General features: G+C 37.5%; 5 protein-coding genes and 1 non-coding gene across 12 annotated transcripts; 3 read left to right on the forward strand and 3 right to left on the reverse strand.

Annotated features, from left to right (window-relative positions):
* Positions 1-8,435: 8,435 nt before the first annotated feature.
* On the forward strand, positions 8,436-12,764 carry LOC103722877 (cytochrome P450 85A1-like). Its single transcript, XM_008813583.6, has 9 exons — positions 8,436-8,939; positions 9,926-10,247; positions 10,836-10,985; positions 11,058-11,306; positions 11,412-11,498; positions 11,601-11,679; positions 11,813-11,919; positions 12,031-12,155; positions 12,398-12,764. The coding sequence occupies exons 1-9, from the start codon at positions 8,749-8,751 to the stop codon at positions 12,483-12,485; spliced, it is 1,398 nt and encodes a 465-aa protein (XP_008811805.2). The 5' UTR covers positions 8,436-8,748; the 3' UTR covers positions 12,486-12,764.
* A 13,983-nt stretch (positions 12,765-26,747) lies between these two features.
* LOC103722878 (UDP-arabinopyranose mutase 1) lies at positions 26,748-30,675 on the forward strand. The gene is made up of 4 exons (XM_008813584.6): positions 26,748-27,199; positions 29,212-29,462; positions 29,556-29,724; positions 30,128-30,675. The coding sequence occupies exons 1-4, from the start codon at positions 26,873-26,875 to the stop codon at positions 30,464-30,466; spliced, it is 1,086 nt and encodes a 361-aa protein (XP_008811806.4). The 5' UTR covers positions 26,748-26,872; the 3' UTR covers positions 30,467-30,675.
* Positions 30,676-38,960: 8,285 nt separating this feature from the next.
* Positions 38,961-59,561, reverse strand: LOC103722881 (DNA binding protein). 3 transcript variants are annotated; one of them, XR_015987285.2, is made up of 13 exons: positions 59,332-59,561; positions 57,918-58,025; positions 57,635-57,769; positions 55,548-56,300; positions 53,628-53,790; positions 52,825-53,334; positions 50,185-51,983; positions 50,005-50,090; positions 49,691-49,909; positions 44,902-45,030; positions 41,216-41,626; positions 40,404-40,519; positions 38,961-39,655 (listed from the first exon to the last, which is right to left on the reverse strand). XR_015987285.2 is itself a non-coding variant. In XM_017846613.5 (13 exons), the coding sequence occupies exons 1-13, from the start codon at positions 59,431-59,433 to the stop codon at positions 39,543-39,545; spliced, it is 4,590 nt and encodes a 1,529-aa protein (XP_017702102.4). In that variant the 5' UTR covers positions 59,434-59,561; the 3' UTR covers positions 38,961-39,542. The 3 variants fall into 3 exon arrangements, 2 of the variants coding, with proteins under 2 accessions (XP_017702102.4, XP_038982046.3); XM_017846613.5 differs by having other exon boundaries at positions 41,216-41,572; XM_039126118.3 differs by lacking the exons at positions 57,918-58,025; positions 59,332-59,561 and having other exon boundaries at positions 41,216-41,572; positions 55,548-56,286.
* A 50-nt stretch (positions 59,562-59,611) lies between these two features.
* TRNAD-GUC (transfer RNA aspartic acid (anticodon GUC)) lies at positions 59,612-59,683 on the reverse strand. Its single transcript has one exon. It is a non-coding gene; the product is annotated as a tRNA-Asp (tRNA).
* A 2,799-nt stretch (positions 59,684-62,482) lies between these two features.
* Positions 62,483-73,497, reverse strand: LOC103722879 (N2,N2-dimethylguanosine tRNA methyltransferase). Its single transcript, XM_008813585.6, has 12 exons — positions 73,048-73,497; positions 69,238-69,519; positions 68,969-69,056; positions 68,754-68,875; positions 65,491-65,630; positions 65,342-65,414; positions 65,160-65,248; positions 64,890-64,995; positions 64,554-64,766; positions 63,687-63,881; positions 63,408-63,485; positions 62,483-62,996 (listed from the first exon to the last, which is right to left on the reverse strand). Exons 1-12 carry the CDS (start codon positions 73,150-73,152, stop codon positions 62,703-62,705), a joined length of 1,785 nt encoding a protein of 594 aa, XP_008811807.2. The 5' UTR covers positions 73,153-73,497; the 3' UTR covers positions 62,483-62,702.
* A 29,980-nt stretch (positions 73,498-103,477) lies between these two features.
* Positions 103,478-114,482, forward strand: LOC103722880 (agamous-like MADS-box protein MADS2). Of its 5 annotated transcripts, none has more exons than XM_039126116.3 (8): positions 103,478-103,912; positions 106,685-106,763; positions 107,749-107,810; positions 107,914-108,013; positions 113,168-113,209; positions 113,310-113,351; positions 113,932-114,092; positions 114,187-114,482. In XM_039126116.3, exons 1-8 carry the CDS (start codon positions 103,728-103,730, stop codon positions 114,266-114,268), a joined length of 753 nt encoding a protein of 250 aa, XP_038982044.2. In that variant the 5' UTR covers positions 103,478-103,727; the 3' UTR covers positions 114,269-114,482. The 5 variants fall into 5 exon arrangements, with proteins under 5 accessions (XP_038982044.2, XP_038982043.2, XP_088578328.1 ...); XM_039126115.3 differs by having other exon boundaries at positions 103,504-103,912; positions 107,746-107,810; XM_089930548.1 differs by lacking the exon at positions 103,478-103,912 and adding an exon at positions 104,657-104,829 and having other exon boundaries at positions 107,746-107,810.
* Positions 114,483-144,179: the final 29,697 nt, after the last annotated feature.

A 144,179-nucleotide genomic window follows, 5' to 3' on the forward strand; every position in this document is an offset into this window, starting at 1 on the left:
TGATGAGGGCCAAGTACAGGAATTCGGCCGATCTGACAGTATTTTATACAGGCCGTCGCAGTTCCTTCATTTGGAGAGAGATTTGGGATCGTGCCCTGGTAGTTCTACCGAAGATCAAATGGGAGATTGGGGACGAGCACACCATCCGAGTCTTGGAGGACAAATAGCTATCGAGGGTTCCATTGAGCAGCTGGCCGTCCATGATTGACATGGGACAGTTGGAGGGAGGCAGAGTCTATGATCTGTTTGCTCTAGGCGGGCGGCTTAAGATGAGGACCTCGTACGATAGTGTTTTGAAGATGGATTGGCTGAGCATGTTCTGTCTCTGCCGATCCCAGCTGAGGAGGCGGCGGATAGGAGGGTATGGAGCGCAATAGGAAGGTTAGAATTGAAGGCCTGGGATTTACTCCGGGTGGTCAGCAGGCCTGCGGCTCAGCAGATTGTTGGAGGCTGGATCTGGCGGCTCCGAATCCACCCATGTGTTGCCCTATTTATCTAGAAGCTGGCATAGGTCTGCTTGCCTACCAAAGGTGTGCTAGCTCGGCGTGAGATGAGCATCTCTCCAGACTATGTGGATTGCCCGAGGGTAGAGGAATCTATTTTTCATGCCCACACGGATCTGGGGGTACTCCTCGAGCCCCTATGGTCCTCAGCAGGGATGGGCGTCGACCGAGGATTTTCTGTATTTCTTGGACACCTCCTTGTGGAGCCCTGACTAGGGAGTACAAGGCATCAAGACTGCCTATCTAGCCTATCCTTGTTGGTTAGATAGAAATGCTTGGATCTTCAAGGACAGTAGAGCATTCCTGAGTTAGGTGGCGAAGAGAGCTCTTCTTCATGCGGCAGAGGTCATTCGCTCTACCACATCATCGTCCCTTGGGATGGTCGGAGAAATTTGGAGCCCCCTTTTGCTCGTGCAGTGCCCAGGATCGTGCTGGTCTCATGGAAGCCCCCACCCCCTGGTTTCCTGACAGTGAACTTTGATGGGAGCGTTAGCGAGGGAGGGAGTACTGGAGGCGTCAGATTTGTCATCTGAGACCACGTTGCCAGACTAGTAGCTGCTGGGGGTCGGCGGATCTTTGACACATTCGTAGTATGTGCTGAGCTTTGAGCTGCATGAGAGGGGGTCATATGTGTGGGCACATGGTGGGAGCGGATTGCATTCTCCTTGAGGGCGACTCGGCCACAGTCATCGATTGGATCTAAAGTCGGGGACGGAGAGCCGGTTCTAGTTCGCTTCTCCACGATATTCGCAGGCTTTTAGACGAAGGTGTTCTCTTGAGGACATCACATGTCTACAGGAAGGCAAACAACGCTGCTGATTGGGTAGCCTCCTATGCGGCCCATCACTCTGGGGACTTCTTTTGGGTGGACCACGTGTAGGTCCCTACTTTACTATATAATCTTCTCCTTTCTGATTCTGTTGGCTGCATTCACACCCGCCGGGTGTGAGCCGTTGTTGAACCAAAAAAACAAATTTATGATACTTTTTAAATATTTTTTATTAGAATAATAGAAAACATCCTAGCCGTTCATTATTTATCAGTATTTATGAAATTTTATTGAGAGGCCAATATGTAAACCTGCTATCGATAAAAAAAATTTACTAAAATTTTTTAAGTTTCAAATATGAAATTTTATGAGTCATAGCTATTTTATAATTATTTATGTTCAAATATTTCAAAATGCATCATCCAAAGTTTGTACCAAAAACTTCTAATTGTTAACCAAAGGAGTGGGACAACTCACAAGCACCAATTGATGGTAAATTTTAATAACTTATGTATATAAGGGGAGATGGAGCTAGAGCATTTGCAATGTCCATTTATACTCTTTAGTTCATGTAAAATTCTTTCAAATTAAGCATTTCAAATTTAATTTCAAAAGATCATTTACAAAAATAAAGGTTTATCGGTCTATTAAAATTTTGTTTAAAGATAGGAATTTCTTCGATGGCATGAGAAAAATAGTTTTATTTTCCTTTTTTTTTTTTGCATCCCATTTGTTAGATAGCATACATTTTTATTTAGGAACAATGCTAGTGTAAGATAAAAATCTCATATGAAAATGTTATATTGCTGATGCATAACATTATAGTGCTCTTAATTTTCTAATAATATGCATTGCTCTCTTTTAATAGGCACCGTACCAGATCGAAAAAAGAATACAAAGTTTTCATTTTTGTTTCCATTACTTTTTTGTGTAAGACCTCTGTGTTTGGAAGCATTTCTGCAAACTAAATCCGTAAAGCCATCAATTGGAGAATGGTTAATTCTCCGAAGATTACATACATCTTCAACTTGTGAAAGAATATATGATGTATTACTATAGATGACTGTACTTCATCCATGCAGGACACACTATAAGCACTGGACCATTCAAAAAATAGTCAAGCTCCTGCTTTTAATGACTCGTCCGATCCGTGAGAATAGCATGAAAAATATAGTCAAAAAAAAATAAAGAAATATTTCATGTTTGATTGGACTTTAAAAAAAAAAAATAGAAAGATAGTTTTATGATGAAAATAAGATTTCCACATTTTATGAAAAAAAACTTATGTAAGATAAGAAAAATTAATTATTTATAAATTAAAAATTGATGTATTTTTTTAAAACAACATATCTATAAGCTTGTAGATGGAATGAAATAAGTTTTTTTTAACAAGAACATAACCGATATTTAATTTACATAATTTTTTTAAAAAAATAAATACTTAACTAAATATATATGATTTTAGAATGTACCATTTTTCATAGCCAATCAAGTATACAAAATTATTTTTTAAGACTTCACATATTTAGATATTAATTTTTGTTTAAAAAATATTTTAATAAAAAAATTGTTGGAACAAGCACTTACCACCATACCAAAAGTAATTGTTGTTAGTAGAGGCGCAACTTTATTTTCTTAAGCCGAGGCTGACCACTGCAAGGCACCTCCCACGGCTATCAACAGCAGAGCAGTGTCTCACACTAAGCGACGGTGGGCAGGAGGGGTTTTGCAATGCGCTTCCATAAACGTATCAGCAGGATGGGCTGTCAAGCACCGATGCCACCATGTGGCCCCCTCTGAGCCACACGTAGCAGCGAACTCTCAAAAGAGCTTGGAAAATTCCGACAAAAATAAACCAAACAAGTCCTAAATTTTATTATATTATTATTTTTTTATTTTTGTTGGACTACACACTAGTGACTAGTGAGCTTGATTTTTTTCTCTTGTCCATCTTTCTCCCTCTCTTTCATAAGCATATATGGTTAAATTAGAAAAAGGAGAGCTACCCTAATGGCGTTATGGGACAGAAGGCACAAGGTGACGACGAGAGGTGACCAAAAGGGAGTTGATCGATAAGCCCATGTACCTCCATGCGTTACCCAACTTTTTCCCCTCATAATTTTACGGACGCAGGCATGTGGGGCAGCCTCTTGGACATTCCTCCCTCGTGTACATGTACTTTTATCCTTTCTCCCTGACAGGGTATCTGATATCTACACTCCCCCATTTTCGTAAAATATGGAGCGCACGTATCAAAACCCTATTTCTAATTGCCTTTTTTTTTTTTTTTTTCATCAGATTCTTCATACCATGTATGATTACATCTAATAAAATCAAAAATTACAAGCTCACAGAATACCCGTAGCAGCTCCCTCTCTTCTGACCACAAGATATACCCAAAGTAATGAGCCACATAGGTAGTCACCCAGTTAGCCACCCCATTGGCTTCTTTAAATACATGATTGGTCTAAAAAGCCATCACATCCCTCACCATCATCCCAATATCCTGAATCAAGATAGAAGTGGTCTGTGCTCACACCCCTCAAACCTCTTTAAATCCACCTGATCACCATGGCTGAATCGCCCTCCAAGATAACCGAACTGGCCTGTAGCATCCGTCTTGCATGTCGAAGATCCGCCCAGACAGGCCGCAACTCTGTCTCAGGGACCAACGTGTCAAATAACTGGCAGTCGCCTGCTGCTAGCATCCTGGAGTTTGGGTCTCGTATAACAAAGCCCGCATATCCCCGCATACCTCTATCCATGACCGACCCGTCAAAATTGATCTTGAGGAAACTTGAGGATAGGAGCTCCGAGGTGAAGAATACCATCTGGGAGACTATCTGAGCAGAGAGGAAACTCCAGGTATTTCGAGCTATCAAAGGTTTATCTAAAAAGTGGTGGGACTGAATTGCCTCCTCTTTTCTCCCCTTGATGTATACACTGCATGTATAAATCAACCCCTTCGTACAAACTCTCGATCGCGACCATCCCACATTTCTCTCATGGGTCATGATATTGTGCCCATAATTAAGACTTGATTGGTACGAGATCATGATTGCGTTGGATAATCACAGAAGAGAAGCAACAAGTAGCCAAAAAATTGTAGTCCGGCTCATGCAATAACAGACATCCATAGATTGACAAGTCGAGTGTTATGTCTATTTGCGACTAAACTTCGATCAACTCCATTAACATTATTCGTGCATGGGTCACAATCTTGCTCTTGTTCAGCTGATATGCTAAGATATGCTAAACGCGAAAAGATAGTGAACTTGTCATCCTATAGATCACGTTCAAATGTAGCCCAACCTAGGGTCCCTTATCTCTATCTCATTTATCTAAAAGTCAGTCGACCGACAACCACGAAACATAACTTGGAAGAGATTAAACCTATAGCAGTAATATTGACATTGGTTAAAATTTCCCACCTCGAGCGTACTCTTTCCTACAATTTCTCTTCCATATTCCCTGTATACATGAGATCCTAATTGCGCCGGTCCAAAGTGTCAAGAAATCGAACATGAATAAAACCAACAAACATTCCCGTGTTGCTCTGTTCCTATGAAAGATAGCTTGGGGATGCTTACCTATCAGAGACGTGTTGGTGCGGCGGGGAGTGAGGATTCTTACAGCTTGTGTGGAGATGTGCTTTGGCCCATCCTGGCCAGTGGCATAGGTGGGCGTCCATTGAGGACTTTTCTGCGCTTCCTGGAGACCTCGGTATTGGTGTCTAGGTTTGAGAAGATGGGGAATTGTGTTGCCTATCTGGCCTACCATTACTGACTAAATAGGAATGTCCGAGTTTTCGAGGGTGGCAACCCTCACTCGAAGGTGGTGGCAGCCAGAGCTCTACTGCACGCGGCGGCGATCATCGGCACCATTGAGGCATTACCTACTGGATTGGCTAGAGACATCTGGAGCCCCCATTTTGCTCTTGCAGCATCCAAACTGTGCTCGTATCCTGGGTGCCCTCATTCCTGGCTTTCTTAAGGTGAACTTCGATGACAGTGTGGTTAAGAATGAAAAATGTATAAGTATAAGCTTCGCAATCAGGGATTACAACGCCAAACTAAGGGCGGCGGGGGAGTCAGCGGATCTTCGACTCGTGTATGGTGTGTGCCGAGCTCAGAGCTACATAGGAGAATATTTTCTACGCCAGGCAGATACTAGGTGCAGATCGCTTCCTCATCGAGGAGGATTCGGCTATAGTGATCGAGTAAATTTGGGGTCGGAGACATGTAGACGAGGATCGGCCGTGCTCCACGATATTCAAAGATTACTAGAGGAGTGTGGCTTCCATCAGATTATACATGTCTATAGTGAGATAAATGGTACTGTCGACTGAGTTATTTTTTTTATTGCTCATGATTTTTGTGGTTTTGCTTGGATGGATCACGGCTTTTTAATTGGGTGTATTTGTCTCCAGCATAAACCATGGTGGTTGAAAAAAGAAAAAAGAAACATTCCGCCATCCAAAAATTTGATGCATTTATTAATAAATTGACTCGTGTTACGTCTTCGGACTCCATGCCCATGTCAGGGTTACAAGTTTATCCTCTTTCTTATTCCACACGCCCATGCTTCATGTCCCTCGGATAGGACTCCCTCACTCGCACACAACCGAATTCCTCGAGGACCGAGGAAAGAGAGCTAGCTCCACAGTCCGTGCCTATGAGCCAATAGGCTATTAATTCTCTTAGGCAATAAAATATCATAAGGTATACAGAGAAAAAGCAGAGCAAGGGGCAACTGCGCCTTGGTTGTCAAATCACCATCCAAGGATCTCCTTGGGACCAATCCCAACTACTTCTTTTCTCCACACTTCAAGACAAGCGGCTCCCTCAAGCAAAGTCAAAAGATGGCCAGACCAGAGTATAAGAGACCCTGCTAACCCAAGTTAAAAAGTTCACCTTAATGCTTTAGTAACTCGGGTATCTTGATCCAAAAACTACTCGGTTCCGTTTCTTATTTTGCCACGGCTCCTTCTGAATTAGCATTGGACAATGTGCCACAAGATGGATCAATGAAGACATAAATTAAGTGGCTTTTAAAATGAAATTTCGGACCTATAATGGTTTCAAGAGCCGCTCCTGTCTGCACCTGGGTTCTTTTGCCTTCGTTCTTTTTATTTTGAATGAAGGCTGCTTGCAGTCTTTTCCGTGGTCATCAACCTCTGTTTTGCTTAAAACCGGAAAGGCAAGATGAGTAACATGCAATTGAAAAGGAAAAGAAAGTTGAAGCATAGTAAATAACAATTTTTATTTAATTTACTCCGCATTTGGTATTAAAATCTAGATATTAAAACTAAATTTAGGTTTGATTCACGACCAAAATCGGAATCAAAATTAAAATTAGATAGATTATAATTAAAAATTAAAAAAGGCTATATTGATGAGCAATACGCATCGAAACCGACCGTCAGCCAATATGGCGGACCGGCCAATCAGAGCTCGCCATGCAGCCCCCGAAGTTAAAGCCCGACACGTGACCGACCTAGATACGTATAGAGTCTTTTGGATTTCAAATTCTCTCTCCAGCTGGCAACACCTTGGCCGCAATCACAAGTGGTTTCCAAAACTGCATGGGCTAGATGCTCGAACGAAACACCCGCATGGGACCTTTGGGACATGTGATGAGCTATCAAAAATGGCAGATCCTTAAGCTCAAATTCTTCAGCGGCGAATGTTGACCCTCGCCTATATTAACCATTGCCAGAAGACCCTCTAGGTAAGTGCCCTCAAGGCTTCTACATTCTTATGCTGCTACTTTGCCGCTCTCACAGCATCTCCGTTGTTCTCTGAGAGTCCGTCTAATTTAAGTATCGGAGGGACTTCTATCGAAGATTTTTCAATAATAGGACTTCTTTGTCTTTGCTATTTCGAGCCGGATCCCGCATCCAAGTGAAAGTTCGAGCATAGTCTCCCTTTCAAACACTATCTCAAGAGCGACCGGCATTTGAGCTATCATCACCCAAGTATAGCAACCACCACTTCACCGCCTCGAAGGCATATCACAATCTTTGGCCAACCTCTACGGTTTAAATAGCCAATCTTCCGAGCCCTTTAGTAGCTCGGCCTGCTTGGCTCTTTGGCCGAGCTGATTCATAGCAGCAGCAGTTAGTAATAAAAACAAAACAAAATGAAAAATTAATTTTATAAATAAATCAAGCTAAATGAAGGAGGAGATATGAGATTGGGGTTTGAAGAATTGGAACATTTTTACTCCTCCTGGAATGAAAATAAGAGTGGTACTTCTTTCAATTAAATAGCTAAAGTGGAAGTTGTTCATTTCCATTCTCATTTTAGAACCTAACTCTCATCCAACCAAATATGTCCTAAAAGTAAAAGATGTTTGGTGATTCAGGTTCACAAAGATTAGGTTGATCCCTTGAGGTTAAGGAAGACATGCTATTCATGAATCAAGAGGCAATCCTACAAGCATACGCTTAAGAGATAGAATATTGTCAGTGAAATGGTCGTTATACATTCTTTTCTCAAAAACTCTCTCCCTTGCATTCTTCTCTCAAAAAAAAAAAAAAATTATGACAATTTACATCTCTTACCCTTTTTTTTTTTTTTTGCTTCTCATCTACTTATCTTTGTTCCTCCGTACAAAACACATTAATTTCTTCAAAAAGCTCTTTTCAATATATCCCTATATTTAAAGGGGCTTCTAATAAAAGTGTTGCCCTCTCTCTAGCTCATAGACCATTTACTTATGCAACAATGAGACATTATAACGAAGAAACACTCATATCAAACTAATGTAAATTTGCAATCAGATTTTTATCAAGAACAACTTAGAAGAACCCTTTTTTTTAACAGAAAGAACAGTAGAAATTATCTAATTATCTAGAATCCAGTCTTATTTGTTGTAGTTGTAATTGATCAGATGCATCCAAGAGATGGGTTGCTAGATTATTTTTAATGGGATAAGCAGATCTACTCGATAGGCATGTGAAGACCTCTCTTTTTTTTCGTTGCTGCTGTTGACAGTACCATACACAACCTTTTCCCCTGTGCTCCAATGGGGTGGTCACCATGTGCCACCTCAACTGCCTTCAAATTGGTGTCTATTCTTTATTCTCCTCCCATCTTCACGCCCCAACTCATTATTGAAAGCCTGTAGGTATAAACATCCAATCCTCCGACCATACATGAAGTTCTTATGTTATAAACTGTCATGTGATGCTCTCCCTAACTAACTCTTTTGACCATCCATGCAGAGGATTTAGCCTTGGAATTAGGGGGTGGATGATGCTGTGCATCCCCTTTGCACTGTGGACTCAAGGGGTTCTTGTCTTTTTTTACTGTTCTAACTTGTGGTTGTGGTGCTGGGTTTTCACAGGAGGTCATTTTATCTTGTGTGGTGTCTGGGGGCCTATATATAGGCATGCTCACCTTGGAGCAGGAGCACCCATCTCATTTCTAGGACTCTGGAGGTGGGTTGGGGAGCACCTGCTTGAGTGCAGAAATGGTGCTCTTGGGTTGGGTTCTGGGGTTGGCACTGGGCTTCTTGGTTGCCTGCAGTGGTTTGTTGAGATGGAATGAGGTGAGGTATAGGAAGAAGGGCCTCCCTCCAGGGACAATGGGATGGCCACTCTTTGGGGAGACAACAGAGTTTCTGAAGCAAGGGCCTGGCTTCATGAAAAACCAGAGACTTAGGTGAGCTTGGAGATAGATGGGTTCTCTGGACTTTGGAGCTTCTTTTCCTTTGCTAAAACAAGAAGGACCTCAATGATAGGAAATATATTTTTCTTTTTCTAGCAATAACTGATGGCTTGATGGTAGTTCTTTTCCTGGATTCTCTTTACTTTCTGGGGGTGGTGAACTATAAATCCCTTCGATACCCTTTCTTTCTCTTATGTTTCATAATAAATAGTTGTTACTAAGATGCAACAGATTTTTTTTTTCCCCTTCCCTTGTTCTTCAGAAAGTCTGATTTTTGGGAATTGATGGCTTTTTTGGTTGGTGTTCCTTGTCATCAAAAATGATTTATGTGACCCGCCAAAAAGAAAGATGAGTTTTATGTGATATGAAGCATTTGCACAAGTAAAAAGGTAGATATTCTGAGTTCAGTGGCTTTTTCTGGAAAGTGGTCTGTGTTATTTAAGCTTTTCTTGAACTCCATATCCAAGATTCATGTCTGCTAAAGGGAATTTTCTGCACTGTTTTAACTGGTTCTGTAAGTACTTGTTATTTGATATTTGATATTACATCACTGTCCTTTATGCATTTCCTTTCCTTTAGCTATTTTGGTCCTTTTTTTTAAGCCACAGAAATACTTTGCTTGGGTCTACTTCTCCAAGCTTGAAAATCATCCCTGCTTTTTATAAATTCATAAAAGCTCCTGTTTTCAGTTACTTTGAGATGATTCCAGTGATAAATTGTCAGCATGACAATTCTCATATATTTACATTTTTCTTCTAAGAAATTATATATTTTCATTTTTTAGAAGGTGGAAGCTTTGCATACTGCATGTCAGTAGAGTATTTAATTTCTGGTTTACATATAAGTAAAGCATGCTCAAGTTTTACAAAGTCTAGAGGGGAAATTCTTGGTCGGTTGCTGTTAAACATGATTTTTTTTCTTCTTTGCACTTTATTCAAGCATGATATTCACTTATACATTTTTTTGGGGGAAATTTATAGGTATGGGAGCTTGTTTAAGTCACATATATTGGGATGTCCTACGGTGGTATGCATGGATCCAGAACTTAATAGATTCATTCTCATGAATGAAGGGAAGGGCTTTGTTCCTGGCTATCCACAGTCCATGCTGGATATATTGGGAAGATGCAACATTGCAGCCATCCATGGTTCCCTCCATAAGGCTATGAGAAGTGTTATGCTTGGTCTCATCAATCCCCCAGTGATCAGAGACCAACTCTTGCCCAAGATCGATGAGTTCATGAGATCTCACCTCAGCAGTTGGAATGGGGAAGTCATAGATATCCAAGAGAAAACCAAGGAGGTTTGTAGAATTTCCAACAGTTCTATGGGTTATCTAAACTCAGACCTTCTTCATCTTTAATTTTCTTTTGAGAAGAACCTTCATCTTTTATTTTTTTCTCTTCTCCACTATTTTTTTCTTTTCTTTTTTAATTGAGCAACTCTCTTCTCCAATAGTCAGTTGTTCTCTCCAATGCACAATGAAGTGAGGTAATTACAACAAAATCCTGATTGCAGAAGCTTCTACAACAAAATATGCATATCTGTAGTAATTACAATCCATCAGTAGGATTTCTCCTTCTTTTCTAGTTACAATTTACAGTTCCCTGCCTTAACCAAACCTGAAGTGAGAGGATCAATTTTTTTTTACTTATGTTTACCTAAGTAGCAAAAAATAACAGAATCTGCCATAACTGGCACAGAGTTGAAACTTTAAAAGATCATAACCATGTAAGCTATGAGAGAAATCCTGTCTTCTTGTTCATATCATCTACGAATCCCATGAAAGCAAAGACTCCAATCTAAAAGATGCAGAACTTATAACTAGTTAAAATTTAAAGCTACATATTTTTTTTTTAAAAAAAAATATAACAATTTAGTTCTTGTTCAGATGGCGCTGCTGTCGGCCCTGAAGCAGATAGCTAGCATCGAAAATGGTCCACTTTCTGAAGCTCTCAAAACTGAGATCTTCCAACTTGTTCTTGGTACCCTTTCCTTGCCCATCAACCTTCCAGGCACAAATTACCGGCGTGCATTCCAGGTACTACAAATTATTTACCATCTCTTATTATTTATAAGATTTTGGTTCATTGCTAATAGATTTCTTGTGCAGGCAAGGAAGAAACTAGTAGGCATGTTGAGAGAGATCATTGAGGAGAGAAGAGCTTCTCAGTGCTCTTATAATGACATGCTCGATTCCCTCCTAAAGAATGATGATACCACAAAAGTAAAATTAACTGATGAGCAGATCATTGATCTGATCATCGCTCTCGTCTATTCAGGCTATGAAACTGTTTCGACAACTTCAATGATGGCTGTAAAATATCTCCATGATCACCCAAGAGCTCTTGAGGAACTAAAGGTGCAAAAAGTTCTCTTATACTGATTGAATTAAGCTTGTAACCAATTTTGCATAACTTTTGATATCTCGTATTTGTTGTCCTTATCACTTGATTTTCGCTTGTAGAATGAACATCTGAAAATCCGAAGAGGGAAGTTGGCAAAAGATGCAGTTGATTGGAATGATTACAAGTCCATGAGTTTCACCCGAGCGGTAAGTCGATGACTCCAGCAGCGAGTTTCAGTGGCTCTTTCCTATTAATCTGAAACATTTCCAGTGGAGTAGCCTGATAAAAAAATGTTGTTCTTGTTATAGGTGATTTTTGAAACTCTAAGAATAGCCACAGTTGTTAATGGGGTGCTCAGGAAGACAACCCAAGATGTGGAAATGAAAGGTGGGTTCGGAGAAAAATGGGAATATATTTTTTTGGTTCTTATCAATCCTATGCTAAGTTATCCTCTTGTTACCTCGGGAATTTAACAAAATTTGGGTCCTTAATGCTTGATATCTACTGTGTTTTTCTTCAGGATTTGTCATTCCAAAAGGGTGGAGAATCTATGTTTACACTAGGGAGATCAATTATGACCCATTTTTGTATCCTGAACCTCTAACCTTCAATCCATGGAGATGGCTGGTGAGCGAGCATGAGGCTAAAACATGCTTAAATAATTCAAATCTAGCATGCTTCTTTCTAATTGAATGCAAACTTTGATCTCTAATCCACATTGTCATTCACTAACTACAGGAAAAGAACCTGGAATCACACCAGCATTTCATGATGTTTGGTGGAGGAGGTAGGCTATGCCCAGGGAAAGAACTGGGGATAGTAGAAATTGCAGCATTTCTTCACCACTTTGTGACCAGATACAGGTCTGTCTCTGTCTCTGCCCTTTGATCTTCAAATAGGTTTTTTTTTCCCCTTTCTTTGGGAAAAGATCATCAAAAAATATTCCTGAAATTTTGTAATGAAGCATCAGCTCACACATCTCTGTCGTTTGTCTCATAGCTTGAGTTAAATGACTAGAGGAACAGGGCACCTTCTATCTTGGGCATAGATTGCACTCTAAATCCTCTCAAGAATAATTCTAATTGTTCTCATATTTCTGTTGCAGATGGGAAGAAGTTGGAGGAGATAAAATACTGAAATTTCCAAGGGTTGAAGCTCCCAATGGGCTACATATCCGAGTTTGGGACCACTGAAACTCATATTGTATACATATGTAGATAGGTTTACTAAAAAATGTTCAAAGAAAAGTGTTTGTTTTCTATTGTTAATCAGTGAGATATTAGAAATATCGTTAGTCATCACAAAGAGTATGCATCACATCTAGCAAAACATTCTGTAAAGAGGTCTGATAAGTACTTAGGGATGATATGTAGGCATACTAACAACTGATCAAAGGAAGTGCTTGTCTTCAGTTGGTGTTTCAACTGGAAAGTTGTATCCTTTCATTGCAAAAGTTTCTAGCTTTGGTCTAATTTTGAATTTTTTTTGTAATCCTGTGTTTATGAAGCGAGGATATTAACTCTTAAATGATTCACTAGCTATCACTTATATGCAGTGGTGGCAACTTTGGCCCCTTCTACGTTCCATGTAATATAACAGTAAACCTCACTCAACAAAAGCAAGAGCACGAACAACAAAAAATCCATTAAATTTTAGACTAAACATTACAATGAACAACAGACTCTGAACTGTTGGATCACGTTCAAAACGAGTAATTTTCAATCCAACTCCTACAGACTAGGGTTACTTAAACTGCTTGTGTATGTTTATGACTCACAAAAAGAAGTTCACCGTCAAAAAATGTTGCAAGCTGAGAGAAGCACGGTTTGGAAGAAATCATGCCATGTGAACTGCATGATCTATTCGAAAGAATACCCACAAAAGTGTGCATAAGAGAATTAACGACTAGAACACTAAGACGCTGCTTAATATGATTCCCTCGACTGCATTGCATCCAAGGTTTGAAGATAAACACAATCCACTACGAGTGTCATAGAATTGCAGCACTAGAGGTGCAGAAGAGAAGGCAAGGAATCAGGAGAGCTGCATGAACTTTCAGAGGCATTTAGACAAACACCATCCAAGCGTAATTTTCATTGATCTCAGCCAACATCTTCAAAATTCTTGCAAATAAGGTGGCATCGGCATGTCTTTCTATGTACTCGATGGTTTTCAACTGGATATAAGATCAGTTGAAAGATTACAGAAGCAAGACAGGAAAGTCGAGAAGAGAACAAACCATCCCATCGCTGATCTGAGCCCACTATTATCTTATGTAGCAGAGTGCACAGACCGACACAAGAGTTCTGGCCTTATGGATTTGAATGGGGCTTTGAAGCACCAGGTCGGGTCCATTGGAAACTATTCTTTACTGCATCAGCACAAACCAGCCAACGCTTTCTTGGCATGGCTTTAGCCTTGCAAAACAAAATCATTAGAGGCTCACACAGTATAAATTACTCGTATTCAAGTACTTAGGGATGCACCACCGAGGAATTGAACTCAGAACCTTCTATTGGTTAGATGAGAGTGACCCGATTTACGAATTATGAGCTTGTTTTGAGAACTATATAATATGAGCTTATATGTGAGCTAATCAACATCTCTGATTACATTGGGTCCTAAGCAAGAAGAAGACCAGATGCAACAACCTAGAACCTCACCAAAAAAAGCTAGCCGGAATGTATTCCTTAGTCTTGTATAAGTATCGAAGCTCAGCACCAGAGGTCTACCGGTAGAATAATACCCTGCCATGGTATAGACTCACGTTCGATTCCCTGCTGGTGCAACTAAGAGAGTAAAGGAGGACCTGTACGGACATATTTTTAGTCTCACATCAATTATGCACCGGATAGATTTTAGGTATTTATACATAAACAAGAAATCTAAATATATTTTCTCACTAGCCTTTTTGGGTGAGGCCCTGGGTTACAGGTTTGAGCATAAAAAATGAGGGTGGTTGGCTCATCCAGCACCAGAGGATGAGGAACCAAGAGCAAGTCAGGGCTATACACATTATACACTACAGCATATGTATGTATGTATATATGTGTTTAATTGTTCATTGACTCTATGCTACTGGAGTTGTGATCATTTATGTGTATCAAGAATTCAAGATTGATGCCAACAAGATGGTATCTAGACCATGTTCCAGGTCAGGCTAGGAGCATCCTAATCAGATCAGAGCCCATCTCGGGCCTACAGCCTTCAACATGGCCGAGTCCAGTTCGAAACCCATACTTACTGGCCCAGGTTAGACAGGATCTCCCAAAAGCCCTCTCCCGTCCAAATTGGCCCGTTTACATCCCTTTTGCACATTGAAGAGATCGTGATCTATTTTGACATGGAAGTAGATTTCGGTCTCTATTACCATATGACTACAAGATCCCTGAAAATTCTATGCACCTTCTCATGCAGGAAAATTTTCTCTCAAGGGTAAGGCTTCTGATTAACAAACATCCTGTCCGATGGGCTTTTCATTATATCAATATGTATAAGAAGTTAGAAGTAGATAGATAGATAAAGTGGATAGATATAGACATAACAGTTATGATGCATCTGCATTAGATTCTTCATCTTATGTTTTGCTGTGGAGATAAATCATTGTGAGTTTAAGTTTTGGAGAATGTGGGATTTTTATTATGCACAAAATTATGGAAGTTCTTAAGTTGAGGGGGATTTCTATACCATCGACTCATTCTCGAAGTCCAGAGACATTAGGATCCTTTTAAGAGGCACTAATGATGACTATTTGGAAAATTAAAAGTTGGAAAATGTTGCCGTTTTATGTAGCACTAAAAATAATGTATATGCAATTTGCACGTGCATATGGTCATCAAAAACTATAGATATATAATAAGTTTTAAGAAGATTTAAGCATCTATAAGATACTAATATTTCTTCTTTATGAATTATTGAAAATTAATCTGCTATTATATGCTTCATTTAAATAAGCTTTTAACATTTATTATGAGCCTAGGGCCAATAGATTACTATGAATTTGGACTTGGTGGATATGGGACTTTACTATGCATATAACCTAAGTTATCCTAAATTGAGGAAAGTTTCCCCCTTCAACTCCTTCTTAGAGTACATTAGAATCTTTTTTGAAATTTATCATGATTTAATTTTTAATGGAGAAATATAATAAGGGTTATTATATTTAAAAAGTTAGAAAAACATGACCACCTAATTATGTAGTGTCAGGATTAGTAAAGTTATACGTCTATGTTGCATGCAGAACTCAAACAAATGAGAGAGAAAAAGAAAAACTCCTAATTACTAGGCTCTTGTTGTTTCATGAAGTGTTGGGTCAAACATATCACATGCAAGCGCTTTGCGCCATCATTCCCTTCTAAGCTGGAAGCTTTTCAGGCATAGCCTCTCTTTTATTTTATTATTTTATTTTATTTAAAACAATAACAATTGGTTTACAATTGAAATGAAATAATAACAAAAAGATATTCAGGCGAATCAGTTAGGAAATACTGACAAAAATTAGAACTACATACTCCTTGGCTAGAGTAAAGGAAGGATTTAGTTAGGGGCGCAAATGGGTCGGATCGGATCAGGTCATAAGTAACTCCAACCAATCTGGTTTCTTATTCGGGTCCTAATTTTAGATCCATACTCAATCTATTAGAAGACCAGGTCGAGTCGGATCTAGTCCACCGCTACAATTTTTAACCTAATAGGTCATTCGGATCGGTTCGGGTCAAGGTCAGGTCCGATTCAGGTCAATCTATCCATGGCTTCAGAACTTGTTTGCACTCTCGCATGTCCAAATAATTTTATAGATTCAGATCGAGTTGGGTCGTAGGATTGAAAACTCAAAATTATCCAAATTTCAAATAGGTCGAGTCGAGTCGAGTCAGGTCGGGTCTGAATTCAGTAATGGGTCGGAAAATAGAACTGGTCCAATTTTAGAATATCACGGATCCTCCAAAATGGGTCAAGTCGGGTCTAAGCAAGTTGGGTCACAGGTCAATCCGACCCATTTGCAGTCTTAAGTTTATCAATCCTTAATAAGTCTTGCCTATATTGGACCTTAGCACCACTTTAAGTAGGGCTCTTTGAAGTGGAGTTCTCAACTAATTTAATGTTTGACACTCCAAGCTTGAGCCCGACATCAATTTTAGTTCTTGAATTGTGCCCAAATGATGGCCGAGATTATGATGCCATGACCTTATAATTGACTTTGGAGTCAAAATGTTGGAAATTTGGACTCCATGTAAGATTTGTACTAGACAATGTCACAATACAAGCGGTTAAGCACATCAGAGTGTTCCTTTGTAAGAAAACATATCATAGGAGACTCGATCAAAGCTATGTTAGGATGTAGAGGATTGACCCATCCTGCATCTATACGTCAGCTAGGTCTTGGTCTCCACAGGATGATTAGAATTGCTCCATAAGTGCTATATTTAAACTTACGTCATGACAAGCTTAACCGTTGATCAAGCCAAACCTTTTTGTAAGACCAAGCCTACCCTTCTTTGCTCGCCACTCATGGTAAGAGCTAGCGCAATATAAGGCAATTGATTTAGTCATTTAATCTATTAATTTCTGCAATCAAAGTTTGTGGTGAGGAGAACTTCACGCGCGTAGCAACCTCCACTAGGCTCTTTTTCCACTGGAACATGTTCGATACGAGCAGACAAGTTTTACTCGTACCTTCTCCATCCGCGGGGGAGCCCCAGCAGCATGGCAGCCCCTTCACATATGAGTACGTCACACCAGCACAACCTAAGTACTGGCAGACCAGATGGCGACTCTACCGAGCAAACCAGACAGGGAGCATACGATCCCCATATTTAATCGATGCCCGTACGTTTCGAACCTAGGCCACTCCGGTGGAATCTTAGCTCCGTTCCAACCGTGCTACTACCTCAGTAGTACCATAATCTCTCCCTCGATCTCTGATCCTTGTAATTTGTTGCACCGTTAACTTTCTATATTTCTCGCTAGTTTTCGTGTGGTAAGTCGATGTGGTTTCTTTATGTGATCTCGGTATCACAGAACACCGTAACGTGCGAAGGATGCTCCGCGATGCCGTAACTTCTCTCTCCATCACTTCCGTTAACTTCTCTCGATATCCATTTTTATTTAATATATATATATATATATATATATATATATATATATATATATATATATATATATATATGGGTTCATATTTATCAGAATTTAGACATGACGAACGTATTGAGTTTTAATAGAATTTGATCTCGATGAAACGTCATAAATTATAGAGTAGATGGCTGGCACTCTTATGATTTAGAAAATAAAATCAGATGAAGAAGAAATATTTGTAAATAAAAAATCACATATTTCATTGTCACTTTTATTTTTTTATTTAAGAATAAAATTATAGAAATTGAGAAAAAAATATGTTGTCATTATTATTTTTTATTTTTTATTTTTCATTTTTAATGTTATTTCTACTATTTCTTAAAAAAGATAAAAGAAAGCATGCTTTCAATATTTTCAAAAATAAAAAATTTATGTTAATTGCATCTACTATAACCATAACTTCCTGCTACTGCTACCGCCACCAACTCCACCATACAAAAGCTAGCTCAAAATTAAATGAACATGTTCAATTTTGGCTCTACCATAGAATAAGGCAAGCTTGAGGCCTAGCTTAGTCGCATTTGTAAGAAAATATAAAATATATAAATAAATCTACCTTATCCTATTAGCTTAAGCTTGTAGAATAAGTGGTGATTTTAACATGGTATTAGAGCAGAGGTCCTGAGTTCGAACCCCGGGCCCACCCATTAAAGGAAAGTCCGGCCCACATGTGAGGGAGAGTGTAAGAAAATATAAAATATATAAATAAATCTACCTTATCCTATTAGCTTAAGCTTGTAGGATAAGTGGTGATTTCAACAGCGTTTAGCTCATTTACACCGAGAGGTAGCTAGTCGCATAGTTTGTAAAGACAAAACGAGTTCTATCCCATGCTCAATATGGCATTTTTGGCAGCACCCATAAGATAAAACGCTGTCCTTATGGGCAACTTTTTTATTGGAAGGACATGCAAATGAGAGCTAGTTAATGATGACAATGAGGATTTAAATCGAAGAAGATCAACTTGGAAGGAGAACCTTGCAACAGAAACACTGGAGTTGATGATGGCAACCGAGCCGGGGCTTCACCATATGGCCTTCAGGGAAGTTCTAATTAAGAACTCCATTATTGATCCATGCAATCCTTGCTTGGTTTTGGTAGGCTTTCAGTCTCATCATCTACTAGGCTCTTGTTGTTTCAGTGGTAGGTTAGACATATTATATGCAAGTGATATGCCACATTTTCTTTCTAAGATGGAAGCTCTTTTAGCGACGCTTTTTACGAGCGTCTGGCAGATTTCTTTTCTACTTTCGTATTATCGATGCTTTTGTGACGCTTTCTAAAGCATCGGCAATAAAATTACTAATGCTTATAAGCGTCGATATATGCTCTAAAAAGTATCGAAAAAAGTTTAGTATTTTTTTTATTTTTTATTTTTTAAAAATAACAATAGAATCGCCGCCAACATTTCAAATGAAATGATGACGGAAATATATCCAGGTCAATCAGTCAGCAGATACTGGCAAAAACTAGAACTAAAGACTCCATGGCTAGACTAAAGAAAAGGTTTAGTAGTTCTTAACAAGTCTTGCCAATATTGAGCCTTGGCATGAGTTTTTAGTTAGGATGTTTGAAGTGGAATGCTCAACTAATGTAATGTTTTCTTGGCCTGATTTTTACACTCCAAGCTTGAGCCCAAAATTAAATTTAGTTCTGGATGGCACGCGACGGATGAGGTTATGATGCATCGACTTAGAATTGATCGTGGAGCGAAAATGTTAGAAATTTGGACTCCATGTAAGGTTATACTAGACAATACAAGCATTAAGCACATCAGAGTGTTCCTTCGTAAGAAAACATATCAAAGTAGACTCGATCAAAGCCATGTTAGGCTGTAGAGGATTGACCCATCCTGCATCTGTATGTCAGCTAGACCCTGGTCTCCACAAGATGATTAGAATTGCTCCATAAGTGCTATATTTAAACTTACATCATGACAAGCTTAAGCGTTGATCAAGCCAAAACCTTTTGTAAGACCAAGTCTAGCCTTCTTTGCTCGCCACTCATGGTAAGAGCTAGTGCAATATATGGCAATTGATTTAGTCGTTTAATGTATTAATTTCTACGGTCGAAGTTTGGGTGTAGCATTAGATTTATCAATAAACTACACTTTGATTAAAACAAACTGAACAACTAGCAACTGATTGAAACTTTGTTTATTCATGTCAAAGTCCGGCATCAAACAAGATTTCCAGGAAGCTAACAGCTAATTCTTTCTTAAAATTTTAAGAACATGCGTCAAAACTGAAGCACTCGAAAGGAGAACCAAATGCAACTCCTCACCCTAAAGTTTTTGAGTGGCAAAAGCTAATACTCGGGTCATTGTCTAGCTGTGGATACCTCACTTTTTGTCTTTGGCTTAGGCTCTAAGTGCGTAGTTTCCTTCTTGCTATGGGTTGACCCTGGGAGCAGTTCTAGCCCCCTTCCAGTTTCCACGAGTGCGGAGACAGAATTTAAACGCAGGACTTCTGCTATGATACTATGTTAAAATTACTACTTGTCCCAAAAGCTTAAGTTTATAGGATGAGATAGATTTATTCATATATTTTATATTTTCTTACACTATCAAATGAAATTTTATGTGTTTACATAAAAGCTAATAGTATAATTGATTGGAAGACATCTTATGTGGAAAATCATACAAGATCTATCAATTGAGATTTTATATATTTACAGAGAAGCTAATAGTATAGTTTATTGGAAGATATCTTATGTGGTAAATCATACAAGATTTATGTTAAAAATTTCTTCAGTAGTTCTTTCCATTTAGTGATTTTTATTTTTTGATTCTACCGGTATATTTATTCTCGATAAATTTAAATCATCCAATTTATCAAAAGAAGAAAAAATTGTGGTTGGCTATTACTAAGCAATGCACATTAATGAAAAAAAGATGACAAATAAAATAGAAGGCATTGTACAGACGACAGTGTGTCACAAATGGATGCATTCCACCTACCTTTGACATCTTAACAACTCCATGGCCCACACGACCACTCCTTTGTATGCATGTCTCTAACCAAGTGGCATACAGCCTTCAAAATGTTGTTTCAAAAAAGAATTAAAAGTTTGGCCGAGATTATTGGCTTTATGTAGCAAGCATGGGAAATTTTACTTGACATGTGTATCACGTTTGCCGCCAGCCTAAGTTTATTAAGAATTAGTGTGACTTTTCCTGTTCAAATTATGGGAGCACAAAGAAAAAGGAGGCTAAGGAATTATCACTTGGTCACATAAATTTTATTGCAGAATGAAAGAAAATTTACAAGGGAAAGAAAAGAAAAGAATGTGAAGTATATTGAAAATAAAAACAGCCATGTAGAAGATTTCAATTTCCCCAAAGACAACCCCTTTTTGACTATGAGGTTGAGCGAGAAACAAAGCTGAAGGACCCATAGCACCCCTCCTTTTGAGTCTCCTGGCTGCAGAAAGAAGAGCTTCGAAACAGAGTGCAGGTAAGGGAAGAAATGAACTTCCAATTAATTGGAAAAAGTCTTGACAACTTTAAAATTCCTCTTTAAGTTGTTCAAGAGTTCTGCAAATGCTGCAAACACCTTCTGATGACAAAAAAAGAAGAACGGACCAACCAGATGTTTTGAGGTTGAAGTTGATGTAGACGGGGACCGCCTCTGTTGTCTTATTGAAAGTAACAATTCAACGAGCTAATGCGTGCGCCAAGTGGGATCCTTTGGCCGCGTCAAGTCATTTCAAAAGAAATTTTTGGGAGTGATGAGAGAGTTCAATTCAACTTTTGTGACTTCGCCAGTGATCAGATATTTCAGAGTTTGTGTAAGTATATCTCAATGTAAAAGAAAAAAAAAAGTACAAGAAGGAAAAAAAAAAAAAGGGTACCATTTAACAGGGCATCTAAATCCCGGCTGACTACGAAGATCTAAATATTATGTTTATGGTCTGTTTTTTAATAAAAAATTAAAATATAACATATTTCGAATTATTTGTCACATACGAGACTACCCAAACCATAGTTTCATTAGTCTCTTTATAAATATATTTGGCTAGATAATGTTTTCATCTAGTATAGCCCATATATTTTGAAGCAATGAGTAGTAACCATTTATGTCATTGGTGCACTTCTGGATTCATATTTGTGCTATGCCTTCATCAGCGGTAGCTGTGGTGTGAGTCGAAAAATGACTACCAAATGATAGGTTTCAAACTTACGTTGGCATTGTTTGAATTTTTCTTTGTTTTTTCTTTCCTAAACTTTGATTGCCGTGATATGCTACCAACTGTCACATTGGTAGTCCCAATATTGACCCACTAACGAAAGGTAAAGTCCCCACTTTACGTGCCAGTTGGAACACGGCAGCATATGAAATTAGTGTCGGATAACAAACCTGGACCAGAATTTAGAAATGGATGGCTCATGTGTAGAGTGAGGGTGCCATTAGATCCCCCAAATTAAGAATCTCTTCCTTCTTGAAAAAAAGAAGTCCAGTAGTAAATGTATAATATAATGATACTGGATTGTTAATTCTTGAAAACCATGCTTCAACAACCCTTGATTATGGGCCTAGTGAAAATGTACCCATTTATTTGTGTGTGTATGTCTTAGATTGGCAAAGATTCCAACCCCACCGCCTATTAGAGTTGCAAGTGAATTAAATCGGCCGCTTCCAATTTGAGACTACCCCGAAAATTCATCTAGTCCAACCACAACCAAAATTGTTCGGATTACGCTTGGAATTGGAAAGATACCCATTTTGGGTATGGATTGGAGCTAGATTGTTAGATTTTGATTTTGAGCCCGAAATGAACCAATTCGAAACTAGTATACTGTATATTTCAAAACGCTCCTCGAATATAAAAATTGGTCTTCTTCCCGTGATATGATTTTTTAGTGATTTTTGTTGGTGATTATAATTATGTGTGATTACCAATCTCTATGTAGAATATATTTTCATTGATGTCTATATATTGCTTACTATTATTTTATTGTATAATATGTTTAAGATGTAATCAAGTAATATATATATATATATATATATATATATATATATATATGTTTGTTATAATTCATGTTCGGATTATTTATTATCCAATTTGATATGAGAAATTTAATGGATTGATAAAATTAATGTTATATCCATTTCAATCCAATCTGAAGGAAATTGGATTAGAATTGGGTTCAGTTTTTTGAGTCGATTCAAATATGGATTGGGTTTTGGTTTTGTTCATCCCCAATCCAATCCGACTCTCTTGTAGCCCTGCCCTCTACTGGATACTCGCATCTCTCTCCACCTTGGTCAGAAAGGTCCCCAAATAAATCAAGACTAATGTTCATAGAGCAGAGGGATCCAAAAGGAGGTTCGGTATCTTTCGAAATCAAACCCATGCCCCCTTGCCTCAAGCGGCAATGAATTCTACAATCTAAGTTAAAGTTCAATAATAGATTCAAGGGTTGGACTTTGTGAGGCTAATTTCAACATAAATGATACTAGTTAGATTAAAATCTATTATAATCATCCACGTATTCTTTTTAGTTGTCCCTATAATTGCGTTGTGGAATTCGTGAATGTGAGTCTTTGGCATACTAGCTAATGCTAGTTGGGTGACCACGCATCTAAGACTAATATTCTGCATGGTTGTTTGCCTCCACACGTAACGTTCAAAGTCTTCAACCAGTGGAAATCTACCACCACATCTATATGGAAAAGTTCGCATGTGGACTCAATTTCTTCGAAGCATAACACCACGTTCCTCGACGCCCCCCTCTAGATCTATTAGCAAAAAAGCAAGCATGAATAATTCAGCCATAGAAAGTTGACCATGCCAATCACATCAATGGCCAGCTAAGGCATGAAAAATCTCTCTAATGTTTATATTTATTACAATTTTATTCAATAATTTGCAAAATTTATATTTTTATTCAATTAAATAAACGGTATCAGTGAAAATATTTACATCATATGAAAAGTTGAAATTTTTCTTAGATTGAGAGAAGAATATACATATTTTCTTGTGCCCTTACATGTTATGTCACTTAAGATTATTTTAATTATTTTTAAATTTTTTTCTGATGTGATATTTGGGTTTCATTTAAGATTAATGGTTTATCTAATGTAGCATTGAGTTATAAGTTAAAGTATTGAATAAAAAAAATTTGAGGAGGGTAAGCGTAGGTTTTTCAAACTATTAGGTGTAAGTATAATTTATCTCTAAACTCGAAAGAGTTTTTGTAATTTACTTTTAAAAAAACATATGGAGCCTATGTTATATGAAAAAATCAGGCATAAATTTTGTACCTACATACGAACCATGGGGTGAAACTTTACTCTAAACCCTAAGAAAGTAATTTTTTAAAAACAAATTAGTTATAGTACACATGCATATGTACAAATATTTACATAAGAAAAAGAGTCTTTTTTTTTTTCCAACAAAGAACTAGAAAAAAGATAACCAAAAGTAGCTATTTACAATATTGCTTCATTAGAGGCATGTTCTTTTCTAAATTTCAAACTATTTCCTTTTTTTCTTGCTACAGCAAACCATTTCCTTTTTTCGCTAAAATCAAACCATTTCCTTCAACGCCGAAGGAAAATATGTTTTAATTGTTAATATCTACCAAACTTGATGTAAAGTTATACTATTGCTCGATTAGATGCATATTCTTTTCTTAAACTCCAAACCATTGCCTTCAGTGTTAAAAAGGAAAAAATATATATATGTATCTCGACCTAATGCCTACCAAACTTGGCCTAAATTTTGTCTAATAGCTACAACACTTGATTCTTGAATGCAGATTAATTGGGCTTTGGCCTAGTAATCAATATATTACTGCTCTTAAAAGATAAATACATTAATTATCAAAAGAAAAAAATGGTAAAGACATCTATAAATAAGTACAGAATTCTATAAGCCGGATTCCATATCGGTACTGCACTAGCACAATATCAGTACGATATAATGTAGAATTTTTTTGGCATACAGAATATCGGTATGCCATTCATATTGAGTATCAGTATCGAACTGTGTATTTTTTGTATCATTTAGTTTGGACTGATATAATATATTATGATTATAATGCTTAAAATTGGGCGGTGCTAATTAAGCGCGTATGAGTTGTCTCTCCAATTGCCCGCTCCGTTTGGCAGTAAACTGCTGTCCCTACTTTCCAGCCCATTTATAGTTGATGGACCACTTAATATATTGATACCACACAGTGTAAATGGAATAAATTATTTAATGTATGATTTCAAATACCGTTGTCCATCAGCTTAAAATATTTCGGTGAAGAACCTTTATGGCAATAATGATACGGATTCCAACAGCTAGCCAAGTACCAAATTGACCGCATACGCCGGTGGACATGGGACCATGTGGCCGTCGGTGACGATGCTAGTTCTTTATAAATGCCGGTGGCAAGTTGACTGTAGCTGGAACTACGAGACAACGCCTTGCGGGTTCGTGGAGATTAATACCAATTTCGGTATAAGGTTAAATCGCCGACCAACCAGCATTACTGTTAGCTTTCTTAAAAACATACGTCACCTCATAAAAAAATAGAGCGGAAGCCATCACCAACAATCATGTATTAATAAATCAGAACATCTCCGCACCTCGTGGACTTGATAACTATCTAATATGGAAGCATTTAGGTAATTTTTTTATATATATCAAGTCTTCCCACGTAGGGCTGGTCTAATTTTTAAGCAACTGAGATGGTCACCTAAGGCTTCGGCCCAAAAATTATCCACCACAGAAAAAATCTCAAAGATAAAATAGAAAGAAAAAATGCCTCTCGTAGTGAGTTTGCTTTAGGCCGACCCACTGCGAGAAAAACCTCAAAAATACAATGAAAAGAAAAAAGACTCTTTTTAGTGAGTTCGCCTTAAGCTTTCAAATGCATTGAGCCGCTCTTGTTCTCCTGCAACACGCAATTTGACTATAGAAACTATTGCCTCGTAAAGTTTAACTCCACTTGCTGCCACCAATGTGTTATTTGAAATTTTAATAACAAAATTGGCCCCTCAAAACTCTTCTTTATTATGTACATTTTCATCAAAATTGGTCTTAAAGAAACAAAAAAATAGTAGCTCCCAAGAGATAAAAACCAACTGAGAAAATACAATATTTGGCGGATGGATGTATAATCCCTTAGTGGTAAACTACAATCTCACGTAAATAGGATCTCTTTTTATGGAACTTGGTCATCCTAAAAACAATGAATGTTTCAATATAATTATTCCCGTATTTATATAATTTTTAGGATCAACTCATTGTTGCATAATAAAAATATCATTTCACCAAATAATTAACTTAATGCACTTTTACTTATCATTAGATGTAAACAAGTACAAGGGAAAACGTCAATGGAACTCTTCATAACAACTAAATGAACAGGTCCTACGATACCCACTTTCAATTACCTAAAGGTCTCCAATTGGTAGCAAATAGCGGTGCTCCCGGAGAAATTGGATTTCCACGCGGCTCTTTTGCCGACAAATGAAGCGGCATTAACGGGGTTCATTCCACCATGCAGGTGTGATGTAAAAAATACATAAATACTCTTTTAAATATTAAATTTTATCTAAATAATTTTTAAAAATTTATATTTGCTTATTTTGTTGCTCTATCTTTTTTTTTATTTATTTTTATATATTACCTACGCCATCTAACGATATTAAAAAATTAACAATTTTAAATTAAAATAAATAAAATATTCTTAATTAGTAGATATGTAAAAAAATATTTATACAACGATCGTGATGGTAGACAAAAAAATAATTTCAAAATTTTATTTTATTTTTAATTAAAATAGATATAGTTTTTATTCATAGTATTAGAAGAATCATCATATTAAAGATATTTGTAAAAAAATAGTGTTTTATAGTATAGAAATAAATATAAATTTTAGGTGATGTTCATGTAAATTTAAATTTTTAGAATAGTATTTAAAAAAGTAAACCAAAAAAAAGAATTCTAACAGTTATTGTCGTTTCATAGCATTTTTCGACCAGACATGAAGTTTTAGTGCGCAAGGCCCCTCAGACTCTGGATCCGCTCACCGGGAGGTAATTTCAGAACGCGTTGACGACGCGTCTGAAACACTAACAGAACTCAACACGCGTGCAAATACCAGCGACCGCGACCGAGTCGCTCGTCCCGGACAAATCTCAGGTGCGGACGTCCGCATAATCCTCCACCCATCTCGTCAAAGCCCGCGCCTTTTTACATGGTTGGATGATGACGCGTCTCCATGAGATACTGTATGCGGATTGGAAATTCTTCCGTGCCGCGCCCGCCGCCCCCGCACGTGCTGACACGTGCCGTGCTTCTTTTTATATGCAACCCGATGCTCTCTTCCTCCACCACTGCCTTCTTGTTCTTGGAGCGAAGAAAAGAGGCTGTTTTTTTTTTTTTGGTCCCTCTCTCTCTCCTCTCGTCCTCGTCTTCTCATCTCTCGATCTAGGAGAGAAAGACAACAATGGCGGGTTCCGCTTCGATCCCAAGCACGCCATTTCTGAAGGACGAGCTCGATATCGTGATCCCGACGATCCGGAACCTGGATTTCTTGGAGATGTGGAGGCCCTACTTCCAGCCGTACCACTTGATCATCGTTCAGGATGGGGATCCCTCGAAAACGATTAAAGTCCCCGAGGGGTTCGACTACGAACTGTACAACCGGAACGATATCAACCGGATCTTGGGTCCCAAGGCTTCCTGCATCTCCTTCAAGGACTCGGCTTGCCGCTGCTTCGGCTACATGGTCTCCAAGAAGAAGTACATCTTCACCATCGACGATGACTGCTTCGTGAGTGATCTCGTTTCTCCTTCCTTGGGGGTGGAGGGTTGTTGATTTCCTTTTTCTCGTGGGGTTTTGGGTCTGGGGTTTACATTTGGGGTGGGGATTTGGGGGAAACTTGGGCTCGGCAGTTACGGATCTTTTGTTGGATTTGGCGGATCTATATTGTGGGCCCGGTTGTGTTAATTTAGCGTAAAAAAGATCGCGTTTTGCAGAGGATTTCTCGTCCCCCCTCCTCCCCTCCCTTTTTTTAATTCTGCTCGTCCTTAAGAATTTTTTTGCTTACTGTTTTTTATGATATTGATTATGATCGTGATGTTAGGACTCAGGATGGGGAGAGAAATGCTTTTCTGACGAAATTAAAGAATATATATTTTATTGCATGCCTTATTTACATCGAAACCTTTGCAAATGGGTATTGCTGTCACAGATCTTTAGCTGTTTTTCCTTTTCTTATTTCTAATATAAAGTAAAGATCTTTAGCATCTTTTGCTCAATGATCTTTGTTTTAAATTTGCCTGATTTTTCTATTTAATCCTTACAAAAGTTTGTTTCTTAGATTGGATTTTTAAGTAAAAATGATCTCCTCCTGTTAGGTTGAAATCTGAGGCTGCTGCTGTTTTCCCCTTGAATGAAAAATGCGATCCAGAATAGTATGATGGACCTCTTTGAACGGGATTTGTTGACACTGCTTTTTACTGGTTTTACATCATTCTTTTCTGTTCTGCATTGTGATCTCTATGAGATATAGCTGAATTAAATTTACCCTGCAGTCTTAATAACCTTCCAAGCTCTTGCTGGCTTTATGGGTGGCTTCTTCGGATCAAGTGTCTTTTCCCTAGCTTAAACCGCTGTTAAGGTCTTTTTTGCAACTAGATAGTTATATGTTTTCATTAGGAATTTTGGCCAGCATGAGTTTGTTGGTTGTTTTGGTTCTCTGAATTGTCTAAGAATTGGAGCGTTTGTTACTGATAAACATTGATATTATTTCTTTTTTTATAAGAATTTTTATGTTCATAATCCATGGTTAAGTATGTGCCTTCAAACTGTCGTATATCTTTCTTATAAATAATCATAGTATTTCATTTGTTCTCTCATTGTGTTTTTTCTCTTTGTACGTTGAGATTTACTGCGCAACATTAGGCTGGTTGATCATAGTGTGTGCTTTTTTTATTGCGAATTTTTTGTTTGATGTCTGTTCTCTCATTTTTTGTCATATCTTTATTAGTATGTTTTCATTGTGTTTTGTTTTGGTTCTCTCACTGTGTTTGTTTTTTCTTATAAATAATCATAGTTTATGCTTTTTTTACCCATAAAAGCTTCATCTTCGTTCATATATGCACACTAAAGTTCTTATCAAACCGATGTTACATCCCCTTGAAATGGCCTGTCAGTGAATAGGCCAAAACTGTGTCATGAAAAACCTAATTCAGTGTGGACCAGCGGTGTCACTTGATGGCATGGGCAGTTAATTGACTCTTGACCTTAAGGCTGCATCTTGATTGATATGTCTGGCAACTTTTGGTCCAATTAGATTTTAGACTCTTGCCAGCATTTATCTTTCATGAAACCTACAAGTCAAATAATACCATCATGATCTATAGGATCCAGTTGTGATGTTGTTAGTTGAAATGTTTTTTATTGGTAATTGACTGATCATATTGCAGTTTGCTGCATGAACATGAAAACTTTATAAATTATGGTATTTGATTTTTGGATCTGAAATGACAAGCCAGTTTAACTGCATCTCCTTGGTTTGCATTTTCAGGATTGCTGATTTTGATATAATTGCAATTCATTGGCACGAATATTATTAATAACTGTATATAGACTGAAAAGATTGAATTACTTTTGGAAGAATGATGGTTGCATGTGTGACCCATGCGACCTTCATATACCTATGTTGCCTGGCTATCCTGTCTATATTTTTAAAATAGCAACATGATTAAGTTATGCATCTGCTTACAATAATTTGTTGGCCTAGCACACTAGATATAAACAACTGTATTATATTTCTGCAGGTTGCTAAGGATCCATCCGGCAAAGAGATCAATGCACTTGAGCAGCACATAAAGAATCTCCTCGCCCCTTCAACTCCCTTCTTCTTTAACACCCTTTATGATCCCTTCAGGGAGGGTGTAGACTTCGTTCGTGGATACCCTTTCAGCCTTCGAGAAGGTGTTGCAACTGCTGTTTCTCATGGACTTTGGCTCAACATTCCTGACTATGATGCTCCCACTCAGCTTGTCAAGCCTCGTGAGAGGAACACCAGGTAGCAAAGCATATAATGCTGGAGGACCCATTGGTTTATGATTGGTTGTTCAATCCAAACTTAATTGTTAAGTGGCTCTCTTTTGTTTATCAGGTACGTGGATGCAGTTCTTACAATCCCCAAGGGGACTTTGTTTCCAATGTGTGGGATGAATCTGGCTTTCGACCGTGAGCTGATCGGCCCTGCAATGTACTTTGGACTTATGGGTGATGGGCAGCCTATTGGGCGTTACGATGATATGTGGGCTGGTTGGTGTACCAAGGTCAGTAGCTCTATGTATAATGCATGACTCCTGTTTTCCTTTGCCAGTTTTGTAGAAGCTTGCTCATCAAGGCCCTGTTTGGTTAACAAGTTTAGTAAAACAGGTTTGCAATAAAAAAAAATGAATGCATTTTTCAAAAATAGCTGTTTGGTTGTTATCCTTAAAACCTGTTTTGCCAAAATTGATGTTATAAAACCTGAAAAATGAGTTGTATGAAAAAACAACTCCCTCCATTTTTCATCAAACAAGCGTTACAGGGAATCATGTTTTATGAGTTATGTCTTTTATCCAAACAGCTCCCTGAAGGTGTTAGAAACATTGGCATTTCTTCGTCCTGCTTAAAGGGGGGAAAAAAAACAATGCAAGTGTTTGTGCCTGTAACCTATAATTGGTGATATTGCAGGTGATCTGTGACCACTTGGGCTTGGGTGTGAAGACTGGATTACCCTACATCTGGCACAGCAAGGCCAGCAATCCTTTTGTGAACTTGAAAAAGGAATACAATGGTATCTTCTGGCAAGAAGAGCTGATTCCATTCTTCCAGTCTGCTGTCCTTTCAAAGGACTGCACCACCGTTCAGAAATGCTACATTGAATTGTCCAAGCAGGTAAGAGAAAAGCTCGGGAAGATTGATCCTTACTTCAACAAGCTTGCAGACGCCATGGTTACATGGATTGAGGCTTGGGACGAGCTCAACCCATCTGGAGCTGCTGCTGAAAAACCCAATGGCACAGCCAAGTGAAACGAAGTAGGCGGCAATATGGACATCTCTACCATTCCTTTATCCTATTAGTATTTATGGAGAAAAACCTTAGATGTTATTCTTATTGTTTTTTACAGATTACTTAATACTCTAAGCTTCCTTGTGAGGCTTGGGGTGTTTTTGCAGTTGGATATTGTAATCTTTTTCATACTTGGAGACAATAAAGTATTTTATGCTGTGCTTTTAAAGTCGGTCTGGGTTTTTCATGGACATGGTAGGGTGGTTTCTGAAATGATTTCATGCTATTGGTACGTGAAAGGTCATTTTGTTTTACTTGTCTTAATCTTAGCATTGCCTTCTGTTGAGGTAGGAATGGGACTGCATCTGGGTCTGCCATTGTGGCAGTCCTTCGCTCTTTGTTTTGAGGGTTGTGGGAAATGAGTTCCCGTCTCTGCTGCCGTTTCGCTGGCGGTCGAATGTGCCTTGTATACAGCTGCTAGCCTCCTGTCGGTTGCCTTCGTTTTAGGTTCTGATGAACAAACTTTGTGTTTTTGATTTGGTAGCATGTTTTATGACAGTAACTCACAGGCCTGTGTGTCTTGAATGGTTGTGATCAACATGGTTGCCGCCAACCTTTTTATTTGTGTAAATAATGTGGCCCATGCTTTTTATTGCTGCAATCAAGATTTAACACGCCAGTTTTGATGCTGATGGGACGGGACATATTTTTTTTATAAAAAAGAAATATAAATAAACTTAGTTTTATGGTAGTGTGGAGCCCAAATTGGTGGGGCTGGAACAACCTGATCTTCCTCAATAATACCCGATTAGTGTATAATATTCATCTCCATTTGGTGATAAATAAACCATGTATGCTTCTTAGGATCTCTAAGATATTTTATAAAACGGACTCTCTATCGATCTCCCATGACTAATTTTCACATATAGCTAAGGATCAGAAAAGTCCAACATTAATTCCTTCGAATGTGTCAATTAGAATCCTTTCTGGGGCTTAGTTCGGCCGGAAATCTAATTGGGGACCTGTGCTAGCTCGTCGTTGCCAAAGCCGACCTAATCCAACCTCATTGCCCTTCTCGAGTCCAACCACGTTGAGCTCACCCAACTCGGGAAGAAGGCCCCCTCCTCTTAGACCCTCAAGGATGCCGTGGGGCTGCCAAAATGTCACCATCCTCCCTTGGTTCTTGTAATGGGAGTTGACCTCGGCGGGCGAGCATCCTATAATCCATGTAGTTCTTCAGGATCTTCCTAGAGCCTAAGATGGCATACACGACCTCATCCTTAGGGTAGGGATTCTCCTGAATAGCGAGGACAATGCCTTTGAAGAGGTTGGTGAGGTTCACCAAGCAAAGGCTTTGCTGGTGGAACCGTGAGATGGTGGGCAATATCTTCAGAAGGCTAGAGGAGGTAGAAGCATCCATTATTGACCTTCAAGGGAGGGAGGATAGTAGGGGCAAGCTTTTGGAGGCTAATATGGTCGTCCTGCAGCAGCAACTGGCTACGCACCACTCTCTCTTGCGGCAATAGGAGGTTTTTTAGATAGAAATCTATAATTCAGTGAATAAAGGAGGGTGACAGAAACATCCGTTTCTTCCACCGGACGACCATCATCAGGAGACAAAGGAACATGATCCGATCCCTAAGAGATGGGGTAGGGCAGCGGATGGAAGAGGAGAGCACAGTCAAATAGGTTTTGGTCAATTTCTTTAGGTCCAGGTGGACAGAGGACAGCAACTCTGAGGCGTCTTGCTATATTCCGCGGTTGGAAGTCGGTGTTGGGGCGACGGAGAATGCAACCTTGATCCAGGCAATGTCGAAAATGGAGGTGCGAGAGGCTATTTAGGCCCTGGCAGAGGACAAAGCCCTCGAGCCGGATAGGTTCCCCCTTTCTTCTTTAGGAGTATTAGTGCATCATCCGGAGGGCGGTAGTGGACAAGTTCCCCCTTTCTTCTTTAGGAGTATTAGAGCCCTGGCTACCTATGCCACCCTCATCCTGAAGCGTAGGATCCGGCAGAGCCCAGCCATTTCAGGCCTATCAACCTTTGCACTATGCTCTACAAGGTTGTAGCGAAGATCATAGTGGGCAAGATAAAGCTCTTGCTGCCTGACCTCATTTGTCAAGAACAGGAGGCCTTCGTGGGGGGTTGGAGCATAACTGACAATGTTCTAATTATCCAGAAGATGATATGGGACCTGCAGCAGGCCCCGAGGTGGCAGAGCTTGATGGCAGTGAAGTTGGATATAGAGAGAGCCTATAATAGGGTACGATTGGGCTTTTCAGGCATGCAATGGAGAGTTTTGGGTTCTGCGAGACTTGGATTGCCTAGGTTTTAGGCTGTGCTCTTCTCCATCTTGGTTAACAGAATGCCATCGCCCTTCTTCTAGTCCACCAATAGGCTTCACCAAGATTGTCCCTTATCTCCATACCTATTCATCATTTGTGCTGACGTATTTTCTCAAGCCCTGTGGTCGGCTTGTCGGAATCGAGAGCTGGAGGCTTATGCACCAACCCCTAATGCTCAATCAATTTCTCACCTACTTTTTGCAGATGATTGCCTTCTTCTGGTTAGGGCGAGGGATGCGCTGGCTTTCAAAAGGGTCAAAGGGCAGAGGGTGGATCTCCACAAGTCCACCATTTGCTTTAGTCCGAAGATGGAGCTGTGGGTGAGGCAGGACATCAGGGGGCTCCTTGGAAAGAGGGAGCAGGATGGGCCGAGGAGCTACCTAGGTGTTCCCATCACAGAGAGGAGGTTGCGGGTGTCGGAGTGCTTCAGTTTGGTGCAGCGTGTCCAGGACCGGTTGGAGGGCTAGAGGGCGTCCTCGTTGTCCATGATGGGCAGGCTGACGCTGGTCAGGTCGGTCTGGAGCTCCATGCTAGTTTACCTCATATTAAATATCATTGTTCCGAAAACTATGCTGACAAGGATCGAGCAGCTCCTTTGGAACTTCCTATGGGGCTCGCATGGTGGCGGCCATGGATGCATCTGTTGGCCTGGGAGACGATCTACAAGTCAATCTGTGAGGGAGGACAGGGTGTGCAGTCCCTTCTAGAGAAAAGAGAGGCATTGATTGCTTGGCATGCAATGAGGCTTCTTCTTGAGCCGCAGTGTTTCTGGAATCAGGTAATGATGGTCTGGTACGATCGGGTGCGGACTAGTGGGACAGCTCTGAGCAACCAGAGGTGCTCCTATTTGTGGCGAGAGATTTGCATGGATGTGCCCACTGCCTTGGCAAACTCCAGGTGGCTAATCGATGATGGATAGAGTGTGGATGTGGTGGAGGACCCCTGGGTGGACTCTCTCCCAATGAGACTCTGGCCGACCATAGTCAACGTTGAGGCTGTGGACGGACTTTAGGTTTGTGATCTGCTTCGATCGGAGTTGGCAGAGTAGGATACCGGCAGGATCAGTCAATTGTTTGGAGAGCATCTCGTAGAGAGAGTCTGGTTTCTTCCGATTCTGAGGTGTGCCAGCCCGGACGTGAGGATTTGGAGTATATCTTGCAGACCCAGTTTAGAGTGGGAGATATCCATCGCGTCCTCCAGAGTGAGCACCGCCCGAGGTTGGACTGTGCATGGATATGGAGGTTTGGTCTTCAACTGAGGTGGATTATTTCTATGGAAGGTGGCTTGGGGTTGATTACTGATGAGATTGGTGCTGAGTGGGAGGGGACTGGGCATCCAACCCTAGTGCCCTGACTGCCAGGTGGATGAGATCGTGGACCATGTCTTACTCCGGTGTGAGTGAGCTAGGAGGGTCTGGAGGCTTGTCGAGATCCCACCGGATACATGGAACCACTTGGGTTCCTTTTTGCAGGCGATTTACCGATGGGCCAGCACCCCTCAGATGCTGCAATTGGCCATTGGGGCTACCTATATTGCTTATCAGATCTGGCTGGCCAAAAATGCCTAGACCTTTGGCGATAGCAGCCCTTCACCAAAGTTCGTTGCGGAGTGTGCCCGAGCACAGGCAGCGGAGATTACTCATACAGACCCATCGTATGGATCTTTGATAGCTCGGGGCATCTGAGGCTCTTCCTTTGCTCATATAGCACCTCGGACGATGTTTTTCACCTAGGAGCCTCCACCCCCGAGTCTTCTCAAAATCAACTTCGATGGATGTGTGCTAGATGATGGTAGCCTGGTAGGAGGGGAGATGCTGGCTTCGTCATCAGAGGGCCGGGCTCTAGGGTGGTGGTTACTGGAGTTGCCAGATCTTCGACACCTTCGTTCTAGGAGCCGAGCTGAGGGCGGCATGGGCCATCCTGGGCTATGCTCGGTGCATGTTGCAAGCTAGTGCAATTATACTTGAGGGCGATTCAGCTACGGTGATTGGCTGAATCCAGAGTAGCACCGACGGTGTGGGAGGGTGCCACCCCTTGCTCGGGACATTTGGGCTATGATCAATGGCAGTGTGGCCTTCCAGGCCAAGCACGTGTTCAGAAAGACAACAGGATCACGGACTGGGTCGCCTCGTATATGGCTAGTCACTCTAAGGGTGCCATGTGAGTTAGAGAGAGGGAGTTGCCTAAAACACTCCGAGGCTTGTTGTTTTCTGACGTTCTTGGATGTATCTATACTAAAACTGTATGAATCATCCATTTTAGCCAAAAAAAAAGGTTTGTGAGGTAGCCATCTAAATTGACCTGATCTTGGCACTGAGTGGGGAGGCGTGGCTGCTCTGCTGGCCAGCTAGCTCGATGAGGTGCTCGAGGCAGAAAAGGAGGGTGATACCCTTCTTTAAATAGTAGACCTGGAGGTTATCCTCTTGGAGACCGTGAGGCCAACTAGTAGGGGTGCAGATGATCAAGCTCAACTCGACTGAACTATTATTGAACTTAAGTATCGAGCTCAAGTAGATCGAATAATTTTTCAAGTTAAACTCAAGTGGCAAAATAGTCAACTCGAAAGCTCATGATCCTAGTCAAGTATATATTTTTAATAATATTATATTTTTACTTATAAAATATATTAATAATTTAATATTTTTAAATATAATATTTTGTTATTTTTATTTTAATTATATTTTTTTAATTATGATCAAGGCTCGAATTCGAGTTTGAGTATGACATCAAGCGCCTCCTTCAGCTCTCCCATCTACGATGCCATAACCTCCAGCCCCATCTTTTCCCCCACCGCCAACCCTTGCTCCAACAAAGTCGAGGACTTCATCCAAACCCTCCTCCTCTATGATGGATATAGGCTTGAGTTGAGTTGGGCCTAAAACCAGGTTTGGGCATGGTCCAATCTCGGGCTTAGTCAAGCTTGGACCAGGCCAAGCTTTGACTCAAACCCAATCTCAACTCTCTCAGCCAGGGCCGGCTCGGGCCTTAAGCGACTGAGGCGGTCGTCTAAGATCCCCAACCCACAGATGGCCCCCGACCCACAGTCCCCACCGCACAAATTTTTTTTTTTTTTTAATCCATAGCCTTCAGCCTTTCGGAAAGGCCCTTTCCCATCCGATAGCTGGAGTCGTAGGCTCGTAGCTGGGCACTGGGCAGTGGGCGACGGCTACCAGTACCGGGCTGCTACGCCGCTACAGTGCATCCGGCATCCCTTTCTCCCAATCTCCCATTTTCGGGTTCTCGACAGACTCGGCAGCTCGATTCTCAGTGCCCCGAAGTCCTCTCCAGGCTCCACCGCAGCACCGCTCCATCTCTCCTCGTCGTCCTCGGCTCCTCCAAGGCTCCGAGCCTCCGACCTCCGGGCTCTGGCCTCCTCCTCCTGCTCCAAGAAGGCAGAACCCGGCGAGTGGCGAGCCTCCGGATCTCCTCTTGGACTGCCGGCCGGATCTCCTCTCCAGCTCTTGGACCGCCGGCCGGATCTCCTCTCTTGGCCGATGTCGCCGTCCTCGGCTCCTCCCGTCCTCCAACCTCCGGGCTCCGACCGACGGAAGACCCGGCGAGTGGCGAGCCGCCGACCGGATCTCCTCTGAGAGGAGTCCTCTCCAGCTCTCCTCGCCGTCCTCACGGTCCTTGGCTCCTCCGGCCTCCGGGCTCCGCCGCTCCAGCCTCCTCGGCACTCGGCAGCTCGGCTCACTCCAAAGTCCACCGTCCTCCGTTGGATTGTGAGCATCCCTCAGTTCCCACTGAATCACTGATCCCAGGCAGTGGTAACCGGTGAGACACTAGAATTAAATTTTTTTTGGGTCCACCATCCATTTAATTTTTATTTAGTTAATTAGAGACACTAGAATTGATTGATTATTTTTTGGGTCCAAATGTAGATTGGTTGTGACTTCGGAGATTCGGCCTCTTCTCGCCGTCGAGTTCGGCACTATTCGGCATCTTCTCGACACAATTAAGTTCGGCACTACTTGTCGGGACCCGAGTTTGTTTTTCTTGACACAATCAAGTTTTATTATTTTTAATTTTTTTATATTTTGATTTATTTGTTGTGTTTTTTAATTGCTTAGTTTGATAATATTATTTATAGATTAAAATGTCTAATAGAAAATATGACTGTGAGTATGAAAAACTCAAAAAAAAAAAATCGATAAACTCATTCAATCTCAAAAGGAGCTCTAGATAGATTTGTTGTTATATGGATTAAATGGATTAGCTATATTATCGATTGAAAATAGTATTTTAATGGATCTTGAGTATAGAAGTTTAATTAGTAATTTTTCTTCTCAAAAAGCTAGATGAATTATTTTTAAATAAAAATTTTAAAATATTTTTATACTTATTAAATTTTTTTATTATTTAAATAATAATAAAAAAGGCCCCTTCTAATGAGTTCGCCTTAGGCCCCCAGATGTATTGGGCCGCCCCTACTCTCAGCCTACCATGAAGCCGGCTTGACTCGACAAGTCTCGAGACAATTCGGAGCCATTTTCAGCACTACCAAAGTAGCACACCGGTGAGTTTACATCAAGTACATTCAAAACTATGACTAAATTAATTGTCACAGCTTTGAGTTACTAAGCAATTATCATACACTCATAAGCCTTTGTTTCAAGCTAAATGAAGCCCTCAGCACAGGAGGACCAATGGAATCAAAGTAGGCTAGTAAGAGCTACAAGCATCCTTGATGCACCTGTTATCTCTGTCAATGTCCAAAAAGGAATATCTCATTGATATAGGCCATGTTTGGGGGAGCTTTTGGAGGGCCAAAAAGCACTTTCTGGCCCTCCAAAAGTACTTTTGGATGAAAAAGAGTGTTTGGTAAAAATTTTGCAAAGCTGTTACAACTTTCCGACAAAGCTGAAAACAGCTTTCTGGAAGAAGCTCCATTTTGGAGCTTTCCGAAAACATTGTTTTCAGCTTTATCGGAAAACTATTTTTTGACCAAAATACCCTTATTTAAAAGTCTATTTTTCTTTCCAAAATCTTCCATCCCACGCCTCTTCCACTCCCTCACCATTCCCCCTCTCTCTCTCTCCCTCTCTATCTCCTTCTCAACGTCGCCGCCCTTGCTTTTTTTTTTCTGTTTTGGAAGGCAGCCCGTGGCTGCCCACGGTGGCAGCCACCACCCGTGGCCGCCGCTGTGGCCTGTTGCTCCGGCGAGCCGGCACTGACGTCTGGCTCGCTGCTGCGATCCACCACAGCCGCTGGGCGGTGGGAGGTAAAACAAACAAAAAAAAATGAGGAAGGGGCAGCCATGGTTGCCGCCTCCCTATCTCGGCCCCTTCCCGCGGCCTGCCATCCCTGCCCCCTCCCGCGGTCACCACGGCCTGGCCCCTTTCCGGTGCCGCCGTCCTCGCATGAGGAGAAGAAAGGAAGAGAGGAAGGAAGGAGAAGAAGAGAAGGAAAAAGAAAAGAAAAAAAAAGAAGAAAAGAAAAGAAAAAGAAGAAAGGGAAAGGAAAAAAAAGAAAAGAAAAAAAAGAAAAAAAAAGGATAAATGAATAAATATGTATATAAATTAACGAATAAATAAATAAATAAATAAATATATTTTAATGAAATAAAATAATAAATAAATAAAAATATTAGTAATGATTTAACCAATTTTATCACCTAGCTAGAAAATTTGTTAGAGAGATAAATGATCATTAGAAGAATAAAAAATTAATTTATACTAATAATTATAATATTTTATATCTTTATTATTGTATTATACTATAAATATAATATATATTATATTATATAATAATACATTAATATGTTATGTTAAATAATTTAATATTATGTTATATTATGAAAATTAATTTATTCTAATAATTATATTACTATTATGCTATGCTATACAATGTCATATTACTATATTATAATAATATTATTTTACATTACAGTAATATTATACTATATCGTATATTATGTATTAATATATGTTATATTTTATTATGCTCTGTTGTATAGCACTATGCAATATCCTTTATGGTAATTTTGTCATATAAAAGTACTTTCTCAATTTGTTTACCAAACAAATGTTAAAATGCTATGGCACTTTAGAAACGTAGTTACCAAACAGCAAACAACTTTTTATAAAAGCTCTACTTCAGACAGCTCTACTTCCAACAGCTTTACTTTCAACAACTTTACTGCCAACAGCTCCTCCAAACAAAGCCATAGTCATCAGCAAAATCATAAAATATTTGACAAATGATTATTGGTGTTGTGTAGAGAACTTGGTAAATCTCGTTTACATTTTTCATACACAGAATTTGTGAGAGTGGAGCTGCACAACAAAAATGTATAAACCTGAGTTGTATACAACTGCAAGCAAAGACATAGGCAAAGGTAACTCTGCTCCTGAGGAACAGCCATAAAAGACCAGCAAGCCTATGGCATCCGACTGTATACTCTGCTTTGCAAGGTCACCCAACGTTGTCCCCCCTCTCTGGCACCGGAGTGGATCTGCAATGAGATAGTATGAACGCATTTACCGGCAGATGAATGATAATTCTTCCTCTAGGACCTCTTGCTAGTCGGGAGAGTCCCTATCCCCAAAGAAACAAGACTTCGGCACAGCTGCTTCCATGCAAAATCACATGAGCAACCGATGGTTGCTGGTTGACAAGTTTGACAGACCAAGATTTTATCTTCCCCTTTTTCTTGTTGTAAGTTGTATTTTCTCTAAATTGGAGCGTATAAAGGAATTTGGTGGCAACCCCTTGACATGACTCGTTCGATCACTTAAATATACCAAGCCGCATATCAGCTTTGCAGTTCCCCTCGCTGTTGGGTATAAAGCAGCAACTGGCATTTATCACCAGCCGCTGCCACCACACCTGATTGTGCATCAACTGCAATACAGGACACGCTTCCACCTGATATAGGAGAGAATCATTAGATAAGATTTACATGCAAAGGTGAACCTTAATGATTCCTCCATCCAAGATTGTATGTTATTGTGCAGGTGGTGGCTAACTGCTGACAACATTTTTAGTAGCGTCCAAGTAACGAATTCACCATTAAAGCATTGCAATATAGTGTCAAACTGTGACTTTTCCTTGATTTAGCAATCAGCAACATTACTAATAAAAAATGAAGATATATCAATAATAGCAAAATAACAAATTGATAAGCAATAATAATATTCAGATAGGATATACAATTTCTACAACTGAGTATCATTTGGAAAAAAATTGAATTCCTTGTCTTCAAGCATTTGAATCATAAGAACAGCAAGAAAACGAACATCACAAAAAAAAAAAAAAAAGAAGTTTGGCATCATCTTCCATTTCTGTAGACAAATCTTTTATCAACCATACATAACATTCGAAAAATTTGAGAAACATGATAGTTATAGAGAATTTCTAGCAGAAATGGCTGTAAGGGAAACCTTTGATACTCAAATTTGCAATTGTATATGCATAGAAACTTGGGGTCTCAACTACCAAATCAATTGTTTGTTCCACAGTCAACAAATAGAAAATCTTCTATTACAAAAGTTCTCGACATGTCTAGTTCATGCTAGGCTAGCTCATTAGGAAACACAATAAATCCATTCTGATTGGGTTATCAAGTGCATGTTTTTAAGGACTAGTTAACTGCACTTGGTATAAACCAACTTACATTTGAAAGAGTGCATGGTGGCCACTTTTTTCCCAGTAGACAGTTCCCACTTGTACAATAGACCTTCAAATGTCCCAATAATCCCATGATCAGCTGAGGCATCTAGTGCAGAAGCCCTGCAAACAATACAAGAGACAATACTGATATGCTGAGTGCTATATGACTATTTGAGAATCTCCTAATAAGAATATTCTAATGAATGTGCAAGTAATCAGTATGATCCAATAGAAATAAGTTCAACTCAAACTCTGGCAATTTCCAAAATCTGGAAAGCAACCTACAAATAGAAGATCAAAAAATTCCAGCATGAGAATCTTGTTCAAATCCAGTTGAGATTTGCAAGTATATCCTAAAAACTTGGGAAAATCTCAACTCTTGATTAAATGTTTTTTTTTTTCCTTATATTCGCTCATGTCTTAGCAATGCAGGTGCTTAGCGTACAGCTTTCTATGTAATCCTCTAATCTATATCATCTGAAGTAATTTCTATCAGCTACAGCTCTGCAAATGAGCATGCAAACTCTTGACAACAATAACCAGCATAATATGAGGGTTCCAACTGGCTGAGTTGGTGAAGTCTCTCATCTTAAAATAAGAGACCTGGGTTCGACTTGCTCTGATATTCAACAGAGCTTCCACCTGTCTTAGTTCTAAGAAAAAGAAATTATCAAAAAGGCATCTCACAGTTCCATGAAACCAGAAGGATTAAAAAGAAATTGACAGCTGGGAGGCAACGCAATCATGTTTTTTTCATTTCATAACTGCATCCAGTGTGCTACCAATATTAAATTCATATGCGTACGTTGGTAGTACCTGGGATCCAACACACTTCCCACAACTACCATATTGTTTGCCAGAAGAGCCAGCCTCCAACATCCAACCGAACTAGCGCATGGTTCCTTCACCAAACGGTGATGTTGAGCCTCCAAGTCCGAAACAGCGGAAATTAGAACCCAAACAGCTACATTTTCCCCTGATGTCAAGAGAAAAGAGTCTTCAACAGCTTCAGTGGCCCAGTTATTTGCTGTCTCTTTCATGTGCTCCTTTATCTCCAAACTGGTTGCTAGAATGCCCTTATTCTGTAAACTGAATACGCCAACTGGAAGAATCTGGAAGATCATATGGCCTGGAGCTGAAAACTTAGCTAGCAGAACCTGCCTCGAGATATCCCTGAACAAAACCGGATACTCAGTAGCGCATGTACTAAGCAAGTCGGGAACATGTCTAGAAAGTAGACCCAAAAAGAAGAATTTTTAGAAGAAATAGGTAAAAATGATAATAAAATTGGAAAGAGAGCAGATCGACATAAAAATAAGGTGACTATTTTCCAAGCATGTGCATACAAGGATTCAAGTATTTATACATAACCCTTACCTCAGGCAAATATGAATTCAAAAGTAGAGAAGCTAAACATATAGGGTAATCCAAAATAAAATCAGAAGAATGCATAAGCAAATATAGTTAAAATCATTCTATAATCTAGTACGGGTTAGCTTTATGAGTTGTTATTCACCTTTTGCTTAGGTCAAGGGTTCCATATCAAGTCAAATCAATTTTCTGTTTCAAACCTCTACAAGAATTTCTCCTCCATTTGGATCACTTCACATGATTGCTTGCCTCCATTAGTGATTATATAGTTTCACTTAATTGTCCATCACTTAATTCTACAATGATTCAAGTACCAGATCTCTATTAAACTCTTCATGAATATTCCACCATGATTCACCACAGCACCACATTGACAATATCTCTTGTGTACCAATCACACAACACTCATAACATTTGCACCTAGTTCACCTTGCATAATTCTATTAGTAATGCCTTCATTCCACTCAGCTAAACAAAATATTGCAACTTAGTCTGGCAAGACTTAAGTAATCATTATACAGAAATTCTTACAACCTTCTTGAATGCCACTCAAAAAGATCAGCATGCAATTATATACAAGTGGAGTAACAATCTGCTATGGTTTCAAGTGCTGGTGGTGCCACCCAGCATGTACCATATGCTGGCCCAGTATTGGCACCTGACACAGGTCAGTGGAGAATCTACTAGGTCTCTTTTTTTGTTTCATAATTTAAAGAACGGTTAAATCTTTTTTCTCTGTGTGGTACATGTGCCGGCACAGATTGGAACATACCATGCCAGATACTCAACCCCTTGCAATCTGCTGAAGTGTAAGTCATCCCTAGGCTTTAATAGACTGGTTGATTAGCTTTTGGATCTTTGGACTCTATGCGAATAGAGGAGTAAGGGGCATTGGTCATCTCGCCACTAGTAAACGCTCCTGGATTAGATCTGGTAATATACATCGACAATGAACTCGTTATCAGTCCTATTAGAACTACTTAAGCAAATTTAACAAATCTTAACAGTAGACCAAATACCTTCAATTTCCTAATAATACTGAATTTAATGATGGGAAATTGAAAATAGACCAAGTACCTGGTCCTAGCTGGAATCTTAGGGATTTCAACAAAAAAAAAAAATCTTCTAAAATATTACCTTAGTCCTACATATTTTGTGATTTGGACCCCTTTTACACTCACACATACAGGCAGATTCGTACCTACTAGTTTTCGTCATATGGATGGACCATCTCTCAGTAATGGTCTCGTATTGATGGAGGACCGTCCATTAATAAGGAATTTAGGTGCACTTATGTTAGGCGCAAATATGGAAACTAGAAAAATTTATTTTTATATGGATTCTAGAATTGTATTTGGACTCTAGAATTTTATTTTATGTGGACTCTATGGTTTATGCCTAATATAGACCTATTGCTATAGTATTGAGAGGACAGTTTGCATTATTGAGAATACAGATTATCAAGTTGCTCTTCTCTCTCTCTCTATCCTTCTCTTCTCTCCCCTCTTCCTCTTCTTCTCTCTCTATCTCTTACTTCTTCTGTTCTACGTCACAGTCATTGGATACAGCTCTCTAAGACAACATTTTTTATATACAAAGCCATATTCACTTACCCATCACTCTTACATGTCACAAATTCAACCGTATAGGGAGAGGTGGCAGAATTGCCACAACAGAGTTCTCACAAAATATAGCCGAAATTTTTTAAATATAAAAAAGAAAATGATAAAATTAAGATTCAGGAACCATAAGAAGAAAACATTATCAATTTCAATAATCCACCAGCAAGATCTGCATACATAATGAGGAATATGGTCAACTCTTTAACCGTACCGGTACTGGTAGGCGTACCGGTCGCCTACCGGACCGGTACGATTCTGGTTCGTACCAGTAGCGAACCGGAACACTCTTTCCCGCTGGAGCCGGGGAAGAAGAAGAGAACGAGAGAGCGAGCGGAGGAGGGACGGAGGGAGGAGAGGAGAGATCGCTCGCGGAGAGCCGCAAGGGGTTGGCGGAGCCCGGGAGGGGCGGCGGAGCCCGTAGGGGCGTGGGGAAGCCCACAGGGGTGAGGTGGAGGCCGAAGACGCGGCCACGGAAAAATATAGGATTTTTAAGTTAAGTCGGCAACTAATTTTTTAAGTGAAGTAGACAACCGATTTGCTGACTTCATTTAAAAATTTCTAAATTTTTTTCCACGGCCGCATCCCCTGTTTTAAAAGATACAGGGGACGTGACCGTGGCCTCGGCCTCCGCCGGGCCCCCGCGGGCTCCCCTGCCCCCCCGGCCTCCACCGGCCCCTCGCGGCCCTCCGCGGGCGGTGGAGGCCTCTCCTTCCTCTCTCTCTCTCTCTCTCTTCTCCACTCTCTCTCTAATCTTCATCTTCCTCGGCTCCGGCTAGGTTCGGGCTGTACCAATTTCCACGGCTCTAGAGTACTGGTTACACGTCCGACCGGTCTGATACGGCCCAAACCGGCCGGTACGGGCCGGTTCGTCAGACCATGTCTTCCACCCTTCCAAATCTTTTTGTTACATGAATCAAGAGAGGTTTTAGCTAGTTGTTCAGAGGTAAAGAAACCCATGCCTGTAAATAAAATTAAAGGATTAAGATCAAAAGGCTCGATCGCATATAAAAACTATTAAAATACATTGCATTACTCCCAAAAGAGTCGTTAGGCACTAGTAGTACTAGGGGGAGCAGAAATTAAGGCCTGTTTTAAAATATAGTTGTCACATAAAATGGCACATGTTTGCTTTAGAGGCATCCTAGCCAGTTGTGCAGTACAAATGAATTGACTGATTTGATGAAAAGGAAAGGCAAAACAGTTGAAACAGAAAGAAAAAGCAGTTACACCATCAGAAAGATCTGAACTATACATTGTCATTCACACAAAACAAAGGATTTCTTTGGTCGTGTTACTTAATAGGAGAGCAGAGTATCTGTTTTTTAGTCATAGTTCTTTGTTGCAAAACATGAACTATATAAGATTTCAAGAACAAAATTTGTACAGCAATATATCAAAGTTTCAACCATCACAAACTAAATACTTAATAGAACATAAAAGAAGGTGACAGCTGTTGAAATAGAGAAGGATCTAAAGATTGAATGTGTAGTGGAAAGGAATGTAACATACCACAAGCCAAAGCCACCTATACCATTATGACCAACAATAAGGAAGTCGTGCTTTGGTATTCTTTTGAGCTCCAATACCTTAGGTGCTATGTGATCAAAACTCGGTAGCATGAACTCCTCCAATTTTCCACTGCAAGCCTTAGTTAATCACTATACAGTGTTGTGGCCATATATCACAGAGCAACATAAGATACAAATAGTGTATAACTAGGCAAAGTAAGATGTCATTTTATCAACAGTCAACTGCCTATACCGTCATGACAAAAGTTACCGCACTGTACAAGGGAATTGATAGTGCATATGCCCAAATGCATGTACAAGATATTGATGCATGACAGGGTCAAGATTTTCCAAGCCAAAAATTGGATATGGAGCACTCATAAAAAAGTTAATGTCGAATCAAAAATGAAAAACATTAGTAAGTTTCCTCAAAAAAGAAAAATATAAGTTTAATATAATTATGATTTAGGGGAAAAAATCTTTGATTGATGGCGAACAACTAAGACCTCCAAGAAGTTAAACATTTGTCTCGGCATATGCACATTTATAGAAAGTGAAAGACCACAAGAAGTTAAACATATCTAATACTACAGCACAGTGCTTCTTCCAAATTTGGATAGACACCATTAGGAAACTTAAAATCCAAGGAAATATAAAACTTAAAAATGATGTCATGTAGACAATTCAAGTTAACCATTCATGGGCTTCTATGATAAAACTTTAAATAAAAAAAATATTATGCATATATACATATAAAAATAAGAAATGGAAAGTTTAGTCTAGTAATTGATGAATATAAATCACCTAATGTACTGTCTTACATATATAACTATTTAGATAATCTATCCAACATGACACTAAAGGTGGTAGGTCTCAAACATCGAGACCTAGCTTTGTAAGTTTCATGGCACGACCTTCTCTTGCCCGCCATTCCTTAGCTAGGATTTTGGCACATAGTTATGGAGTGTTTATGTCCAATAGAGCTGGCCATGAAACATTATCAAACTCTTGCAACCTACATCCTGATCCATGAAGCTAACACAACATTTAGATGGGACAAAGAATGTTGAAGAACATGCATGGTAATGGTTGTAACCAAGGTACGTCGTACCATCCCAAATCAGATGGTACAGGATGTACCGTACTGAACTGTCTCCAAATCGGAATGGTTCAACCTTCTAAAATGGTAAATCGGGCAAACCGCGAACCAGTTTAGGTTTGGATCGAGCACTTTCGCTCGTGCCCGAGCTCATGTCCATGACCACACTCACGCCCACAGCCATGTTGAGTGTGACTTGTGGGATGCGCACATGTCGTGTGCATCACGTGCGCATCCGCACTTGAGGCGTGCTTTCGCGTCTGCCGCATGGTGCTTCGGGGGTTTTTTCACGAGGCTCAATATGGAGCCTCATGTGACCTATGGGAAGGCCAAGCATCTCAAAAATTTCAAGTAGCGCCATTTTTTTAAAAAAATGAAAATCTAGCCAGATCTCACCATTTTCATCAATTTCAGCCCGAATTTTCGCTAAAATCAGGCAATGCCACTCTCCTCTCTTCATTTCTATTATCTTATTTTATTTTGACACTGAAAATTGGTCGTAATTGGAAATAATAGAGGAAAACCATATCAAATTTTCATATTTTGGTGTCATTTCATCATATATTGTAAGTCTACAAAAGATCTACACAATGACACCAAGATCCAATTTTCATTCAATCTATAAGTTTTAAAATTAAAAATATATTTTTGGAGAAAAAAATTAAAAAATAAAATTCAAAAGTTCACTATAAAATCAAAACTATATTTAGGGACATGAGTACCACTCTTCATGAAAATTTTGTAACGTTTTATTCATGTTTGGGCGTGAACATGTGAATAGTTATATAGGCCCACAATTAAATAAAATTGAAAAATAAGTAGTTTTTTATGCATACCAATGGGCCAAGAAAATATGTGTAGCATCTGGAGTGGGATGCTACACGGATGTAAGCTCAAAATAATTTTTTGAATTATTTATATTTAATAATTATTTTTTAAATAAAAAATAAAAATAATACAAAAAATGAAAATTAGTATTATGTATAGGTAAATCAAATGTATTTTTTGAACTAGAAAATATATTTTTTTGCAGCACATTGAAATTTCACTATTTTTCAAAACATAATAAAATAACGAAAATGTGAGAAAATAAAGATGCAACATCCCTATTGTGGTTTTACATTTTTCTGAATTAAAGTTAAAAATGTTTGACATGTGTTCGGTTCACTTGCAAAAATGAATGCATTCAGAAGGAAAGAATTGAAGCGTGACATCAGCTGGAATCACGATGTCATGCTCTCAGGTCGGCACCATTGGACGTGTAAATGGTGCGACATCGAGATCATAGGGGACGGGATAATCAAACTGAAGCAGCATCTTGCTGGCAGTTTCTCCAATATGTCAACATGTCGGAAATGCTCCGAGGAGGTTCGAAAACTGATGAAGCACTTCGCTGATTTCAAAATAACGAAGGAGAGGGCTATCCAAAAGTTGGCAAAGGTGGATCATCGAGCAGCAAAGCTACCTTCTTGCCATTCTAAGATGTCAGAGGGCTCTGTTCCAGATGATGATGCACAGATCGAGGCTACCATCTCAGCAAGCTTGGATGATCAGTGGCGACAGGAGGAGGCCAGACCAATGCGCATGGCTCACAACCCTAGGGTAGGATTCAGTTCACCGGAGAGTCCTAGTTCACTCGTGCCATACAAGATAAGGACCATGGTGCACGATTGAGAGATCGCGAGGATATGATTGCATATAGACGATGAAGTCCTCGAGGTCGTGGTGCATACGAGGAACTGCAAATGATATAGCATGTAGGATAAGATCCCTTGACATATCAAGCTCGGAATCCTATACGGGATCCTATAGATATAGTACCAGCTACTTTTCTTATGGATATGGTGCTTCAGACACATCATCCTCTAGCAGCTACTATCATACACAGCCTAAAGCACCTTATGGATCAGAATTTGCTGTCGACATATTCAAATGGGTCACTCAATAATCGCAATATCAAACAGATGACTCCTAGAGCGGTACAGAGACTATCTAAATTACATACTTTTTGGCAGCCCCAAGAGCTTACAGGAGCGGAGGTCCATGTGGTTGGAGCATTGGGTTGAGCCCCCTGCATAGGAAGACGACCCCAACATAGACATTCGCACTAGTGAGATTTTAGATATCTGTATGTAAGTTGTACTTTAAATACATCTAATTGATTGTATCATTGTATATTTGTATTTCGCTAATTGATTTTTAAATATTTCATGTTGCTTCTCCTAGCGTGCAAAGCCAGAATCGCTGGCTTTTTTCTTTATATTTTGGTTTCGGCATGATGCTCTAATTTCTAAAGATTGTCATTGTTTTGGTTTTATACTACTGTGAACTTTTTCTCACCAGTTAACTACCTACTTGAAGATCTATAGTCACCTTTGGATTGAAATCTAGACTCCACTTATGCAAAAGGTATAACTGGATGTAGCAAATCCAATGACACAGATTTGCCAGACTTTTACCCCCCCCCCCACCCCAAGGCATCATTATTTCGGAGCAATGCCACGTTAACGCAGAAAAATCACTCCAAAATGTCAAAAAGCATCATTTAAGGTGTATTGGTTAATAAAAACATCAAAAGAGATCAAGAAATATTAAATTAGGCTTAAGATCATTCAAAAAACAAAAATAATTCATTACTTTTCATTAAATCTTTAAAAAAAAATTAAAAAAAAGGATGTGCCAATTAGGACCCAACATGCCACACCGTATCGTGTATTAGTACAGTACCAAACAGGTACCATGCCGAACCAGTCGTTGTTATGGGGCACAATACCAGTTCAGCTTACCTTGGTTGTAACCATCCTACTTAATTGATTTGTAAACTTTAATTTTATGAGAGGGTGCATTTTGCAGAAAACCTATAAGCAATAACGCACATAATATATGTTTAATGATGATTGTGAAACACTCTTGTTGTTAGTGAAAGGATCATTTAGGGCAACATTGGTTTGTCACAGATAGCCAAATGTGAAAGGAAGTCAAATCACAAAAGTGGCGTCCGCTTGTTTAATTTGACGAAAGGGGTCAATGAAGTGTCCAATTTATGCCCCAACTTTCCAGGGGAAAAGTTTCAAAAGCGACTTCAGCTGGGGGCAGTCAAACACACTTTGAACAACTTACGGCCTTCGCTTTCAACCACAAACAACGAACCAAACACTCCCAAATGAAAAGAAAACATCCCCCCAACCCCAGAAGAAAGAACAAAGAAAAATCAGAACATGTAATTAGCTTGAGTATCTTGTTGGCTTTTCATAAATGCCATCCCCTGCCAAACCCAACCCAAGAAAAAATGAATCAGAAGGTGTAAATAGCTCAAGCAGGAAGGAATAAAACACCTAGAGACAACAACAGTCCACGCCAAGTGGTAAGGAAATTAAGATGTAAATTATATCAAGCTATACTGTTTGATGATGATATTCCATTTGACTAGAATGGCAGAACTTTTCATTACCAACATAATGATCAGATACATTAAATTAATTATCCAAGCTTATCGATTTGATCCTAACTGAATGGTTAGGACACTAAGTCTGACAATGCAATCATGGTACAAATAAATTCCATAGTAGCTAGTAAATTTCTGAAAGTTCAGAAGCTCTCCTAGCTATCAATTTCGAGAAACCATCGCTAACAAACAAACAGGCATCAAGAGAATGCAAAACCAGAACCATTCACTATTAATCAAACTTACCTCCATGTGGAGTTCATTATCCAAACATGCAGTCTCCCGCTCTCCTCAACAGCTATAAGGTAATTTGGCTCACATACTAATAAGCAGGAAAGTCTCTCAACTGTTGTTAATTTAATCACTGGAGAAACATAACCAAATTTTACTTGTACAACTTTCACAGCATTTTCCTCAGAACAACCCAATCTGCACATCGAGCACAAACAACTGACGTTTTGTTCCCTGTCATTGTTCATTAATTAGTGTCCACAATATCTATCATGATTTTGAAGCCAAAAGATATAAATATACAAAGTATCAGGAAGATTCTATTCAACCTGCAATGAGGTGCTCTGATACTGTTAAGAAAAACAAGGGATTGCCCATCAGGAGTGAACTGCAACCCTGATCTTTCATATGGTATCTACAAGAAGGTAACACAAATTAAAGTTCCATACAATAACTAAATGGCCAAATTAATTCGTCAACAGACAAATTATGCTACTGGAACAACTTACTTTTCCATTAGAGGGTCCTTTAAAGAGAGGAAACACAAGTGATGTGTAACCAATAAAAGAAGGGCAACTTTCACTTTGCTCCTGACGAGGAACAGTATATATGAAAAGATATCTATCATTGCCCTCCAAAAGGCCACACAACACACAAATCTGTAAAAAATCCTCCTTTGATATTAAGAATATAGACAAGACAGGGTTTGGATGTAAATAGCAGCCTACAAGCTCCATTGAGTCTCTGAACTCCTTTTTTGAGTTTGCATCAAACTTATTTCTCTGGTACAGATGGTCATGTAAAAGAACTTGACAATCAGCACTAACGGTTAATTCTGTAGGTGGGCTCTTATTCGAAGAAGAAAGAGCTCCCAGCACATCATTTCTGCTCTGTTCAAGCACATTCTGGACCTGTGGTATGCAGAACTCCTTGGATGAATGAAACTTACTGATAGAATCTGCATGATTCTTGGTAGAACATGAAAGGGAAGGATCACTGAAGTTGGAGAATTTTTTATATCCAGTGACATTCCTCACGCCATCTTGAATTTGAGAAAAAACAGGACAAGCAGTAGATAAGGTGGCAGCAGATGTGCTGGTATTCTCCATTTTGTTTGTAATATGTACATGTTCATCGATGCCAATCTCATTAGCAAATAATATATCTGTATTTGGAATATTTTTTGTAGGCCTGGAATGACCGTCTTCTACTGTCCCAAATGTCTTAGGAGCAAAACATGCCTCAAGGGCATTGCTATCACAATTTCTGCAAATTATACTTTCTGAAAGAGGAATATCGTATTTTCTAGTAGAATGAGGTGAGTGTAAAAGCTTTCCTGCCTTGCCACAGTCATGTGGGAGTCCGTTAGTTGGAAGTACTGCATCTGGTATACAAATTGAAGAATCACCCTTGCCAGAAATTACTGTCTGTCCATGCAGCCAGCCTACTTGTTTTCTAATATTAACATCTCTGGACTCTACAGTAGAACATACTCCAAAGATGACCAGGTCATGCTGACTTGAATTTTTGAGGCCTTTCTCTAAGGGCTCTACAATCTCATGAATTCCCTTTTCTCCAAAATTGTTAAAATCAGGAGTTGAAGCAGGAGGATCTTGCTCAAAATGGTTAGCTTCACCATTTCCTAAAGAAATATGTTGTGGCATACATTCAGAAATCAAAATTTCTTTTTCAGCTTTAACCATAGATTCACTAATAAAGTGCTGAGAATTATCATGCTTAACAAAAGCAGGATCCAAGGACATCATGTCATCAGTACAGTTCACATTTAAGCAAGGGCCAGGACTAGATTTTTTTTCTCCCCCATTCATGCATTCATCATTAAATTCTTCTTCCAAAAAGGCCACAAGAGAATCAGATAATAGATTCTCACCCTTCTCAAGTTCATTTATCAGCATAGCTCCTCCATCACATTCATTAGTTCTAATAAGACAATCAGAAGGCTCTCTAACCCCTCCTGCATCATTTAAAAGTGACTCAGAAGCATCAATATTTTGTTTAATTTCAACAGCAGGTGCATCATCTGCGTCATCAAACCCGGTAGGTGAAGGTCTCTTAATAGTAGTATCATGCCCATATTGATCATCCTCAAAGCTATCTGGAATAATGGATTTGATATCTTTCGATCTTCCACTGTTAGTTAATAGTTCATTGGTCGTGCAACCAGTAACAAGGTGCTCCGTTTTGGTCATTTTCTCTTGGAAATTGACATTTAGTAATGCGTAAAGGTCATTCTTTCTTTCATGAATGTTCTCTGATTCCTGGAGAAGCATTCCAGCTCCTAAATTGTCTGCATATATATGGACCAAATATTTACAAAGTAACATAGGATTTATATCAAGATCAAAAGCACACAACCAGCAAGATAATTGTCTACATATACTGAACAAAGTAAACTATATACGCAAGGACTGGGTCGATTCGGGCAATATCGAACCGACTCGGTGCGAAACCGGGTCGGTTCGCCTATTACTTTTGGTTCTGGCCCCTTACCAGCTAAAACCCATATAGAACCGGCCGGAACCGGCCGATAAATGGCCGAACCAGTTGGATTCGGTTGGTTCGGTGCAAACTTGTTGTGAACCGGCGTGCGTTCCTTATGGGATGAAGGTACAAGACTACAATACCGCTTGGTTAAAGAGGTGGGCTGATGTGTCTCCTAATTATATTGATGATCCGGATATCTAAGTAAGGCATCATCACTTGACCTGATTTTAGATATTGGTATGTATGTTGGACTTTAAATGTATGTAATTGATTGTATTATTTTTTAATTTTTACGTCACTACTTGATTTGAGAATATTTTATACTGTTCATTTTATGATTTGAATCATTTTAAAGCAATGAGATGCATCACCTAGGTTAAACCGGGATCATAGAAACATCAAAAAACATTAAAAAAATATTAAGAAAACATAAAAAAAATCAAATTAGATTTACATTTATAGAAAAAGTTCGAAAAGAATGATAACCAATTAATTTTTTAAAAAAACTCTAAAAAAATATGGGCGTGCCGGTTTATACGCCCTACCCGTACTTGGCGCCGACCGGTACGGGCCCCGGTACCAGTTCAGCAGACCTTGCATATACGTGTGTAATGACATTTAGCTTTACCAGGACAGATGATTACCTTGAAATACATTAGCAGTCAGGCAATCACCAATCTTTTGTTCTGCAGAATTTGCCCTGGACAAAATGGAAGAAGGATCAATCTTGGCTTCCTGATTCTGATGTCTTGACCTCCGTTTCACATAAGTCTTCTTAAGTAGGGGAACAGCTTGTGGAAGCAAAAACACCATCATGGATCTTGCCAATTCTTGCCTGGATAAATCTAAATCATTTTTTTCTGAACCTGGACCTGAAGATCCAGAAGATGAGCCAACCTCTGGAAGTGAATCCTTTATCATTCCTTTTGAAAGAGCATCATCTGGCGAGCTTTTCACATAGTGCCATACCTCTTCTTGCATGGGATGCACACATTTTGAAGAGCTGTGCTTACTTATGTGTGGCATAGTTCTAGATATTACCTCCAAGTCATAAGATGTGGAGGTTCTCAACATTAGCTTGGTTGCAGCAGGCTCACTCTTCATGCTGCAGGGACTTCCCTTGCAAAACGCTGAAGTAAAACCAGCAATATCGCCTACAAAAATACTTCCTTTTCAGCACTTTATAAAGGGAAGAAATTGCAAATAACTAATGCCAGTGTAGCCTAGTGCACGAGGCTCCTGCCATTGCTGGGGCTAGGGAGGGAAAGATGTACACAACCTTACCCCACACCTGGAGAAACTGTTTCCATGTTTCAAACCCGTGACCTTCTAGTCACAATGGAGGAACCCCACCATAATATATGAATAACTAATGCTGGAATATAAAAAATGATGCATCAGAGAATGGACAACGTCCAGTAACATATGAAGAAAATTTAAATCTTACCTTTTGCAGCATCACATGTATCAGGAACACAGATACTTGCAGACATTTTCAGAACTGGAATTTCTCCATCATTATCTTTTGAATACCCTTGTTCCAAGTGGATGTCTACTGACCTATCTTTTGAGTCCCCTTGTTCCAATTGGGCATCCCCTGACCTATCAAGCTGAAAGAATTTTCCATTATCAAGTTTAAAGAATTATAAGGTACATTGTTGTGCATACACCAGATGATGATGCTTCTAGCCTCCACAAGTAACCGGCGCTCTAAATTACAAGGCCAGATCAAAGTGGCATTAATGGGTATAATTAAAAAATGAAAAGATCATAGCTACGGACAACTAAGACAACACAGAAAATATATGCAAATATAAATACCGGTGATATAAGCTAATTGAATCATCTTGTCTCCTAGTAGAAAACATGTATGTGCTGTCTCAATGTGTATTCTAATGTAGACATAAGTTATAATTATCATCTTTCAGCTTTTAACAGAAACTTGTATGTGCTGTCTCAAAGCAAAAGATGTTAGAAACAAAAAAGAAATGATAAAGCGAGCATAAACAAACCATAACCAATTTATTCTAATGTAGAAAGGAAAGACTGGGTATAGAAGTTAAAAGGTTGATATATTCTACAGCAATTCAGCTACATGAAATTGATGAAGCTTTAATTGATAATTACAAGTACAACAGCACTTTGATCCACCAATTCAAAAAAAGAGGGGGGGGCTTGTTACTATTTCATGTTTACATTCACGAATCAAATAATAACCTGGCTAATGTTTTAGTTAGCCTTGAATTTTCAGCATGTCGAAGTCTATTAATCTGCATGCATATGTGCATTTTTCCACATGTTATATATGAATATTGCATGCATGTTTAGCAAATAGGCCTGCTTATAGGGTATGACACTGCATGTCGGGGATCCACATTGTATCCACCTAACTCTATTGATTGGTGATCAGTATGAGGCGCTAGCAAATAATCAATTAGACAAGCTTCAGGATCCTCCTAATAATGAGAATGCATGCTAGAAGATGAAAGGAGATCCAAGTTTATGCAGTTGTCTTATGAGCAGAAAACAAGTGATGTAAAGTCCTGAATCACAGGATAAAAATATCAATAGTGATGAATTACCCCAATTTATATAAATCTATAAAAAATAGAGATAAAAGCCACTGTAGATTGGAAAATCCTGGTACCATAAATCGATTATTCATGTTACATGTAAGTAGTTGTAACTAAAATCAGCAGATCCATTAGAGTTCACTTCCAACAGTCAGGGTGGTTGGGAGGGATAAGAGGAGGGCCAGCGAACCATATCCTGATCAGCAATATCAATCACTATATACATGTCAATTTATTATTCTTTACATCTCAGTTTGTTTAATGTTTTCTCAAAAAAGCTCATTCAATAGTGATGAATTACCCCAATTTATATAAATCTGTAAAAAATAGAGATAAAAGCCACTGTAGATTGGAAAATCCTGGTACCATAAATCGATTATTCATGTTACATTTAAGTAGTTGTAACTAAAATCAGCAGATCCATTAGAGTTCACTTCCAACAGTCAGGGTGGTTGGGAGGGATAAGAGGAGGGCCAGCGAACCATATCCTGATCAGCAATATCAATCACTATATACATGTCAATTTATTATTCTTTACATCTCAGTTTGTTTAACATTTTCTCAGAAAAGCTCATTTTAATTCCGTAAACTCCATAAAAAGATAATGATACTTTCTTGGCAACTTAAAACTAACTGGTATAAGAGCGACAACTAAGAGATGCATGCACAAATAATAATAATAATCATGGTAGTAAGATTTGAGAAAGAAAATGAAAAGAATCACTGTTCAGAATTTCAGATGATGGATAAACATTATATTGAAAGCAATAATAATACAATTTGGTAGTGAATACCAGCGTATTTTCTGCATTAGAAGGCGGACTGTCTGGACATGTGAATCTGGAATCTACACAATCTTCTAGCTTGCTTTCCTCGCAGGAAATAACATGCTTCTCAACAACGCAATCAGAGTTCCCCACTTCTGCCGGTTGCTCACCTTCACCCAGAAAGGGACTACAGTCTCCCTCAACTACAGGAGTCTCTTGTAGTAATGAATTTCCTAGATCCTCATGTTCTGAACAGTTATTCACTGAAGTAGCAAATCCAGTATTTCTACCATTACCTTCACCCTCAGTATCATCTGGCTCAAGCGTTACATCATTCAGAGCACCAGTACTACCTTTTGGTGTGTAAGTAAAATGATTTGGAGTATCATGAATTGTGGGACATTTAGACTTAGACAAGGAGAAATGTTCTTCCTGACAATGTTTTGTGCCATTAATTGTAGCACGAGAACAAAAACCACGTAGTTGTTTAGAAGTACCACCTCCTGTATCACAACAGATTCTTTTAGCTCTTGCTTCCTTTTGAAGGCTTTTAGTAGAATTTTTGCTCTTTGTACTTCTTTTTCTTGTGCTCTGCTGCTTTTCCAAGTATAAAAGTAAATCTGGATATGTATGAGTATCTTGAATTTGAATTTCATGGTCTAACTTTGAAGCTCTGTTGTTAGAATTTGGGGACAAGAAGTTGTGTTCTGCCGCTCCACTGACATTTGCAACAAGCTCACGAAGAAGTCGCTGTACAAATGGATTTCTGAACCCAAAAAGCTGCATATCATCATAAAGGCAAAAAAGCTATAATAAGTAAGCTAATATCCACAGTAAGATTCGCCGTCTCGATATCGGACCCCGTACTGGTGCCACACTAGCACAGGGTCGGTACGGTATGGTACGAAGGTACGCCATCCATACCGAGTATCGGAAAGCCACCAGTACTGAATACTGGTACCGAATAGATATAGTACGGTACATCTCATACTGCCCGGTTTAGGCCGGTACAGCGTACCTTGATCCACAATATGAATCGGGTTTCCTACATCACTGCTGCATGGCATATGGCAACTAGACATAATCATTGGTAAACTGACTAAAGTAACTGTTATACTCTAATTCACCTATTTGGTTGCAGCATAAAGTGCATGTGAACCAATGTAAATATGAAAAGCTAAAAGACAACATAAGTTTATTGACAAATATATTAACATAAGGATAACTCTATTGGAAGACGAAGTACATTAAGCAATAAAAGAAACCCATAAAGTAAACATCAAACTCCTCATGAATCTACATAACAAGCTATAAATTTTGCAGAAGCATCGTAAAAGCTTTTTTTGCTAATAAAGCACATATGACTAACTGAGATATTTGTATCAAAAATATAAAGCATGATCAGCATTGTGCAGGCCTTCTCTCTTTCAGACTACCTAACTATTCAAGCAAACTCAGTTATGTGTAGTTCAAGCCTTCAAGGAGTGTGCGCATAAAATAGTATGAGTTCTTTCATGACATGTGATTATGTCCACTGGTCAAGAATGAAATAAGCCTTAAACTTCATAACTTAGAGCCACAGTAAGTACAAATTACCATTATTTTACATTTTTTGGATAAGGAGAGAATCATAACACAAGAATTTCCTTCACTTGTAAAGGCGTCATAAACAGTTGCCCAATTCCCTCAATACTTTCTGAACCTGGGCAAAACAGTCCATATAATGGTAGACATTCTCCTGGATTATCAACAATTATTAAGAACACTAACATGGGATAGGACTCAAGTGGTCATGTTAAAATTCACTGGTTCTTTATGTATCGGATTTTCAGAAACTGCTTGGCTGGCTGATAAGAAACAAACACAAGCCACCAAAGAGAAATTCCTGAAGAGGGAAATGAATAATTCAGCATGAATGACCTCATTTTCAGAAAGCCAAACAACTACTACCCTATAAAGACATCATACAGATAGTCATACGCCACAATCCATGGTAGTCCATGGTTTGGTTGGGTAGAATTAAACAATTTATGAATGGGCAAGTCATGCATGATGGCTTGTGTTTCTAAGGCCATGAGACTCATCTTAAAAAATATAATTGTATAGATACTTGCCTCAACCCCATCTATCTTCGAAGAAAACCTCTTCCCGTGCCAATTTTTGACTCTAGGACTACATTTTTTCTGAAACTGCTCCCATGCAATATCAGGAGTCTGCCCAGTAGAACAATCTCCATCAGTGGAAGTGACCTGCAGATTGCAGAATATACCAAACTTATAAGTGATTTGTAATTATGTCAATTGAATGTACATCCATGCCTGACAACTGTCAGATATTCGAAAGACATAGAGGGTATCTATATTGTTTGAAAACTAATGAAAACTGTAGAAAACACACCACAAAAAGAGGCCCTTTGGGACCTTCATGAATTTCCATCCTGCATATGTTCCCGCCATGAGTTCGAACAGCATGATAGCCAACTGGATAAGGGTAGCGGTCTTTGCCCTACCAAAAGAAAAGATAATCACAACTAGCATAAGTACCACTATGCCAAACTATATAAACAACTAAAAGCAGCCAGCAATCAATTAGGAAGTCTGATTCAGTTGATTAAATAATTGGTTAAACAACTCAAAAGAAAAGCAGTGCAGTTCAACCCACTAAATAAGTGAGTCAGGTCTAACTAACAACCATTGCATGACTCACAGAGGATAGGATGAGTACATCATTGATCTTCCAAAAAGAATGCACATATAATTCTTCATGAATCATTCTTTTAGGACTTTAGCTCGAAGAGATACATTTGTATAAACTGCACAAGGATCGTTGATACAGTTGGACTCAGGACCGGTCAGATACAATCCAGTCCAGCTAAATCTAAGACCAGCAACCATCCATGCTCTCTGTCAATGCACATGTACTAACATCACTTTATGCTTTGACTTCAAGACATTTCAAGCCCCAAACCTTATGGGTAACTCACCCATAATGACCATACTACAGCAATCCATCCTGTATCACCAAATAAATATCATATTCGTACTCCTTAATACTGTGAATAGCATCCTCAAAATTGCTTAACATTGTTACCTGAACAAAGACAGTGGCCTTAGTGATCTGATACCAATATTTTGTTAAACACCATAATATGCAGACACAAATAAGTATAATCAGAAGACCACAGCGATCAATACTCAAGCATCTATATAAATAAATAAATAATGACGAAAACAGGAACACGATTTGCAGAAGAACCTGCACCTACTACTTAATACCATTCGTCTTAAAAAGAAGAAGGGGGGAAACACCCAGATATGTGCAGATTAGCAGCAAGCAGCTTCTCAAATGGTTAAAAAACGAAACGAAAAAAGAATTTCCAAGATAGCGCCAACAAACAACAAGCCTTAACGTTTACACGGATAGGATCGAGTTCCTCATATTTTACCGATCCTCTGACGTGAATCTAAAGATCCTCTCACCTTCAAGCAATTCAAAATCAATGAAACTATTTTCCCTCAATCTCCTACTAAAATCAGTGCTACGCGCCGCCATTTCGGCATCAAACCTTTCCCATATTAAAAACCAAGAATTTTCCCCCAATCAATCATCCGAAACTTCTCATACTTAGTCGCAAGACCTTCAAAAGCAATCACAAACCAAAACCTCGACATCTTGACAATGCCTAGGGTTTATGAATCGAAATGACAGACCATGACAAGTCGAGTACGCAAGTAATCCCAGCAGTCACGTAAGAACGATAACAAACGAAGAGACAGAGAGAGAGAGAAAGGGAGGGGGAGAGCGTTCAAACCCTAGAGCAGCTCCAGTATTTCTTGTCCCAGGGGCCGCGATATAGGGATCCAATGGAGGTGATCTCGAGGTCGTCCGGCCTATCGCCGCAAGGATTCTCCATCGAAGAAGAACAAAACGAGGAAAAAAAGGCCAATAAAAGATCAACAAGGGAGGGAAACACGAAAAATGGTCGCTCCCATGTATGGATTGTTTGGAGGGAAGGATGAGGAAGAGCCTTTTCCAGAACGGGATTCTTTTTATATTTTTTTTTTCAATTGCCCGCTGGCCAAAAATAATTACGCCGTTGCCGGGGATCGAACCCGGGTCACCCGCGTGACAGGCGGGAATACTCACCACTATACTACAACGACCGGATCGTTGCATAGCCTGCCCCTGAATATCTATCTTTAGATTAAATCAATTGAATCACATTTAAACCTGGTGCATCGTTTAGAACTAATATCGAGACAAGCTACAAAATGACCCAACCTGATGGGGCTCATCATAATAAAGCTTGAACCTATTGCATGTATGACATGTATTTTATATACAACAATACATACGTAGGAAATACATTACAACATAAAAATATATATTAATGGCTTAGTAAATTAATTATATTTTATCAAATATGACTCATTTGTTTCAATTTTATAATTATTAATCATTAATTATTTCTTTAAATTTGATTATTTGAAACAACTAAATGTTGGTTCAAGCTAAAACCAAGCTTGATACAATTTGGAGTTAATTTCAACTCAATTAAAGGTTATCAAACTATTCAATTAGATTTATTTTCTAGCTCTTTTCCAAATTGAGACTAAATTAACTTTAATTAATTAATAAACAAATCAAGCTTCATATAAAACTTCATACTTATAAATAGTTTAATTTTGATCAAGCCCCTAGCATTAATAACTACTATGGGTGCAAATGGGTTGGGTCAAATTAGGTCATGAGTGACCCTGACCCAACATGATTTATTGTTCGGGTCCTAATCTTGGACCCAAACCCAATTCAATAGAAGATTGGGTCAGGTTCACGGCTGCAAGTTTTGACCCATTGGGTCATTCGGGTTAAGTTAAATCCATATATAGCCCGATCCCAACCTAAAAAATTCAGGTCCAAGTTGGATCTAGGTCGGATTTGGTTCAGGTATGGATAAGAATATAAGTCAATACTCTAATGACTTTACTTACACCACAAATATTTATTTTACTGAAATCGGTAGCTTAGTCCTTATATTTCCTTCATAGGTTGTTCCTAGCTTTAGGCACCTCTTTTCTCTTCTGAGATTGAATCACAGTCATTTTTCATATGTTTTATTTTACCAAGCGTTCCTCCTCCGTTCATCTTAACTTAAACTTGCTCAATCTTAACTCTTCTCAATGCTTTAGCACCCTTTCTCTTCTCTATTATTTCAGCATAAGATGCGATGATCATCCACGGCCAGGTCCCTCCATCCCTTCTACGAGCGAGTTATCATTCTTTTGTGATACGACCTTATATGTTTAGTATTTCCATTTTTGTGGTGTCTTGGATGGTTTCCAAACCTATGACTAGGAGACTATAGTTTCTCCTTCATAGGCATTGGAAAAAATTACATGAAAAGAATCTAATCTAGTTAGTGCTTAGAATTATTAGTTGCCGACATAAGAACATGGAGGCATCGATGATGTCATAGGGTTATTAGTTGTATTAAAAGGAAAAATTGCTTCAACAATATGAGATGGAAAAACCTCATGGACAGGCTACAAAAAACTAGAGAGTTTACTGTAATTTTAAGAACATTTTTTTTAAAATAATGGAATAGAGAGAAAATGCTATGATCTATGCCATTCAGAGGTGGTGTGGAGATGTCAACCAACTGAGTTTACGATTCTAACAAATCTAATTGTCAATTTGTGTAGATTTTCTTATCAGAGTAAACAAATTCCAATCTGGTTCAATTTAAATAAGCAGGGTAGCATCGTGACGCTGATACCTCCTAAAGTTGCACTCCTTTTAGGGAAAATAGGCTCTTATTGATAAAATGTATTCTCAGCTACAGTTTGTCACCTATTTTTTTTGCCTAAATTTTAGCTCATAGCAATAGAAATCAACACATGCTTGATTGATAATGATTTTAAGAGCGTAGTAGCATGCATCAATGCATTCTATGTTGCAGGTAACCAGCTGGGTGACTGAGCTCGCACCCCTATGGCCCGCGGGCCCAAATGGTCTAGCGTGTTCGGGTCGTAGAGTTGGAAATCTAAAATTGCCCAAATTTCAAATGGATCAGGTCGGGTCCGAATTCAGAAAATCCAAACCTGACCCTGAAAATAAAACGGGTTCAATTTTAAAATCCAACTCGGCCCATGGGTCCTTTAAAATAGCTTGGATCAGGTCTAATCGGGTTGAGTCATGGGCCAATCCGATCTATTTGCAGCCTTACTAACTACCTAGGTACAAAAAAACTAGGTAGTTGCATTATTTAAGACTTGAACCCTTGGCCTCTAATTGCAAGGTAGAGGGGCATAACCACTTAAACAACTGCTAAGCTAATTGCCTTTTTTTTCTCCAACATATGCTCTTTTGTTAACATTATTGACCTCTTCATTAGCCCAGACATCTGCTCCATGTTTTTCACCATCTCCATCCACACCCCTCTTCCATGTCCTGGCTACCCTGTCCACTTCCTCTTCTCTATTCCCTCTGCCTAGTTCGGCCTTTCCCAAGCTGCGAGAATGCCACTTGTGTCCCCTGCTTGCTCCCACTTCCACTGCTTGATCTTCGACCCCACTTCTAGTTGTGATCCTTCTTCATAAACCCCACCTCCACTACGTCACTGCCACTGCCACACTTTTCCCCAAAGCCTCCCACCTTGTCTAGCTGACCTTGATTTTTGTCACTCTGCAAAGAAACAACATTGCAAAATCAATCTTCTAGTACCTTATTTTTGCAAAAATTATTTAAAATTTTTACTTGGTGATATCACTTCTTGCCACTTGGGTAAAGACTCAGGTTTCAGTTGGTGTTGATTCTTGAGAGATAGGATGGGTAATGGTAAAAGATAAAAATTAACCCCTACCAGTCAAAAAGAAAAATAAAAAACTATAAAGCTTTTAGTTGCAAAGATTAGTTACTTTCCAATAAAAAAAGAGCGAAAATGAAAGCAAAGATTAGACATATTGCAAATGCTATCTTCAGCATCAACCTATATGTGAGATTTCACTAACTTATAAAGAAACAAAAACACAAATCAACAACAATATCAAGCAAGCTTTAGTCATGGTTACTGCTCACAAGAGATATAATTAGCCATCACACAGCCAAATACACATTTCAAAAATAACTTAGCGAAATGATCTTCGGTCTCTTTAATAACACAATTGATCATGAAGGCCGGCGTCATGATTGGTTTGCAGCACAATCATCAGTCTTAATACGCTTCGTAGCAGGGTCATCACTCTCAGGTCTGATCTGAGGATCTTCCTGTGCTATCAGGTGAGATGGTCCATCTTCTTCTTCATGACCAACAGATCCATCAACAACCTGTGGACCCAACAGAGAAGCATGCTTGCTTGTGATCTTCCTGCCAGCCCTGACCTTCGGGCCCCAGTGGCTCTCGGGATTTGGAAGGAACCGCGCCACCTTCTTGGCTTGTGCTTTGCTGAGTGAAGCAACCGCTCGGGCAAAATTTGCCTGTCCAACAACAAAAAAGGCAGACATAGCCATGAGTTTCTGACAAAGCCTAAACTTGGTGAGGCTACTCTGAAGTAGTTCAGCCGAAGCAAATCATGGCATATGTTCACTATCCCATGTCAATGCAGCTTTTCATATACTGTGTCTATGTCGAACTTCCGATCTCTCCATAATGGTATCGGGCAGCAATTTGTTGCGTCAAAAGTGGCAGTCAGTTTCTAGTTTTGACACAAAATCTTCATTTAACTTACATGTAGATCCATAACCTTCCAATGATTACCATTCTGGGCATTTTAGGCTTCTGGTTAACATCAAGTTTTCTCGAAATTCAATGCGAGATAGAACAGCAGACAGGAAGAAGAAAAGTGAAAGAAGTCAAGAACTGCAATGAGTTTATGGATCAGAGCATACTTGCAGTTTTGGTTCTTTGGAGAGGATCACTGAACATGATTGATCTGGTGGCTGTGCTTTCACCGGATGATTCTTGACCTACAAACAATACACCCAGACCACAATTAAGTACAAAAAAAAAAAACACTAAACACATCCAAATGTATATGCCATCCCCACAGATACATAAAAAATGAACAATATGAGCTAGCATATGATGTTGGAAACACTAAACAACGAAGAAATTACAGCACGGAGAACACTTTGGATATGCAAGGGAAAAAGAGTCCCAAGGCCTACCCAGCAGCGCATGATGTCCCATATAACCTCCACTGGGGCATCAGTTTTGAGGCCCAGTGGATTCACGTGACTGCCTGAGATGCGATACCCAGCATTGATCACTGCAGACCGGAACATGACTGCAGATGGGGAAGTACATTTAAGAGTGGCGCACAAGTTGTGGAGACTGAGAAAGAGAGGAACGTCATGCAATTCCTGCATAATATACACATTGATATTAAATGGGCACTCACTTGAAGAGAGAGAGAGAGAGAGAGCAATGACAGCAAGTTATAGTAGTATCAGCGTGAGATTTCTTAACAGAACCAATAATAAAGATCTGTCCAGCATTTCTAAACAGAAGCTAGCAACCTGCTTTTAATCTTTGGTAGTGGTAAGCTAATCATAAGATGAAATCATGAAAGTGCACCCTTCAGATCAAGTTAACTGCAAGGAGATGACAATGAAATATTTGCTCTGGATGGAAAAAAAGTACTGGTCTAAAAGAGCTAAAACCATGTTAAGGCATAGCTGAGTTGAGTTTTCAATTTCCATCCAACTAAAGTTCTCCTGGCAAAGTTCAAAAGGATTTGATTGATGTACCACCATAAGTGCTATAAGAATTCTACGAAGTACACCCAATGCTATAAGAGTTTTACAAACAATGCATAGCAACGTTTTAGCATTCATGGATTGCAGGCTGTGCCATGCTGAGCAGGTTCCTGCCATGCCATGCCAAGGGAGTGCTGCCACATGCTACGTGTTGGCGCATGCACATGCCATTGCAAATATTGTGCCAGCCAATGAGGCACGAGCACCTCAATCCTAGTCATCAACAGAGTTTAAAGGCATGGAATTCATCACCAATAAGAATCGTGAAGTTCTTACCTCTGATATTGTTGTTAGCACTGAAGAAATCTTATGATACGCAGGATATCTGTCCTTCATTGCTTTCACATTTGCCAAGATAGAAAGTACCCATTCCTGATCATGCATAGGAGCAGACCATATTGGTCCACCCATGTTAAATTTCTTCCCGCAGTCACTGCACGCTTGGGGAACCACGGGACCGAAACCCGGTGCAGATTTCACACTGTTATTCTTGGAAAACCACAAAAAGGAAAAGGAAACAAAAGCTCTCAGTAGATAAAAATTTGACATCCAATTCTTATGGTTAAAATGTCATCTCAAGAGAAGCTGAGATGTTATAAACCACAAGCATACCTTAGTGGTGGTCCTTCCAAGACTTTGGAGATGAAAAGAATCACAACCAACACACTGATATACATAGGAGAGTTTAAGAGGAGTGTCCTTTATTGCACTTGCAGATCTGCATATTAGTTCACAAGCATATTACGTTACCTGATTTTATAGAATACATTAAATACATGGTATCCTAAGCAAGTGACCATGATAAACTGCTTAAAAAGTTTAAATCAAATTCTTTACTAGAAAATGAGACTCAATGCACAATTAAGGGAAAAAGTAACACACGTGAATATCCGAACAAAAACCCGAATATAGAAATCCATCGACACAGAGAGGATGGGAACAATGTAGCGCTTGTAGCGATTTGCATGGCTCTGCATCAGAAGGGAACACGAGAAAGTAAGCAAATCTTAATTAAGTACCAATCGAATTGACCAAAGGAAATCTGAAGATGGATACTGAAGTACCTCAATGCAGGCAAGGAGGATCCTCAATGCCATTTCATGGCAATATTTTGCTTTCACAGGGTAGCAACCATATCTGATGTTCATATATAACAATTAGTATGCACACTAAACAATGGAGAACTTTTGTTTGTACGTGTTAAAAACCTCACTTGGAATAGCAGACCTCCCCATTGCCCCCACAGAGCACTGCCATATCAGTAGCTGTGCACATTAAGATGCCTCCATCAGCAACTGCTTGTACTGCAGAATCCAAGAACACAGAAGGTGATCCATAAGGATCAAGATCAACCTGAAAGAACAGCCAGAAGAAAACTTTCAAATTAAGGCATGCCAAAAAACACTCTAGTATTTAGTACGCAGACAATACTGATCTCTTGTGAAGAGATAGATTGGAGGGAAAAAAAGCTACACTATCAACATCCAAAACATCTAAAATCTGGAATTGTAATGTCATATATAAGTCATATTTCCACCTTGTTAGGATACCTAGGGGGGAGAGAACGAAAGGGACAAGAGGAGGAGAAAGAAAGAACTTTGGACACAAGAGAAAAGAAGAGAAAGAGAGTTTTTTTCTCTTCTCTCCAAATCTCCCCAATTCCGGGAAGAAATAAAAAGCAGAATAGGGATTTTCTCTTCGCTTCTCTCCAACCCCAATGAGGGATTTTCTGATTCTTTCCTCACTTTCTCTTCTATCAAAATCTTTGAACCCAAAAGAGTGTTGACTTCAGATTTTTTTTAAAAAATGAACCTGTTGGACATGATTTTATTCAATTTATCTGAAGAAATCCTTCATGTTTGTGCATTCTTTTGTTTTTTTTATTTTTTGGTCATATTGGTAAATCATTTATAAGAGGAAGGACTACTGTAGTGTAACACTGCATCAGTTGTGTTTGTTAAAAAAATGCTGAGAGAAGCCTAAGCAATACTGGCTTTTGCAAGCAAGCCTAATCCCTTGTCTATGGCTGGCTACATAGAACAAAGCATTTATGATTAGCTCCAAATCTGAATCCTCTGGAAGATGGTGCCAGATTCCTGGGCATGCTAGCACCATCTTCCTGGGCATGCTAAGTTACATGTAATACAGACACTGCCATTACGCTGGGAAGACTAATTGATCGTAGAGAAATCTACCTATTTGATTATGCAATTAGAACAGCACATGGTAAGCATATCTTAACCAAATAAGAACAATAGATAAAAAACTACAGATATTTATAACTGATCAACAATGATTGACCATGAGATGTTTGCCACAATGCACGTCTCAAGTTGATAGTTCCAGCTAAGGGACCTTCACATCCATCCCACTTTCATGAAATCCTACATTCTCACAAATATATTCGAGTATTGTTACTTGCCTACACTCCTTGAACAGCTTAACCATTCATTCACTTCCAACAAAGTTAAAAAAATCAAGCAACTAGAAAAACAATTTAAAGCATTAACACAGTGAGTTAGCTCTTGATTAAAGAGAATTAGATAAACCTTGTGTCACGAGGAAAACACAAGCTCCCAGAATGGTCTATGAAATTAAGTGAATATCACTGGCAACAAGAGCACCTAGAAGGTGATCTTCTTACGGTATCCCACATTCTTTTAGTGGGATTTAGATGTGCATGTAACCAAGAGTGATTAGTTTCAACTAATTTGTTGATTAATCTAGGTAATCTTAGCCAACCTTGAGCATTCCATGACATGTTCATGAGTTCATCACATATCTGTCATTCTCAAACTTCCTCTTTTCTTTCATTTATTGTATCCCATTGCCGAAGCCTTAGGCTTTGCATTATGCCTTATTACAACGAGGATCCTTCTTTGTACTTTCAAATTTCGGATAGGCTGTCAATGCATGACAAACATGGTCACCCTTTTGCAAGGCAAACTTTGCTCTAACCTTAAAATCAAAATAATAATCCTTTCTTCCTTCATGTTTCCAATAGCCATCACGATTACATGTGTCCAAGCATGAAATCCACTAACCCAAGACAAGATCTACCAACTACAGCCAAATATACCTGCAGGATCTGCAGAAAATTCCCGCACCCAAGGCCAACTACTGCATGCATGTTTTTCTTCAGAACCACTCAATGAATATATGAGGATCATGAGGTTCTTCACAATACAGGGGCCAGATAATAATATTGCAACAATGAAAGTTCATGAAAGTAACAGTCCCATGACGTCATTTTATTTCCTGATAAATATAGAGATTACTCAGGAAGTCCCAACCATGAGGGCATCATGCATGGCCTGCAATCATGCTAGCAAGTTCATATTCATTACAACATCTAATGAATTACGGCATGAAATCATTATCTTTACAGAAGCACATGACTTATGAAATAAATCTGTAAATATAACACATAGATACCTTATTTGTAACTAACTCTTGGTTTGGAGATGTGATAACTTCTGGTGAACTAAATGGCACATTCCATGTAGTGGAAGCAATCAATTTGATTTAAAGCTCTAGTGCACTTCCAAGTCAAGATCCAAATCCTCATTTGCTAGGGGTTACAAGAGGGAAAAAAACTTTTTTGAATTTAAAAGGTAACCCAACTTAAAGGCATGCTTTGACACCCATTAATCCATTCTATTCATGCAAATACATATTTCAAAGCTGATCTGACACTCCTAGGTTGCTCATGTGTTTTTGCAGCTTATATCAATTCAAATATCAAAAAAATTGACATTTTTTATGATTATAAGTTTATAACATTTTGAAGCTCAAAACATGATGATATGTCTGGAGGTGGCATTTGCAAAAGCAATTATCTTATGCTTGACCTGTTAAGAGTCCATGCCAGCCTGAACCAAGAACTCATGCAACTGATAAGAAGAGCCCTGCTTTAACTGTGTCACATCACAAGCAAGCCTTATCATTCTAGTGTCTCGATTCCTTTTTGTTGTATATATTATAATCATGCATGTGTTGATCTATGTGTGTGCTTTTGATGTAAAAAAGATGTGAGATTTCCAATTAAAATCATCAAATTAGTGAAAACAAATAACCATATAGCCTATTTTACACATTTAATTCAATGGAAAGGTGAGGAGCTGAAGCTGACAAACGAAAGGTAGCCATTCAAGAAATAAAGAATGAAAATTAAATGATCATGCCCATTTAATGCCAATAACATATGATCTCATCTTGTAATTCAAGCTCATTTTCTAACTTAAATTTCTTATTCATTAAACTCAACATTGCATTTATTCTAAGAACTATCTGATCTATGGTCCTTCGCACCTATCCAATTATTTTTTTCGAAAAGAAAGTCAACTAGCTAATGTAAAACTCTATTACTCTGCATATTAGCCCATAAAATAGGTTCACAGCTCTATCTAGAAAGTGAACTTAAAGGCAAAGTATGAGCAGCAATAAATCACCGTTGCATTATGAACACGTAATTACCACATCAAATTCTTTCTGATGTATAAGCATGTAAACTCGAGCATCAGCAAGATGAGCTTCCACTTTTGAACATGCCACAGAGCCATTAAATTTTATATTTTTTTTGCAAGTTTCCACAGATGCTGCAAAAAGACAAATACTGTGGTTCAATACCCAGCCTATAGACTTGTCATTAGTAAATATAGCAAAAGGTTTTGAAAAAATTATGGAGATACCTTTATCATTATCTAAAGCAACCACTTGGCCAATCCCATCTACTTCACGGGCATAGCGCAGAGATCTTAATCCAGAAGCAGCTAAAGCCTGCAAAGTCATAAGTATACGAGCTGAATAAGAAAACCTCGTTCATATCCAAGACAGGTCACAGTTTTTCCATGGGATGAATCTCATTAAGGAACTCCAGATGTGATGAATATGACAATACAAAAATCCAAGAGATGAACATATATTTTTAAAAAGTGGCATATAAAATTTTCTAGTTCACCTCTAGTACTCTTGGTTCCTTGAGTTCTCCAGGTCCTTTCCAAGAAGTGATCTTCTTTGGTTCAACTTTTTCATCAAGAGACTGATTTAGCTGCATTTCACAATATCCACTTGCCCTTACATCTTGAGTGGTGCTTGCCTCCTTCGATGCGGGTCTAGAAGGAATTCCCTCGGGCACCTTTCGTTCTGATTTTCCCTTTCTATTCGACATTGCAGCATGCTCTTCCTTGCGCTTCGCAATAAAAGTCCTTAAAACGGCAATAGACATATCTCTATTGTTAACCTGATCACAGTCAAAAGAGATGCTGTTGGTCAATCCCATGCCCAATGAGTATGCTGCTTGTACGCAGACAAGATATAAACAATTGCTAGCATAACCAGCGGGAGCAAGATGATACAAATATGGAAGAAAGATAAAAAGTTCAAAATGATCATTTCCGGTATGAAAGATTATGGGAAAGAATGAGGAAGAAAAACTGCAGGCATTGCAAATAATGAAGTGAACCGCCAACAACTTTACCCACTAAATTTGAAATACTGTGCAGGATTAAAAGAAAAGTCTAATTTCACTTAAAATAACTAAATAGATATTGGCTTAACCAGCTGCTAAGATTAAGCATAAATGAAGACAAAAGTGATATTCTAGTAATAGAACAAGGACTCAATTGCTAGGTAAAATGTGCCAGCTGTCCTTCCTGATGCATGTTCATGAAAACATATCTACAGTAGAGGTGTGAGTACTTATTTTGAAGTCAGCTCCAAGCCCTATGTTGTTCATTTTATATATTATACCTGATTTTTCCATTACAACCATCTTCGAATAGGCTCAATATTGGGGACTAGGAAAAGTTTAACAGTTTTGTCTTTATTTGCTTTGATGATGAGATTCACATCACTAGACATGTTGCAATTATATTTAAGTGCAAACTAGGAGGTACAGGACTTCTGCATAGGATGAATAGCACCCAATTCCATGCAAAGAAGCGGGAAAAGAAAGAGAAGACATCTGAAATTAATTCTGTAGTCTGTTTCAGACATTAATAAAATTTTCTCTTGTTTTCAATTGTTTTCTTCTTTTGCTGAATATTAATGCATTTTATGCTGACAAGTTCCTCTCAACCCCCCACCCCCAAAAATCTATTTATGAACTTGAACTATTTCATTAGTTTTTAATAACCCTATGTTTTAATATCACCTCTTAAATCTGTTCTCATACCATCTAATGATAATGCTTTGTTCATTTCAACCCATATCAGATGAAGCCACCAACTCTTGTACCTTGATCTGTTGTCAATAAAGAGGAGTAGCTAAATTGCAACCGTCAACATGTTGATGAAAAGCTCACATGCCTAGGCCAGTAATTATATATGATTGAAAATAATTTCCAATTTGTGCCAAACCTCTAGAACTTTAAACTTCACAACACAGTGCTGCAGTTGAATTAAGATGTAATGTTCTCAAAAAATACCTTTTACAAACCAATGAAAACTGCATCCACAAATCACCTAAGAATCAACCCATGTGCATATCAAGAAAGAAGTAACAACTTAATGAAAGGAAAGAATAAAGACGATTCAAGTGAAAAAAAGTGAGGAATATATCCGAAACTTTCAATTTTAGGTTTTTGTTTTTGGGGGGGGGGGGGGGGGGGGGGGGGGGGGGGGGGGCGGGCGGGCGGGGGTGATCTTGGACTGTACCAACAAGAAAGTGATTAATAAAAAGGGCTCTAATTAACAAGATTAGACTGTTCTTTTAGGATTACATTTAATCTGTAGATACCAGATTCTTGCTTTTTACAACACTAACATTTATTTAACAAAAAATTCCAAACAAAATACATTGTGCATGATAGATGGTTCCTCCTAAAATCTATTTAAAGGATGCCATTTATGTTCATAATAGTACCTATAAGGCTTGGAATGGGAAAAGTTGAGGGTCCTAGAGAATTAAGGGGCAAGATATTCCCAAAGAAAAAGTTTCCAATACCATAATTTTATTTTGCAAAAGTATGAAAATATTGATGAAAAATATAAAGATAAGTGACGAGCCTGTGGACTGTGATGTCAGAGTCAGATACCATCAGAGTTCAAAGAAAAAATTTAAAAATATTTAAGACCAATTTTATGGCATGAATCAGGATATTGCATGCCAAAATAGACCCATCGACATTATATGAACATAGCAAATATAAGTATTTGGAGGTGAATGTTTGGTAGCCTAGGAAGGGTGCAAGTTACTTCAAAATGAGCATAACAAAATAACTGTTAAGTACAACAGCGATAATTTTTTTTTTAAAAAAAAGAGGGAATAATTTTAAGACGGTCAGAAGTATGGATAAGGACCATATTGGCTAGAGATGACTCCAAGAATCTCAACTTAACACTTCAAAGGTTTCTAGAACAATCACATGCCATAACATGTGGACTCCTTATTCCTTGACACCTCATTTTGTCGAGCCTAGTGGGGTCAATTCTCGGTATGGGAACATTGTATGCCAAAATTCTGTAAGCTATATTCACTGCTTAAGTTTTCAAGTATCTACTTAATAATTGAAGTACATAGTTTGACACATAAAAAGAGGTATACTTGATGTTATTTACATACATATCAGTATCATGAAAGTTTTATGAGCTAACAAAAAAGAGAATGTATATTATTTTGATGCATGTCATATTGTTGTCCATGTCCTCCATATCAATTGATGATGCTAATCATCATATTCAAAGTCCGCCGTACTAGAACCAGCACCTATGCTGGTAGGCCGACATAACAGACAAGGGAGGGGGAGGGAGAAGGAGAGAGAGAAAGAGAAAGAGAGAGAGGAAGGGAGGGAGGGAGAGGGAGAGGGTGGCGGAGAGAGAGAGAAGAGGCGGAGGGAGGGGGAGTGCAAGAAGGAAAGAGAGGGAGAGACGAAGGGAGGGGGAGGGAGAGAGGAAGGGAGAGGGAGGGTGGAGAGAGGGGAGGAACAGGAGCTTTGTAAAAGCCTTCTCTCCCCCCTCCCTCTACCTCCCTCGCTCTCTGCAACCCTCTCCCTCCCTCCCTCCCTCCCTCCCTCTTCCTCTTTTTCCTTCTCCCTCTCCCCCTCCCTCGCCGGTTTCTCAATTTGAAGGCTAACCTTTTCAGTCGACCTTCAGAATGGCTTGGTACACCCCAAACCGGATGGTTCAGGATGGTACCACCGATCTCGATCATGTTAGCCATGACAATCCAGTCAAAGTGAAGTTACCTGTAACTTTTTTTGCAGCTATTTGCGTTTAACATTTAATTCAAAAAAATGCCTATTGAACAAACTAGTTTTTCTAAATTTCCCAGCCAAATCTACTCAGAAGGCATATATACTTCATTGTCATATAAAAAGCAACACAAGGAATTCACAATAAGGTTTAAGCTTTTCAACTGCCTCCTTAACTAGAAAGAACACTAGTCCTCGGCTTTTCTTAGTCAACTAAACAAGAAGCATCCTACTTACCTGACATATCTACATCTAGAAAAAAGGTTTTTCCACAACAAAACCACCTATGTCGCGAAAATCCCATCAATCGGTAACAGGATGTGGAAGCAAAATCCAATTTTTGACGATTTCTCGAGCAAAGAAAGAGAAAAACTTCCTCCCAACTGCTCAAAGATCAACACAAAGCCGACAAAACCAACAATACGAGCAAAAAGACGTGATCTTTAACAATAACCGCAACAGAAAACACTAAAAAATATATGCTCTCTCCCCCAAAAAAAAAAAACACAAAATCGTAAAAATAACTGAATAAATCAACAAAAACAAGCAGAAAAACCAACGAGAATCGTAGACCGGCACCTGTGTCTTATTGTAGAAGACGCTGTTGCTGGAAGGGAAGAGGATCTCCGCCTCCCCTTCCTTGATGATTTTGTAGCCATTGATCTCGTCTCCCACGTCGCCCATGACGGCTAGCTCTGGGGTTTCCTCTCGACTTATTGGATTCAAATTTCGAAACTAGAGATAAAACGAAGAATCGGGGAGGAGAACAGAGGAAAGATTCGGCTTTTACGGACTCTGCTGCAGGCTGAAGGCAGCCCTGATTACAAAATTGCGCACGCGAGGGATTCCAAAATCCCAAAACTATCGAATCTTTCGCGTCTATAAATAGCAAAACCTCAAAAGTAAAAACGCTGTCTCGCTGTCTCGCTCTCATGCAGCGGGAGGCGGCCGTTTCTCTCGCTTAAACCCTAACTCTTCAACCTCGCCCATGAACAAATGTGCGCCGGGACACGTTTTATTTGATGGGCTGGACCAGATATAGATAAAGGACTGGATTAAAATCACAGGAGGCCCAGTCAATGTCAAGAGGCATAAGGCTCAAAACATAAAAATTTAATTTACACCATACTTGATGTTATTGGCACGTATAGTCTACAACTTTGTAATGTCCCCGGGGTTGCAACTATGGTTTTATCTAGGCACTATGATCTTATTGATCTTTACTTATCTGAAGTTAATTTTTTTCATGAAAATATGTTTACTGTTATCGGCAATTTGAAACCTATTTCTTGTTATACTTTTTACACTAACATATATAGATTGCTTAAGTAAATTTTATTTTTGTTATTAATTTTTTTACTTTATTTGGTTTGCTTTGAATGAGACTTGCAAAGTCGTCCCTCAAGGTATCTTTATTATTATTGTTGTTGTTATTGTTTTTTTTTATTAATTTTATTTTTATTTTTATCATCATTATCATCATCATCATCAACATCATTATTAGCAGCAGCATCAACAACAATATTTGCAGCAGCAGCAGTATTAATAACAATATTGCTATCAGGATTACTATCATTACAATTACTATTACCATTATTATAGCTATTATTCTCTCTATTGTTACTCTTATTATTATTATTATTGTTGTTGTTGTCGTCGTCGTCGTCATTATTTTGCTCCAGTATATGCTTTTATTTAGTAAAGCTTTCTTCTTGGAGGGTGATTCTTGAAAAGTCGTAGATAATTATTTCTTTACCATTTATATTGGTCTCTTCCAATAATATTTGTTTTCAAAAAGGGAAGGTTTACTCATTTAGTGAGAGTGCTAGAGCTATGCGTGACAATGGAGGCCTGCTAACTTGATCCAAAACTAACCTGAAACATAATGATTGGGTTTATAAAATAAACCCCAAAAGCTATTAGGTTGGATCTGTGTTATGAGATTAGACCCGAAGTTTTATTGGATTCGATTTGGGTTTATAGATAGATCCATACCTAGAAACCAAAAAACTGAACCTATTATTTATATGCATATAAACACATGTAATCACTAAAAAAAAATAAATCAAGTAGAGAGTAGTGAATTTTTAACCATTTTATTCCATGAAATTCAGATCCACAAAATTTGTACCATTATTTTTTCATATTTTGTTTAATACAATATCATCTTTTGATAGCATAGATGTTAAGGTAATAAAAATAACAACCACATTGATGAACTTTTTAGATTCAATTTTTTATAGCGTTTTACATCACTATTTTTTCATATTTCATAATTTATGAGATAGCATTTTAGATGCATAAATAATTTAAAGAAGACCACGAATCTATCGAGATAACTTCTTAGATATTCAATTTCTACCCAAAAACCTAGCCGGATACCCAACATTCTTGGTCCAATATTGGGTAATGTATATAAAGTTCGAATTGAGTTTAGGTTTGGATCCGGATGTAACTAATATATGTTGAATTTGGGTGTGGATATCGGCAAACCCACCCAAACATGACCTACCGACATGCCTAGCCAGAGCTAATTAAAATGATTGTAAATTGGAAAGAAAAATTTCAAGTTTAAAAGTGAGCAAACATGAAAAATGAATCTCAAAAAATCAGTTTCTTCTTAGCAATTTCTCCTGATGTGCCGGGCAAGTTGGGCTTACAAAAAGGAGAGGCATGGCTTTTCAATGGTTGTGAAGGTGGTGAGTAGCGCAAGAGCAGTAATTAGCAATGGGCTTGGGCTAGGTCCAGAAAATCCTACTTTTCTGTCAGCCCATTGACCTCCCTATGCAAGGTCTTAGGCCCCGTAAGTCTATATATTTGTGTTACACTGTTGCAACTCTGATGGTTATTCCATTACGCTGCTCTACCATTCTGAGACTTGCTTCCTGATTCATTAATATGGTACTATGGGGTCTTTGTGATAAGATTTTTAGAGAGCTGCTGTTTTGGGCCTAGGGCTCGGGCCAATCTGAGCTACGGATTTAGAAGACCTAACACTGACAGCCTAGGAATCTCAAAAATAAGGGTTATGAATTGGTGAGGTCTGCCAGGGGTATAGCTGCGGGCGGCTTGGATCGGATTATGCCATGCTAGGCGAGCGTTTCAGGCTACCTCGATTATATTGGAGGGTGACTTAGCTACTGTGATCAGTTGGATCCAAAAGGGTCCGAGCGGATGGGGAAGGGTACACCCCTTACTTCGAGATATTGTAATATAGTGAATGATGTAGTTGCCTTTTAGGCTAAACATGTGTATCGAGAGGCCAACGGGGCTGCGGACTAGGTGGCAGCATATGTTGCATGCCACTTAGGAGACACTCTATGGGTAGGAAAGGAGGGATTGCCTAGGGCATTGTCTAACTTAGTTTTTGCAGATTCTACTGGGTGTATTCATTCACATAATATATGAAATACCCATTTTAAGTAAAAAAAAAATAAAATAAATGTATTCTCTCCGCACTTGACAAGCTATATGCTATAATAACATATACAATGAGAAATTCTCAGTTCGTTACAGGGATTTGCCAGGTTGTATTATGTGATATTTTAATTTCATGTAAAGATGGTTCAAAGAATTTGGAATAGTAATTAATTGCAACAACTATGCTTGTCGATGCCCAAATCCTGTCCAATGTTGGAGGAGGCCTAGAAAGCACTAATCAACCAGCACACAAGAAAAAAGTAGAGCAAAGAAGGAAGCTAGAACTGACCCGGCTAGAGAACTTTCAATGCTTAAGTCAGGCAGCGCATTGAGAGCAACAAAAAGAAGCAAAAGCATATGATCTAGGATAACCTATCTTCTTTGGGTCTTGAGCCCTTTTTATAGATAAAAAGTTTCTATCCCATTAAAATTGGACTCTTCCGAGTCCGAGTCTGAGTAGAAGACCACCTCTTAGTTTTTCTTATTTGGATCAGCCTAGGAATAAGAGTCTCACTAGAGGTGCAATCGAGCTGAGCCGAGTCAAGTAGCTAGAGGCTAAAGCTCTACTTAATTTAAAATACTCGGACTTGAAACTCAACTCGAGATCATTGAGCCTCAATACCCAAGCTTGAACTCGACTCGATAAAAAAAATTAAAAAAGCAATATTCGAGATCAACTCGACTTGACTTGAACACGACCGAGCCATACTGGAGCTCGAGTCGAGCCTTGATCATAATTAAGCACTATGGCTAAAAGTAAAATATAGCATATTATTGTACTTTAAAATATTAACTTAACAATATATATTATATATAAAATATAATATTATTAAAATATATGTATACTTGACTAAGTTCACAAGCTTTCGAACTGAGTATTTTGCTACTTGAGCACGACTTGAAAAACTGACAGTAATAGTCGAGTTGAGTCAAGCTCGAGCAACTCACAAGTTGCTTGACTCATTCACACCCCCAAGTCCCATTGGAATTGCCTTCTACCTGGCCATGTGTCAGCTCGTGATGGCATGATCAAATTTAGGCCACAACAATGCTGAGTTTAGATCATGTTGGAGAATAATTACATATGGCCAACCAAGAATTTAAGAAATTCTATGAGGGCACACCATGGCCTATATGTCCTACTGAGTTTTGACACCTCATCAAGCTATCAGTAGGCATAGGGTTTAGCCATTTGGTTCCTTTCATTGCCTCATCCGAGTCATCTCAAAGCCATGGACAACACTAGGGTAGCTTTCTTCAGTAAAGTAACCTCCAACTGATATCATAAGTGGATAAGTAGGTTTTATCTATGTCGAATAGCCAGTTATTCAGTTTAAATTCTCTGGCCACAAATGGTAGTTGAGTCTTTCAGTAGATGCTTCAAGATATGCCGTGCGGATTAAATTGAAAGAAAGAGTCTAAATGCTAATTGATTTTGGAACGGACGGATAAAAAATGACGAAGGAGATTGGTACCACTCTCACCCTAACCATGACCCAAGCCTTGTTTAGAAATAGGACAAGGGTTGGGAACTTTGGATGGCGCACTTATGTTGCCTTTACCTTAGTGATAAATGCCAAAAAGCTCATTTAGGGCTTGTTCAGATGCCACAACAAGCTATCCATAGATGAGACCTTCTATGGTGGGTTAGGAGTGGCATCTTCCGTGCAAAAGAAGGATTTACTTTTCTCTGCCTGAATCTACCATTGGATTGTGCGGCAATGGTCACTTTGAGAGCTATGCAGACTGATGAATGAGAGAGTTTAGATTGCTTTGAGATTTATGTAGGGTGTGATCCAGTTGATGTCATCATGAAAAAAAAGATCAATCATTCTTTCACATGAAAGATACAACCCAAAAACCTCTATGGTGGGGGCTGAAAAGAAGTTAGCAAGAAAGATAACATGGCATAGAGGAATAGTTTTTCCTATTTAGGGTTTATTTGGAAGAAATCCTGCCAGATCTGGCAATATCAACTGTTAATTTTTTTGCTATGTACATTCTAATTTCTTCTACCTAAATACTCTCTTTGCGTTGGCATCTTGAATATATTAAGACATTATTGCCTAATAACATAGTCCAGCATCTAAACAAGCCCTTAATGGTTTTTGGAATTGCTACTCCACATTTCCAGTCAAATATGGGATAAACTAGGATTGACATTACCTTAATTACCAACAAAACAAGTTTATCCCTATATTTATCCTACCTTTTTCGAAATGACCAAAATGATCCTTAATTAGCAAAAGTAACCATAAAGAAAGGATTTTTATCTTTTGTCAAGTCTACTATGGTTTAATGCATGCAGTCATGACACACATGGAAAAAAAAAGAAAGACTTATCCCATCCTATCCTAAAATTTATCATAATGATTAAGAATAACTACAATTTATCCCATAATTGCCTATCTTATTTCCAAACTAGGTTTGACATCGGAGAGTCTATGATTGCCCCGAGTGGGCATTGGATGAATTGGATGCATGTGACGCAACGTTGCACAGGTCACGAGTCCCGGCCACATAGGTCACTAGTTCAGGCTACATAAGTTGTGGGTCCCATACATATGAGTCTTGGGGAACAATTAATTTTTGATGATTGGATATTTATTTATTTTAGTTGGAAAAGTTTGATGTTAGTTAATTTTAAGAAGTTTTAATTTTTGTGAACTTTTGATATTATTAGAAAAATTAGTAATTAGGGTTCTTCAAGGTAGCATAGGATTTGAATCATGCATTGAAAAGTTGAGGACAAGAGTCCCCTTATACTATTTATAAATATCCTCATTGGAGCTCCTCTTGTAATCATTTTTGAGATACTTAAATTATTGATTAGTAAAAATTCTATTGTGAGAATTATTCTTTCCTTGCCTTCTCTTTATTCTCTCACCCTCTCTCCTCCATTTTGGTGGATTTTTAAAATTTTCGAGTAAGCATGTGAGAGTTGTATCCTTAGAGTGGCCGACCAAGATGGTATTTTCAGCCTTAGAAGAGAGTGATTCACCCTTGCTCCTTTTCCAACTACTGCCTTCCTTATGTCATATATGCCGTAGTGGGATTTCTACCTCACCATAGTTGGTTGCGCTAACATACCATTTTTTCTTTAAGTTTTTAGCCTAAGCTCAACTCTTTCCCAGCATCAGTTGTTATTGCAACATGGTTGCAAGTTGCCACTCCACTGCTACAACATCGAAGAGCATATTGAACATGAGAAAGATTTGTGAGACATTAAATTATATGAAATACACCGCCATCTCGAACAATTTCAATAAGAAAATCAGCGGCTTCATCAACGGCAAGAGTAACATGGATGCCGACATTGCTAGTATTCCAATCTCGAGCTTAATGAAGTTTTCGACAATCGATGCAATCAAGCTTAAGAAGTACACATCAATTTGGTGAAAAATTTTGAAGCGATGATGTGAGCATGAAGGATGTGGCAAGATCCGAATGTGGGATAAGATGCGTCGCGAACTCAAACGTAAGTTCCTTCTTGAAAATTATCGCCAAATTAAATTTCTTTAGCTCCACAATGTTCAGCAAGATGACATGACTGTAGAAGAGTACATAATAGAATTCGAGCAACTCCTCATGATGTGTGACATCAAAAAACCTGAAGAGCAATCTATAATATGATATCTTAGAGAATTGAAGCCTAAAATTGAGTATGCCCTGCAACTTCAGCCTTATTGGATGCTGAACAATATGATACGATTGGCAACAAAGGTCAAGAAGTAGCAACTAAGAAAAAGTAATTTGTGCCTTTTAAGGTACAAAGATGGAGCATCCAACTAGAGGAGTTCTGTGTTGAAAACATCGGCACCCTCCAAAACCAACACCTCCCAACCATTTCAAAAGAATGACATGGGCATTCTCAGCAACCTCAACCATTCCAACACTATCGCTTCCAATCTTTGCAAGTGGTTCAAGTGCTAAGGATTTAGGTATACTTTGTAGATGATTGCCCAAATAGAAAGCTCATCTCTTTGGTAGAAGAGTTATAGCATGTGGAAGAGGAGAAAAAGGATTAGCCAATCAAGTGGGATGAGGAAGGTCCAAGTGAAGAAGAGTTAGTACATGTCAATCAAGATGAAACCTTGGTGGCCCACTGCAATCTTAATACGATTGAGATAGCTGATGGAGAAGATCTAGAGAGCTGGCACTAATCCTTTTTGCCAAACACCACTCTAGATTCTGGCAAGCCATAGTTCATCTACTCATATTGTGATGTCATCAATGGATTCACTGCGAGGCTAGCTCCATATGAAGTCAAAGCCATGGGAGCACTTGCACAAAGACTATTTTTTAGAATTGGAGGTATGACTAGGGCACTAAGAGAGTCTCTACACCTCATTCGTGATGAATGATTCAGACATTTCCATTATCTTGAACAGTTCAGTGCATCGACAATGGGAAATTTGTATTGAAAATATGATTTGAATTGCTTGTTTTATTCATAGCACTAATGTGCTTATTTACAAGTTGAGCCCCAGATATAGTAGAATATAATAATAAAATTTCATGATTATGAAAAAGATACCGGGGAGGAGATATAGTATAATACAATAGCAAAATCTTATAATTTGATACAAATACTAAATTTGAATATGACAATCAGATTTCATAATTTTTGAAGATTGATCTGAGCTGATATACAAAGATTATGCATGCAATATGTGACATCTGTGATATCCAATATTATATACACTATAACAAGCAAGATTGTGCATGATTCTGAGCTATAATACTCCTCTTCAAGTTGGTGTGTGTAGATTCATTGTACCCAAGTTGTGTAGCAGATTAAAAAAAACTAATCACGGCCCAAAGCATTGGTAAAAATATCAGCATGTTGTTTGTCACTTTGAAGAAATTTGGTCTAGATTGTGCCTGCTTGTAGTTTTTCTCGAACAACATGATAATCTATTTCGATGTATTTTGTCTGCTAATGAAATATAGGGTTGGCAACATATGAAGTACTATTTGTTATGACAATAGAGAGACATAAATTGAGGATGGTGAATAGCCAAGTCAGAGAAAAGAGTTTTGAGCCAAACTAATTCACAAGTGGTAGAGGCCGATCGATACTCAACTTCAATGGTGGAGCAAGAGACAGTACTTTACTTTTTTTGTGCACCATTGATAGGACTATCACCAAAAAAGTTACAATAATATGTAACAGAACGACGAGTAGTGGAATAAGTTGCCCAATCAGCATCACAATAAGCACTGAGATGAAAGTTGTTTGAATCAGACATGAGGATACCAATGGCAGGGCGTGATTTGAGGTATCTTAAGACTCGAAGCACAGCATCTATATGGGGTTGGTGTGCTGCCTGCATAAACTAGCTAAGAAGATTGACAGCAAAAGCAACGTCTAGACGAGTAATTGTGAGATAGATCAAACGACCTATCAAGCATTTGTATGGTCCTGAATCATGCAAAGATTCTTCAACATCAGATAATAGCTTTAAATTTTGCTCCATTAGGGTGTGTGCTGGTTTAGTACTTAAAATAGCTGCATCTTTAAGAATATCTAAAGTATATTTTTGTTAAGAGAGAAAAATACCTTTACTAGAGTGTACAGCTTCAATGCCCAGAAAGTATTTAAGTGTGCCAAGATCTTTAATTCAAAATTGAACTTAGAGAAAAGATTTAGTGGAAGCAATAGAAGAAGGATCACTAGTAGTAATGAGTATATCATCAACATAAACAAACATAATAGGGATGTTGCCCTTAGATTTGATGATAAAGAGTGAATAATCGGCAACTGATTGAGTAAAACTAACTTGAAGTAATACAATGGAGAATTTAGTAAACTAGTTATGAAAGGCTTGTTTAAGACCATATAAGAATTTGTTGTGGCGACAAACTAATTGTTCTCCTTTCTCTCCCTTTTGAGAAAAGCCTGGTGGCAGTTGCATGTAAACTTGTTTATGTAAATCACCATAGAGGAAGGCATTGTTGACATCAAGCTGGTACAAATGCCATTGTTTGGTGGTTGCATGACAATAAAATAACGAACCGTGACCAATTTAACAACAAGAGCAAATATTTTATGATAATCTAGGCCTTTAGCTTGAGTGTAGCCTTTAGCAATAAGTCTTTCTATATATCGTTCAATACTACCATCGGATTTGTATTTGATCTTATATACCTATTTGCATCCGATAGCATGTTTGTTTGGTCGAAGTGGCATCATGGTTCAAGTGTGATTAAACTCTAAGGCCTTAATTTCATCGGCCATAGCATCACGCCAGTGAGAATGTTTCATTGCCGAGGAAAAGGACTTGGGTTCTTGAGAAGGAAATAGAAGTTAGAAAAGCATGGTGAGAGCTAGAAAATTTAACATAGAAAAGATAATTTTGGAGTGGATACTTAGTATTTGTCACGAGGTTGTTTTGGTATGGGCAAGAAAAGGATGAAGTTAAGAGCATTGAAAATCTTGAAGCCATCGGGGAGGATGTCGGATCCTTGTGGAGGGTTTTGGAGGTGGATTGACGGATGTTTCAGGAATATCAACTGGTTTGATGGAATCTTGATTAGAAGTGGAAAAAGGCTGAGTAGGTGAAGATGGAAGATCAATTGAAGGAGTAGAGAGGATGGGTTTCATCACCATTATCAATATTGTGAGGAAGAATTGGTGATTGGGAAGAAGAAGAAATATGAGATGTGTTGGCCAATGAAAAAACTGATTCATGAAAAATAACATTCCTACTAGTGAATATTTTTTTCTCAAGTAGGTCATACATGGAGTAGCCTTTTTGGCCATAGGGATATCCTACCAAATTGCACTTACGTGCATGAGATCCAAATTTATTTTTGGCTTGTATATGAGAAAAACAAAGACATCCGAAGGTACATAATGATGGTAAGAGGATTTTTTATTAAAAAGTATTTTATGAAGAGATTTACCACCTAAAATAGGAAAAAAAAGTTGGTTTATAAGATAAACATGCAGCAAGTATGATGCAGACAGGGCGGAAAGATTGCTGGGTTTTGAGATGATGGCTGATCTCTCTTTGTTTTTTTTCTCTCTCTTTCTTCTCTTCAATGGTGGCTAGGGTTTCTACTGGATGGAAGGGAAGAAATGATGGAAGAAGATGGCTAATGGTTTCAATTGGATTCAATGATTTATGGCTGAAATTGGGATTGTGTTTGATTGGGTTAGGGGCGGATGGAATTGGCTTGGAACCCAATGTGGTTTGAGTTTGGGCGTGTGGAACTTGTTGGTGTGAAAGGGGATTTGGGAGTCCTAATGGGAGAAGGATTCTAGGTGAGGTGGCAAGATAAGGATAGCATGGAATATTCGGGACGCGTGTCCAGGTTGGCTGGGATGCAAGTTTCGATTGGCCATGACACTGAAAATTTGGGGAAGGATTCTAGGATGGCATGGGATAAGGCTTTGGCGTGAGGGAAAAGGGAGAGTCCTTCTATCACTAGGACTCTCAAAAGTAGGAGGATATGACATGAGATTGAAAGGGGTTTTGGTGTGAGTAGGAGAAGGAATTTGTTGAAATATGAGAGAAGGGAAAGATAATTATGGATTAGGATGAAAAAGTCTCACCTTCACTCTAATCTAAGGGTTGGCACGAAGAAGAAGAAGGAGTCTCACCTTCACCGACTTCAACCAAGATTCTTGGCGTCTCATTAAGGGGGGAAGTGTCTCGCCTCTTACGAGAAAACCTCTCAAAAGTTTCAAAACTCAAATCAATCTATCTCTGAATTTTATTCTTCAACATCTCCTTTATATAGAGTAAGAGGTTGGGATAAGTAGGATTTTGACAGTTTGAATTTTTGTAGACTCATTCTTAAAAAAGAACTCCTACTAGGACTAGGACTCCTATTTGAACTAGGACTCCTACTTGACATGGACTCTCTTAAATCAAACTATTGACCAAATCAAATAGCAAGAAAGGACTTCCACTCAACTTTGGACTCTCCATGGAGCATGGACTAGAGTCCAAGTCAGCTAGGATTCCTCCCACATGCGACATGAAACAAATAGACAAACTCCAAACACACAAGGACTCTTCCAACACCATAGACTCAATCTAATTTTAGGCATTGGACACTAGGACTCAAGGGGACTTGACATGCCCCAAACAAATGAACTCAATCTAACATTGGACACGCCCAATGTTGGACCCAACTCTCTAATTCAAGACTCTTAATTAACTTGGACTCTTTAATTGACACATGACTAAGAGTCCAAATTAGCTAGGACTCTTTTACACGACTCATGGACTCAATATGACTTGACTCATAGACTCATTGTAACTTGACTCATGTACACACTGCATCGTGATTACTGGAACTCTTGAACCCACTATAATTTGGTGCTGAAACTTTCTAGACCTAATATAATTTGGTGCTCATCCAAGAAAGGGACTCAATCTCCACGCTCATTCCAAGCTTGGGCTCATGCTCATGCATCAAAGTAGGTGTCTATATTTTCACTCAACTACACCATTTTGTTGTGGCGTGCCAACAAAAGATGTTTGATGAATAATTTCTAAAGAATTAAGATAAGTTTGTAATTAATGATCCATGAATTTTATCTCATTATTACTTCTAACCATTTTAATTTTACAAGAAAAATGGTTGTCTACAAGAGCAATAAATTTTTTAAGCACATAAAATATTTCATGTTTGAATCTCACGAGAAAAATTTATGTGCAACATAAAAAGTCATCCATAATTATTAAAAAATAATGTGCCCCATTATGAGTTGAAATCAATTAACCTCCCCAAATATCAATATGAATAAGTTCAAAAATGGAGGAAGCAATGGAAGTACTTTTAAAAGAAATTCTATTTTGTTTGACTAGAGGACAAATGGTACAAGAATCTATTTTACTTTGAAAAGTAGAAAGAGGAATAGGAATATCTTGGGCTAAAATTTTTAATCTTGGAGTCGACGGATGACCCAAACAATTATGCCAAAGACTCATCTGGGTGCAATAAGCTATAGAAGTAGGAGAAGCTAGACCCTTGTAATAGTAAAGACTACCTTTTTTTTTAATCCATACCAATTAGTTTCCTCGTTGACAGGTCCTGAAAAATACAAAAGTCAGAAAAAAATGGCAACACAATTATGTGTTTTAGTAAACTTACTAATTAATATTAAATTTAACTTGAAAGTGGGTATGCAAAGAATATTTTTTAACTTAAGAGAAGAGGACATTTTAGTAGTCCTTTTTTCGGATATTTGAACGGTATCTCCAGTAGGTAGTTTAATGGATTGACGAGTTGGTAAAAGTTCAAGTGATAAAACAAGATTAGAGTCGGAAACCATGTGGTCAGAAACACCTGTGTCAATTACCCATGTCATATGTTGTGAGTTAGAAGGAATACTTGTCATATTAATGAAAGTGGTAGTTTTGTTGATATTTAATATGTATAGCAATTGGACATACTGCTCTAGTATGAAATGGGGCAAAATAAATGGACCAAGAGGATTTTTACTATTGGCAATGTGATTTGCAATAGGAGTACGAATTTTGGTTCCTCCACAGTGATTCAAGTAGCCATATAATTTATAACAAGTGTCAAGTGTCACATTATTGTAGTAATCATAGTGCGGTCGTCCTCAACTGCCACAACCGCCACGACCTCCTTATTGGTTACTGGAGTGACTAGAATCATGCTCGTCAAAACTTGAAGTAGCCATGGCAGTGCCTTTAAGAGACTACATCGGTTTGACTTGCAAAATCAGAGGAAAAACTTTACGTACTGTAGGTAGTGGCTCCATGGTGACTATTTGGCTTTGAACGGTTGAAAAGGAGTTATTGAGCCCCATAAGAAATTAAAAAACCTTTTCATCTTGAGAGATCAGGTTCAACTCTTTTATTACACTGCAGGTGCAAGTAGGAAGTGGATATAGATCATTAATTTCATCCCAATATGCTTTGAGTGTGGTAAAATAAGAAGCAATAAAAGGTCAATCTTGAATATGCATTGAGATATCTCACTTGATATGATAAAATTGGGCAATTTACTATAAGAAAAATGCTCTTTCAAATCTTTTCATGTCACTTTTACAGTTTCAAAATAGACTGTGCTGCTCACAAGATCTTTTTGGACTGTATTTCAAATCTAGGAAACCACTATTGTGTTGCAACGTTGCCATGCATCAAATATTGCTGAACTTTTGTCAGGCTTCCTAAGTAAGCCATCAATAAAGAAAATTTTTATTCTTGGCTAAGAGAGCAGTCTTCATGGCACGCCTCCATAGAGGATAATTGTCACCAACAAGGATTTGAAAGACTAGGACCATGCTTGGGTTATCTAAATGGTGGAGAAAGAACGGTGACATTATATCAGCACTAGGACTGAAAATAACAGTAGAACTGGCCATGATTATCAAATGGAGAATAGAAGGTCAATGAAAACAAACACCGAGAGGATGATAGGAGAACAAGAAAGGGGGATTGACTAATCAAAAAAAATCCACTCTGTACCATGAGAAATTTGGATTGGAAATATGATTTGAATTGCTCGTGCTGTTCATAGCCCTGATGTGCTTTATATAAAAGTTGAGCCCCCAGATATAGTAGAATACAACCATAAAATTCTATGATTATGGAAAATATATTAGGGACAAGATATAGTATAATAGAATAGCAAAATCCTATGATTTGATATAAATACTAAATTTGAATACGACAATCAAATTCTATGATTTTTGGAGATTGAATATTTAAGCTGGTATACAAAGATTGTGTATGCAATATGTAGTAGCTGTAATATTCAATATCGTATATATTATAATAGGCGAGATTGTGCATGATTTTGAGCTATAATGGATAACTTTTGGAGAATGTGGCTTCTAAATGTTCTGCTCTTTTATCTCTTGTTCCTACAATCACCAACATGGTGCAGTCCGGTAGTGTAGCAACAAGTATGGCTTCCAAGTTGAATAGGGAAATCGAGGATTCATGTATACCTGAAGGAGATGACTCTACTTATACGGGTGGTGCAACTCGTTACACCATTTGCATGATCTCTTTAATGCCTTATTTGCACGTCTTTATGCGGGAGCTATGGTTGAGTTCATGTCAAGGTTTAGCGTTTGTGGTGTATGGCAGAAATGGCGCGCGTGATTCATACCCAAAAGATGGAAGTATAGCTGATGATGCTATTACCTTGTTTACAGGAGTTCCAACGGATATATAATCAACTGCTACAAGGCTATGAAACAATCGACTCCGATCTACAAGCAGCTTCAGCTTCTACTGCAAGTAAATTACTTTTCATGATGTGTGGGTCATCGGCACTTCTATATCCACTCCTGAAACAGTGGGAAAAAATAACAGATCATTGTCTTTTGGCATGACCGAATTTATCATGGCACTATCCAATCCCTTGCGTGGTACTTGAAAGGGAGGCACAGTTGGCAAACCTCCTCCTCGAGTGGAACTGGAACAACCAAAGTGGGTGAGCTTTGTGTTGGAAGAAGGCAAACTGGAAACAGCCTAGGATAACATAGTAATCATTTATTGATGGTGGCTCTCGTCTCTACATAGTGACCTGGAACAATTATGTTTTTGTTCTCAAAGTTGAACATGATGCCTATTATCTGATAGATACACTTGGTGAGAGGCTCTGCAAATGGTGTGACCAAGCTTACACCCTGAAGTTTGGTGGGAAGCACAAGAACTCCTTCGATAAACACCTTGTTACGCTTCTACGACGAGAAGGCCAGTCTAGTTTAAGTCAGGATTAAAGATTGTCAAGCCATTCGGTGGCTCCATCGCTGCACCTACAAGCTGAAAACAGGTTATGGCAAGACTATTTGCTCTGCATAATCAATGCTGAGATCAATAATCAGCTCTTCTTCAAGGTAGCGGGGCACTCCACCATTGTCACCATGGATGCTGCCTACAACTATAACTTTGATTCTACAGCCGAGTATTTGCACTTTATTTGATTACCTAAACTTCTTTGCTGATGGTGTGACTGCAACTTTCAATGTAGCTATTCAATCGCTTTATTATGAAGATCAAGAAGATCTAGACTTGATGGCCAGTCTTTTCCAACCGGAGGAGTATGATGCCGGAGCATCTATGATTGATTGACTAGGCATAGGTTGAATTTAGAGCTGATCATGGGCCGGGCTTGGGCACAGAAAAGATCAAATTTTAAATAAGTCCGGCCCGAAGCCTGATTAAAAATAAATAGAGTCTCAGTCTGAGGCCCGATCCATGATCAGCTATAGTTGAATTGGACGCACGTGATGCCGTGCTGCATGGGTCGTGAGTCTCGTCCACATGGCTTACAGGTTCTGGCGGCACAGGTCGCAGGTCCCATATGCACGACTTTCGGAGCATGACTAGTTTTGAATGATTAGTTATTTTTTTGTTTTAGAAGAGTTTGATGTTAGTTAACTCTAGAGGGTTTTGATTTTTGTGGACTTTTCTATTGAGAGCTTCTGATGTTATTCGATAGGGTTTTCTGCATGAATTCCCTTCCTAAATATCGAATTTTACATGAATATCCTTCTAAAATTGATATTTGTATGTATACCCTCGTAAAACATTTATTTTGCTATTCTACTATTTTTTTTATCCTTGTTTTTGTAAATGTACCCATGCCATCTAAAGCCGTTAAAAAATTAACGGTTTCAAATTAAAATGACTAAAATATTTTTAATGGATAGATGTGCAAAAAGAAATATTCATAAGGTGATCGTGATGGGGGACAAAAAAATAATTTCAAAATTTTATTTTATTTTTAATTAAAATAAATATGGTTTTTATTAACGGTGTTAGAAAAACGTTATATTAGGGGCATTTGTGCAAAAATAGTGTTTTACGAGGGTATAGAAATAGATATAAATTTTAAAAGGGTAGTCATGCAAATTTAAATTGTTAGAGGGATATTAATGCAAAAAATCTTATTAGAAAAGCCAATAGCTGAGTCCTTTGAGTTAGAATAGAATTTAGAATCCCATATTGACAAGTTGAAGAAAAAGTTTTTTTGTACTACTTATAAATAGCCTCATTGGGGTTCCTTTTGTAATTATACTTGAGATACTTGAGTTATTAAGTAGTGAAGATTTTATTGTGGGAACTATTCCTCTCTTGCCTTCTTTCTATTATGTCTCTTTCATTTTGGTAGATTAGTAGGATTTGCAAATGAGCATGGGAGAGCTGTATCATTAGAGGCCGGCTAAGATGATGTTTTTGGCTTTGAAAGAAACTAATCTGGCCTTGCTCCTCTGCTAACTACCATCTTTCTTGTATTATACATACTATAGTAGAATTTCTACCTCGCCACAATTTGCTGCACCGACATATCTTTCCTCCTTCAAATTTTTAGCCCAAGTTCAACCCCTTCTAACATCAAGGTAGTAGAAAAGGAGTCGAATAATAGAGTCACCCCATCTTACGCTGGTATATAACACATTTAGGAAGGTAGAATCAGGGATAACCAGGATTTATGGCTCTTATCCCCACTTCTTATCCTCTTTAATTAGTGAAAATACCCAAAATGTATTTAACTAACAAATTTTATCGAATGTCTCCAAAGAGACAAAAGATTGGGGAAGGGGATACATATGGCAGACAACGTCAGGACCACCTCAGCAATTGTACAGGTCTAAAACAGATCCTATTGAAGCAAAGTCGCTTTAATTAACAAAAAAATAACCAAATATAAAATTATTTATCTTTTTATCTAAATAATAGCTTACACATGCCAACTATACTATGATATTAACCTAGTAGATAATGGTTAAATGGGATAAAATCATTTATTCCAAGCACAAATTTTTTCATATCCTTACTTATCCTACTTTATTTCAGAACCGATGGTATTCATCAGAGATAAGAATAAGTTATCCCTGAATTTTTTTTCCTGCTTCCGAATTATGCACAGTATGAGTTATAATTTTGTATGGTTGCAGGTCACACTGCACCCACTGACCTGACACATAACAATGCGAATACTGTCCATGGACTTGATGACAAATTAAGGTCCTGTAGCTGGGTCACACCAAATTTTATGGCTTGCATAGCTAGGCAAAGACACAATATGATGTGGAGCCACATATTAAATGATTGCACCAATCCCTTCATGCCACATCACATGACTAACTCGCGTTTTGCACGTATGAATTTTTTCCCCCCAAAAGAATTGGTGTAATGTATGATCATTGCAATGCAAGTGATCTGATATGAACATTGAGTGGCCAAATTTGCATCAAGTGAGATTAAGAAAGCGCAAACTTGCCGTGCTAAAGTATTTCCTGAATTTTATTAGCTGTTTCATTGATTTTGCTGATGAACCTGAATTTATGAACGTAATCATTCATAATTTAATTATCATAAAATAAAATTTAAATGCAAGACATTTCTCAGTTTGTGCACAAGAAAATTTCTTCTATCCTGTCCATGCGACACAAATGAATCTGTGTGATTTGCAGATCTTATTTCGATATATGAGGGTGGTAGAATGTTTAAGTTGCTAAATTAATGCTACGTGAACTTGAGAATTTTTCATGTGCACTAACTTGCCATCTCAAATAGTTTTTCAATCTTTATTATTATTTTCCTAGATTTTGATGATCAGCCTCAATATGTAGTTGTGATGATGTGCATCTGTTATTGCAAGGATAGCATAAAATGCAAAATAATTTTCTTATTTTTGAGAATTTTCAGGCATAGTCATCATGTAAGTTTGTTTACATCTATAAATAAATTGCTGCCTCCCATTCTCATAGATACTACCATGCACTAATTAACTTGCACTAATTAGCTGAAGATATGTACAAATGAGGCCAAGATATTGTCAAGAGGATGCTGGATTATTAGATTATCATCCTTTTCATTGAAGAATTTATTATATTTTCCTTCTAGAACTATAAGAGTGATGCCATACACAATTCACTTCTATTTTAATCTCGACTATTGACTACTTGATTTCCTCCCTCACGGGAACACCCCAACTTGTTATAGACGACTCAAGAGATATACCTAGTACATAAGTGATCTAGTTTTTTCATATTAATTAGCACTTAATAACTTTTGACTTGGTAAAGGGACCATATCAAGCCGCCCATGTGTTAATTGAGTCTGATGTTCAATTTCATTTTATAGATGTCTGCTTCTTTTATTAAAAAAAAGCCATGCTAGTACGGGAACGTTATGGCAAAAAGTTACATTGATATGACATCTCTTATCATATTGGAAGATAAGTGAGCTGAGAAAGATGCAAACATTTGAACATATTACACATCCAAAACTAGTTTCTAAGTTACTTTCTTCTCACCAACTCCTCAAGCCGTGTAAAACTCCAATAACAATTTGATAATTAGTCTGAGTTTGCGTTGCAATTTCCTTTCAAGATCAATCGTGCTTTTTTTTTTTTTGCAATTTTAATTAGTGTGCCATGCTCGCAATGCTCATCTCACAGCATAGATAGCTTGCGGTTGTAATTATAATTTTATTTTTTGAATAGAGTTTAGTGAGTGCTAATACACATCGGATTCGATGGTTAATTGAATACTACTTTACCCTTAATGATTCTTAAAAAATTAAGATTGTACAGCCAGTATGGGGCTTTTGAGGGACATAAAGCATTTCCTTTCGGGCTAATTATTTTAGAGCTAAGTATGTGTTACGAGAGGCCAATTTTGTAGCAGATTAGCTGGCCGATGGCCGATAGCAATGCTAGTTGTCAATTTTATGCGGAACCTGTGCTTTATTCAGAGCTTAATCTTCTGTTGCAAATAGGAGCAATGAGCTAAAATTATGTTCGTGGTTTTTAAGTTTGTGCTACTTTATATGTCCTTGCTTCTTACTGTTCTTTATTTTGTTTTTTTTTCATCCACTATTAAAAAAGACTTGGAGGTTAGAGAGTCATTGTCATGCCATAGCAAAGGTATCTTGGTAAAATAGCCTTCGAGTTTTCTCCTACGGATTCCCGGCCTCTGTGGAGGTCCCCGCGATACGACCACCTTGGAGACCGACACGCGTCGGTCCCGAACCGGTTCTGGAGCCGGGGCACCACCGAGGGGGACGTCCGCACACGCCACGCTCCCTAAGAAGACCGTACTGGAAGTCGACGCGACCGCTCCCCCGGGGTCTTTTTTAGCTGGTATCCAGCAAAAGAAGTGGAGGTCGACGCGACAACTTCCTTTGGTCATCGATGGGATCTGAAGTCGAAAATGGACAGTCGGATTTAGCCGCTATGATATTTACAGACTTTCAGATAAGAATGCTCTCATGAAAACATCATATGTTTACAAAGAGACGGATAGCATTGCTAACTGGGTGACCTCCTTCACGATCCATCACTTTGGAGGCTTCACTTAGGTAAATCACGGCTCAGATTCTACTCCATTGTATCATTTTCTTTTTTCTGGCTATATAGACATGCATGGCCGTGTAGAAGTTACACTCCTCCCAAATGTTGTGAAGCAACGACCATCCCCTCGCAATGTCTCTCTAACCTCGAATGCACTCAATCATCATGGTCGAGTTGTAAGAGGTTTTTTTTTAAAATTTGAAACGCCTCTCTCTCATCAAAACGGTTTGAAACCATCCCTCCATTTAAACTCATTAACGTAGAGTTGCCCGTTGGAGAACTTAACGGATAACTCAATTAAAATGTAAACGTTGGAGGGGTGAAGCAGACAGAAGGCTACATCGAGGAAAAAGAAAAGAAGAAAAAGAAGAGTTCTCTCATTTTTTTTGATTTTTAATTTCAAAGTTTTGTTTCTTTAGTCTATGAGTACGGGTATACAGAAAAGTCCCTGTCGAGTTCAAAATAAAATTGTAGTACTATGCACGTCTACAAATTCAATGGTCTGTTGTATCTTGAGGAAGGATCGCCAGAATTCGGTGCACGTAAGGAGGCCAATCTCTTTAAAAGACAGTGACTACATGCCTCAAACCGATCTACATGTATTATTTATTTTATCTTGGATCGAAAGAAAATGACATGAAAGAGGTACGCATCGAAACCGGTTGTTTCAGTAAAATTAAATTATTTGTGGATTATTTGAGTTCTTTTGAGGTGATATTTTCCATCATCTTTGAAAGAGATTTGTTTTCGAAACACAAAGATGGACAAATTTAAGAACTCATTAAACGATATCCTAAAATTCGAGTCATTCGACGGAAAGAATTTTATTAAATGGCAAACAAAGATAGAGTCTTGGTTAGACATATTTGATTTATATTATGTAGTTTCAAACAATCCTTCAACTAAGGATCCAATGAATCATGAACCCGACAGATCAGCTGCTAAATACAAATTTGATAGAGATGATCGTTTGTGCAGAAGTTTGATACTTAGTGCACTAAATGCTAACTTATATGACATCTACTCTAGAGCTGAAGGTACAGCTAAGATATTGTGGAATGGACTTGAGTCGAAATATAGTAAAGAAACCGAATCGGAAGAAAAGTTCATCATAGGAGAATATTTTTCTTACAAAATGGTAGATCACAGATCAGTAATTGATCAAGCACATGAAGTCCATAGTATAGTGGCAAAGATCATCGCAATGGGTATCCCTATTAATGAGAGATACAGGCAGCAGCCCTTATAGAAAAGCTCCCATCTTCCTAGATGAATTTTAAAGTTTCTTTGAAGCATAAGAGACACACCCTTTCTTTGGATCAAGTACTAGTGTCCCTTCAAATAGAAGAAAAACATAGAAATAACCATAAACAGGACTTGGGTAATGACTCAGAAGTTAGTGCAAAAGCAAATTTAGTAGAAACGAAGAAACTAACTTCTCGAGGAATAAACCCAAGAAACACTTTGAGAAGCCAAAACCGAAGATTCAAAAGGAACAGAGCAAGAGAATATGTTATGTCTGTGGAAAACTAGGACACTATGTCAAACAATGTAGACATAGAAAAGACAAGATCAAGGGGCAAGGAGATAAAGTGACTCCTCAGGCAAACATGATAACCAATTCTAGCTCTACTGGAATCGAGGATGGGTTAGTAATATCAAAATTTGAGTTAAATCTGGCCTACAATCCAACCGAATGGTGGATTGATACAGGAGCTACTGTCCATATTTGTTCTGATATTTTCTCTTTTTCTTTCTATCAGGATGTTAAAGGGAGAACTGTGACCATGGGCAACTCCAGTGTTGCACAAGTGATTGGAGAAGAAGAAGTAAAATTGAAGTTCACATCTGAAAAAATTCTTACTCTCCACAACGTGCAACATGTGCCAGATGTTCGCAAGAATCTTGTTAGTGGTTTCCTTTTGAGTCAATTAGGCTTTAAATTAGTAGTTGAATCAAATAAGGTTGTAATTACCAAAGGTCGGACATTTGTAGGGAGGGGTTATATTGCTAATGGATTATTTAAATTGAGTGTATTACCATGCACAGTATAAATAAAAATAATTTTTCTCTACTTATTATGCATATTGACTCTTTAGAGATATGGCATAGTAGATTTGGACACATGAATAACAATACTCTCAAAAAAATGATGAGTTTAGATTTAATTCCTAAATATAATTTAGAGAAGAACAAAAAATGCAAAATTTGTGTTCAAGCTAAACAACCTAGGAAATCATTTAAACCAACAAGTAGAAGTTCTAATCTACTTGATTTAATACATAGTGATATTTGCGAGATGAGCAGTATTTTGACGAGAGGAGAAAAAAGATACTTTATTACCTTTATAGATGATATGTCAACATACTGTTATGTATATTTAATAAAAACTAAGGATGAAGCCCTAGAAAAATTTAAAATTTATAAATCAGAGGTTGAAAATCAAACCCAGAAACAATAAAAAGACTTAGGTCAGATAGAGGAGGAGAATATAGTTCAATAGAATTTGGAAAATTATGTGAGGAACATGGGATTATACATGAGATTACTACCTCTTATTCTCCTTAGTCAAATTGAGTTACTGAAAGAAAAAATAGAACTTTTATTGACATGATTAATTCCATGCTTACTAGTTCTGGTCTTTCCAATAATTTGTGGGGTGAAGCTCTAATTTCAGCATGTAAAATACTTAACCGTATAACATTTAAAGATAACCAAAAAATACCATATGAGTTATGGTAGGGTAGAAAACCTAATCTAAAATATTTCAAAGTTTGGGGTTGTCTTGCAAAAGTTAAAATTAACTCTAGCAAGATGACTAAATTATCCCCTAAGACTTTCGATGCAGTTTTTATAGGGTATGCGGAAAATAGTAATACATACCGATTCTTAGTAGTACGATCAGATGTACCTAACATTACACTAAACATTATTAAAGAATTGGATGATGCCGTATTTTTTGAGAATGTGTTCCCTATGAAAGAAAAAAGAAAGTTAGAAATAGGAGAATCCTCTAAATCACAAAATAATAACACTGAAATAGAATCTCAAGTCGAATTTAGAAGGAGCAAGAGACCTAGGATAGAAAAAAACCTAGGAGATGATTTTTACACATTCCTTGTTAAAGATGAACCTTTGACATATGCTGAAGTGATGAAATCTAGTGAAGCATCTCTATGAGAGGAAGCCATTAAAAGTGAGATGGAATCAATCCTTTCACACAATACATGGGTGTTAACCGACTTACCTCCAGGTTCTAGACCACTAGAATGCAAATGGGTCTTTAAAAGAAAATAAAATCCTGATGGATCCATTGAAAAATGCAAAGCTAGATTAGTTGCTAAAAGTTTTAGTCAAAAGAAAGGATGGACTATTTTGATACTTATTCTCTAGTCACTAGGGTAACTACAGTTCGAGTGCTTATAGCTCTAGCAGCATCATATAAACTTGAAATCCATCAGATGGATGTGAAAACCGCTTTTCTTAATGGCGAGTTAGATGAAGAAATTTATATAGAGCAGCCAGAAGGTTTTGTAGTTCCTAGTCAAGAGAATAAAGTGTGTAAGCTAGTCAAATCTTTATGGGCTCGTTTGGTTCGCGGAAAAAGAAGGGGGGAAAGTGTGGTCAATAGGAAACTAATAAGATGCCTTTTATTTGGTTGGAGTTTTCAAAGGAGAGAGATGAAAAAGTTGTATTCCCATGGAAATATGATTCCTACATTTTATGGAAAAGTCTTTCTCGTGAGAAACATGAAAAAGTTACTTTCCCATGAGGCAGGAATCATTCCATCTTTATTTTTTTCCAAAAAATCCCTTCATTATTAAAGAGGCATTAAAGACCTAACTTTTATTAAAGGTATAATAAAAATTACACATAACTTTTTCAGAAAAGTGGATGGTCAACCAAATATAAGCACTCTAAAAATCTGTTACTTTTCCATGTTAAACCAAACATGCCAAAAGTACATTCTCAGGCATTATCTTCCTAGGAATCTTCTTCCGAGGAATCATATTTCTAGGGGGAAAAATGCTTCCCGCGAACCAAACGAGCCCTATTTGGATTAAAACAGGCTCCTAGATAGTGGCATGAAAAGTTTGACCAAGTCATTTTATCATATGGCTTTAACATTTATGACTTCGATAAATGTGTATATTGGAAAATATTTGATAGGTCTATTATTATCCTATGTTTATATGTAGATGATATTTTAATTTTTGGTAATGAATATGTCATAATTTTAAAAGTGAAGAAATACTTAAGTGACAATTTTGAGATGAAAGATCTAGGGTTAGCTAAAGTAATCTTAAGAATTAAAATTATAAGGACACAAAATGAGATTATTCTGAGTCAATCTCACTTTAAAGAAATTTGGGTACAAAAATTGCAAGCTAGTTAGCACCCCATATGATCCTAGCATAAAATTAAAGAAAAATGGTGGGGACAATATTTTCCAATTAAAGTATTCTCAATTAATTGGAAGTTTTATGTATTTGTCTAACTGTACAAGACCAGATATCTCCTATGCTGTAGGAAGACTAACTAGATACACCAATAACCTCGATAAGAAACATTGGGATGTAATAGAAAGACTTTTTAAATGTTTGAAGGGTACTATTAACAATGGAATATATTATTCTAGTTTTTTCACTATACTAGAAGGGTATAGTGATGCTGACTGGATCTCTGATTCCGAAGACACTAAGGCCACTAGTGGATTTGTTTTTACACTAGGTGGTGGTGCAGTCGCTTGAAAATCTTTCAAGCAGACCTTGATTACTAGATCTACCATGGAGGCCGAGATGGTAGCCTTAGAGTTAGCTGGTGGAGAAGTAGATTGGCTTAGGGGTCTGTTATCAGATATTCCCATAATGGATAAGCCTATTCTTGCTATTCTAATTAACTGTGATAATCAGGCGACTATAGCAAAAGTGAAAAATAAAAATCACAACTCGAAGTCATCTAGGCACATTGAGCTTCGATATAAAATTTTAAGAAAGCTTACCTCTACTGGAATTATAACTTTAAGTTATATTAAATTAGTGAATAACTTGGCAGATCATCTAACCAAGAGTTTGTCGAGAGGACAAATTCAATATGCTTCGAGGGGATGGGTTTAAGGCCTATTTTTGAATCACTGTCGGCGGCAACCCAATCTATTTGACCGGAGATCCCAAGATGTAGGTTTAATGGGATAAATAAGCTGATTGAGTAGCTAGTAGGAGCACCAAATTTAAAGTGAACTTTGTTCACTATCCATCTCTATGGAGCAGGTGCTCAACTACACTAGACAGGAGGATGGTGTAATGCCTTAATCATATCAAGGCGATTATAGCAGGGTATAGAGATGCAGTATACCCTTGGAGATATCACCGATGTGAGTGTGACTGTGGGGCCGTAGTCAAATAGAGAATTAAGGCTTGTTCTCCAAGAGACACTTACAAAATAAAATACCTGCATACGGTCATAATGCGCTACCCCGATGGAACTCACATGTAGGGTCAACTCTTAGTTGTTCAGTATTCTCAAAATCTATACATAAAGTCCAAGTTCAAGACTTTGTTCACTTTGGATCGGTGTGGATGGCGAAATACTAACTAGATGAAGGTTCAAGTCCGAAAGACACCTTCTATCGAAAGCTAAGTATATTAATTGCTCGTACTTTAAATTTTCAAAATTATCTTAAAAAAAAGAAATTTCAAAAATGGTGGGGAATGTAAGAGGTTTCTTTTTAAAATTTGAAACGCCTCTCTCTCATCAAAACGGTTTGAAACCGTCCCTCCATTTAAACTCATTAATGTAGAGCTGCCTGTTGGAGAACTCAACGAACAACTCAATTAAAATGTAAACATTGGAGGGGTGAAGCAGATGGAAGGCTACACCAAGGAAAAAAAAAGAAGAAAAAGAAGAGTTCTCTCATTTTTCTGATTTTTCATTTCAAAGTTTTGTTTCTTCAGTCTATGAGTACGAGCATACAGAAAAATTTCTACCGAGTTTAAGAAAATTTGTAGTACTGTGCAAGCCTACAAATTCAATGGTCTGTTGTATCTTGGGGAGGGATCGCCAGAATCTGGTGCACATAAGGAGGCAAATCTCTTTCAAAGATAGTGATTATACTTCTCGGACTGATCTACATGTATTATTTATTTTTATTTTGGATCGAAAGAAAACGATATCAAAGAGGTACGTATCGGAACTAGTTATTTCAGTAAAATTAAATTATTTGTAGATTATTTGAATTCTTTTGAGGTGATATTTTTAATCATGAGTTGCCCTCTAGGAGAAGATGATCTGCACCAAAGACACGCCATGCGAAGATAATGCCCTCCTAAGCAGCTCGGAGCTTGGCACAGACGGTAGATATGTCAAAGATATGCCGACCCTCAGCCGCCACCAGTCTGCCCTATGGTCTCTGATGACGAAGCTCATATCGCTACAGCTCCCGTTGTCGCCAATGCTACCATCAAAGTTCATCTTGAGATGGCCAGAGAGTGAGGACACCTAAGAGATAAGTACAATCCCGAACGTTGTAAGAGTAGAATGGGGGCGAGATTTTTTCAGCCATCCCAGACCTAGACTATCCATTCAAAATAAGAATCGGAGCGAGAAACTGAGCTAAAGAAGACACGGCGGTCCACTGATAAGCATCATACGGAATTCGTCACCTGCAACTATTCGGGACCCAAGGGATCGATGCCTTGTCTCGGCCAAGACCGTGCTCAGATTTGTTTTGGGATCTGCCATTGGTAAAACGGTTCGTGTTTCCGGGTCAGGCTACGATCCAAGCATCCAAGAGCGACGACAACGCTCGCCACACACTTGTGAGCGCCATAGAGCAGGTCAGGCTGGGCCTCCGAGCGGTGGTGGCCGGATGAGCCGCGATGACGGTGATCGATGAGACTGCCTCAAAGACGAGTACCGAATGGTAGGACACTAAGGGCTGGCCACTCCCGCTGTAGAGGATGGAATGGGGCATGTCCTTCTTGTCGTAGGTGTACTCGAGCTTCGGCGACCGTTGCCGGAAGTTTTGGAGACCGACGTGGTCGTGAGAGAGTAAAAGGGCTCTGAAGTCTCCGGTGAGCTGCAGGTGGCCTGGATGGAAGCGGTGACAAAGAAAAACAGGGAATTGGGGGATCAGTAGCTTTGGTACCATGCAAGAGAGAGAGAATATATGAAATATATATATTTAATCTTTGTATCCTATAACTTTGGTACATTAATATGTACATCAATGCGTAGTCTAACAATATGGCTAAGAAAGAACGTGTATCAAAAAAAAATATCAATCATAATACAGTGAGAAGAGAGTATTTCATGTTAGATGTTATATAGATTTATTAGCTTGAGTCCGTTTTTTCCTAATAACTTGAACTTTTCGCATAAGAATTTTTTTTTCTTTACATAAATATCCTCCTAAATATCGAATTTTGCATGAATATCCTTCTAAAATTGATATTTGCATATATACCTTTATAAACCAATTGTTTTGCTATTCTATTTTTTTTTAATTCTTATTTTTGCATATGTACCCACGCTATATAAAGCCATTAAAAATTAACAGTTTCAAATTAAAATGACTAAAATACTTTTAATAGGTAGATGTAAAAAAAACATTTATAAAGCGATCGAGATGGAGGACAATAAAATAATTTCAAAATTCTATTTTATTTTTAATTAAAATTAATATGGTATTTATTTATGGTGTTATTAGAACCATTATATTGGGGTATTTGTGCAAAAATAGTATTTTATGAAGGTACATAAATAAATATAAATTTTAATAAAATATTTATGCAAATTTAAATTTTTAGGAGGGTATCCATGCAAAATAAAAAAATAAAATAAAAAAAAAAGCCTCCTAGTTCCAACTTCTAAATAAGTAGGCATGTTTCTTTGGGAATGGCTGAATCCCACGTGAAACTCACGTGACACCCAGCCCCTCCGCGTTGCATCAATCTCGATCGGGAGATGGGCCCGAGGAGATGAGAACACGATGGATACTTTTATTCACATGCTATCATGCAAAGGCAAGTCAGAACGCGCGTGATAAGCAGCCCACACCATGCTTCAATTCATATCGTACCTGGTAGCACATGAAAGAGCGTGCAAGGCTGTTTGCTTTCTTTGGATTAACTATGATAGATGTTTGGTGCAAAACGTAACACTGTATAAGTTAACAATACGAGCATGTTACCAATCAATCTCAGCACAGTTAGTTCCATCTGGAAAAGAATATTATACGCATGTTATTTCTTGGCAACTACAATCAACATAATGTTTATCTTATAACGATCCAAATCTCGCTAAATAAGATTAGTCATAAGATATTATTTGGGTCACAAGTTTTATATGCTCCCTACATTTAAGCTCTGGCTTTCTTACCAAGTTAAGAGTCCAAATATGCTCAAATCCAATCACAAATACCATAAATCCATTTAAAAACATTACGATGAGTCTGTAGTCAATCCAAATCCTCTAGTCCACATAGATGATGAGTAGGATCTTTTTTGTATCTATCCAAAAAGGCCAATTAGAAGGTATTGTCAGAGTTTCTTAGCTTTGTATAAATATCCAAGATCGATCCAATATATATCCGATGAGGTACTAAATACATATTCGCACGGGTTCTCATATATCTCTCCATTTAATCCTTAGCATCATTGCTATGCTAAGTGTCCAAATCTATTCAAATAAAATTGCAAGTACCACAAATCCAAATATAAACACAATAATCAGCCAATGGTTAATCCAAATAGGCTCATGCTACAACATCTTTTAATCCTCATGAGTTTTATGAGTTGGATTTGCTCTGACACCATTTGCAACAATTAGATCTGCTCATCGGGTGGCTTGGGCCAAGCTTAGTTAGCCCCAGGTATGACCAGAATTAGCTCGGCTCAGCCTGATCAAGCCTTTGGGCCTACTTCACAAGCTTGAGCCTGATAGCTTTGGGCTTCTTCGAGCTAGACCTCAGGCCTTTTGGACTAAGTGGGTTGCATGCTTGGGAGTGGGAGCAAGGAGGCAAGGACGATTTCAAAGAGGAAAATTCTAAAGGAGAGGATGGAAAGATTGACTGAGGAAAATTCTAAAGGAAAATAAGCTAGAGGCTCCAATGGCCCCGTCCTGAGAAGGACTGAGTTCCATGCCATGAAGAGGCCCTTCTCCCCCATCGTCAGCACGGAGGGGGATTTCCACCTCGAAACCCTAAAGCCTAGCTTGGATTCTCGTCGGCCGTCATTGAGCCTCGGGAGTAGTGGCATCAGCATTAGGGAAGAAGAAATCGGGCTGTAGGGAGCTTACAATCATGGATTGGATCCAAAGGAGGTGAGGGGGTGGATCGGTGGGAAGACTCAATTCTTGCACTCAAACTGGTGGTGGTTTGGTGGGGAGTTAAGGCGAGGAGGTGATAACCTAGTTGTTGCCTCTTCCTTTCCTTAATCAACCATTTCGGGCTCAAGCCATGGGGCATGGGCTAAGCACTAAAAATAGAAATATAATATATAATATATACATATATAATACATTATATATATATATATATATATATATATATATATATATATATATATATATATAATAACCGGCCTTGGGCCGATTTGAAGTAAATTCAAGCCTCGTTCATTTAATAGGTGGGCTCAAATTTCAAGCTCAGCTTGGCTTGTCAGACATAAAAATCAGATCCAGGTTTGTCCAAAATACTCCAGGCTTGGGCAGGCTGTGTGGACTGCCCGATATTTGGATAGGTCCAGCAATAACTCAGGATCTCACCTAAAAAAATTAGTCGAAAGATGTTGTTAGGGTTTTTTGGCTCTTTGTACGATCTATTTAGTGTATAACTAATGTGAGACTAAATTCACACTTGCATGAGTGCTCACATGCTCTCCCCATCTAAGCTTTGGTGTTCAGAGGAGTCTAAAAGTCCAAATTTATTCAAATCCAATAATAAGTACCATATATTTTTCACAAATGCAACGCCAACTTGTTAGTCTAAATAGGCACGTGCTATATCTTCTAGCCTACAAGAGCCATTGAAAGAGTCTATTTTGATACTATTTATAATGACCTAAAATTTCATCTAAAATGGCTAGTCCGAAGATATTATTTGGATTTCATAGTCTTATATAAGAACTCAAAATCAACCTAGTACATAGCTGATGTGGGGCTAAGCATACTTGCACGATTCTTACATGTTTCTTCTGTTTAAGTTCTAACATTGTTGCTAGGATAAGGGTCTAAATCTATTCAAATCCACTAGTACTAGAAATTCAATTACAAACACGATAATTAGTTGGCGGTTAGTTCAAATAGGCCTATGTCGTAGTGTTTATGGATCGGATCCGCTATAATACTATTTGCAATAACTCAAGACCTAATCCAAAAAAACTAGTCGGAAGGTATTTTTTGAGTTTTTAATCTTGTATAAGTACCCAACATCTACCGAGTACATAGCCGATGTAGGACAAAATATATGCTCGCACGGTTCTTATATATTCCCTTGATTAGGGTTAGCAATACTTAACCGTTTGACTAGTTTAACTTGATTCAGCCCATTGTAGATCAGATTAGATTATCTGTTTATTAAAATGATCAGCTTTGAGTCTAGATTTTTGATTTGTTTATTAAATAGGTTGGATTCAGGTTGATAAATTTTTTATCAATCTTATATGACTTGACCTATATTTGGTCTCAACCGACTCGATTGCCACCCTTACGTTTGATTAAATCTTCGCATTCTTGCCAAACCAAGGATCTAAATTCATTCAAATCCAGTCATAAATATTGCAAATGTAATCACAATCATCATGATCATTTTACGGTCAATCCAAATGAAATTATGCTGTAATTCTTCTAGCCTTTTTAGGTGAGGTTATAGATTATTATAAATAATATTAGAGTGAAATTGGTCCATAGCTTTTGTGGATTTAGACCTTTTAACCTAACATAAGAGAAGTTTGTAAAGATCTATGCTGGATTGTGTTTAGTCCTATATCAATTACGTGTTGGATAGTAGATCTTAGGTATAGATACCTCTCATTAGAGGTATATAGAAACAGCTATGCAAAACGCTATACACTGGTCATGGTGCTGGTGTCTCTTGGCAACAAAGAGCTGGAAGTTGATGACAACGTAGTTTGCAGGCCTCGCCAGTCCAGCACTGTGGTTCTGCGGAACTCCAAGGGTAAATATGCCGAGAAAAAAAGATTGGTGCACAACTTCTACCCTGAGACTCGACACGTGGCAAACCTCATGCTGCGATAACTTCAGACTGGTGTTGACGCCTTTATTCGGATACGATTGCTCTCCAAGAAAGATGGCATCCTCATAACGCCACCCTCAAAATCCACCACCAAGCCAAAATCTTTCCTCAGTTTTTAGCCTTCCCAAAGGAATGAGATCATTGTTCCTTCATTCCAAGAAACCTTCTGGGAGAACTGTCTTATTTATATGGTACCTACACATCCATCCATCTTCACGAATAGGTATTCTTGCCTTCTTTTTGAGTGAGAATTGAGAGTAGAATAGGGAGTGGAGGAGAGATGGGGAGGGGGAGGGTGGAGCTGAAGAGGATTGAGAACAAGATAAACAGGCAGGTGACCTTTGCAAAGCGGCGGAACGGATTGCTGAAGAAGGCTTACGAGCTCTCTGTCCTCTGCGACGCCGAGCTCGCCCTCATCATCTTCTCCAGCCGCGGCTGCCTCTTCGAGTTCTGCAGCAGCTCCAGGTATCGCAGCCATCTCCCTCATCTTCTCGATCCTTTGAGTTAGATGACCTCACTGTCACTTCCTCACTCTTTTAGACAGGAGACGAGGTCTTGGACACCTGGTCATCAGGAGTCATCTTCTTTTTTCTCTTTAGCAATCTTTCATTCTATTGCTGATGATGGGGACTTTCGGTTTTGTGGTCTTTCCTCTTGTTTGCTTTTGGTTCTCGAGTTGTGCAATGGCTTTGGATAATTTTGATTACTCTAAAGTCTAGATCCACTTTATTTTATTTAAAGTTGATAGGTTAGTCTTCATTTCATCTTCTCTCTCCCTCTCTCTTGTATTTTATTTCCTTAAATTTCTGCAAGCTTGTCTATAAGCTTAGTTTAGTTTTTTCTGTTATTTTTGGTTGAAAAATTAAGCCATCCAGATCTAGAGATTTTTTATATTGTTTCACTAACTTTAGCCAGTATTTTATCATTCTATCGTGTTGTTTTTATATATATATTTTTTTTGTTTTTTGTTTTTTTTTTATGCTCGATTGAGTTGTTTGAAGGATCGAGATAGGTTAAATCTTGATTCCTGAACTACTCTAAACCTTAATTCTTTCATATTTGCATATGTTTCTTTTATTTGGAATTTTGCGATATTCATAGTGAAAAGATGTCTTGGATCCAGTCCTCACAGGATCGGTCTTCCGGTAATTATTAGGTCCTGTTCTTGTGGGATGATTCTTAATGACACAGTTGTTGAATTCTTTTCTCATGTTCTTTTTCGTACAAAAATAGAAAGGATCTAGATAGATGTTGTGAAGCATTAATGTCGTGTACTTCACTATGTTTAGGGTTTAGCTAGTTTACCATTTCTATTAGAATCCTGAAATCCATTATAAGATGCGCAGGATAATTCTAATCAAGCTGAAGCAGAATAGCACAAGGTAATTGCAAATGAGCAGAATTAAGCCAGTTATTCGTTATCTTTCTACTCCAAAAAATTGCCCTTTTAATTATGCCGCCTCTTTTCAAACATCTAATGTTAATTAGGGTACAGAATTGAAATCTTGAGTCTTTCTCATATCAACATTATTAAATTGTATCTTAATTCAAATTCTCTTGTTGTTAATTGATTGTGATCTAGTGATTTTCTGTGATAAAATTCTCATAGCAAATGTAAAAATCTTTACTTTTAGCTAGTAGTTCAATAACTGGTTGATGTTGTGATTCTGAGCATCATCAACATTATGAATGCAGTTATATCTCAAACTCTTCTATTACATTTTTATTTTTGTTGTTAGCATTAATGCCACCAAATAATTGGAACAAGGGATGATGGTTATAATTTTGTTGACTCTGAGCATTTTATGATCTTCTTCTCCAAATTACGATATATCAGTGGCCCAATCATTATTTATCCTTGTTTTAAAATTTTTTGTGTGATGGGTATTGAATAATTAGAATCACACAAGCAGATAAATGATATTATAGAAGATGGAAACCATTTAGAATATCTTAGGATTAACCATTTTAGAACTTGGCTTGCTTGTTCCAGGTAGACCATTTATCTCTCAACTGTTATTACAGCAGTCTTTGCCTGTCGGAGGTTTAATTTTATGACCTGACAATTATTTATCTTTAATGGAGCCTTGATGGCTAGTTCCTGAAAGGAATGAGTTGAGAACACCCTTTTTTTCGAGATTTTGATATAAAAATTCTTGTACACTAGATAAGGGTATGGCATTGGGAAACCCAACACCAGGTCTAACTTTGTTTGGCCCCTGTATTATACTGTTAGGCCAGTGCTTTGCACCCAGGTCTAACTTTGTTTGGTATGCACTTGCAAACAAGCAGGGATTCAACATAAATTGGTCATCAAATTCAAGGACCAGGAATAAAACGTTTGGTCATTAAGGATTGAACATAAAACGGCTGTTTGTCCTGGGGCGAACATCATGTTAATTGCCCCATGAAAGGTCTTTGACTTATTCAGAAACCAAATCGACAAGGCGATTGACATTTCAGTCTAGGGTTTGTCCATCTTTAATTCTATTATTCAATTTGTCTCTATCACTGCACTGCATTTTTGGAAATACTGTTTTGAAGTCTCAAGTGATGAAGAGGTCATTTCTAAATGGAATGAGTAGGGAAGCAATCCTCGTTGCAAAAAGATATATCTTCGGTGATCATCTACCAAGAGAACATAATTGTCTACTAGAAAGACTGCTTGTGTTCCAAAATGGCGCTTCAGGTCCTTGGAGGTGGAGACTGAAATCCACTCCTAAGCTTTCACTTTCTGATTCTTCTGCAATCTCTCCACTTACATAGCCCCAATGAAATGTCTACTCCCTCTTAAGGTTAGGAATGCTTTTTGGCTGGAGATCAACAACAGAAAACTATAGATAGCATCATACTAAGCCTTAGAACTAATTCATACAGCAACTTCACGTTTCTTGCCAGTCCAAGAGATGGAACAACATCCAACAACAGATGGGTGCAAGTGGGGGAGAGCTGATTAGTAAGATGACCAGCCTAGTCAGCATCCTTGTAGCCTCGAAACTCTATAGTCAAGTTGGAGTGGGAAAAGTTGCAGAAGAAATGATCATATGAAAGTATCAGAGAATATGGATATGACTCTGGAGAACTTCATGTATATTTGTTTATCATCCCTTGAGGAAAGCTCTAAGAGAAAAAATTACCTGCTTTTATGCTACATCTCATCTTTCCATTCAATATTTAGCCTATTCTTGTTGTGGATTCATATCTTTTCCTTTTTCCTGTTTCCTATTTCAACTGAAGCATGCTTAAGACAATCCAGAGGTACCAAAGATGCAACTATGCTGCATCAGAAGCTGTTGCCTCACCAAGTGAGACACAGGTAGGTCAACATATATATAGCTCCATTCCACATGTTCAGTGCTTTGACTGGAGTATATTTTGATAGCTGAATGTGAGATTCTGTGCATAACAAGTTTGTACTTGTAAATTTCCTTATGCATGTACGCCTCTTGAGACTGTTCCATTACTATCTCCAATTTAACTACATCTCTATAATGCCATTTGATGTTTCCTTTCAAGCTTGTTGGACATAAGATTATTCAAATATTTAAGCTTGCATGGAAGAACATGTCCAAGAGAATAGGTTGCAATGCACTGTGCATCTAATTAGTATTTAAGATTTTTCTATTTTGCTTGATGCTTCATACAGAATAAAAACATCGAACATAACCAGTTTTGTTACTGGTTCTTACTTTTATTCATCAATGCAATTTCTGCATAACATATATGCATGGAGTTGACAAATTGTAAGTCACTAAAAAGTGCAGCAGGGCTTTAGATTTGCTCTTCTTGCTTTGCAGTGGTATATTTGCCATCTGCGTGTCCATTCAATATTGACCCTAGATCTTGTAGACCTCGATTACAATTTTAGAAGGATTATTCTGGTTCATGAAATAAAGGGGCAAGAATTCCTATTCTTGTGGTCTTATTGTTAGTTTTCTTGGTCACTAGGGGGTGTTGAATAAGATAGCAGCTTTGGGTTTGGTATTTTAACCTTTCTTTTAATGTGCCTTTCATCTGGTCATCTACCATGAGATGTTCACCTGATACCAGTGGCTTCCTGCCCATGTTTCTGTGGTTCCAGCTTGTAAATTGCTAGATAAGTTATATGGCAGAGAGGGATTTCCTTTATATTAAAAAAAACATTGATAAATTATAGTATGTTCAATTCCATAAAATTTTTTCTTATTGTTTGATTATCGTGTTCTACATTCCATATGTTTGGCTGGTTATGTCTCCTCAGTAATTTGAACTATGCCCGATAAAGGATTGTTGAGAAGGTTTTAGTTGTTTTTTTAAAGCAGAACACTTATCAGGAATATGTGAAGCTGAAGGCAAGAGTTGATTTTCTGCAAAGTTCACATAGGTAGTCTATCTAACTGAAGTATTCATACCTTTATCATTCATTTTTTGTCCAGTTCATACCTTATTTTTTTTCACTTGTAAGAGTCCTAAACTTGATGCTCCAGAAATCTCCTTGGTGAGGACTTGGACCCATTAAGTACAAATGAACTTGAGCAACTTGAGAATCAACTAGAGAAATCTCTAAAGCAGATCAGATCAGCAAAGGTAAAAAGATTAGAATCATTTAGAAGGACAATTTAAATGTATTTAGTCTGGACATATGATTCAGCTTTCTTGATGTAGTTATGGGAGTTGTTCAAGCTAAGATTTCCTGCATACGTATTCATATCACTTTTTTATTCATTAAAAATAGCGGATTCTAAAATCTCATATCCCAAGAAGAACATTTTTCTTCACTGATGATAGTGAAACGCATCGATTACCACAAAGAACATGAAAAAGCAAATATTATCCAAGTTCAAGAGTAACTCAATTAATGATTAAGATGCCAGTTTTTATAATATTATTGAACTCTATTCTTTTATCTTTCTGTCCAATGAACTTTTATTCTACTTAAAGCGGGCCTTGTAGCTCTTCAACATGTGATGCTTGATCATTTTCTGGTTGCCATGTTTGAAGAAAACTGCAGAGTACATTTGATTATTTGTGTAATATTAATTAATTGGACTACTCAAGGTTGCCTTTTGGACATATGTGTTTACAACATCTATAAAACTTTGTATTTCTTGCAAAAAACTATCTTGCAAATCTTCTGCTGGCAAGATCCTTGAGTTAGAGCATATGGTTAAATCTCTTAATTTCAACACATGACATTTATTGATTCTTATTGAGAAGGATCATCTTTTTAACAATTAGGACAAAAATTTAAATTTTAACATAAAAGGTATTCGACAGACTGGTATTTGGGCAGGTTCTTGATTGGCCATGATACTATCACTCCACTTATGTTGCCAAACTAATTCTACTCCTAGTAAAGTAAGCTCCATCAATCCATATGGTCAACTTATATTTTAAATTTCTGTTGAGGCGGGAAAGCTTGCCCACGTTTTAATGCCTTCAACTCTTTACTTCCAAATGATTTGATTGAACATTAAATTTTTTTTTAGGACTTCTAAATTCTCTAAAGCCTCTTATCTATGTTAGAACGAGTATATGATCTGATCGAGAAGAATGGAGAATTACTTACTATTCAACTTGAATCTTATAAAGAAAAATAAAATAAGATAAAAAAATTAGCGAAAGGAGATTTAGGTGTTATGCCTCGAACTTTTCACTTGGGTCGATCATGTGACACGATTGCACACTTCCTAGGACAACATCTTAGAGAATATACAAAACCTATAAGTTCATCGCAACCTCGATATTATTGGATAATATGAATTTTATTTTATAACAAGATAAAATAGCACCTCATTTACAAGTGATATGAGATGTTGATTTACATATTCCAACTATTTGACTAGTATCAATGATATTCTAACTATTCATCCTTTCACCAAGATCCCAAATGTAGCCAAATATTAAGTGTCTTGTAACTCTTAAAGAAAAAGGAAAAAAAAAGATGGGTATGAGCTAACAGCTTAGTAAAAATTTCCACACATCCATATCCCTATAAATAACATAAAATTAGAAATTAGAAAATAATCAATATTGAAATAAATGCAAATATCATGAAATCACATACCAACTAATCCACCAAAACTCAAACAACATGATACACGTATATACACATAAATATATAGCATTTATCATCAATCATCCATCTTATTCAAAAGAGATATAACAAATATCATTATGTAAAATCTTTTTATTCAAATAGTGATTTCATGTGTTTTATTATCTATTTCTGATAATCATGGTTTTGGATCTAGCAACAATTATTTTTTTGGTTTTGGACTATCCAAGATCATGCTCCTATCCATGATTGGCAAAATATAATTTCCACGCATAAGCCTATGGAGCCTAATCCTATGTATGAGCTCATAGAGGCTATCCTATGTGTAAATCCATGGAGGTTATCCTATGCAAAAGCTTATAGAAGCTATCATATACGTAAGTCTATGGAGACTATCTACATAATAAGGTTGGTATGAATACCTCTTACTCATCCATCTAATTAATTAGTTCTATTCTTATCAAATAAAATATAATCCAATAATATATTTCTTGCCAAATTTCAAATTAATCAGTATCATATCTTATGTAACCAAATCGATATCAAATACATATATCCAATAAAAGAAATATGATACATGATGCGATCAAAACATATATATTCATATCGATGATCAAGCAACTGATACCATATTCCATCTATTCAAAAATATCAATATCTGATACATATATACACAATAAAGAAATATATACTTATATATTCATACTGACAATCATGTAGTGAACAATATCATCCTACACAAAATCAAAGAAACAAACGAACATAAAATAAATATAATTATCTATGCAGATAATTATGTATAGAGATTCTTACTTCTGTGATGGCCAACTCAGATACAATGCTTATCAATTCGAATGCACACCCACCATATTTAATCAATTTAATATCAATATAACACCAACTTGTCCTTAATTAAATCAATTACTCACTAATTTCCTAATTCAAAGTTCTAATAGTTGAATTACCCATAACTTTTCTATTCTTTCTTGATTCAAAATTGAAATATATAAAGGGTTAGGGTTTTACCTCAACTTAGAGACTAGAACATAAAACCCTTGTTGTACTTCTTTTTGTCCAGATGACTATACTCCACACAAAATCAAGCCATCTATGAAAGGATATTTACCTAGGAAGAAGGATGAGGCTTGTTTGGTGGCAGCACTTGGCGGTTCTAATTGATTACAATGTAACCTAATTCGCAAGACTAAGAAGCGAGCATCCAATCGGGGCAAAGGTAACATGGTAGAAGTTATCGATGATGTGTCCAAGGATGGCCAATGAAGGATGGGATGGAGGTTGGAACCCTTCACTAAATCATGTAAAGAGAGAAAGATAGAGAAAAGAAGAGAGAGAAAGATAGAGAGGAGAGAAAAATAAAAAAGAGAGAGAATGAAGGAGCAGGGTCTTCTTATTTCTCTCTAATAAAAAAAAGGGAGGGAAACAACGGTGACCAAATGGTGGTGGTGGTGAGCAGTAGCTAGAGGGCTGATAACACATGATGGCAGGCATCGATAGTGGCCAGCGAAATAGAAGAAAAAATAAAGCACATCCCAAGAAAGAATGAGGGATGAAACTGTCGGGGCTTAGCTCGCTCGACAGCAGCCAACAACTTTGATGTTGATCTCGAAGAACAATCGAGATATCGGTGGGTCGGTGGAAGTCTGAATAAGAAGAGGAAGAACCCCTGGTCGTGAAACAAGGGTTGAGCAGCCGAAATTGTCACGCCCCTGCCTGCACGGGGCATATGAGGCACCTAGCGCCCACGTGGGGGACACATGAGGGGAAAAATATGGGGTTTCCCTACCAGATATTGTCCGGTTCTGGGGCTTTACGCAAGCGTCCTTCACCCCTCTCCGATTTTGTTTTCCTTCCAAAATGCGTCTGCAGGATTTAGAGACATTCACCTCATATGCTCAAGCTCTAGAATGAGTCTTCCGATGTGGGACTATTGGGCCTCACACCCTTTCCACCATCGGACAAGAGCTATCCTCGGCTTTGATACCAAATGTCACGCCTCCGCCTGCGCGGGACACGTGCGGCACCCAGTGCCCATGTGGGGGTCACATGAGGGGGGACCACGAGGCAAATCTAGATTCTTTTGATGAATACCTGGCTAGCGGTGCTTGCACAAGATAGGAACCATGATAGAGAGAGTGCCTGTGAGATGGGAGGCAACGATGTCTATTACCAACGACGTGGCAATGACATGGGTAAGAATTTTTTTTCCTTTTCCTTTCCAGCAACGGGGATTAGCGGCCATGGACTCACTAGGGCAATAGGGATTTATATAGATGCAAGCTACGAGTTCCTAGCCTCCGATGAAGTTGGGGAGAAATTGGAGTCTGGTTCCTCCGGCTCAAACAAGGAAAAACCTTGGTTCTTTCCAACTTTCTTTTATAGGATTTTGGTTGTTTTAGATGTTAGGCTGGGCAATAGACCAGGCCTAGTTCAGGTATTAGGCCTACCAAAGAGCCAGGCCTCATATTAGGTCCATTTTTCTTTTATTAATGATCACAAAACTGAGGTATACATTCTCTATTTATAATAGTGAGGTTCACTTTTGCATGATTTGGGTCAGATTTCTCTTCTAGTTCCAATAGGACTCACTTTCTAAAAATAAATATAACTAGTAGAAATAAACATGAAAAGCCAAAATTCACAAGAGAGATATCTCGACTTCCACATCAATTTTAGCTTATATTGGTCTGCCGAATACTTCTTGGATTGGAAAATACGTCCGGTCAAATTCTTTTCTAAAAAAAAAAAAATCTTTTGACTAGTCCATTTCAGAGCTCGAATAATGGAATTTGAGCTTGATCGCTAGACCTCCTTAATGGGGTTGTCTCATATAGTAGATCTTGAAAAGTTATCCCCTTTTTTTTTTTTAAAGAAATGATCATCTCAATTAGGCATCGTATAACTAAGTATAGCCCCTAGAAGTTTAGCAGACGATTCGGCTTTCTAGTGTGATGGATCTTGCTTTGGATCCTGTTTAGCTCTATCTGTAATGGTCAAAATGGTTTATATGGAATCTCATGATCCTCCTGTATCAGTATCACATGACACTACTCAATGGAGTGCATCGGGTTAGTGGTCTTTTGTACATCTTCTCAGACTTCTATAGTTGATTGACCTGGACATTTGTAGTCTGGACTGATCCCTTTATTCCCATTCTTTGATTTATGTCTCTAGCTGTTTGACTAGCCAACCATTTATGTCCCTGAAACCCAATGATTTAATGCTGATGTCCTCAGGTCCCAGCTCGGTTGCCCAAGAATAATTCTTTCTTGCTTCCTTAAACAGCAAGCAGTGGGCCAAAGATCATCAAGATGGCTAACTTTCTCCGTAATACATCTGTATAACCTGCTCTCAAATTTGAGACTCGGAGACAACATTTCAGGCTGTATCCTGATTGTTTTACCCAGTGAGCTATTTCTTTCTCTATGATGCACTGGATTGGTGGAAGCCACTTCAACTGTGACAAACTTATTTTTGGAATTCATATGTAAAATGCCTGTTAGACATAAATTTGTCTGCAGTGAAGTGTCAAAATTCTGTGGATTTCTACTTATGTGGTATTGACAATACAAGTCAAGATAACACTTGGAGAGTGGCATCATGTTATGCATTAAATGATGGAAAATTTGTAACGATTCACTCATTTCTGTTTTACATATTTGCAGACGCAGTTCATGCTTGATCAGCTCTGTGATGTTAAAAAAAAGGTACGAATGTCTGCTCAAAGTGCTTTATGTCATCATAAATGTGATAAGTTGTTGGTTTGATCCGCTTTCCATTCAGTAACCAGGCTGCATCTTAATGTAGGAACAAGTGTTGCAAGAAGCAAACAGAGAACTAAAAAGAAGGGTACTTTGATAATTATTTCATATTTTGCTGACTGTGTTTTACACAATCATTACATTCTTATCAGGAGTTCATGACTCGGATTGCCCATGCAATCCCTGCAATCAGATAATGTTTATTTTTTCTTTTCAGAATGGGAAAAATGCCGAAATTCTTATTTTTTGAATATGGCTCAAATTACCTGATAATTTTACATGCATGCAATTCAGTAGGACTATGATTTAGAAGAGTATCCTGTGGTGTCTCCTCCTTTACCAAGAATTTTAACAGCTGCATTTTACTAATTGGCAAACATTTTTAACTTCAGAATGCTATGTTCAGATTAGATGTTGTCTTCTAGATCTTCATCCCCATTAAATTTTATAAGGTAACTGTTTATCTTTATATTTGTTTATTAATAGTGTCTTCCTTCTTGTTCATCTTCCACAATGCGCCGTCGGGGGTGATTTATTAGCAACATTTCATACCGATGCTTATCGAGACCTAATTTTTATTAAGTAGTTGTCTTCTCACTCAAGGATTCTGTTTGTTTGCAATGAGAATCAGTCATTGAGCAACCTTACCTGGGCTCTTACTTTGGCAGTTGCAGGAAGCCACTTCACATAATCCCTTCCAGTGGTCATGGATAAATGGTGGTGGCAATGGTGCTGGTGGTGCATCGGAAGATGACCATTGCAATCGTGAGGCTGCTCTATCGGAGGGATTCTTCCAGCCATTGGGGTGTCACCCTCCTTTGCAGATTGGGTAATACTTTATTCTCATGAATTCTTTCAGATCTGCATGAAAATATACTACCAAATTTTATAGTTTTACTTCATGTACTCTGTTTTTGCCGCAGGTACCATCCCATGCATATAGACCAGTCGAACAGAGGAGCTATGACACACAATTCCAATGGCTACCTTCCTGCATGGATGTGATGAGTTCCAAGCTTCGTTAGGTATATATCTGCACATATAAGAATTCAATCTGGTGTGGGTTTCCTTTTACCCCCTTCCTGCGTTGTTTATTGTAAGTTGATCCTGCTTTATCCATAAATAAATAAGGAAACAACAAATATTAATGCTTATGCTTGTTTTTTAGTGCTTGCAACTTATGGTGACAGCATAAAATATAATGAGTTGTTTGAAAGTAGCTTCATGTCTGTCTGTTATGTGGCAAATGCGATGTCTCGCCATGAGAAGGCAATGATTGAAAGTAGCTTCATTGTAACATGATTCTAGAAATTCTAATTGTATATAAGAAGAGCATTTTGAGATGCTGGTTAACGTTAGATGCCTGTGGTGCATACATTCATTGGCCGGTCTGGCCTAAAATGGTCGCAGAACGGGTCCAATCGCTGCCTCTGGATTTTGCCATGTCCATGACCCACTAAAAGAAATAATTGTGCTATCACCTCGCAGAACCTGTTTCTCCACCAGCTAAAAGAAATAATTGTGCAATCTGGAATTATAAACCAATGAACAGCGCGGAGGCTACTGTTAATTACTAAATCTCTTCTCACAGCTGGTATGCTTGATAACTCTCATTGGACAAAGGTCTCAGCACCATGATCTTATGTACATGTTTGCCATCCTTGCGCTCCTAAGTCGGAATCTGTTGATGGTTCTAATGTCAGTCTGATTAAAGATTAATTTGATATTTTCATTATTCATTTGAAGAAATTCACCATTCCTATGGAGCATGAACCAAGTGGGGTTTAATTATTTATGTGTGATCAGTTATTGCAATCATTACAGACGGATCCGACTCTCAGTATTTGGGTTCAATAGTAGAATAGATGCATCAATTAGTCTCTAAGAAGTAAAATAAATAGGAGGTTTAATGTCATGCTCTGAATCTAGCATCCGGGTCTGGAATGTCACATTCCTTAGAGCAAGGTCTTAGAGAATATACTAGGCATGAAAAATTTATCACAATCTCAATATCTGTGAACAATAATGATCTCGATTAATAACGAACAATGAAACTGATTCAATTACATAATTTAATTATCCAACTAGTATCGGTGATGTACTATCTTTCATCCTTTTCTCATATAATCTCAATCATAGCCAAGCAACCCACTTGCAACCTGCAACTTTGAAAAGAAAAATAGGAAAGGGGTTGTGAGCTTTACCGTCCGGTAAGAATCCCAAACCACTACACCATAAGTAATAAGAAAACAATCAATTGACAATACAAGATAAATGAATATCGTATCAATACTCGGAAAGCTTATAAATAACATGCACATAAGTTATCATTATCATCTTTTTAAGAAGCATATATTTACATATATAAATATCTCATCTATAACCAATTGTTCAACAACAACTTCTTATATCATGCTATCCATTTCTCATTAACTTGATTTTTAGGTTTCTTATCAAATTTCTTTTTTGGCTTTGGACTAACCAAGACATGACTCAGTCGAAGACTGATACTGCACCACATTATAGCCCATAGTGGCTATTTGACCCACATTATAGCTTGGGTGGCTATCTGACCCACGTTATAACCTGTAGTGGCTATCCGTCCTACGTTATAGCCTGTGGTGGCTTTCCATGTGTCAGCCTATAGGCGCTATGACGAAGTTAATCTAAATCATATCTTATTCATCTGATTTACCAGTTGCTCTTATCAAATAAATTATCACATATACAAAGAATTTCTCTCAAATTCAAAGGTATCTTTATTTATATAATCATGTCCTCAATATTTGATATCTATATTAACCATACGAATATACTTGTAATGAAAATTATATGAAACATATCATCACATGCCAAACCAAATTTATCGATATAAATCTCACGATGTAAATCCAGCAGTACAAACCAATAAACACACACACACACACACATATATTTGGCAACTAAGTATAAATTTTTTTACCTTTATCGCAACCCAATGCAACTACAATGCTGCCAATCCATACCTAATCTAGTTAATATTAATATAACACCAACTTATCCCTTATCAATTACTCACCATATTCATGAATCAATTATTCAGTGATTATCTAATTTTAGAGTTCTAATCACGTATTCTCTATCCTTATTTAATTGAAAAATAAAATAAATAAAGGGTTAGGGTCTTACCTCAATGTAGAACTAGAATATATGATCTCGTTGAAATTCTTCCTTTCGAATGTCTGCAGCCCCATACAAAATCAAAACTGACTATAAAAATAGATTTGTATAGAAAAATATACAAGACCGGCAAGATGACAATGCCTAATTGTTTGAATTAGTCAATACAATGTAACTTAATCCATATGATGAAGAAATATATATCCAATCAAGAAAAAGATAATAGATTAGGAGTTATCAATTATGGGTCCAATAGTAGCTGACAACAGTCGGGTGCAAGATGAATAGGGTCGACTAGGTAACAATGTTCGATAATTTTGGTTGGTCCGCTCTAGCCAATCCAACCCATCAATTGATGAAACAAGAATCGGACCATGGTATAGGCAACAAAATAGAGATTTATGATGATAGAGTCCAGCGGTGCTTGGCAATAGTCGAGGTAAAGCTAGTGCGACGGGTGGTTGTAGCAATAATGGTCCAAGACTGGGTGAACTTGAGTCTACAATGAAAATATCTAGGATCCTTCTACTGGGTCCATTGAATCATGCAAAGAGAAAGAAACAAATCAAGAGAAATCAAGAGAGAAAAAGGAGATAAATAGAGAGAGAAAGAAGAGAGGAAAGAAAACTCTCCTCTTCTTCCCCAAAATAGGGGAGAGTCCATCTCTCCCTTCCTTATCTCGGATTAGAGCATGGAAAGCCAAGTGGCTCAGCGCCCAACAAAGACGGCCTTGGGCGGCCCTACGGCCGCATCTTTGCTGACGACGGTGGTCGGCCGACGCAAGGAAGGAGGAAGAATATCAATCCACACTACCCACCTTCAATTTTTTCAAATCGACCCTTCAGAGTGGCTATCTCCCCAACCATAGTCACACAACTACAAAAGTCCCCAAGGGCGGCGTAGCTCGGTCTATTTTGGCGGCTGGTGATGGTGGCCAAGGAAGAATTTAATGCCGAAATAGGGCAACCCTATTTTGGATGGATCCTAGTGACTTATTGGCTCAATTTCATGGAAACAACGACCACCCAACTGGAAAAGAAGGGGTTCGAGCCCTTACCTTGGTCCGACGAGGTGTCCAACAATGTTTCCGGCGAGGAATCAAGGAGTAGACTCGGAAAAGATCATCGAGATTGGCAGTGACTGTTGGAGAAATCATAAATGATTTTTAATGGAGGAGGAGGAGGTTTAAGTATATTAGATCCCAAAGTTCTACATGAATTTAGATTTGCCCTAATAGTCTCTGATTTCAGCCAAAATCAGAGGAGGATCGATGTTTTCTTCTCTATAGCTTTATCGTGCCACTTCAGGCCGGCACACGAGCCCACAAAACAAGGTTGGGCATGGTTGGGCTGGGCCTGGCCACTTCGGGCTGGCCTACGAGCCCAAAACATTTGGGTTATTACATTTAAGCTCAATATCCATAGTACATGTCAATGATTGCTAGACATATGCACCTCATATGCACCTCCCTCCCACCCTCTGGCTATCTGAATAATATCGAAATGTCCTAATTATTTTTAAAACAATGGAAGAATTATCCATGTTGAAGGTTTTGTTCATTAAGGCATGTCAGGTCTTTAAGTTAATTATTTTGGAGCCTTTTGTTTTTGCTAAGAAAGATGAATCACACAAATCTTGTTTGAGTGCATCCCCAAGAGTTAGAAAGTATAATATCCTGAAAAGGAGGTGGCAAGGCTGCACCATCTGTCCACAGCATCTCGCCAGAGTGATTGGCAATTAAAGAAGCAACCCAATCCACAGCTTTGTTTGCCTCACAGTAAATATGAGAGGTCCTGAAGGTGGTACACTACCTTGCGCACTATCTAATGTTTAGGAGCAAGAGGGGTCTTGCTGAGTGATTGTTGATCCTCTATTTGATTTTGATGAGCTCAAAATACTTGAGTATATTTCATATTGTACTAATGAATTTAAGTGAGTGTTTCAGGTAAATTATTTATAAATTTATAAAGAATGCCTTAGAAAATGGTTCAGAAAATTCAAGTTGAACTTCACTCATGTTTGGAACCTTTAAAGAATTTGCCTTCGACTCGAGTCGACTCTGGCACATGGTTACTGACTGGCACTTCCTCGAGCCGACTCCTAGATAAGGCGAGTCGACTCTTACAGTAAAGACAGAGAGCAGTTTTTCAAGTGTAGAGCGCGAGTCGACTCCAACTATTTACGAGTCAACTCTTATAGGAAAAACAGAGAGGTAATTTTTAAGGCACAGTGCTCAAGTTGACTCTAACTCTTCGAGAGCCGACTCTTATAGAAAAAACAGAAAGCAAGTTTTCAAGGCACAGTGCGCGAGTCTACTCCAACTGTTTCCGAGCCGACTCTTACAGAGAAAATAGAGAACGAATTGTAAGCTACAGTACGTGAGTCGACTCTCAGAAGTTTCGAGCCGTCTCCTGCAAATTGAAGTTGCAAAGGAATTTCTTCAGCAAAGTGGCCGAGTCGACTCCAACTATTCGTGAGTCGACTTCTATAGAAAAAAGTGAGAGCAATTTTGCACAGACCAGAACACGAGCCGACTCTAGAATTGCTCTAGCCGTCTCCTGGAGAATAGCTGGTAGTTCACATTTGAAAATGCCGTAGGCGAGTCGACTCTTACAGGATTGACAGAGAACCATTTTGTAAAAGCCCGAACTCGAGTCAACTCTAGATTTTCATGAGGCGTCTTCTGCTTTAGCCGAGCCAACTCCAAGATGGGCGAGTCGACTCTGATCCCAACGGATACTTTATCAGGCACACAGTTTTGTTAGAACGGCTCTTTTCTCCTCTCTAACGGCTAGTTTTCAAGGAAATAAGTTATGAAAGGAGGTTCTAAATATTAACAAAGAAAAAGAGAAGAAATTCATTGAGAGCATTCAAGTCTATCAACCACCAAAGAAGAGTTAGAGCCATGCAAAGGGAAAAGAGGAGTTATTGCATCCCAAGCGATTTCAGAGCACTCCTCACATTAAAGGCTCATTGAAGTGATCCTCAATTACAAGCACATTCAAGAGAGGATTCAGTAAAGAAGAAGCAAAGTTCTCCATCGCCAAAATTATTTGAGGGCTTCTTACTTTAAATTTTGCTTATATTGCTATATCTGCTTATCTAGAAGCTTGTAATTTTTAAACCTTATTTCTTCGTTACTTGTTAATTGATTCAATCAGGGGATTGAATCAAGGGATCAAGGTTAGTTGGTGAGCCTGTAAAACCAACAAAGTTGTTTGTGAGCCCAAAAAAACAAATGGAAAGTTTTAGTTGGGTTGTGATCCTGCGAAAATAACAAGTTGGGTTGTGAGCTTGTAAAACAACCGGGCTGTGATCTTGAGATTATAGTGATCTCCCAAGAGAAGCTTGGTGAGTGGACGTAGGAGCAAGGATTGGCTCCGAACCACTATAAAAATCTTGTGTTTGTATTGTGATCTATCTTGATTTACTTCTTTACTGCTTTCTTATAGATTACTCAATTATATTTGCTTAAAATCATGAAAGCTTTCACTAATCACATTAGATAAGACTTGAAGAATCCAGTTTTTCATTAGAACCCAATTCACCCCCCCTTTCCCTCTTGGGTTGTCTTCTGGGTCACAAGTGGTATCAGAGCAGGAGCTCTAATATTGATTGTTGATCCAATCTACTTGAATAAAAGATCAAATGGCAACTCAATTTGGGTTTGCTCTAAGTGAAGGGCAGTCTACTAATAGGCCACCATTGTTCAATGGAACAAATTATACCTATTGGAAGGATAGAATGAGGATATTCATGCAAGCCCAAGATTATGATGTTCAGAACATAATAATAAATAGACCACACATTTCCACATATATTGTAGATAATATTGCTATTTTCAAGCTTGAAAAAGATTGGGATGATAATGATAAAAAAGGGCACAACTAAATGCTAAGGTAATGAATGTACTTTATTGTGCCTTAGATGCAAATAAATTCAATAGGGTTTACCTGTATTTCTGCTAAAAAAATATGGGATAGACTTGAGATTACCCATGAGGGTACCAACCAAGTAAAGGAGTCTAAAATTAATATGCTTGTATATAAATATGAATTGTTTAAAATGGAACTATCTGAATCCATCACATGCATGTTCACAAGATTCACTGATATCATTAATGGCTTGAAAAGCCTTGGAAAAACTTATTCTAATAGTGATCTTGTCAGAAAGGTCCTTCGTTCTCTGTCTCGCATATGGGAAGCAAAAGTGAAAGCCATCTAAGAAGCCAAAGACCTCAACGCATTTCCGCTAGCAGAGCTTCTTGAATCCCTGATGACATATGAGCTGACAATGAATCAATACAATGAGGATGAAACCCAGAGAAAGAAGGGGATAGCCTTTAAGGCCACTGCTCAAAAGAAATGTGAGGATAGCAGTGAGGAAGAAGAAGAAGATGATGACGATGCAGCACTCCTAGCAAAGAAATTCAACAAATTTATAAAGAGAAGGAAGACACACTTTAAGAAAAATCCCTTGATTAAAGGAGAATCAGAAAAAGAGAAAGAGAAGGAATCTATAGTATGCTATGAGTGTAAAAAACCTGGACACTTTAAACATGAGTGTCCACTATTCAAGAAAACATTTAAGAAGAAAAAGAAGGCATTTGTTGCTATGTGGGGTGACAGTAATGAGACATCATCTGAAGAAGAACCTCAAGCAGTGACTAACCTTTGTCTCATGGCCTTCGAAAATGAGGTAACATCTGAATCTTTACTAAACTTTACTTTTGAGGAACTACATGATGCCTTCCATGAACTAATTGATGAATATAAAAAAACTTGAAATGAAAAACAAACAACTAAAAGCTGAAAATCAAACTCTTGTTGATCATTCAAAAAAAACTTGATAAGGAAAAAGAATATTTAATTAATAAAAACCAAAAGCTAAAGAAGGAAGTTAATAAATACAAACCTATTGTAGAAAAATTAGAAATGATTTTGAACAATCAAAGATCTGTTTTTATCAAAGCCGGTTTAGGTTATAAGTCCGATAACAAACATAAACCTCTTAAAAACCTCTTTGTTAAAGCAAAATAAACTAAAACTGAAAATGAAATTTGCTCTTGCTATGGTAAAGCAGGTCACAAAGCAAATCTATGTAATTTCAAAAAAATAGAAAAATAGAAGAAAATAAAAAGACTTTGGATTCCAAAAGGAACCACTTATACTAACCATGAAGAACCCAAGAAGGCTAAGTACCTAAATTTGTTTGATTGTTACTTCTAGGAATGTCTTGTAGCCAAACATAGCAAAAGAAGTTAGTATCTTGATAGTGGCTGTTCAAGACACACAACGGATGACAAAGATCAATTCTTCACCCTTGAAACAAAGAAAGAAGGAGTGGTGACTTTTGGGGATAATGGCCAAGGGCGCATTATTGGTATTGGTAAAATTCGAATCACCCTCTATCTTTATAAATAATATATTATATGTTGATGATTTAAAACACAATCTTATAAGTATTAGTCAATTGTGTGACAAAAGATTTAGGGTTACCTTTGAAGCATCTCTATGTATTGTAATTAACCCCATAGATAATGATATCATCTTTATGGGGCATAGACATGGCAATATATACATGATAAATCTAGATGATCTTACTATAAGTAGTCATCGCCTAGTTGCCACGGATACTAGAGTTAATGAAGCTACTTGGATATGGCATCATAGGTTAGGTCATGCTATATGGATCTATTATCAAAATTAATCAAAGAGGAACTAGTTAAAGGAATCCCTAAGTTAAAATTTGAAAAAGATAGAATATGTAAAGCATGTCAATTAGGTAAACAAACAAGGAATTCTTTTAAATCTAAAAACATAGTGTCAACCTCTAGACCACTACAATTACTTCATATAGATCTCTTTGGTCCCACTAGATCTACTAGCCTAGGAGGAAAGAAGTATGGATTTGTAATAGTAGATGATTTTTCTAGATACACATGGGTACTATTTTTAGCACATGAAGATGAAACCTTTTCTGCTTTCCAAAAATTCTATAAGAAAGTTTTGAATGAGAAAGATACAACTATTGTTTCAATTAGAAGTGATCATGGCACTTAATTTGAAAATCATCATTTTGAAAATTTTTGTAATGAAAATGGAATAACTCATAATTTTTCAGCACGTAGGATACCTCAACAAAATGGGGTAGTGGAAAGAAAGAACAGAATATTAGTAGATATGGCCCGTACCATGCTATATGAGAAAAATCTTCCAAGATACTTATGGGCGGAAGCAATAAACATAGTATGCTTTATTTTAAATAGAGTTTCAATAAGACCAATCTTAAGAAAAACACCTTATGAACTTTGGAAAAGAAGAAAACCAAGTATTAGTTATTTTCATGAATTTAGATGTAGGTGTTTCATACATAATAATGATAAAGACAACTTAGGAATATTTGAGTCCAAATCAGATAAAGGAATTTTCTTAGGATACTCCTTAACTAGTAAAGCTTATAGGGTATTCAACAAAAGAACACTTATTGTTGAAGAATCTATTCATGTCATTTTTGATAAAATGCTCAGTCATTTATCAAGAGAGAAAGATCTTGAAAATGATGCAAAAATCTTAGAAAATAAAATTGAAAAGATAACCATCAATGAATCTTCAAGCCACAATAATGAAAAACAAGCTGAACAAGTTGAAAATGAAACTATGGAACAACAAAATCATGATCTACCCAAAGAATGGAAATATGTAAATAGTCATCCTAAAGAGTTAATCATTGGTGATCCATCTTAACAAATAAGAATAAGAGCATCTCTTAGAAATGTAAATAATCACTTAGCTTTTGTTTCACAAGTTGAACCCAAAACTTAGAAGAAGCTGAAAATGCAATGCAAGAGAAACTAAATCAATTCACTAGAAACAATGTTTGGAACTTAGTTGAAAGACCCAATGAAATTTTTGTAATAGGAACTAAATGGGTTTTCAGAAACAAATTTGATGAAAATGGAATTGTAATAAGGAACAAGGCTAGACTTGTAGCAAAAGGATATAATTAAGAAGAAGGCTTAGATTTTAATAAAATTTTTGCTCATGTAGCTAGACTTAAAGCTATTAGACTTTTACTTGCATTTGCTTATCATATGAACTTCAAATTATTTCAAATGGATGTTTAAAATGTATTTTTAAATGGATATATAACTGAAGAGATTTATGTAGAACAACCTTCTAGTTTTGAAAAGCATAATTATCCAGATAATATTTTTAAATTAAACAAAGCACTCTATGGATTAAAACAAGCTCCAAGGGTTTGGTATGAGAGATTAAACAAATTTCTTTTGGACAATGATTTTTCTAAAGGACATGTTGACACTATATTATTTCTGAAAAAGAAAAATAAAGACATGTGCTGAGTAATTGATTATTCCCCTACTCGGTTTTGATGAAGCGCGAGACGACTTCCAACAACTTCAAGCCGCCTCTCTCAGACAGATAGAAACATGTACTTCCGGTCGCAAAGCGCGAGTCGAGCGCGAGTCGTCTCCTATTTGTCGGATGAAGCGCGAGTCGTCTCCTAACTATTACGAGACGTCTCTCTCAGACAAAGGCAGAGAACTCTTTTTCGGCGGACCAAGACGCGAGACAACTCCAACAAAAATTGACCGATAACCTGTCAGCGGGTTTTCGAGCCAGAGTCGACTTCAGAATTATGCGAGACGTCTCTCACTTTAGTAGAGCCGACTCCTGGATAGGCGAGATGACTCCAGCTTCAACGAACATTTTGTCAGAAGTGCTAGGCGCGATAGAACAGCTACTCTTCTCAGTCTAACAGCTAGTTTTCAAAAACAAAGGTATAAGAAGATCCGTTTTGAGTGAAACAAACACACACACGAAAAATCCAAAAAGAGAAGATCAAGCAAATCGTTTGAACCAAGATCTCAAAGGACATTCAAAGAAAAATCGGAAGAAAGCAACTCTTCATCGATAACCCATCCTTTCTCCGCACCAGAATCGAAATAGAAAGATTCTCCGTTGCTCATTGATTCAAGAGAGGATCCGAAAGGAAAGAAGCAGCATCTCTGAGAAGCTTCTTTTTCCTATTCTTGTTAATATTGTTTTATCTGCTTTCTTAGAGGCTTGTGTTTAACACATTCATTTTATATTTGGGTGCTTGATTCAATCAAGGGATTGAATTAGGAGGTCTGAGGTTGTAGTTGGTAATCCTTTGTGAAAACTAACCGGGTTATTTGTGAGCCCGAGTAAAACAAACGAGGTGGTTCGTTGTGAGCCGGTAAAATAAATTTGATTGTGAGCTTGTAAAACAACCGTGCTACAATTTTAGGATTATAGTGAAAACCTCAAGTGAAACTTAGGGAGTGGACGTAGGAGCAAGGGTAGCTCCGAACCACTATAAATCTTATATTTTTGTGCTTTGCTTTCCATTGTCTCATTGTCTTCATTCCTCTAACATTGCAGACTAATACTTTAGATTAATCACAAGATAAAAATTTCACATTTTAATTACAACCCAATTCATCCCGCCTCTTGGCTGCTTGCCGGGCAACAAGTGGTATCAGAGCAGGTGCTCTTCAATAAGTGACTGTTGTCTAGGTCTCTTCTTGAGTAAAAGATTTAATGGCAACCCAATTTGGATTAACCTCAAGTAAAGGACAGTCAACCAATAGGCCACCCCTATTTAATGGAACAAACTATACCTATTGGAAGACAAAAATGAGAATATTCATTCAAGCCCAAGACTATGATGTTTGGAGCATTATTGTTAATGGGCCTCACATTCCCACACACATTGTTGACAACATAGTAACTCCCAAACTCGAAAAGGACTAGGATAAAAATGATAAAAAAAAGGCACAACTAAATGTCAAAGCTATAAATGTGCTTTATTGTGCCTTAGATGCAAATAAATTTAATAGAGTATGAATATGTAACTCCACTAAGGAGATTTGGGATATACTTGAAATTACTCATGAAGGCACAAATCAAGTTAAGGAGTCAAAAATTAACATGCTAGTGCATAAATACGAATTGTTTAAAATGGAACCATCTAAAAATATTACTTCCATGTTTACTAGATTTACTGATATCATTAATGGACTAAAGAGTCTTGAAAAAGTATACTCTAATAGTGATCTTGTCAGAAAGATTTTTCGCTCACTACCACATTCTTGGGAAGCTAAAGTGACGGCAATATAAGAAGCCAAGGAGCTCAGCATTCTTCCTCTAGAAGAGCTTCTCGGATCATTGATAACTCATGAACTCACCATGATCCAATACCTTGAGGATGAGGATCAAAAGAGAAAAGGAATAGCACTGAAGGCTTCTACCCATAAGGAATGTAATGAAAGTAGTAATGAAGGAGAAGATGAAAATGAGGATGATGATATTGCCTTCCTTGCAAAAAAATTCAGTAAGTTCATGAGGAGAAGGAAGATGAACCTCAAAAAGTATCCTATAATAAGAGGTGAGGTAGAAAAGAATAAGAAGAAAGGGAAAGACCCTTTAGTGTACTATGAGTGTAAGAGATCCGGACATTTTAGGCTAGACTGTCCGCTCTTGAAGAAACCGTTGAAGAAAAAGAAGAAGGCATTTGTTGCAATGTGGAAAGATAGCGACGAATCCTCATCAGAAGAAGAACCCCAAGAATTAGCCTACATTTGCCTTATGGCTCAAGATAATGGGGTAAGTTCTAATGCATCACCTAGTTTCACTTTCGATGAATTATATGATGCCTTCAATGAGTTAGTTAATGATTATAAAAAACTTGGTATGAAAAATAAGGAGTTAAGAATTAAAAACAAAACTCTAAATGAATTATCTGAAAAATACAATGAAGAAAAACAATCCTTGACCAATGAAATGCAAATGCTGAAATCTGAAAAGCAGAAGAAAGTCAAACAAAATGAAGAGCTGCTAAATGAGAACCAAAACCTTAAAAGGAAGTAGATAAGTATAAGTTAATTGTAGATAAGTTCACTTGCAGCTCTGAAAAACTAGATATGATTCTAAATAGTCAAAGAGCTGTTTTTAACAAAGCCGGGCTAGGATTTAGGCCTGAAAAGGAACAAAAACTTTTAAAGAACTTTTTTGTCAAAGCAACAAAGGCTGAATCTAATGAACCTACATGCTTCTGTTGTGGTAAACCCGAACACAAATCTTATGTGTGCAATTATAGACAAATATCAAAGAAAAGCAACATAAAAAAAATTTAGGTTCCAAAAGGATCCACTCACACTAACCATGAAGGATCCAAGAAAACTTGGGTACCTAAAGTCTTTTGATTCTCATACAGGTATGTCTTGCGGCCAACCAAGCTAAAAGAAATTGGTACCTCGATAATGGCTGCTTAAGACACATGACCGGGGACAAAGATCAATTTGTCACCCTCGAGTCAAAAGAAGGAGGAGTAGTAACCTTCTGTGATAATATCCAAGGTCAAATCATTGGAATTGGTAAAATTCAGATCTCTCCTTCTACATTTATAGATAATGTGTTGTATGTAAATGGATTAAAGCACAATCTTATAAGCATTAGTCAATTGTGTGATGAAGATTTCAAAGTCACCTTTGAAGCCTTATTATGCACGGTATCTGATTCAACAAACAACAACACTATCTTTGTAGGACACAGGCATGGTAATGTCTATATGATAAACTTAGATGATCTTGTAAGAAGTAGTCAATGCCTAGTAGTCACAAATGCAAAAGATAATGAAATTAGTTGGTCATGGCATCGTAAGCTAAGGCATGCAAGTATAGACTTAATCTCCAAATTGATTAATAAGGAACTAGTTAAGGGGATACCTAAGATGAACTTTGAGAGAGATAGAGTATGTAGGGCTTGTCAACTAGATTAACAGACAAGAAGTTCCTTCAAGTCTAAAAATGATGTGTCAACATCTAGGCCCTTAGAATTGTTTCATATGGATCTTTTCGGACCAACTAGGACTACTAGCTCAGGAGGAAAGAAGTATGGTTTTGTAATAGAGGATGACTTCACTAGGTACACATGGGTAATGTTTCTAGCACATAAAGATAAAACCTTTCCAATCTTTCTAAAATTCTATAAGAAAGTCTTAAATGAAAAGGGAACAACCATTATTTCAATAAGAAGTGATCATGGGATTGAGTTTGAAAATTGCCTTTTTGAGAAATTTTGTGATGAAAATAGAATTAATCACACCTTCTCAGCACCAGGACACCTCAACAAAATGGGATGGTTGAGAGAAAAAATAAAACTCTAGTAGATATGGCCCGTACCATGCTATGTGAGAAAAATCTTTCAAGGTACTTATGGGTTGAAGTAGTAAATACAGCATGTTATATTCTAAACAGAGTTTCCATCAGACCAATTCTTAAGAAAACTCCCTATGAGCTTTAGAAAGGCAAATGACCAAACATTAGTCACTTTCATGAGTTTGGTTGTATATGCTACATACACAATAATGATAAAAATAATCTAGGAAAGTTTGATACAAAATCAGATGATGGAATATTTCTAGGATACTCATCAACTAGCAAAGCCTATAGGATATTTAATAAAAGAACACTTGTTGTTGAGGAATCAGTACATGTAGTTTTTGATAAGAATTCTAGTCATTCACTTAGGATGGATGAACCAGAAGATGGCACAAAAATTTTGGAAAATGAGATTGAAAGAATAACTTTTGAAGATTCATCCAATTCCAACAATAAAGAAGATGTTGAACAAGTTGAGAATGAAGTAGTTGAAGAACTCGATCATAATCTACCTAAGGAGTGGAGATATGCAGCTAGCCACCCTAAAGAACTAATTATAGGTGATCCAGCACATCAAATTAAGATAAGGGCATCTCTTAGAAATGCAAATAACTACTTAGCCTTTGTCTCTCAAATTGAACCAAAGACTCTAGAAGAAGCAGAAGAAGATGCAAATTGGGTAAATGCAATGAAAAAAGAACTAAACCAATTTACAAGAAATAATGTTTGGGAACTAATTGAAAGACCTGAAAATTACCCCGTAATAGGCACAAAATGGGTCTTTAGAAACAAGTTAGATGAAAAAGGAGTTGTTATAAGAAACAAGACTAGGCTCGTAGCGAAGGGGTATAACCAAGAAGAAGGAATAAACTTTGATGAAACCTTTGCTCTAGTAGCTAGATTAGAGGCCATCAGGTTATTGCTTGCCTTAGCCACTTCTATAGACTTCAAATTATATCAAATGGATGTCAAAAGTGCCTTTCTAAATGGATATATAACTGAAGAAGTATATGTAGAACAACCTCCGGGATTTGAAGATCACATGTACTCTAATCATGTATTTAAACTTAATATGACACTTTATGGTCTAAAACAGGAACCAAGAGCCTGGTATGATAGATTGAGTAAATTTTTATTAGAAAACAAATTCACTAGAGGACATGTTGATACGACCTTATTTCTGAAAAAAAAAAGATAAGGATATGTTGATAGTTCAAATTTATGTAGATGACATTATATTTGGAGCTACCAACAACAATTTATGTCAAGAATTTGCAAATTTAATGCAAAGTAAATTTGAAATGAGTATGATGGGTGAACTGAATTTCTTCCTTGGATTACAAATTAAACAACTAAAGGATGGAATCTTTATTAATCAAGCCAAATATATCAAAGGAATGCTCAAAAAATTTGGTTTGGAGATCAATAAGTCCATAGGCACACCCATGAGCTCGTCATGCAAATTAGACAAGGATGAGGCAGGCAAGAATGTAGATCAAAAGCTCTATAGGGGTATGATTGGAACCCTTTTGTATCTTACCGCAAGTAGATCAGATATGATGTTTAGTGTATGCATGTGTGCCAGATTTCAATCAAATCCAAAGAGTCACACCTACTTGCAGTTAAAAAGATTTTTAAATATCTAGTTGGAACTCAGCATATAGGGTTATGGTACTCAAAAGACTCTAGTTTGAAATTAATAGGATTCCCAGATGCTGACTTTGTAGGATGTAAATTAGATAGAAAAAGCACTAGTGGCACATGTCAACTTTTAGGTGAAAACTTAATTTTATGTTTTAGCAAGAAGCAAAATTCGGTTGCATTATCAAAGGCGGAAACCGAATATGTTGCAGCCGGAAGTTGTTGTGCTCAAATCTTATGGATCAAACAACAATTAGAAGATTATGGGATTAAGCAAACAAAAATACCCATTACTTGTGATAATACTAGTGCTATAAATTTATCTAAGAATCCAGTTCAACACTTAAGGACTAAACACATTGAAATACGACATTGATGAGAGCACAAAAGTGCAATCATCGTACCATCTTAATTAGTATTATAGTTAATTTTTAATGATAAAATTAATGAATTAACATTGTATTTGTGTTTGAGTGCAAGGAATCTAAGAGACCCAATAACACTGGGTTTGAGCCCAATGCTCGACAGTCCGAGCTCAACAAATTTTCCAGCTGCCATGCAAGCATGAAATCCCACGACGTCCATCAGATCACCTTCCAAATCAGTCCCACATCAAGGCCCCGCATTTCCTTCTCAGCCATCCGTCCAGCTAATCATCAACATCCCAAATAAATCCACTCCGTCTGCATCTTCAATGAGTCCTCCTAGCATCCCACGGATCACGGCACCATTGCAGCCGTCCATCTTTTCAGCTCCAAGGATCTCGTGATCGGCTCAACCTCCCACACCTGTGAAGCATCCACCCCCGTCCGACTGCAGTGTGATCCAAGCTCCTCTCAAATCCCAGCTTCCAGCCGAATCAGCCTCCAAATGATCCCGAGTGATCTCCAAGCCTCCGACGTCGCGTCCGTGATCCACGCCTCCTCCCAGGCGCCCGTTTGAAGCAGCTTCTTCCAGCCGGTCGCCCATCAGCAGAGTCCCAGCATCCAAGCTTCCGGATCCCCAACGTATCAGCCTTGCATTTGTCCGCATCGCAACGCCCGCGTCTCCAGCATCCCACGATCAGCATCAAGCTCCTTCCATCCGCAACGTCCCAACTTCATTCCACGCATCACCGGCAGTCTGCCCTCTCCTTCCACCCGTGATTCAGCCATCCGTGAATCACCCCCTCCACGGATCAAGCTCCCACGTCCGCTCCATGTCCCGGCTCCTCCCAGTGATCCTGCGGCCAGCCGTGAAGCATCCCGTTCCCAGATCCAATCCGGATTATTATCCCGTAATCCAGCGATTTCGTGGCCAGCCGGATGGGCACTCCGCATCTCATCCCTTCCCGAATCAACCTCTCAGCATTCCGTGGCCAGCGGGAATCCACGTCCTTCCTCCCGATGATCCAGCCTCCACCATGGCCGTGATCGGCTCCTCCCAGCAACCCAAGAGTCCGCCTCTTTCCTTCCTTCCATGATCCCAAGTATCCTCCCCCTCCCCAGGGGGGGTTGATCTATAAAAGGAGAGGGAGCCATCGAGAGAGAAGGAGCGCTCGGTTGGGGTTGGAGGCCAAGAAACAGAGAAGAGGGGGAGAAGACGAGCGAGTTCGGGAGAGAAGGATTTCGTGCTCTGTTTGAAAACAGAGCACGTTGTTGTTTTTTTTTTTCTTTTTCTTTTTATTTTTAGTTTTATTTTAATTAAGAGCAATGTATTGTTTTCAGTTTGAATTTTAATTGAGAGCAATGTGTTTTGTTTTAAGTTTTAATTGAGAGCAATATGTTTTATTTTAAGTTTTAACTTTGGAGAGTTTTATTTTGGTGGAGAATTTTACTTTTAAGATTTTATTTATGCTACAAATTTTAATTTCTTTTATGCAATACATTAAATCTTCTTTTATGCAATTTATGTTCGCTTCAATCTTCTTAGCTTCATCTATTTTAATTTATGCCAAAGCTCTTCTTTGATTAATTAAAAATATAAATGTTCTTCGAATCTAAATACCTATCTTTTAGTTAATTTCAATTAGAAAACATTCAACATCCTCAAAATAATGTTTTCTTCTGTTATTCAAAAATCGATTTTGAATCCGAGTGAACGTATTTATTTTTAAGCAACTCCAACTACCTCCCTGTGGATGGACCTTTTACAACTACTATTCTTCGAGTAGAACAGGTAAGAGTATAATTAAATTAAGCTTTGTTTGTCGGTTCTAACAACGATCTGTCTAGCATATTTTTAGGTAGACAGGAATCGGACGAACAAAATTTTGGCGCCGTTGCCGGGGAGGCAAATCGAGAAGCAAGAACGATCACGAAGATCAAATCAAATTTTGGATGCCTAGAGTGAATGCACTCCGGTAGTAAGTTTTTATTTTTATTTTTATTAATTTTTCTTATTTTGATAATTTCTAGTTAATAATTTCATAGTTATTAAATTCTGAAATTCGAAATTCGAAATTTAAAGTTTTTTTTTAAAAAAAAAGTAAAAAAAATTAAAATTCAAAAAAAAGATAATTAAAAAAAATTGAAAAATTTCCAAAATTCAAAAAAAATCAAAAATTTAAATTCAAAATTTGAATTCTGTGATTCGAAATTTGAAATTTAAATTAAAAAAAAGGTTAAAAAATTAATTAAATTTTTTTTAAAAAATTGCTAGTAATTGATAGGGTGCAATCCCCCGAGGTGATCATACCTCTATTGGGGCTCCTCACGGAGTAATCTCCAGAGCTTATTCAACGGGCATTCGGAGATTGACTGACGCATAAGGATTAGTTTTAGTTTACATTCAAGTTATTCCTATATAAAAATTTAAAAAAAACAACATAAAATTTTTAAAAAAAATTAAGAAAAATAAAAAAAATGCTTGCTCATTTAATCAGTACAACCTAATGACATTGCATAAACTTTAAAAAATCATTGATTATTTGCTGCATTTAGTATTAAACATTTGCATAAAAGAATTTAAGGGCAAAAACCATTAAAAAGATAAGGTCGAAAAGTCATTACCTGTCCTTAGCCCAAAAATCACCACCTTGCATACTTATCCTAAGCCAAATTAAATTAAAATCAAATTAGACATTGGCCTTAGAGTTTTCGAGCTCAATTAGGCTCTTGGAAAGAAGCGGCTGAAGGCCACTCCAGTGAGAATTTAGTAATTGGTGATGTCTAGAAAAGTTTTACAACAGTGAGAACTGTTACGGATATTGTGGTATCGGTGTATCCCTTCTGGCACCACCACACACCCCGAAACTTTTCTGGTCACTGGTTACTGGATTGCTTAACTGGTAAGCTCAAGCTTAATCTGAAAGGGAGATTAGGAGTTGTCTAATTTAGAGAGAATTTCAGAAACTTTTTAACCTGATATATCTCTATGCAACTAGATTTAAGAAGCTACTAAACCTCACTTAGTTCTAAGACTAATAGGGTCAAATTGTTATGTGGTGTTGGTTGCGGTCATCTGTGTCTAACCCTTCTCTTCTTTTAGGATTTCGTTCATTGTAGGAGTCAAATCTAATGAAGTGTTGATAATGTATGCATGGTAGAAGGTTATTAAGGGATAAGTTAACCCCATTTGATCCTGAGATTGACAGAACTTTTCATCACAACTTGCGAACTGTAAACCAACTGTCAATCTCTACAATGGGTGAACACATTAGAACTTTAAATGAGTTATTCGCACCCGCATCCGCTAGTCCCCCTACTTGCATAGTATTACCAATTAATAATGCAGCCCAATTCGAGATTCGGGCTGCAACAATAAACATGTTACCCAAGTTTCATGAGTTCGAGAGTGAACAACCCTACATCCATCTAAACAAATTTTTGACAATTTGTGAGACGTTTAGAAATCAAAACTTAGATGAAGAGGGTATTAAATTAAGATTGTTTTCCATGACTTTAGAGGATCGTGCCGCTGCATGGCTGTATTCCCTTGCTTCAAATTCCATCACATCATGGGAACAACTATCTAGGAAGTTCATGGCTAAGTTCTATCCCATGGTAAAAACTGAAAAAATTAAGAATGCTATAAGAACTTTTAGAGAAAAATCTGAGGAGAAATTTTTCCAACTTTGGAAAGGATTCCATATAGAAACATGATTGAGTCCATGCACAAGGGTAGGTTCATGGACCAAACCCCGGATCAAGCCTATGAATTTCTTGTTGACTTAGCCGAGAACGCCCAAAATTGGAGTAGCTATGGTGAGGAAGTAAATAGAGATGAGTTCGGGTCTAGAAAACTAGATAATTATGAAATGAAAACAGACCCAGAACTCAAAAATGTCATGTCCAATCTGGTGACTGGAATGAACAACTTAAGCAAAAAGTTTGATGCTTTCACTGTTTCCACTAGTTCGAGTTCATATAAAGAGTTAAATCCCATCATGAAAGTGGATCACGAGTCACATAGTTTATGTATCTTGTGTAATAGTTCTGAGCATCTAGTGGAGTGTTGTCCTAGTTTACCCAACATTAAGGCTGAGCAGGCAAATGCTCTTAACTCATATAGTGCCTTCAAGAAGCCCACTCCCAATTCATTCAGCCCAGTCTACCACCCTGATAATAGATTCCACCCAAATTTCTCATACAAGCAAAATGAACCTATTCAGCATCAAGGTGGTCTACCAGGTTTTCAGAAGAATTTTCTCAGGATAGGTCCATCACACATAAACCAATCATTGGCTCCACCTATTCCTACTTATAATGCCCCTATCCCTCAGCAAACTACATCATTGGAAGCCATGATGGCTAACATGATGAAGCAGCAGCAAGACTTCATCCAACAACAACAACAGACCAACATGGCTCAAACCCAGACTTACCAATTCCATGCGCAAGCGATTGCAAAACTTGAGGTTAGTCTGAGCCAAATAGCCACCTCTCTAGGAGATAGGAAGAAAGATGAATTGCCCAGTCAGCCAGTACCTAACCCTAGTAGACAATAGAATCAAGGGCCGAGAGGCCAGTTTCAGATTGATTCTAATGGAAACTGTTGCCCAAGATGATACAACCCAAGAGGGGGGGTGAATTGGGTCTTTTAAAACTTTTATACTACTTCTAAAACTTTTCAATTAATTATGCTAAGTTGTATAGATGCACAGTGGAATTTAAACTTAGCAACAGTTTGATTTATTGAATGAGACTTGATTAAGTAAATTGAATATGCTTGCAACTAAAGGATGCACAGATAAGAGTTAAGCAAGCAATTTATCTAAGTAAGTGAGCAAGTTAGACAATGACAAAAAGCATCACAAACACAACAAACATATAGTGGTTCGGTGCACCCCAGCACCTACATCCACTCCCCAAGACCTCTTGGGAATTTCACTATAATCCTCCTGATTATAGCCGGTTGTTTTACAAGCTCACAACCCAACTTGTTGTTTTGCGAGATCACAACGAACTCGGTCGGTTTTCACAGGCTCACCGACTAGAACCAACCGATTGTTTTTCCGGGTTCACAATCAAACCCAGTTGGTTTTCCCAAAGGCTCACCAACCACAACCTTACAACGATTGTTTTCCGGGTTTACAATCAACCCAGTTGGTTTTCCCAAAGGCTCACCAACCACAACCTTACAATGTTGGTTTTTCCTTTGGCTCACCAACAAACCTTAACCCCTTGATTCAATCCCTTGATTGAATCAAGTTACAAGATATTAGAACACGAATTTAAAACAAATCAAAGCTTCTTAAACAGGCAAATATAACAATATAAACAAATAGGTAAAGAAAAGCCCTCAAACAAGTTGTGTAGATGAGGAAACTCGGCTTCTTCTTTACTTGACCCTCTTCTGATTTCGCACGAGGTAGAGGATCACTGAGGCAGCACACAGTTGGAGAGGAAGTTTTGGGATTCACTCGGATGCTCTTCTTCTCTCTATTTTGCTTTGAATGGCCCTTTTGTGCTTATGCGAGATTTTTCTTGTAATCTCTTTGAAATCTCTTCCCTAAATGTTCTCTCCCACTTCCATACATTCTCCCCTAGCTCTCCTCTTGATTTTATAGCTTTTGATGGCGTGGAAACAAAAACTAGCCGTTAGAGACAAAAATAGAGCCGTTATGACCCGTCTGCACATTCTGACAATGTATCCGTTGGGCTCAGAGTCGACTCGCGCGATCTGGAGTCGACTCGGCTGTAGCAGGAGTCGACTCATGCTTTTCTGGAGACGACTCGGCCACTGTTCCAAATTTGAATTAATGTGCATGCCTTGTCCTAGAGTCGACTCGGACCAAACTGGAGTCGACTCGCCAATAGTTGGAGACGACTCGGGCACTTAGGGGTTGGCTCATTCTTAGAAATCCAGAGGACATACTTTCTGATTTTCTTCCTCGAGTCGACTCGGATTCTCTTGGAGTCGACTCGGCTCTCAGAGCCCGAAAACTGATCCTCTGTATTTTGGGGTCGCGCTGCCTTGGAGTCGACTCGAACTATCTTGGAGTCGACTCGCCTCTCAGAGACGAAAATACCGTCTTCTGTCTTTGGGGTTGCGCTACCTCGGAGTCGACTCGGACTTCGCGGGAGTCGACTCGGTTCTCAGTGTCTGAAATTGGCTCTCTGACTTTTTGCCTTGTTTTCCTCAGGAGTTGACTAGCCAGCCATCGGAGTCGACTCGAGTTCTTCAGGAGTCGACTCGGCTCTCAGGGTCCAAAATAGCTTCTCTGTCTTTCTGTCTGTTATTCCCTGGAGTCGACTCGACAAGCATCGGAGTCGACTCGAATTCTTCAGGAGTCGACTCGAGGACTATTCTTTTGAATTTTCCTTTGAATTTGCTCCTCCAATTTGAATCCTTTGAACTTGAAACTTGGCCAATAAATTGTAGCTTTCTTCCAACTTTTCTTGAGAGCTTTGGAGGCCTTCTTGTGTTCTTCTAACTTGCTATGTTCCTTGCAAAATAAATATCTTTCTCCTTGCAACACAAACATTAGTATTTATACTTCAAGGTTTTGTGATCATCAAAATCAATCTTTAAATCAATCTTTGGGTCATCAGTCTCCCCCTTTTTTATGATGACAAAACTTGGAGTATATGCAATATAAAATATATTGTGTTCTAGAAGTAATGCATAGCTAAGTTATATGAAGTAGAAAATATGTATCTTTAAAATATACTTCATGATAATGCTTTAGTAATCAACTTAACATAATCAACACATAAAGCATTATGAGCATATACTTAGATATTTCTCTCCCTTTTTGACAACATAAAAAAGATAGTGAAGGCAATAATGTTAGAAAAAGATAAATGAGCATAGATCAGAGCCATTTTGGATAATTTCAGAGCAAATTATGATGAGAGCACATCTAATGTGATTCCAAGGATAGTTTTCAACTCAAGTGTAGATGGAATCTTTCTTAAGTTAATTCAAGAAGTACCACAAATGATATTCAAGGAAAGCACGAATGGAAATCTAACCTCTCTTCAATAATAAGTATGAAAGCTTGTTCATTTAAGATCTTTTGCCCAATATATTAAGTATTTTAGCAACTTGAGAGCAATTTAGCTAATTTTCAGAGTATAAGAGCAATATATTAAGTATGATTGCAAAGTTCTTTTATGGTGTAAACATATTGTGGCATAAATACCAAAAAACATGAATTCATTCAATTTATGATATATCTTAGAGCATACATAAAATTCAAAGCTTTGAAGGTTCTTTTAAAGACTTTATTCCAAAAAAAATATTTTGGTACATATAATAATGAATTGGCATAAAAATTGAAGTTCTAAAGAACAAGCCAATAAGAACTCATTAGTAAATTCCAAAAATAGGTTTTCTAAGAGATACTCAAGAACATTCAACACATTATTCTCCCCTTTTTTTCATTAAGTTAGAGGCTCTTAAGATCAACTGTTTGAATTGCAATTTGGTTCATGATTTATGCATAAGATATATTAACCAAATAACAAGCCTCAAGGTGTATCATAAAGATTTTCAGATTTAAATTTCAGATGATACATATTGGAGAGTATTAGGATCACTTTTCATTTAGTATTCTGTCTCTCTCCTTTAGTTATAGATTTATGCGATTAAGTTCCATAAGATCTCTCCTTCTGAAATTTTCTTTCTCCCCCTTAATTGATCATTCCATTTAAGAGTTTAGAATTTGAAGATAATGTTCAATAAAATTGTCAATCTCAAAAATATATTTTCTATAAGTTTCAGCTTATTTTCATAAGACTCAAGGTTTGAGATAAGACAACCTTTATAGAACTCATCTCAAGGTATAAACTTATTATATAATTAAAGCAAGTCTTGCTATATAAGGAGGTTCATCAAAATCAATCCATAAAAATCAAGGTATGCATCAAATTAAAGTAACTTTAGGATAAGATACTGAATATCTAAAGCTCCTCCTCAAAAGATGCATTCCTCTTTAATCATTCTTTTCTTTTGTTGAATTTCAGATTTTAATGACAAGCGTGAATAAAACTGAAATTCTATGATATCGAGAATGTAGAGTAATCTAGAACTATTCAAAATTTATAGCAATCACTCTTTTTAATCTTTCAAGAACAAGTTATGCTTCCTCTTAATCTTTGAGAAAATGTACTGAAATATTAATCAGAAAATGATTCATTTGAAGCTCAAATTCTTTCAAAAGCACTTACATTTTCTTTCTTTTAAGAGTCATTTGAGTGAGCTGAAATATTTCTAGACTTAAGATCATTCACTCTTTTAATAATATATATATATAGTTATAGATCTCAATTTCTTAATCATAGTTTTTCAGCAATGTATACATGAAGCCCAATAAATTTTTTAATATCAAAATGAAATCATATATTTAAAAAATATTTGTTTGCAATCAAGATCATCGAAAGACACATCATTTGGACCAATATTAGTACACTTTAAAGATAAGAAATGATATGTTTCAGATGCGTATCGAGGCAAGCAATCAAGGCATTATATTGGGTACACTTTATAATGATATGTTTCAGATCTTTAGTATACTTTAAAGATCATCGAATTATTCTATTTTTCTTAAGTTAAGATTTTATTTAGAAATCATATTGAGTTTAAGCTTTTATACAAAATCAAATTCTGAATTTCATAAAGATTTTTAATAGAGGCTTTCAAAGTCATAATTTGAGATATGTATCTTTCACATTGTAGCTCATCTTAAATTATTACGATTGAAAACACATATTTCAAATATTTAAGAGCATATACAGAATATTTGTATTTATGTTGAGTTTTGGTATGAATTAGAACATTATATACCAAAGTTAAGCAAGTTGAAGGATAAAACAAACTCAATTCATTTTGCCTAAATAGAGATATCCTTCTCTTCTTCTTTTTACAAATTTATTCACCTTTCAGATTTTAATAATGATTGTGAACGACAAATCTGAAATTTCTTTTCAATAATACCAAAAAAAAAAATTTATGTAGTATTCCAAACATTCAATCAAATTATCCAAGCATGAAGCATTACAAAATATTGAGAACCCATAATTCAAGACATCATGCCACATGCAAAATATATTATGTGTTAAGTCATGCATTAAAATAATAAGAACAAGCATGTCAAGGATCAAAACCAATTCTTTTCAAATAAACTCCTCCTATTTAAATATAATCTTGCATTGATTTCATCCTTAAATTGTGTTTTCAAGTGATTTAAAAAAAATGACTTGATTCTTCTTATATACTTTCATTAACTTTGTCTTTCATTTTTACTTTCTTATGCTCTATACTCTATTTGCTCCCTATCCGGTGGAGTTGGGAAGGGGCACGAGGTACTATCACTAGCCTCCCTCTTGTGCCGTTCCTAATATGCCCTACACCGAATAGTTGGGTCAAATAGTGCCGGGTACTACCACTAGCCTCCCCATTGGCACCATCCCTATGATGAGCAATATAGAAAGGTTAAAATTTTCACTTCAAACTCTCCCTGTTTAAGTGTAATTAATTATGGATTTTATCCCTTCCAAATGTGCCGAATATATTATGCTTGTTTTGCTTTTCCTTAAGATTGGAGTACTTGCCTTTGCTTAGATTTTTCATCTCTTGAATAATATCCATTTTCTTTTCTTTATCTCTCTCTCTTTTTGTTATTCTCAAGTAATTTACATGAAAGAGCAGAATAAAGAAATAATCTTATGTATCATATAGATGTATATCACGCAAACAACATTTTCATTGTGCTCAAGGATTCATAACTTCTCACAAGTTATTTTAAATCAAAATTTTATGCATATACTTGTATATTTCATGGTTATGATATAGGCAAAGGAGCATTTTAATTTAAGCAAACCATGAATCAATTTCTGAAAGCATAAGTCAATGAATACCTATATAGACATGATATCAAGGAATTAATAATTAAAGATTTTATCCATGCCATAGTAAGATTTAAGTTAATGACTTTGCTCAGCTAATTTATGAGTGAGGTATTTAAAATTACCGAATCATTCTGCATTCTTCAAGTCAAATACCTACTAGATTTCTTATGTGTAACCTTTTGGCTGAAGAAAGTCCTCTCTCTTGTTTGTATGTGAATGTTTATTGTACCTTTTATGGAGGTGTCCTTCAAGTTGAAATTTCCTATTTCTTGCTCATAGATCCTGCATTATCAACAAAATCCTTTTCTTTCTTGAGAGAAAGTCATTAGTTTCTTCGAGATACAAAATATTCATCCAACAAATTTTTAACTAGATGACTCAATAGTTGAATATTGACAATAGTTGAATATTTAGTCACTTTACTCAAGAGATTGCCTAAATATAAGCAAGCACATATTACTTGAACTTAAGAGATAGTTTCATTAACCAAGAAGGTTCAAAGACAAGCATGTGAAGCAATAGGAAGATTTATCAAGGTCAAATCAATTTTTATTTTCAGAATCAATTGAGCTTAGATTCTATTTGCTTAAGATAATTATTAATAAGACATGTTAGCTAAGTTTTAATCAACTTTATCTTAAACAGTTGTTTCTATCAAAATTCTGATTATGATTTATTTGTTATCAATAAAATATGATTCATTAAAGTTAGATTGAAGTCTTGCACAAGGTCACATAATGAGCATACAATCTGGTCTACTAGCTGCATGATAAAATAATTATTCTATCATGCTTCAATACAGCTTTAAAATAATAGATCTAATTTGCTCATCCTTTTCAAATTCTACAAGATGGGGTCATAGACATACCTTCTTCATGCCAATCTTCTATAAGAGTTTTCTTGTGGACTAACTTTGGTCAATGAAGATCCTCTTTCTTGTTTGTCTTAATTTGGAGTTTGAGAGAAGATGTTAATTCATTCATCATACATATTTCAAACTCACCTTACATGAGCTAAGTAAAATCTTCATATAATTCTTCATTAGTAGAATCAAAAATGATGTCATCAATGCATACTTTGAGCAAATAAGATATCACAAATTCTTCTTTTTGATGTATAGATTTATCACTATTACTTTCTATCAAAAAGGTTACTTAAGCTTTTATATCATACTTTTGATGCTTGTTCCAAATTATATATTGCTTTAACATATTTGTAATGAGTGTTTTCAAATATGGTGGTTATTTAACATAGATCTCCTTTTTAATGAAATAACCACATAGGAGTGCATTCTATACATTCATTTAACAGAATATAAAGCTCATGAAGCAAGCAAATGATAATGGTGATCTTTACTTCTAATCATGCAAGGATTTCATCAAGATCTAATTCATCTTTTCTTGATTGAATCTTTTAGTAGTCACCAATTTTTCTTCATTAAGTGCATTTCTGAAAACTCAATTTGGTTCTAATTATTAACAAGTTTTTCGATTTTATCGGCAAGATTTCAAATTCTCTCTCTTTTTAAAAAATGATTTAGTTTAACTTGACCAATTATAATCTTGCTCATTCTTCTTAAGGTGTTTTAGTTTTAGATTGTTATATGCAAGCAAAAAGATTAACATATACACATATAATCTGATTTTAGTGACTTGATGAAAGATCATTAGTCTCATAAAGAATAAAATGAATTGATATTTCTACAACTAGGATCTTTTCATTGAATATTCTATATGCATTGCTTGATGAATGATATCCAAAGATAGAAGTATCTTTATCAGATTTGGCATTATTTTCAAAAGAACATATCAAGCATAACGTGTATGACTGAAAAATATGAAAGATATGCAATGGTTTATTTTCCATTTTTCAGAAGATCAAAAGGAGTTTTCATCAAAAAATAGATCTAATAGAAATCATATGTATGACAAGCAGTGATGATAGCTTTTAAAAATTATTTAAGTAGATGACTATCATACACAATTATCTTTTTCATTTTTTCAAGAATTCTATTAACCCTATTTTACTTAAGGTGTCCTTGGTGCTGAAATAATTAATTTCTGTATAAACTTTATCAGGATTTTGGTTTTCAACACTGTGTCATGATACCTTCACAGTTTGGAAATCTTTATCATTTGAAACACTTTTACAAGATTTAGCAAATACAGAAAATATTTCAATTTTATTAGCCAAGAACAAATCCAATGTAAGCTTTTGAAAACTTAGTGATGGAAACAACATCTTTAGATTTAGAAATTGATTCTTGTTTGTTTCCTTAGTTAACATGCATAGCAAACTTTGACCTTTCAGAAGATAATCTAAGTAAGGCAATGGCAAGGTCTTTTGAGATTAAGTACATACTAGCATGAGTTGATTTTATATGCCAAAGATGGTTTCTTTAATCTTGGTATTCATAGTGCATATATTCAAAAGCATACCAAGTACATATTATCATATCTATGATCAATAAACAATAATGCCATGGATAAAAACTCTCAATCAAGCATATAGAGAATTCATAGAGTTATTCTTAATAAATTAATTAATCATTTAGCAACTTATCCAATAGTGAGTAAAGCATACTATAAAATGAAGTGATTTGATTATATTTCCAAAAGTATTTTTTATATTACAAAATTGATCAATACTTGCAATTCAAATTTTAATCAAATACTAAAGCAAAAATAATGATGAGATGCAAGGATTACTGATTTCATTATTATTATTTTTTTATTTAAAATTACTTTTCATAAGTATATTTTAAGTTTTATTTTTGACGTGTGTCTAGAGCACCCATTTGTATGAAAGTTCTATTTGTTCCATGGGTATCTTGGCACACCTATGTCTACATCCTCATAATTTCATTTTGGGTACCCAAGCTTGCTTGGATCCTTGAGAGTTAGGACATATAGTTCCTTTTGGAACCCAAATTTGTTTAATTGTAAAAACTTTATCATTTGATCTAATTGTACTAGAACTACAGGTAAAGTTGTTATGCCCATTCTTTTGATGTTTGAAATATGTTATCTTATTTAATGGTTTGCTTGGTGAATTGATAACCTTTTTCTCTACGGATTTATTGTTAAGTAAAGGAGTCATGCCAAATTTTGATTTATCTAAAACAGCATGTTGGCTTTCAAACATCATTTTTAATCTTTCTGAACTTACAGTGAATTTGTTAATAAAAGATTTTAATTGGTTGATTTCTTCACTTAAGTTTTGATTTTCTTTAATTAAATTCTAATTTTTCTGAATCAATTGTTCTGAATTTAACCTTAAGCTTTCATTTTCAGAATTTAGTTTTTCTTGTATTTCAGCACTAGAATTTCTTTCTTTTGAAATTTTTTGAGTTAGTTTCTTAAAATTTTTATTCTTCACAGCTAATTCTCTACATTCACCATACAAATCATGAAAAGCATTTAATAATTCATCATAAGAGAATTCTTCTTGAAAATCATTTGATGTAAGAGTAGATTCAGATTTTACCTTGTCTTCTTGTGCCATAAAGCACAAGTTAGTTACCTTTTGTAGTTCCTTGGAGCTAATATCATCATTGTTGCTCCTAACTTTTATTTTCTTGCTTGACTCTTTCTTGGTCAAGGCTTTCTTCCTTTTTATTTCTTTCTTCCTTTCTTCTTGCTTCCTCTTCTTCTTTGTCTTTAGGAAGCTTTTGAATCTTTCGGTGTTTGGGAATGGATCCTTGTTTTCATCACCGAATTCTTTATTTGTTGTTCTTTCTTCCTGATTTTGAGTGTTTCCTGCATGCTCAATGTTAGTCTTGCAATTATCCTCAAGTAATCTAACATGGGGTCCCTCGGAAATATCATAAGTTGCTTCAAGAGAATCCCATATTTGTTTGGCAGATGAACATATACAGATTTGGTTGAAAATATTTTTATTAAATGCACAGTAGAGAAGGTTCATAGCCTTAGCATTTAGTTCAGCCAAATTTTTATCGAACATACTTTCAATCAATTTCGTGGGTGTGTGTAGGCCATTTGTTATGACATTCCATAACTCATAGTTTTGTGATTGAGTAAAGATTTTCATTCTAGCTTTCCATTGAATATAGTTAGATCCATCAAACAGTGGAGGTTTGTTTGTGGAAAGTCCCTCAGCAAATAATACGTTATGTGGGGTTGTCATGATCTTTGGCTCTAGTCGGTTAAGACTACAAATAATATTTGAGCACCTGCTCTGATACCACTTGTTGCCCAAGATGATACAACCCAAGAGGGGGGGTGAATTGGGTCTTTTAAAACTTTTATACTACTTCTAAAACTTTTCAATTAATTATGCTAAGTTGTATAGATGCACAGTGAAATTTAAATTTAGCAACAGTTTGATTTATTGAATGAGACTTGATTAAGTAAATTGAATATGCTTGCAACTAAAGGATGCGCAGATAAGAGTTAAGCAAGCAATTTATCTAAGTAAGTAAGTGAGCAAGTTAGACAATGACAAAAAGCATCACAAACACAACAAACATATAGTGGTTCGGTGCACCCCAGCACTTACATCCACTCCCCAAGACCTCTTGGGAATTTTACTATAATCCTCCTGATTACAGCCGGTTGTTTTACAAGCTCACAACCCAACTTGTTGTTTTGCGAGATCACAACGAACTCGGTCGGTT

Source organism: Phoenix dactylifera, chromosome 1, assembly GCF_051530095.1.
Source record: "Phoenix dactylifera cultivar Ajwa chromosome 1, Ajwa_hap1_PhDact_Kaust_v1.1, whole genome shotgun sequence".
Taxonomy (NCBI): Eukaryota; Viridiplantae; Streptophyta; class Magnoliopsida; order Arecales; family Arecaceae; genus Phoenix; species Phoenix dactylifera.

Coding starts and splice junctions, on each gene's coding strand:
- LOC103722877 (XM_008813583.6), top strand. CDS start 8,749: ATGGTGCTCTTGGGTTGGGTTCTGGGGTTGGCACTGGGCTTCTTGGTT. Junction 11,499..11,600: donor CCATGAGTTTCACCCGAGCG/GTAAGTCGATGA, acceptor TTCTTGTTATAG/GTGATTTTTGAAACTCTAAG. Junction 12,156..12,397: donor CACTTTGTGACCAGATACAG/GTCTGTCTCTGT, acceptor TTTCTGTTGCAG/ATGGGAAGAAGTTGGAGGAG.
- LOC103722878 (XM_008813584.6), top strand. CDS start 26,873: ATGGCGGGTTCCGCTTCGATCCCAAGCACGCCATTTCTGAAGGACGAG. Junction 29,463..29,555: donor CCTCGTGAGAGGAACACCAG/GTAGCAAAGCAT, acceptor TTTGTTTATCAG/GTACGTGGATGCAGTTCTTA. Junction 29,725..30,127: donor GGGCTGGTTGGTGTACCAAG/GTCAGTAGCTCT, acceptor GTGATATTGCAG/GTGATCTGTGACCACTTGGG.
- LOC103722881 (XM_017846613.5), bottom strand. CDS start 59,433: ATGGAGAATCCTTGCGGCGATAGGCCGGACGACCTCGAGATCACCTCC. Junction 45,031..49,690: donor ATAATGAACTCCACATGGAG/GTAAGTTTGATT, acceptor TAAGGCTTGCAG/TGGAAAATTGGAGGAGTTCA. Junction 41,573..44,901: donor ATAGGTGGCTTTGGCTTGTG/GTATGTTACATT, acceptor GGTTTTGTTCAG/GGATATCTCGAGGCAGGTTC.
- LOC103722879 (XM_008813585.6), bottom strand. CDS start 73,152: ATGGGCGACGTGGGAGACGAGATCAATGGCTACAAAATCATCAAGGAA. Junction 69,057..69,237: donor AGGAACCAAGAGTACTAGAG/GTGAACTAGAAA, acceptor ATGACTTTGCAG/GCTTTAGCTGCTTCTGGATT. Junction 64,767..64,889: donor TTGGAAGGACCACCACTAAG/GTATGCTTGTGG, acceptor TGGTTTTCCAAG/AATAACAGTGTGAAATCTGC.
- LOC103722880 (XM_039126115.3), top strand. CDS start 103,728: ATGGGGAGGGGGAGGGTGGAGCTGAAGAGGATTGAGAACAAGATAAAC. Junction 106,764..107,745: donor CCTCACCAAGTGAGACACAG/GTAGGTCAACAT, acceptor GTTTTTTTAAAG/CAGAACACTTATCAGGAATA. Junction 113,210..113,309: donor TCTGTGATGTTAAAAAAAAG/GTACGAATGTCT, acceptor ATCTTAATGTAG/GAACAAGTGTTGCAAGAAGC.